General features: G+C 36.6%; 3 protein-coding genes across 3 annotated transcripts; 2 read left to right on the plus strand and 1 right to left on the minus strand.

Annotated features, from left to right (window-relative positions):
• Nucleotides 1-1,932: 1,932 nt before the first annotated feature.
• Nucleotides 1,933-3,583, plus strand: LOC129922421 (uncharacterized; the record flags this gene model as incomplete). Its single annotated transcript, XM_056008411.1, is given in 2 exon segments — nucleotides 1,933-2,001; nucleotides 3,449-3,583. Coding segments are annotated over 2 exon segments (204 nt in total), but the record flags the coding sequence as incomplete, so codon positions are not given.
• A 6,462-nt stretch (nucleotides 3,584-10,045) lies between these two features.
• Nucleotides 10,046-96,693, minus strand: LOC129922422 (putative uncharacterized protein DDB_G0287265). Its single transcript, XM_056008414.1, has 2 exons — nucleotides 96,522-96,693; nucleotides 10,046-10,332 (listed from the first exon to the last, which is right to left on the minus strand). Exons 1-2 carry the CDS (start codon nucleotides 96,691-96,693, stop codon nucleotides 10,046-10,048), a joined length of 459 nt encoding a protein of 152 aa, XP_055864389.1.
• A 21,141-nt stretch (nucleotides 96,694-117,834) lies between these two features.
• LOC129922423 (ring-infected erythrocyte surface antigen-like) lies at nucleotides 117,835-119,181 on the plus strand. Its single transcript, XM_056008415.1, has one exon. The coding sequence runs from the start codon at nucleotides 117,835-117,837 to the stop codon at nucleotides 119,179-119,181; it is 1,347 nt and encodes a 448-aa protein (XP_055864390.1).
• Nucleotides 119,182-144,179: the final 24,998 nt, after the last annotated feature.

The following is a 144,179-nucleotide window of genomic DNA, read 5'->3' on the forward strand; positions in this document are numbered from 1 at the left end:
ACGCTCTTGTACTTGTTGTTACATATTGTAGTTACATCTTGTAGTTACATCTTATAGTTACATTGGATACAATGAACAACATTGCTAATCTTTCAATGTCTCTTTTATTACATATAAAAAAAAACAGTTACCCCATCCCACCCCATATTTTTATTTTGAAGCAACGCATCTGTCTCTTTCCACAGCACTGTCACTCCCCCTGTAAATATTTATCTCCCTTGCGTTTCTTTCTTTCTTTTCATTTCAATTAGTTCTCTCTCTCTCTCTCTCTCTTTCTCTTTATATATCTCTCTCTATTTCTCTCTCTCTCTCTGTCTTTCTCTTTCGTTCTCTCTCTGTTTTTCTCTCTCTATTTATTTCTCTTTCTATCTCTTTCTCTCCCTATGTCTCTCTCTCTTTCTCTCTCTCACTCTCTTATTTCGCTCTTTCTTTCTTTTCCTCACTTATTCTTACTTTCTTTTTCTCTCTCTTATCCAGAGAAAACTTCTCTACTATTAGTCCAACTCTCTCAAATAAGTAAAAAAAAATAAGTAATGTCAATAATGCGTGCATTCTCTTAAGATGGCCATTGTCCATTCACACACAGAGACAGCACAATCAATAGCAATTAGCGATCTCCATTTTCTCACAATATATAATTACAGATTACAGGCGCTCTTGCCCACACGCCCACACACACACAGAGAGACAAGATGAGCTGGGGCTGAGTTCTACAATCTTTTCCCAACGTCCGATAAACCCATTTTATTATAATCTTAAGTTACCCATACAACTCATGTATTTAGGTGTTTTTTTTTAGAGGCTAGTATTTATCAGAGAAATGTTTAGATTTGTACAGGAAGAGAATGATCATCATCATCCTCATAAAACATCATCATCATTATCGCATCATTATCAATCATAATCATCATGATCATCATCAAAAAAACTTCATCGTTATCATCATCATCAAACAGCATCATCATAAGATAAGATAAGATAAGATAAAATAAGAAAATTTTTATTAATCCAATCAAATGGAAATTAAGTTTGACAACAGTTGACAACCTCAGCGTAACTACTGTAACAATAACATTATAGATGCAGATACGAACAACATTCACACACGAAACACATACACACTCACAACCAGCGCTTTGTGAATTAGACTTTTATGAACTTCTCGATGATGACAGATGATCTTGTAACACTCTGACCGACAGTGGGATGAAGGAGTTTTTAAATCTTTCTGTTTTAGTCCTAATGGAAAGGAGACGACCACTTCGTTCAGATCTGATGTAACAGTGGTTTAATGGGTAAGAATCGTGAGTGTTTTGGAAAGGCATCTTTAATGGAAAATGAATGATAGTAGCATCATCATGGTCATCATCATAAAGCTTCATCATCATCATCATCATCATCATCAATATCACCATCACTGATACGGCTAAATATGTAGGGTCTCGTCCCCTTAGATAATTGAACACGTTAATTATTTGTTATTATCTATTTTGTTTGATATCGATTAAGGGAAATAATTTCTACATTATTGAGGGAGATAGTTGTAAGGGAGGAGATTTTCTCCTTTGACAATTTCCCTCTTTTTTTTTTTTAATTTTTGCATATCTTGCTTGTTAGATGAAACGCATCATTGGGACCTACATTGCTTTGGCCTGTATCTCTATGCTGGTGTATATTGTATATGTGTGTGTGTTTCACACGGGAGAGTGGGGGGGGGAATAAGGATTGAACATTGAGAGAAAAGAGTTCTAGACTAAAGAAACGAGAAGAAAAAAAAACGACAGGAGAAAATAATATAGTGATATCTTATCTTATATAATACAGACGTATATGACGTATATGACAAGAGAAATGAGAAATGGAGCGAATGAGAAAGAATAAACAACAGCGATGAGAAAGGGACAGGTGAGACAGAGAGAAAAGAGAGAAAAAAGAGAACAAGAGAAGTAACAAAGAAAGCTAAAAAGAAAGAGATTGAATTAGAAGAGATCACGTGTTTTAGTAGGCAAGAAAGGGGGAGGGAAAGAGAGAGAGAGAGAGAGAAATGGAGGAGAGAAGAGAAGATAGAGAAGAAAGGGAGGAGAGAAGAGAAGATAGAGAAGAAAGGGAGGAGAGAAGAGAAGATAGAGAAGAAAGGGAGGAGAGAAGAGAAGATAGAGAAGAAAGGGAGGAGAGAAGAGAAGATAGAGAAGAAAGAGAGGAGAGAAGAGAAGATGTAGGAGAGAAGAGAAGTTAGAGAGACAAAGAGAAGAGAGAAGAGAAGATAGAGAAGAAAGAGAGGAGAGAAGAGAAGATAGAGAGACAAATGGAGGAGAGAAGAGAAGATAGAGAGACAAATGGAGGAGAGAGGAGAAGATAAAGAGACAAATGGAGTAGAGAAGAGAAGATAGAGAAGACAGGGAGGAGAGAAGAGAAGATAGAGAGACAAATGGAGGAAAGAAGAGAAGATAGAGAGACAAATGGAGGGGAGAAGAGAAGATAAAGAGACAAATAGAGTAGAGAAGAGAAGATAGAGAAGACAGGGAGGAGAGAAGAGAAGATAGAGAGACAAATTGAAGAGAGAAGAGAAGATAGAGAGACAAATGGAGGAGAGAAGAGAAGATAAAGAGACAAATGGAGGAGAGAAGAGAAGATAGAGAAGACAGGGAGGAGAGAAGAGAAGATAGAGAGACAAATTGAGGAGAGAAGAGAAGTTAGAGAGACAAAGAGAAGAGAGAAGAGAAGATAGAGAAGAAAGAGAGGAGAGAAGAGAAGATAGAGAAGACAGGGAGGAGAGAAGAGAAGATAGAGAGACAAATGGAGGAAAGAAGAGAAGATAGAGAGACAAATGGAGGGGAGAAGAGAAGATAAAGAGACAAATAGAGTAGAGAAGAGAAGATAGAGAAGACAGGGAGGAGAGAAGAGAAGATAGAGAGACAAATTGAGGAGAGAAGAGAAGTTAGAGAGACAAAGAGAAGAGAGAAGAGAAGATAGAGAAGAAAGAGAGGAGAGAAGAGAAGATAGAGAGACAAATGGAGGAGAGAAGAGAAGATAGAGAGACAAATGGAGGAGAGAGGAGAAGATAAAGAGACAAATGGAGTAGAGAAGAGAAGATAGAGAAGACAGGGAGGAGAGAAGAGAAGATAGAGAGACAAATGGAGGAAAGAAGAGAAGATAGAGAGACAAATGGAGGGGAGAAGAGAAGATAAAGAGACAAATAGAGTAGAGAAGAGAAGATAGAGAAGACAGGGAGGAGAGAAGAGAAGATAGAGAGACAAATTGAAGAGAGAAGAGAAGATAGAGAGACAAATGGAGGAGAGAAGAGAAGATAAAGAGACAAATGGAGGAGAGAAGAGAAGATAGAGAAGACAGGGAGGAGAGAAGAGAAGATAGAGAAGAAAGGGAGGAGATTAAATATAAAATAAAGAGAGGAAGGAAAGAGGCAAAGAGAAGAGAGATGAGAAGATAGAGAAGAAAGAGAGGAGAGAAGAGAAAATAGAAAGACAAATGGAGGAGAGAAGAGAAGATAAAGAGACAAATGGAGTAGAGAAGAGAAGATAGAGAAGACAGGGAGGACAGAAGAGAAGATAGAGAGACAAATTGAGGAGAGAAGAGAAGATAGAGAAGAAAGGGAGGAGATTAAATATAAAATAAAGAGAGGAAGGAAAGAGGAAGTGTTTGCATAGGAAATTCGGCCCGTGAGTAACTTTTTTCTAAGCTCCTAGTTTTCACAGATTCTGTGCAGGTTCTCTTCAAACTCACCGGAACCAATAACTCGTCCCCCCCCCCGGTCATTACACCCTCTATTAGCCCTGTGTTCTAACCCCCTTGTACATTTCCTTCGTCCAAATATTGCCTCTACCTCCGGCGGTCCACTTATCTTTTGAAGAGGCCGAAAGATGAAAGGCACCGGCCTGGTTCTAACAAATAGACCACAATAGTTGCAGGGGCAGGCACGGGCTTAATGTGCACCCTCTTTTCAATAGAAGAGGAGGGTAAACAAGTGGAAGAGAGGGAGGCATCTCTTTGAGTGGGGTGTATTTTTAACTTGAGCTCTTTCCACCCCTCTCTAACATGCTTTATTTTTTTAAAGCTTTCTTCTACTTTGCCTTCTTAGAACTTCAATTGTTTCCCAGGAATGACGTACTGAGAATATGAATTTCATGCTAAGTTTATTGTGTTCAGTTCTGGGACAAATGAGTTAATTTCAAGACAAAAAAATACAGAAATAAATTCTTGTGAGAAAACAAAAACGGGAGTAGAGAAGAGTTAAGGGTGAAGGTTGTTGAGAAAGGTTGTCGAAATTGAAATGTGTTGGGTTGAAACCGATCGATTCTTATACCTGACGGATTTGAGTTTCTGACACGGAAACACAATTCTCGTTTGACTTCCTTTGTCATGTAAGCCCATGGCGTTTTAACAAATATCTACGATACATTTTCAAAATGTTTTGTTTTTTTGTTTTGTGTTGTTTTGGTAAGAACTTTGCCATTGTAATTGTGAATTATTCATCACTTACAGAATGTTAATCTAGGTCTATCTAATGTTACGTTTTTGTTGGGTGCGAGTTCTTTTCATTCTTCAATAGCCAAGAAAACGTTAACACGAGATTCAACTTGTATTATGTCCAGTACATAGCTCTCTCTCATCTCAATGACTAACCTCGTTCAAAGGTACAAGTCTTTTATACAGTTTAGACTCGGACCTGTTCATTAGCATATGACCCATACAATTATCTATCAGACACATTGTTGCAATATGCATTATGGTCTCTAAAGTCATTCTATTGTGCAACATCAAATTATGTTATTGTAATAAGCATTCAATTTAAAAAGACAAAAGTTGAAATGCATTTACTTCAAGTAAAATGAAACAGAAATATTAGCTGAATACAAACATTATACGAGCTTCCAAATTTCTTTTAAAAGTTTTATCTTTTCATAACGGTTTCAAATATTGTCTAGAATCTAGAAGAATGAGGTTGATATGAGCACGGAGCGTGGGCCACCCAATAAGTAGGCCAGCATTTAGATCCACCTATGTTTTATCAGCCATGGATCCCCCAAAGTTTGCTTAATACGTTCACGTGAATGGATAGCCTGAACTAAGTCGAATTAAGATAAAAAAAAAACTCTATTTCAATGACTGATAGAGTCCATCAGGGCAAACATACTAATGGAAGAAAAAAAACAGTAGATGTAGTTCAGACAGACGGATGTAGAGAGAGAGACATTAATACAATTTCTCACTTCATATCGTTGGTAATAAAAAACAAGTAGAACTTTGATAAGTTAACATTGAAAAACTAAAAGATGTGTGGCAGAAGTAGGTTGAGTTCAAACCAGATATAGACGAAGAATGTTTCGCGTCCAGATTTTTGTTAGCTGAGAGCCTAAAAGTTGCACCCCATGCCCCAAATATTTTGACACAAAAAAGCAATAGAAAAAAATTTATATGAAAATTGCAGGATTTAGCTCCCTTTCTGCTATATAAGTAAAATAAATTAATTAGTACTAATTTATTTACTAATTGGTTAATTTTTGGATTGATTCGTGTAATGTCATCGACTAGGAATAATTATACAAAATTTCAACTTGATCTGAGAATGGGAAGTGGGAGATGTAACGGGTCAGTACTTAATAAGCAGATTAAATCGATATATACACAAATATCTCTCATTAAGTAGCATTTATTTCTCTTATTTCGATATCAAACAAAATAATTGATCACCAATAATTAATGAACTAATAAGTTAATTTGTGTTATTGATTCATGTCTTGCCAGATACAACGAATATTTGTGCAAAGTTTCAACTTGATCCGAGAATGGGAAGTGTGAGAAAAACGTGTTCAAACTTTTTAACAGACAGACAGACAGACAGACAGAGTGCGCTGATACAAACTTTCTAGGAAAATAGCTGAGTATATTGCAAGAGTGTGGAATACATGCTATACAAAATCAAACTATCATTAGTATAAACAATAATTTTGTCCGAGAAGTTGATGACTGATATACTGCAATTGAAACCTATGTGGGCTTTGATTGTATTTGTAGAAATGTTTTGAATTTCACAACTTTAACTTTGAGGTGCAGGTTAGCACGAAGGTGATATTTATAGGAAAAAGTGGCACTGGATAGATCCACTTGGAGAGCGAGCATAAAGTGAGGGTCACGGATTGCAGATGCCATGAACAACAGCAGCAGAAAGAAGGCTGAAAATGCAGCGGCGCCTGGTGATTACACATGCCCAACCTGTGACCGCAGCTGTGTATCAAGGATTGGTCTCTATAGTCACACAAGAAGTTGCAAAGGAATATCATATTTCCCTAGGACGTAAAATGCCACATATATTTTAAAGGAAGCCAATACTTATATTCAATTCATAAAGTCATTATATCCATTTCATTGAGTCATTCAAATGTATCCAAAGATATGATTCTAATGAGGTTAAACCGGATGTAATTCAAGAAATCTCTTTAAACTCAAAGTAAAACTTCCAAGTCGAAACATTAAAACAAATGACACACACACACACACACACACACTCACGCACGCACTCACACACATACAACCTGAGAACCGCCCACTCTTGTCTTCATTCCACAAGACTAAAGTTAATATCAACAAACAAACTTGTTCTTTCCTCTTCCCTTGTTTGTTTAGGCCAACATTGGCTCGGGACGTAATTGCACAAAGAATAGTTTGGAAATAGAACAACAAAAGAAGTCGCTCAACGCCAGGAGTTCAAAGGCTAACCTTAACCCTAACGCCGCATACAAACATCATTACCGATTCCATTTACAAGAAGCTAAAATATTGACCAATAAAAAATAAATCTGCCCCATTCAGCACGGGATGACAGCAACAAAAAATCTTTTAAAAATCGATTAAAACAAAAAAAGTAAAAAAATAATAAGAAAAGATTTGTTTTATGTGTTTTGAAATAAAAATAATGTTTTCAAGACAAGTTGTATTGAATTAGAAAAGAAAGATGGAATAGAAATTAGAGAAAAAAAAAATGTATTTTTTTTAAGGATTTAAACAAATTGAAAACTCTATTGAAAATTGCAGTGTTTCGAGTGTGTCGGTCTGACGACACACAACTGAGTCTCTCTGTGTGTCTTTATGCTTTGTGATATATCTATTGTATTAATTGAGTTTCCTAATGCAGGCGACATTTGGATTCGGTTTGGTAAATGTTGCATATTTCAGATTTTATAAAAACGATAAAATAAGAGAATGAAGTTTTTGCTCATCCAGAATCCAATAAAAGAGAGATATAATTTGTTGTGGAATAAAGGAATAGAGGTCTGATATAATTAATTACCCTTATGCCACTTGGAACTGTATATCCAAGCTTGTAGTCAGACTGTTAAAATATCGACATCAAAGTGGCGGAACTTTATTGACCGTTAAAATGCATGTACTAAAATGTTGACCAGATATTAAAGTAGTTATTTGTATAATCTTCGATGAATATGTTTACAAAACTTGGGAAGCCGGGGGTGGGATGTTTGGAGAGGTAAACATGCATTTATTTTACTAAAGCAAAAGTAAACACATGCAAACTACGTTTTGAAGACGTCAACCTTTAGACCCAAAGGGAAGTGCTGCATGAATCGAGCGAACAACCTCCGAACTGTAGCATTCAAGTTCCATGTTTGGTGGAGATCAGCTTACAAAGTTAATTACAAATTAAGTTATCATAGTTGCAAAGGTCACTTGGCAACTAGTGGGGATATTCAAATGCTAGTCACATTTTATTTTAATTTGTCATATAGTGGTAACTTTCATGGCCATATTCTTATATGCGTGTGAGTCTTGGACGCTGACTGCAGAGCTAGAGAGGAGGATCCTAGCAATGGAATTGAGATGCTACAGAAGGATCCTAGGTATCACATTCAAAGACCGCATCATAAACCAAGATATTAGAGACAGGGTTACTGCAGCGATCTGACCCCACGATGACCTGCTAACTACCGTAAAAAACGCAAGCTAAAAATCTATGGCCATTTTACAAGGTTTTCGGGGCTCGCAAAGACATTCCTTCAGGGAACAGTACCAGGAATAAGAAAAAAAGAGGCAGACAGAGAAAGTGATGGGAGGAAGACAACATGAAAGAATGGACGGGCCGGCAATTGAAAGAGGTACTAAGGCAAAAGACAGAGAAGAAAGGAGAAAGACGGTCGACAAATTTTGCATGGTGCTCCGATGGTCCAACAGACTAAGGAATAGGTAAAGGTAAAAAAAACAATTTCCTCTACCTAAGAACCATGAGATAATGTTCTATGACCAAGTTCAGTAACTCAAGCTTATTTCTGAACGTCAAACAAATGTACTTAGTATTTCTTTACAAATATAAACATCATGCTAGGCACTCAATGACCACAACGAATACATTTTGCTCCGCCTCTGTAGCCATTAAAATTGCACAAGTCCATCAGCTTCGACTTAGTGGATACTTTTTCTTTTAAGTTAAACTCCTGCTAGTCCCTTGCAAACTAAGCGGTTTGAATACATGGCCGTTTTTAAAGCGACGTACAGCCGTTTTCACCATCATAATCTACTGTGAAAAACTTTCATCTACGTTATCGCATCGTCCGAAGTACAGCATTGTTAGCTGTGAGGCGAGAAACCGTAGAATGTGCAAGCGGCTTTAAGATCTCCAATATGAATGACACCATCTTAGTTTCTTTTGGTGTTCCTACTTTCTTTGTGGGTCTCAGCATTAAAACAGTTGAACAATATTGCAAAAGTTTACAAGAGTCATCATTCAAAGAACTGTTTTGTAAAAAAACAACAACTGATGTACTCCAATAGTACAAAAAACAATAGAACCCAGTATCTTGTCTAAGAGAACTGTCCATAGAGTCATACTAACTACAGTATTCATTCAGGTCTGTATTTCAGACATTCTTAGTCTACATTTTTTAAGGCGTCTGACCTTGACAGATATTGCCATGTTTATTACGTCAATGGCCTGATCTGTCCGCCCCTTAGGGCTGGGATGAGAAGAGGCGAGCGACAAGAACGTCGGCATGATGGGATAGCGTCAAAAATAACCCGGGCTCCTCTAACGGCTAATAAACCTTCTGACGTCTCAACAGGATTTGTAAATTACACCCGGGGCTTTGAAAAGCGAAGACCATCGTCTCGTAAAAAATGTTCCGTTTGATGTCCTTTCATTGATACGTGAAAAAAAAAACAAGAAGATAGCTTTCTGTCGCATAGGGAAACAAAGAACAGGATCAGGAAATGTGTGGTCATTTCTCTTTTCACACCGCAATCAGGAGAAACTGTGTGTGTGTGTGTTTGTGTGTTCATTTAATAGATGAAATGGAATGAATTAAGTCAAGACCTAATGCTTATAGCACAATTAATGTTATTACAATTTGCTCTCTTGAGAAGTGACTTAATGGTAAGGTCCGAGAGTTTCGAGTTCGAATCCTGTGATAAGTGCCTCAGTCTACAAATTGAAATCGGTCCATGACATGAGTCAAGCGGGGAGTTCTGACTATTTGACACCCTCGTGAACTTGTTCAAAGTAACTTTTACGTGTTTTATTTTTCTTCCCAAGGAATAGAAAATTCGCATCCTAATACATATTTAACACTTTTTGAATCTATCTATCTATCTATCTATCTATCTATCTATCTATCTATCTATCTATCTATCTATCTATCTATCTATTTATCTATCTATCTATCTGTCTGTCTGTCTGTCTGTCTCTCTATCTATCTATAGATTTGGTACATGGTCACATGGTGATCGTGATATGAACTTTTCTTCAGTCAAATAATCCAACGATTACAAACCTTTTTTCAGAATTAATTGATTGTTTAACTATTTTCTTGTTATGTAATTACATTTCACATAATTAACCTGTCTTTAAACATTGGCGTCAGTTTTGAACGTAGACTCAAGGATAATAATTCGATGATAAGTTGTGTTTTTATCAGTATCAGAACAATAGATAATGTTCCACATTTAATGTTTTGTATCCTACATTTAATACACTTTTTAAGTCGCATGATGTGTGTGTTTTTTTAAATGCATTACAAGTGTTTTAATTGAGCCTAGAGCCTTGGAAGGTGATTTTATTGAGCCTAGAGCCTTGGAAGGTGATTTTATTGAGCCTAGAGCCTTGGAAGGTGATTTTATTGAGCCTAGAGCCTTGGAAGGTGTTTTTATTGAGCCTAGAGCCTTGGAAGGTGTTTTTATTGAGCCTAGAGCCTTGGAAGGTGTTTTTATTGAGCCTAGAGCCTTGGAAGGTGTTTTTATTGAGCCTAGAGCCTTGGAAGGTGTTTTTATTGAGCCGAGAGCCTTGGAAGGTGTTTTTATTGAGCCGAGAGCCTTGGAAGGTGTTTTACGAAAGATAAGAGTGCTGCTTCGAATTAACGTTTTTTAAAAAAAACATACATATCTGAAGAGTTTATTGTCTTTTTAATCAAAAAGAGAGTCTGAAATCTGATTAAACTAGCTTCACAAAAAGTCGACCTCCCCATCGCTGAGAGCTAACTAGTAGTGACGTCAAGTCGACCTCCCCATCGCTGAGAGCTAACTAATAGTGACGTCAAGTCGACCTCCCCATCGCTGAGAGCTAACTAGTAGTGACGTCAAGTCGACCTCCCCATCGCTGAGAGCTAACTAGTAGTGACGTCAAGTCGACCTCCCCATCGCTGAGAGCTAACTAGTAGTGACGTCAAGTCGACCTCCCCATCGCTGAGAGCTAACTAGTAGTGACGTCAAGTCGACCTCCCCATCGCTGAGAGCTAACTAGTAGTGACGTCAAGTCGAGAATGGTATCAAAGAGATCGGGAGGGAAAACAAAAAATGTCGACGCCGGAAGTCGGAGCATTGATTCCCAATACTGCAGGTCGGCAGCTCTATGACTTCAGGCCTGCAGTACAATTAGTCCGACACCGGCCATGATTGTAATTGTTTTATTGGTTACACGGCCACTTCCTCTTTCAGCCATGGTCACGTGTTCTTTTTGTTGGTGTGTGTGTCCGAAAAATAAAGAGGAAAATGATTTTTTTTTATTTATCTTCATACTCTGAGAGATGTGACGTCATTTAGCAGGAAGAGCGTCGTAGAAATAAAAAATGATCGTACGGGATGATGGTGGAAAGAGAGATCGACAGAGAGAGAGAGAGAGAGAGAGAGAGAAAGAGAGAGAGAGACCTTTTGAAGATCTGTTTACATCAGAACGAGGCTAAAGAGTAAGGCAAGATGGAATGACGGGACGTGTTTTGTTTGATTGTGAGGGCTGTTTGAGCTACAGAAGAAGTCCCCCCAAATGTATCCATCCGCGGGGAATGAGTGCTTTGCTCTATGTGAACAGGTCAATACTTCCCCAGACAAAAAAAATAGTTTCTACGTTGAAGATTTTTTTTTACACTTGTCAATATCTGTATCGACTGGACCTCGTGATTCCGGTAGAATTTCATTACAGGATTTAACATGATATCATCAGATATTGTTGAAATACTAAAGTCGTTAACTTAAAATTGTAGTGCTTAAAGCAGTGTTTCTCAAAATGTGTTCTGCGAAACCCTAATGTTCAGAGAGGCTGTTCACGAGCTACTGGAATAATGAACTAGTAGGCCACCATGTGAATCAATCTTTCAAACAAACAAGTAATCAAAACGTGTTCCGCTTAATACCCAGAATGTACCAAGTGTTCCTTTTAAGGAAAGCGTCTGGGAAACACTGACTTAATACAAATGGGCGTGACACGATTTAAGTTGAATAAGACCAGATACAACCAAACAACAGATCCTACCTTTCCAGTAATTACATGAATTAAAGTATAAAGCATGTATACGTTTTTAATTTCGCTATCCAATAATGCACCAATAGTGCATTGAACACAGATTAAATTACTTTTAGATCATAATCTCATTAACGGGACGTTTTGAAGCAACGTTTTGGGGGGAACAAATGGGTGAGGTCTGGAGCGTGTTCTCTTTTTTTTTTATTTATTGCTTTTATAGAGAGCATCTTTCATGCATGCTCAGAGTCACGTGGTATGCGCTCAGGCTGTCGTCTCGATAGACACAGGTTTGAAACCTGCATGCTGCCATTTCCTGCCGCCCTGCTGAAGGGTTTGGGCTAGAAAGTTATAATCTTCATTTCTGAAGAAATTTTCGAAACTTACGAAACCAAAAATATTTGAAATAACAACATCGGAGTTACAAAACAAACAACATTAGAGTTACACAATAACAACACTAGAGTTACACAATAACAACACTAGAGTTACACAATAAGAACATTAGAGTTATATAATACTAAAAAAGAAAACACCCATTAAAATATTTGTTTTATTTTGGAAATTCCCTTTTTCCAAATGAGCATATTGTTGTCACGCTAAGAACTCTTCAAATTAACGGAAACCTAATTGACAGGTGCTAATTTACCCTCATTTTCCAGGTGTCGACTGTGTTTGCCATTAGTTGAATATTTCAGGGCATGTTCACGCCGAAGATAATACAATTAACGAATTTGGACAAAGAAACAATGCCGCGGCCTGTCTCTTGTCAATTATTCAAAAGAGTTTCCCGTTTCGGGTGAACAATTTTCTTTTGTAAACAAAAAAAAAACAACAAAAAACAACGTTTAGGCTTTAGTGTATTCTAGTTGGGATTTGTTTCTGTTCCTATCAGGGATCATAGGCTTACACAGACGATAAGTATGAGGGTAATGTTATGTGCAGAGGTATTAGCATTTGTTTTTGTTCTCCAGTGTCAGGTATTGATTTTCTTTTAATATAGGATTCTATCCAGTAGGCCCGGGATCAAGTAAATTAAGGTGTTTCCCCAGCCCCGGTCAATGAATTAATTGTAGTGTTAACCAACTCGATTTATTCTGTACATAATAAAACATTTACAAAAAGGCATATCAGTTTATTTACTAGCTTTGGCAAGTTTACACGTCATCACACTCCTATTATACTGTCCTCTTACGACAACATATTGACTGTACTCTGCTGTAAGTCTGTTCTATTCGTAAACACTGCTTCAAGGCTATCTCACTTTGTTGTTCAACTCTGCTGTAAGTCTATTCTATTCGTAAACACTGCTTCAAGGCTATCTCACTTTGTTGTTCAACTCTGCTGTAAGTCTATTCTATTCGTAAACACTGCTTCAAGCCTATCACTTTGTTGTTCAACTCTGCTGTAAGTCTATTCTATTCGTAAACACTGCTTCAAGCCTATCTCACTTTGTTGTTCAACTCTGCTGTAAGTCTATTCTATTCGTAAACACTGCTTCAAGCCTATCTCACTTTGTTGTTCAACTCTGCTGTAAGTCTATTCTATTCGTAAACACTGCTTAAAGCCTATCTCACTTTGTTGTTCAACTCTGCTGTAAGTCTATTCTATTCGTAAACACTGCTTCAAGCCTATCTCACTTTGTTGTTCAACTCTGCTGTAAGTCTATTCTATTCGTAAACACTGCTTCAAGCCTATCACTTTGTTGTTCAACTCTGCTGTAAGTCTATTCTATTCGTAAACACTGCTTCAAGCCTATCTCACTTTGTTGTTCAACTCTGCTGTAAGTCTATTCTATTCGTAAACACTGCTTCAAGCCTATCACTTTGTTGTTCAACTCTGCTGTAAGTCTATTCTATTCGTAAACACTGCTTCAAGCCTATCACTTTGTTGTTCAACTCTGCTGTAAGTCTATTCTATTCGTAAACACTGCTTCAAGCCTATCACTTTGTTGTTCAACTCTGCTGTAAGTCTATTCTATTCGTAAACACTGCTTCAAGCCTATCACTTTGTTGTTCAACTCTGCTGTAAGTCTATTCTATTCGTAAACACTGCTTCAAGCCTATCTCACTTTGTTGTTCAACTCTGCTGTAAGTCTATTCTATTCGTAAACACTGCTTCAAGCCTATCTCACTTTGTTGTTCAACTCTGCTGTAAGTCTATTCTATTCGTAAACACTGCTTCAAGCCTATCTCACTTTGTTGTTCAACTCTGCTGTAAGTCTATTCTATTCGTAAACACTGCTTCAAGCCTATCTCACTTTGTTGTTCAACTCTGCTGTAAGTCTATTCTATTCGTAAACACTGCTTCAAGCCTATCACTTTGTTGTTCAACTCTGCTGTAAGTCTATTCTATTCGTAAACACTGCTTCAAGCATATCACTTTGTTGTTCAACTCTGCTGTAAGTCTATTCTATTCGTAAACACTGCTTCAAGCCTATCACTTTGTTGTTCAACTCTGCTGTAAGTCTATTCTATTCGTAAACACTGCTTCAAGCCTATCACTTTGTTGTTCAACTCTGCTGTAAGTCTATTCTATTCGTAAACACTGCTTCAAGCCTATCTCACTTTGTTGTTCAACTCTGCTGTAAGTCTGTTCTATTCGTAAACACTGCTTCAAGCCTATCTCACTTTGTTGTTCAACTCTGATGTAAGTCTGTTCTATTCGTAAACACTGCTTCAAGCCTATCTCACTTTGTTGTTCAACTCTGATGTAAGTCTATTCTATTCGTAAACACTGCTTCAAGCCTATCTCACTTTGTTGTTCAACTCTGATGTAAGTCTGTTCTATTCGTAAACACTGCTTCAAGCCTATCTCACTTTGTTGTTCAACTCTGCTGTAAGTCTATTCTATTCGTAAACACTGCTTCAAGCCTATCACTTTGTTGTTCAACTCTGCTGTAAGTCTATTCTATTCGTAAACACTGCTTCAAGCCTATCTCACTTTGTTGTTCAACTCTGCTGTAAGTCTATTCTATTCGTAAACACTGCTTCAAGCCTATCACTTTGTTGTTCAACTCTGCTGTAAGTCTATTCTATTCGTAAACACTGCTTCAAGCCTATCACTTTGTTGTTCAACTCTGCTGTAAGTCTATTCTATTCGTAAACACTGCTTCAAGCCTATCACTTTGTTGTTCAACTCTGCTGTAAGTCTATTCTATTCGTAAACACTGCTTCAAGCCTATCACTTGTTGTTCAACTCTGCTGTAAGTCTATTCTATTCGTAAACACTGCTTCAAGCCTATCTCACTTTGTTGTTCAACTCTGCTGTAAGTCTATTCTATTCGTAAACACTGCTTCAAGCTTATCTCACTTTGTTGTTCAACTCTGCTGTAAGTCTATTCTATTCGTAAACACTGCTTCAAGCCTATCTCACTTTGTTGTTCAACTCTGCTGTAAGTCTATTCTATTCGTAAACACTGCTTCAAGCCTATCTCACTTTGTTGTTCAACTCTGCTGTAAGTCTATTCTATTCGTAAACACTGCTTCAAGCCTATCACTTTGTTGTTCAACTCTGCTGTAAGTCTATTCTATTCGTAAACACTGCTTCAAGCCTATCACTTTGTTGTTCAACTCTGCTGTAAGTCTTTTCTATTCGTAAACACTGCTTCAAGCCTATCACTTTGTTGTTCAACTCTGCTGTAAGTCTATTCTATTCGTAAACACTGCTTCAAGCCTATCTCACTTTGTTGTTCAACTCTGCTGTAAGTCTGTTCTATTCGTAAACACTGCTTCAAGCCTATCTCACTTTGTTGTTCAACTCTGATGTAAGTCTGTTCTATTCGTAAACACTGCTTCAAGCCTATCTCACTTTGTTGTTCAACTCTGATGTAAGTCTATTCTATTCGTAAACACTGCTTCAAGCCTATCTAACTTTGTTGTTCAACTCTGATGTAAGTCTGTTCTATTCGTAACACTGCTTCAAGCCTATCTCACTTTGTTGTTCAACTCTGCTGTAAGTCTGTTCTATTCGTAAACACTGCTTCAAGCCTATCTCACTTTGTTGTTCAACTCTGCTGTAAGTCTATTCTATTCGTAAACACTGCTTCAAGCCTATCTCACTTTGTTGTTCAACTCTGCTGTAAGTCTGTTCTATTCGTAAACACTGCTTCAAGCCTATCTCACTTTGTTGTTCAACTCTGATGTAAGTCTGTTCTATTCGTGAACACTGCTTCAAGCCTATCTCACTTTGTTGTTCAACTCTGCTGTAAGTCTATTCTATTCGTAAACACTGCTTCAAGCCTATCTCACTTTGTTGTTCAACTCTGCTGTAAGTCTGTTCTATTCGTAAACACTGCTTCAAGCCTATCTCACTTTGTTGTTCAACTCTGATGTAAGTCTGTTCTATTCGTAAACACTGCTTCAAGCCTATCTCACTTTGTTGTTCAACTCTGATGTAAGTCTGTTCTATTCGTAAACACTGCTTCAAGCCTATCTCACTTTGTTGTTCAACTCTGATGTAAGTCTATTCTATTCGTAAACACTGCTTCAAGCCTATCTCACTTTGTTGTTCAACTCTGATGTAAGTCTGTTCTATTCGTAAACACTGCTTCAAGCCTATCTCACTTTGTTGTTCAACTCTGATGTAAGTCTGTTCTATTCGTAAACACTGCTTCAAGCCTATCTCACTTTGTTGTTCAACTCTGCTGTAAGTCTATTCTATTCGTAAACACTGCTTCAAGCCTATCTCACTTTGTTGTTCAACTCTGCTGTAAGTCTATTCTATTCGTAAACACTGCTTCAAGCCTATCTCACTTTGTTGTTCAACTCTGCTGTAAGTCTGTTCTATTCGTAAACACTGCTTCAAGCCTATCTCACTTTGTTGTTCAACTCTGATGTAAGTCTGTTCTATTCGTAAACACTGCTTCAAGCCTATCTCACTTTGTTGTTCAACTCTGCTGTAAGTCTATTCTATTCGTAAACACTGCTTCAAGCCTATCTCACTTTGTTGTTCAACTCTGATGTAAGTCTGTTCTATTCGTAAACACTGCTTCAAGCCTATCTCACTTTGTTGTTCAACTCTGATGTAAGTCTGTTCTATTCGTAAACACTGCTTCAAGCCTATCTCACTTTGTTGTTCAACTCTGATGTAAGTCTGTTCTATTCGTAAACACTGCTTCAAGCCTATCTCACTTTGTTGTTCAACTCTGATGTAAGTCTGTTCTATTCGTAAACACTGCTTCAAGCCTATCTCACTTTGTTGTTCAACTCTGATGTAAGTCTGTTCTATTCGTAAACACTGCTTCAAGCCTATCTCACTTTGTTGTTCAACTCTGATGTAAGTCTGTTCTATTCGTAAACACTGCTTCAAGCCTATCACTTTGTTGTTCAACTCTGATGTAAGTCTGTTCTATTCGTAAACACTGCTTCAAGCCTATCTCACTTTGTTGTTCAACTCTGATGTAAGTCTATTCTATTCGTAAACACTGCTTCAAGCCTATCTCACTTTGTTGTTCAACTCTGATGTAAGTCTATTCTATTCGTAAACACTGCTTCAAGCCTATCTCACTTTGTTGTTCAACTCTGCTGTAAGTCTATTCTATTCGTAAACACTGCTTCAAGCCTATCTCACTTTGTTGTTCAACTCTGCTGTAAGTCTATTCTATTCGTAAACACTGCTTCAAGCCTATCTCACTTTGTTGTTCAACTCTGATGTAAGTCTATTCTATTCGTAAACACTGCTTCAAGCCTATCTCACTTTGTTGTTCAACTCTGCTGTAAGTCTATTCTATTCGTAAACACTGCTTCAAGCCTATCTCACTTTGTTGTTCAACTCTGCTGTAAGTCTATTCTATTCGTAAACACTGCTTCAAGCCTATCTCACTTTGTTGTTCAACTCTGCTGTAAGTCTATTCTATTCGTAAACACTGCTTCAAGCCTATCTCACTTTGTTGTTCAACTCTGCTGTAAGTCTATTCTATTCGTATACACTGCTTCAAGCCTATCTCACTTTGTTGTTCAACTCTGATGTAAGTCTATTCTATTCGTAAACACTGCTTCAAGCCTATCTCACTTTGTTGTTCAACTCTGCTGTAAGTCTGTTCTATTCGTAAACACTGCTTCAAGCCTATCTCACTTTGTTGTTCAACTCTGCTGTAAGTCTGTTCTATTCGTAAACACTGCTTCAAGCCTATCTCACTTTGTTGTTCAACTCTGCTGTAAGTCTATTCTATTCGTAAACACTGCTTCAAGCCTATCTCACTTTGTTGTTCAACTCTGCTGTAAGTCTGTTCTATTCGTAAACACTGCTTCAAGCCTATCACTTTGTTGTTCAACTCTGATGTAAGTCTATTCTATTCGTAAACACTGCTTCAAGCCTATCACTTTGTTGTTCAACTCTGCTGTAAGTCTGTTCTATTCGTAAACACTGCTTCAAGCCTATCACTTTGTTGTTCAACTCTGATGTAAGTCTATTCTATTCGTAAACACTGCTTCAAGCCTATCACTTTGTTGTTCAACTCTGCTGTAAGTCTGTTCTATTCGTAAACACTGCTTCAAGCCTATCACTTTGTTGTTCAACTCTGATGTAAGTCTATTCTATTCGTAAACACTGCTTCAAGCCTATCACTTTGTTGTTCAACTCTGCTGTAAGTCTGTTCTATTCGTAAACACTGCTTCAAGCCTATCACTTTGTTGTTCAACTCTGATGTAAGTCTATTCTATTCGTAAACACTGCTTCAAGCCTATCACTTTGTTGTTCAACTCTGCTGTAAGTCTATTCTATTCGTAAACACTGCTTCAAGCCTATCACTTTGTTGTTCAACTCTGCTGTAAGTCTATTCTATTCGTAAACACTGCTTCAAGCCTATCTCACTTTGTTGTTCAACTCTGCTGTAAGTCTATTCTATTCGTAAACACTGCTTCAAGCCTATCACTTTGTTGTTCAACTCTGCTGTAAGTCTATTCTATTCGTAAACACTGCTTCAAGCCTATCACTTTGTTGTTCAACTCTGCTGTAAGTCTATTCTATTCGTAAACACTGCTTCAAGCCTATCTCACTTTGTTGTTCAACTCTGCTGTAAGTCTATTCTATTCGTAAACACTGCTTCAAGCCTATCTCACTTTGTTGTTCAACTCTGCTGTAAGTCTATTCTATTCGTAAACACTGCTTCAAGCCTATCTCACTTTGTTGTTCAACTCTGCTGTAAGTCTATTCTATTCGTAAACACTGCTTCAAGCCTATCACTTTGTTGTTCAACTCTGCTGTAAGTCTATTCTATTCGTAAACACTGCTTCAAGCCTATCTCACTTTGTTGTTCAACTCTGCTGTAAGTCTATTCTATTCGTAAACACTGCTTCAAGCCTATCTCACTTTGTTGTTCAACTCTGCTGTAAGTCTATTCTATTCGTAAACACTGCTTCAAGCCTATCTCACTTTGTTGTTCAACTCTGCTGTAAGTCTATTCTATTCGTAAACACTGCTTCAAGCCTATCACTTTGTTGTTCAACTCTGCTGTAAGTCTATTCTATTCGTAAACACTGCTTCAAGCCTATCTCACTTTGTTGTTCAACTCTGCTGTAAGTCTGTTCTATTCGTAAACACTGCTTCAAGCCTATCTCACTTTGTTGTTCAACTCTGCTGTAAGTCTGTTCTATTCGTAAACACTGCTTCAAGCCTATCTCACTTTGTTGTTCAACTCTGCTGTAAGTCTGTTCTATTCGTAAACACTGCTTCAAGCCTATCACTTTGTTGTTCAACTCTGATGTAAGTCTATTCTATTCGTAAACACTGCTTCAAGCCTATCACTTTGTTGTTCAACTCTGCTGTAAGTCTGTTCTATTCGTAAACACTGCTTCAAGCCTATCACTTTGTTGTTCAACTCTGATGTAAGTCTATTCTATTCGTAAACACTGCTTCAAGCCTATCACTTTGTTGTTCAACTCTGCTGTAAGTCTGTTCTATTCGTAAACACTGCTTCAAGCCTATCACTCTGTTGTTCAACTCTGATGTAAGTCTATTCTATTCGTAAACACTGCTTCAAGCCTATCACTTTGTTGTTCAACTCTGCTGTAAGTCTGTTCTATTCGTAAACACTGCTTCAAGCCTATTACTTTGTTGTTCAACTCTGATGTAAGTCTATTCTATTCGTAAACACTGCTTCAAGCCTATCACTTTGTTGTTCAACTCTGCTGTAAGTCTATTCTATTCGTAAACACTGCTTCAAGCCTATCACTTTGTTGTTCAACTCTGCTGTAAGTCTATTCTATTCGTAAACACTGCTTCAAGCCTATCTCACTTTGTTGTTCAACTCTGCTGTAAGTCTATTCTATTCGTAAACACTGCTTCAAGCCTATCACTTTGTTGTTCAACTCTGCTGTAAGTCTATTCTATTCGTAAACACTGCTTCAAGCCTATCACTTTGTTGTTCAACTCTGCTGTAAGTCTATTCTATTCGTAAACACTGCTTCAAGCCTATCTCACTTTGTTGTTCAACTCTGCTGTAAGTCTATTCTATTCGTAAACACTGCTTCAAGCCTATCTCACTTTGTTGTTCAACTCTGCTGTAAGTCTATTCTATTCGTAAACACTGCTTCAAGCCTATCTCACTTTGTTGTTCAACTCTGCTGTAAGTCTATTCTATTCGTAAACACTGCTTCAAGCCTATCACTTTGTTGTTCAACTCTGCTGTAAGTCTATTCTATTCGTAAACACTGCTTCAAGCCTATCTCACTTTGTTGTTCAACTCTGCTGTAAGTCTATTCTATTCGTAAACACTGCTTCAAGCCTATCTCACTTTGTTGTTCAACTCTGCTGTAAGTCTATTCTATTCGTAAACACTGCTTCAAGCCTATCTCACTTTGTTGTTCAACTCTGCTGTAAGTCTATTCTATTCGTAAACACTGCTTCAAGCCTATCACTTTGTTGTTCAACTCTGCTGTAAGTCTATTCTATTCGTAAACACTGCTTCAAGCCTATCTCACTTTGTTGTTCAACTCTGCTGTAAGTCTATTCTATTCGTAAACACTGCTTCAAGCCTATCTCACTTTGTTGTTCAACTCTGCTGTAAGTCTATTCTATTCGTAAACACTGCTTCAAGCCTATCTCACTTTGTTGTTCAACTCTGCTGTAAGTCTATTCTATTCGTAAACACTGCTTCAAGCCTATCTCACTTTGTTGTTCAACTCTGCTGTAAGTCTATTCTATTCGTAAACACTGCTTCAAGCCTATCTCACTTTGTTGTTCAACTCTGCTGTAAGTCTATTCTATTCGTAAACACTGCTTCAAGCCTATCACTTTGTTGTTCAACTCTGCTGTAAGTCTATTCTATTCGTAAACACTGCTTCAAGCCTATCTCACTTTGTTGTTCAACTCTGCTGTAAGTCTATTCTATTCGTAAACACTGCTTCAAGCCTATCTCACTTTGTTGTTCAACTCTGCTGTAAGTCTATTCTATTCGTAAACACTGCTTCAAGCCTATCTCACTTTGTTGTTCAACTCTGCTGTAAGTCTATTCTATTCGTAAACACTGCTTCAAGCCTATCTCACTTTGTTGTTCAACTCTGCTGTAAGTCTATTCTATTCGTAAACACTGCTTCAAGCCTATCTCACTTTGTTGTTCAACTCTGCTGTAAGTCTATTCTATTCGTAAACACTGCTTCAAGTCTATCTCACTTTGTTGTTCAACTCTGCTGTAAGTCTATTCTATTCGTAAACACTGCTTCAAGCCTATCTCACTTTGTTGTTCAACTCTGCTGTAAGTCTATTCTATTCGTAAACACTGCTTCAAGCCTATCTCACTTTGTTGTTCAACTCTGCTGTAAGTCTATTCTATTCGTAAACACTGCTTCAAGCCTATCTCACTTTGTTGTTCAACTCTGCTGTAAGTCTGTTCTATTCGTAAACACTGCTTCAAGCCTATCTCACTTTGTTGTTCAACTCTGCTGTAAGTCTGTTCTATTCGTAAACACTGCTTCAAGCCTATCTCACTTTGTTGTTCAACTCTGCTGTAAGTCTATTCTATTCGTAAACACTGCTTCAAGCCTATCTCACTTTGTTGTTCAACTCTGCTGTAAGTCTGTTCTATTCGTAAACACTGCTTCAAGCCTATCTCACTTTGTTGTTCAACTCTGCTGTAAGTCTATTCTATTCGTAAACACTGCTTCAAGCCTATCTTACTTTGTTGTTCAACTCTGCTGTAAGTCTGTTCTATTCGTAAACACTGCTTCAAGCCTATCTCACTTTGTTGTTCAACTCTGCTGTAAGTCTATTCTATTCGTAAACACTGCTTCAAGCCTATCTCACTTTGTTGTTCAACTCTGCTGTAAGTCTATTCTATTTGTAAACACTGCTTCAAGCCTATCTCACTTTGTTGTTCAACTCTGATGTAAGTCTATTCTATTCGTAAACACTGCTTCAAGCCTATCACTTTGTTGTTCAACTCTGATGTAAGTCTATTCTATTCGTAAACACTGCTTCAAGCCTATCACTTTGTTGTTCAACTCTGCTGTAAGTCTATTCTATTCGTAAACACTGCTTCAAGCCTATCTCACTTTGTTGTTCAACTCTGCTGTAAGTCTATTCTATTCGTAAACACTGCTTCAAGCCTATCACTTTGTTGTTCAACTCTGATGTAAGTCTATTCTATTCGTAAACACTGCTTCAAGCCTATCACTTTGTTGTTCAACTCTGATGTAAGTCTATTCTATTCGTAAACACTGCTTCAAGCCTATCACTTTGTTGTTCAACTCTGCTGTAAGTCTATTCTATTCGTAAACACTGCTTCAAGTCTATCTCACTTTGTTGTTCAACTCTGCTGTAAGTCTATTCTATTCGTAAACACTGCTTCAAGCCTATCTCACTTTGTTGTTCAACTCTGCTGTAAGTCTATTCTATTCGTAAACACTGCTTCAAGCCTATCTCACTTTGTTGTTCAACTCTGCTGTAAGTCTATTCTATTCGTAAACACTGCTTCAAGCCTATCTCACTTTGTTGTTCAACTCTGCTGTAAGTCTGTTCTATTCGTAAACACTGCTTCAAGCCTATCTCACTTTGTTGTTCAACTCTGCTGTAAGTCTGTTCTATTCGTAAACACTGCTTCAAGCCTATCTCACTTTGTTGTTCAACTCTGCTGTAAGTCTATTCTATTCGTAAACACTGCTTCAAGCCTATCTCACTTTGTTGTTCAACTCTGCTGTAAGTCTGTTCTATTCGTAAACACTGCTTCAAGCCTATCTCACTTTGTTGTTCAACTCTGCTGTAAGTCTATTCTATTCGTAAACACTGCTTCAAGCCTATCTCACTTTGTTGTTCAACTCTGATGTAAGTCTGTTCTATTCGTAAACACTGCTTCAAGCCTATCTCACTTTGTTGTTCAACTCTGCTGTAAGTCTATTCTATTCGTAAACACTGCTTCAAGCCTATCTCACTTTGTTGTTCAACTCTGCTGTAAGTCTATTCTATTCGTAAACACTGCTTCAAGCCTATCTCACTTTGTTGTTCAACTCTGCTGTAAGTCTATTCTATTCGTAAACACTGCTTCAAGCCTATCTCACTTTGTTGTTCAACTCTGCTGTAAGTCTATTCTATTCGTAAACACTGCTTCAAGCCTATCACTTTGTTGTTCAACTCTGCTGTAAGTCTATTCTATTCGTAAACACTGCTTCAAGCCTATCTCACTTTGTTGTTCAACTCTGCTGTAAGTCTATTCTATTCGTAAACACTGCTTCAAGCCTATCTCACTTTGTTGTTCAACTCTGCTGTAAGTCTATTCTATTCGTAAACACTGCTTCAAGCCTATCTCACTTTGTTGTTCAACTCTGCTGTAAGTCTATTCTATTCGTAAACACTGCTTCAAGCCTATCACTTTGTTGTTCAACTCTGCTGTAAGTCTATTCTATTCGTAAACACTGCTTCAAGCCTATCTCACTTTGTTGTTCAACTCTGCTGTAAGTCTATTCTATTCGTAAACACTGCTTCAAGCCTATCTCACTTTGTTGTTCAACTCTGCTGTAAGTCTATTCTATTCGTAAACACTGCTTCAAGCCTATCTCACTTTGTTGTTCAACTCTGCTGTAAGTCTATTCTATTCGTAAACACTGCTTCAAGCCTATCTCACTTTGTTGTTCAACTCTGCTGTAAGTCTATTCTATTCGTAAACACTGCTTCAAGCCTATCTCACTTTGTTGTTCAACTCTGCTGTAAGTCTATTCTATTCGTAAACACTGCTTCAAGCCTATCTCACTTTGTTGTTCAACTCTGCTGTAAGTCTATTCTATTCGTAAACACTGCTTCAAGCCTATCACTTTGTTGTTCAACTCTGCTGTAAGTCTATTCTATTCGTAAACACTGCTTCAAGCCTATCACTTTGTTGTTCAACTCTGCTGTAAGTCTATTCTATTCGTAAACACTGCTTCAAGCCTATCTCACTTTGTTGTTCAACTCTGCTGTAAGTCTATTCTATTCGTAAACACTGCTTCAAGCCTATCACTTTGTTGTTCAACTCTGCTGTAAGTCTATTCTATTCGTAAACACTGCTTCAAGCCTATCACTTTGTTGTTCAACTCTGATGTAAGTCTATTCTATTCGTAAACACTGCTTCAAGCCTATCACTTTGTTGTTCAACTCTGCTGTAAGTCTATTCTATTCGTAAACACTGCTTCAAGCCTATCTCACTTTGTTGTTCAACTCTGCTGTAAGTCTATTCTATTCGTAAACACTGCTTCAAGCCTATCTCACTTTGTTGTTCAACTCTGCTGTAAGTCTATTCTATTCGTAAACACTGCTTCAAGCCTATCACTTTGTTGTTCAACTCTGCTGTAAGTCTATTCTATTCGTAAACACTGCTTCAAGCCTATCTCACTTTGTTGTTCAACTCTGCTGTAAGTCTATTCTATTCGTAAACACTGCTTCAAGCCTATCACTTTGTTGTTCAACTCTGCTGTAAGTCTATTCTATTCGTAAACACTGCTTCAAGCCTATCTCACTTTGTTGTTCAACTCTGCTGTAAGTCTATTCTATTCGTAAACACTGCTTCAAGCCTATCACTTTGTTGTTCAACTCTGCTGTAAGTCTATTCTATTCGTAAACACTGCTTCAAGCCTATCTCACTTTGTTGTTCAACTCTGCTGTAAGTCTATTCTATTCGTAAACACTGCTTCAAGCCTATCACTTTGTTGTTCAACTCTGCTGTAAGTCTATTCTATTCGTAAACACTGCTTCAAGCCTATCTCACTTTGTTGTTCAACTCTGCTGTAAGTCTGTTCTATTCGTAAACACTGCTTCAAGCCTATCACTTTGTTGTTCAACTCTGCTGTAAGTCTATTCTATTCGTAAACACTGCTTCAAGCCTATCTCACTTTGTTGTTCAACTCTGCTGTAAGTCTATTCTATTCGTAAACACTGCTTCAAGCCTATCTCACTTTGTTGTTCAACTCTGCTGTAAGTCTATTCTATTCGTAAACACTGCTTCAAGCCTATCTCACTTTGTTGTTCAACTCTGCTGTAAGTCTATTCTATTCGTAAACACTGCTTCAAGCCTATCTCACTTTGTTGTTCAACTCTGCTGTAAGTCTATTCTATTCGTAAACACTGCTTCAAGCCTATCACTTTGTTGTTCAACTCTGCTGTAAGTCTATTCTATTCGTAAACACTGCTTCAAGCCTATCACTTTGTTGTTCAACTCTGCTGTAAGTCTATTCTATTCGTAAACACTGCTTCAAGCCTATCTCACTTTGTTGTTCAACTCTGCTGTAAGTCTATTCTATTCGTAAACACTGCTTCAAGCCTATCACTTTGTTGTTCAACTCTGATGTAAGTCTATTCTATTCGTAAACACTGCTTCAAGCCTATCACTTTGTTGTTCAACTCTGATGTAAGTCTATTCTATTCGTAAACACTGCTTCAAGCCTATCACTTTGTTGTTCAACTCTGCTGTAAGTCTATTCTATTCGTAAACACTGCTTCAAGCCTATCTCACTTTGTTGTTCAACTCTGCTGTAAGTCTATTCTATTCGTAAACACTGCTTCAAGCCTATCACTTTGTTGTTCAACTCTGCTGTAAGTCTATTCTATTCGTAAACACTGCTTCAAGCCTATCTCACTTTGTTGTTCAACTCTGATGTACTCATCGGCAAGCTTTTAGTATGCTGCTGTAAACTGTTGCAAGCCTATTTTAGTTGGTACAAGGTGTTTTGTTGCAACTCATGGAAGCCTCTTCCGTTTTTGTTCACTGTTGAAAGCCTCGATTGTTGTTGTTCACTGCTGGAAGCCTCTTCTATTATTATTCGCTATTGGGAGCCTCTTTTATTGTTATTTACCGCTAGAAGCCTCTTTTAGTGTTATACATAAACATATCTGTTGTGTGGTATCTTACATAAACATATCTGTTGTGTGGTATCTTACATAATACATGGCTGTTGAATCGTATCTTACATATGCATAACTGTTGTGTCGTTTCTTACACAATACATCGCTGCTGTATCGTATCTTACATAATACATGTCAGTTGTATCGTATCTTACATAATACATGTCTGTTGTATCGTATCTTACATAAAAATGGCTGTTGTATCGTATGTTACATAATACATGGCGGCTGTATCGTATTTTACATAATACATGGCTGTTGTATTGTATGTTACATAATACATGTCTGTATGTTACATAATGCATAGCTTTTGTATCGTATCTTACATAATTCAAAGCTGTTGTATCGTATCTTAAATAATACATAGCTGATGTATCGTATCTTAAATAATAACATGGCTGTTGTACCGTATCTTACATAATATATAGCTGTTGTATCTTACATAATACATGGCTGTTATATCGTATGTTACGTAATACATAGCTGTTTATCGTATTTTACATAATACATAGCTGTTGTATCGTATTTTACATAATACATGGCAGTTGTATCGTATGTTACATAATACATGGCTGCTGTATCGTATGTTACATAATACATGGCTGCTGTATCGTATGTTACATAATACATGGCTGCTGTATCGTATGTTACATAATACATGGCTGCTGTATCGTATGTTACATAATACATGGCTGTTGTATCGTATTGTACTCCCATATATAGATACAAATCAGTTGGAGACAATTCTTTTGTAAAATGTAACAAGTGTCTTTCAACATCATCATTTTTCTCTCCGAGTATCTGTGATAGATCTAGAGTTACATATAACGTCTGCTAAGTTTCCACCAGATGGCGCTCGTTTACAAACACGTGGAGTTATTTATCGACTTGTTTATTTCCTCTTTCAACTTACATTCCAAAGCCTGCATAATTTATCAAATGCGCAAACCAGCGCGTGAAATAGAGCATAAATCTTTGATTCATTTCTCATGATCCGTAGATTCATGACAAAGCCTCAGGGGAAGGAACTCAAATTAAAGCCGTTTGTCTTTTTTAAGTGTTCAAATGTTGTTCATTTCGATTTTGCATTTCAACTGAAATCTGATGATTTTGATTCTAGTTATGTTTACATAGTGTTAATACAGACTTTTATGATTTGAGTTCTTAGATTGTTGATGAATTACTATTTTAGTTCATTGTTCAATAAAAGACAAGTCGAACTGTGAAGCAGTTTCAATGTTCAATATTACAAAAACATTTCTATAGTACAAATGTCTACTACAAAAAGTATAAGACTCTTTTTCTCTCTCTCTCCATCTTAATTATCACTAACTTCTCTCACCAAATTCTGACTTACTATAAATCACAAAATGAAAGCGTACACGGCCCCAGGGTGGGATTGTTGTGGAGGCCCTGACAATTTTTCGAAAGCTTTAATAAAAATCCACTTTTAATAATAGTTCTTATATCTATCCATATTTTAGATGAAAAAAATACAGTACTTATAAATTTCATTTCAATTTTATTTTTTAAAAAATATTTGCATATTTTAGTTTTAAAAAGTGTATATTCTTTGAGTTTTGGAGTGTAAGGCCCTGGGTTGACGCACTGCCGTAATAATGGAGCATTGTTGCCAGCCGTAAGTTATAAAGTATTTTAGGTGAAAGGCCAAAAATATTCTGAGACATAAAGTAAAAGTTTCTGACCAGTCGAAATTAGGATATTTAAAAAAAATCTCTTTTGTGGGGTCCCTCTCCTGTGGAGTGCCCCTCTGCAGCAGCCCCGCTTGCCCTCTCTAAAATCCGGCCCTGCATGTTTGATCTACAACACACATTTGCATATTCACCTGTTCAATTCACCCACCCGTATCAAATTACAACACCACGAAATCTCTCTACCTAGCTGTACTACTAATAACTTAGTACAATTATTTTCCTAAGGTTACCCTATTATATATATTCTACCACAACACATATCACTCTCTGGCGCTGCACATGTTTCTACAGTCAGCACACAGAGAGTTCATCGTTAGTATCATCATTTCCCTAATCCTAACCCTATAATATATGCTGGACGACCTGGACCTTAATTTCAGTACTAAGACAGAAATATAAAGAAAGAAATTACAATCTAGCATTACAACAATACACTTGGGCAACATTTAAGCCCATGACCTCGATATCAAGAGGAAGTGCTCTACGTGATAGACTGAAGACGTTGTCACCAATGTGCAGTTATATACATTAACAAAAACAACAACAACAACAAACAAACTCAGGGACGCTGAAATGATACCAAAAAAAAAACTTGTCAAAGGCATAGCATAATAACTAGATGGCGTCATCTTAGACTTTAACCTTCGACCTAAGCGGTTAATGAGAATAGAAAGATAAAAGAACATTTTCCTGATTGAAATGAAGATCAAAGATCTAGGTTAGTGCTCACACCTCACACACACACACACACACACACACATATTGGTCAAGGGTACTAAGCGATGTAATTGTCCTCAAAACTCCACCAAGAATGAGCTGCAACGAACCTAGTTGGTATGTGCTATTCATTCACAGCATCACTACAAAAGGAATCTAGACAGATGACTTAGGCTGACTGGCAGAAATAGCACGGTCTACCTTCCATTAACTTGAGATCCATTCGTTTTCTTTCCAATCCCTTGACATCTCGTTCTTCACAGACACCTTCCAAGCACACACACACACACACACACACTTTGCCTCACACTCACACATTAAAAGCAGGATAAAGGCTGTAGATCCGTAGATAATGATCTATTCGTCCCAGAGCGCGAGGAGCCAAGCGAGATGGCGAATCTGAAGGACTAAAGAGATTCAATCATTTCCAGAGAGATGGGGCCGTCACTAGGGGGGAAGAAGATCAAACTGTAGCTGACAGTTTAATAAGGTGTCTGCTAATACCTGACTTTTTGGATCTGATACCGCCTAGCCAATTGGGATAGGTAATCGATGTCAAACAAGCACGCTTGCTTTCTGCAGCGATAATTTTAAGTTAACCATTTATCACAGAAAGATCAAGTGTGTAGCTAAACTTAGCCCAATACTCTAATACTAGTGAACACGTCCATTATGTTGATAATAATGTCATCAATACGACTGGACATGCAGCTTTTTTAGCACTACAAAAAATGTCCTAAATGTTTTTTAAATAGTTGAAACAAGGCGTTGTTTTGTAAAGTAGTTATAAGAAGTAAAGTGTTTGTTCAACCCTAACCTATGTAACATGTAATTTAATTTTTAGATCTAGATCTAGTAATTGAACATCAAAAATAAAGTACTCTCGTCTCATAATTATTATTTTGCAATCTTTAGATACATAATCTAGAAAGATCTAGGTAATCAATCTATTTAAATGTACATAAGATGATTCAAATCAACAGACATGATCTAGGATTTTTGAAACATTACCTCGATGGAAACAAACATATACTAGGGTGAATATATAGTTCTGTCATTAATAGCCCATTCTATAGAAAATCCGAGAAATGATTTTGCATTATTTCTAAAGTTTGAAAACTGAAGATCATTACTTTTCTAAGACTGAAAAGATTTATTGGGGCGACTTCCCTTAGAGCTTGAAAAAGAGCTACGTACATAAAAATCTCTATATATAGGTCTGTGAATCGATCAATCGCGGATAAGAATTTGTTTCCGGTTTCCAGTCTAGATATAATATTTAAGTCTATGGTTTGTGTCATTAATGAAGAAGTCTGTCTCCTTTTTAAACATCTTACCTCCCCTGAAAAGTGGTGTATTTTAATGAAAAATCTGCTTGCATAGTTAATTAAAAAATAAAATAATGATACACTTTCGGAAAATAAAAAAATTTGCCGTTGCATCAGAACTTTGAATGATCTAAAATATCATGACATCTGATTTTCATTTTATTTACCAATTTCTGCTATCTAAACGGGACGGACTGGCAGACAAACAGATCAGCTGCTATTCCTCTTTCGGGGGCCTCTAAAAAAAACTGGTGGAAACATTTTTTTTTGTTTTGTCTGTATCAACAAAAACAATAAAGCCTCCCCTTAGACTTAAATGTAAAATGTTACATACGATTACGACTATGGGGGCGATTGAAAATCGATTCCATAAAAGTTTTGAGTATTGAATGTAACAGAATCGAATACTTTGCCCTGTGGTATTGTTGCGCTGAGAACAGAAGTAAGTTGTAACAATTGAATGAAACTTATCTAGAGAGTAATCGAGGGCGATGGGAGGGCGCCAGGAAACACATAGGGAGCACCACGCGCCCTGCACTTGCTTGGTAGATAAGAGATATCTTTAAATATTTAGTAGTGGGTCCCTGACGTCACAGAGCGATACTGCAATGAAGAATGCAGTCGTAATTATTTTTATGTTGGTCTGGCGAGTTTTAAGAAAGCCAAGAGTTACTGAACCACACAACACTTGTGGCCACACAGCAGAAGTCTGACCGTGCAGAAAAGTCTGGCCATACATCATTAATGTGGCCACACAGCAGTAGTCTGACCGTGCAGAAAAAAATCTGACCATACAGCATAAATGTGGCCACATAACAGTAGTCTGACTGTCTGGCAGTGCATAAGAAGTTTGACCAAGTCCTACGAAAAGAATACATTTCTAATTAGCATGCACAGCTATATTAACACATGGATACGTGTTGGAAGTAATTATCTTTGAAGAAACGTCAATAATGTATAAGATAAGAAGATATTAATCTACACCAGGGATTCATCTGGGCCAGCCGTTGTCTTAGGAGACATAAGCTGCAATACTGCATACGACATCTATTTACATTGCTTTATCGAGTTCTGTGAAATAATTTGTAGTACCAGGTTTAACTGCGATAATGTTAAGTATTGACCAACTTAAATCATGTTTAGACAGAGTAGTACCAACTGTGACCGACCGTGGGTGCATTGTGTATTCACAGACCTGACCGTGTTTGTCTTCTGTGCTAAATGTTGTCCTTGGCTAGACAATCTCCCAGACAGTAGAGGAAGCACTCACCTAGACCAACATTCACTTCAGGACAGTACTCAACAACTACTTGATTCAATTACTAGGACACTGTGTCCTAAAAGACACTCGTGACCCTTTTTTTTTCTTCGTTCACTCCCAGGCGACGAGTGTGTGTATGTATAGAGTGTGTGTTTGTGTGGACTGAGAGCGTGTTTGTCTGGACTGAATGCGTGTGACTCTATGTCCACGTGGACGTGTCTCTATGGGGCAGGTCAGACTTAAAGACTCTAGAACAGGTTTTAAGGAAATAAGATTTTTAAATGTGTTTAATCATCTCTTTTTCCAACAGCGGTATGCTCAGCTCATAGGAAACAATTTAAAATTGAAATGGGTTATCCTGGCGTCTGAGTACATAAAGGGAACAAGCAAAATAAAAAAAAAATACTTTAAAAAAAACCCAGCTTATATTAAGTGCTTCAATTAGTTTGGATTAGTCATGTAATTAAATTTGTAATAAGCCGCAGACGACAATCTATAAACTATAAACGGGACTAATTCAGCGTACACCACCATTTCAGTCAAGAACTATTTCTTTCCCTTGGAAGCGAGACTAATTCAGCTTAAACCACCACTTTAGTCAAGTACTATTTCTTTCCGTTGTTTGGGATACCAAACAAAGAAATTTATTACCAACAGTTAATTAAGTAATTGGTTTTTTTAATTATTATTTATTGATTCATGAGTTGACAGGTAAAAGAAATAATTGTGCAAAATTTCAGCTTGATCCGAGATTGGGTGTTGGAGAAATAACGTGTACAAACTTTTGGCCAGACAGACAGTCAAACAAACAGAGTGAGTTGATAAAAGCTTTGTCAGAATTAAGGAGTTCTTGTTGTTGCTCGGTCGTTGGCTTGTAGCCCTGAACAGCTGGCACAAGTTAACGATACTACTAAACCGATCTAGGCTCATGTTATCTGATAATACAGTACTTAGAATAGACTTGATCAAACATTTGGAATCTTTCAAACTTTATGTAAATTTTATTTACAACATACATAGATTCAATTTGAAAGTAGATGTATGTAGAAATGCAAAATGATAATTAAAACAAGATATAAACTCACTACAAAAATACGTATTTTCTGACTGATGTCTTTGAAAAAAAAACACAAAAAAAAAAAACAAGACTACAACGAGAGTTGTAAAAATGGTGTATTTCTATGAAAAAACTGCTTGCATAGTTGATTTTAAAAATTAATTTTTTCGCTTTCAGAAAAGAAAAAAGTAGCCGTTGCATAAGAAGTTTGAAAGGTCTAAAATATTATAATGTCGGAGTTTCACTATCTTTTCTAGTTTACGAGATCTAAACGGGACAAACGGACAGACGGACAGACACACCACACAAAACTTATAGCGTCTATTCCCCTTTCGCTAAAAATACTTTTTAAAAAAGGCTTTTATTATGTGTGAAAATTGTATCATTTTTTATCAGTTAATTAAATTTGTAATAGATTAGATAGACTAACAATAATAAATCTGTGCGATTAGAAGTATTTTTACCCATTATCTCTGTTTAGCGAAATTTCATGCTTGTATATTTCTTAATGCCTATGCTCCTATCACTTATTGTGAAAGGGGGAGAGGAGGTGGTGGTGGTGATAGAACGGAGTATCGATGTGAATGTTAACGTGATCCCTTTTCAAATGCATACACATTAAACAGTTGTACGGCTTGACTCGCAAGACTCGAGCCTCCCCCCAGGCTAGCTCAAGGTTTCACACCAAAAACTAACGCTCCATTCCCTCGTCGTTACCTTGGAAACACACACAAACACATTCCAGTTCCTTAAGCCTTATGGAGGGAACTGTAAGAGTATTAACGGAACAAGCCCATACAAGCGAAACTTTTGAATCTACATCGAGGCCAAAGATTTTCAAAAAATTGTAATTATACATTTAGAAAATAAGTTTTTCTCAGAAATCTGATTTTCGCACTTCTTCCATTATTCCCAACATCAGCTACGCTACACTCAACTAGACTTAACAACCAACAACAGCACCAACGTGTTATGTTTTCATGAATGTAGATAGTTTGGCCTTTCCTCAGTCCCTCCCACCTCCTCCCCACGCACACAAATCCTCCATACACTTTGTCTACGTGATTGAGAATGGAGCGCAACTCTATAAAGTGTGAACTGTTTTATTTTGTTTTTCTTTGAAACTTTGTTTATGTCCAAGCTTTAAGACAAACTCTTGTCCGCCTACTCTCCTCTTCTGACCACCCACGCAGAGGGACTGTCACTGTGAATCAGAATCTTGTCTCCACCCGATGCATCAATCAAACAAGATCTGGACATAAATAGCTCGAAGTATTAGTGGGCCTCCTCCAGTAGAAAGTTTTTTGTTTGATTTATCTCCCGTGTCACGCTCAGAAATCTTTGCTTGCAAATTCGATTCCTTCAACCTAGTTGCACATTTACACAACCGGGCGGGCACACTCAGGTGGACACACTTAGACGGACACACTCAGACAGACACAGACAGACTCAAAAACAAAGATGCACTTCATTAATCCCCAAACTGAATAACGTCCAGCCTCGTTCTCGTGTCTTGCTGTCTCGTTCTCGTGGCTTGTACAAGTACACAGGCTGCAGCCCTTCTAACCTTCTGCATTCTATCAGAATAAAACCTATTGGCCATATGGAGAGCGAGACACACCATAGCGTGACCAAATAACATCCATTTTACGAGAATTACCGCTCAACACCGAGCAAAGTCTTAATGAGAGACAGACACACATACACGCCTACAAACATAGACACACGCACATACACACATACAGCAGACAGATTCGGTAGTCACGCAAGCAACTTTGCCAGGAATTGTATGAAAAAGTACAATCAATACAAGCAAATTATTATTAATACCAATAATACTACTAATAATAATAGTCAAATAGATCTACAATGGCAAGTGATTAATGACCTTGCAGACATCTTCGTGACCCTGAACATTCGTAGGAAGATTTTCATTATTAGCCAGATGCGAAACTGCTGCAATCCTGCCATATCATACGAAAAACCCCTAAGTGGACACAGAGGCCTAGCATATTTGGCGCCCAGTGCACGGTACTTTATTAACGCCCCTCCTGCACACAATTTTCGTTTCCAGAAACAACACACTTACACAAACACACAATGTTTTCAATAATAAGAATATAATACAAATATCAAAGAGAATGTACAAAGGGATTTTTATTACAGTGAATTCTTGCAAAGACTTTATTTTTCATTTGCTTAAAACACGACACAATACGAACTTGTGATAGGCCTATTTCTCTAAGGCTAATTTTTTGGACTATTGCGTTAACTCGTGTGCTCCAAGTTCCAACGTGCTTCTGATTCACTTTTAAAAGTTAAGTGAAAAAAATTGATTATCGATGCAAAAAGACTAAAATCATTGAAAGTATTTTTTTATAACTTCTAAAGCAGAAAGACTCGATGAAAAAGAAACGTTATTTGTGTTACAGCCTGGACTAGGTGTAAAAAAAATTAAAAACCTATATTGCAATAAATATCAGAATCTTAAATGCATGCATCTAATTATGCTATATCTTCTTTTACACAGTCATGTAAAAAAAAAATTAGCAATTTAAAATTGTGCAAAAATTGTGCAAAAGTTGAAATTCTTGTATTTTTACATTTACTTAAAGTTATTGCTCTGTTTAATCCACTAGTAGCAAAGCATTTTTACAATTTCATGGTAAAGCCAAGAATTCAGTGTTTCTCACCCTTTTTTCATGGTGCCATAAGCGCCGAATTTCGTTCGCGACCCCTCGTTAGCCAACTAGGAATCTGGAGAGTGCTATACGTTCCCCAGCGGTGCACGGGGTGGAGCCCCTGGGCCAAGATCATTCAGTGTAATCTTCTGAAATGTATTGTCCTTTCGTCTACCTATCTCTACAACGCACTTTTGCTTTAATAAAAAAAAATTCGCTATTAGTTACCAAGTTTAAAAAACAACTTATCAGTCACCAATGTATCTAACGCTTTGATATCAAGCAATAATTTAATATCAAGAACGTCGTTAAAGTAGATTCTCTTTGAAGTCCTTAAAGAATTGAAAGATTCCATTAAATCTACAGACATGGACATACACAGTTTGAAGAAGAGAAAACGTGTAGTACATGTGTCCCAGTTTCAGATTAGAGGAAAATGAAATTACACAATTACATGGTCGTAAAATAATGTTTCGGAGTCGCAAAAAAAATTGTTTTGGAATTTTCAGGACTAATGTGTGTGTTTGCGGGGGGAGGGGGTCTATTTGTTGACTTCACGTGTCATGAATATTATCTGGAGAAAGTTTGGAGAGAATACGCTTGTTGGAAGGTCAGTGTGGAAACTCAATCAAGTGTTTTCAAAGTGACGGCTGTGTTTTTTAATGAAATATAAACGATATTATTTTCACATGGCAACTCTAATTTTTAGATAAATTTATTTCCCTAAGTAATGTAAACACCCAGAAGTTAAAAAAATGTTTAAAAAATATATTTCAAAATTTTAACGTCATTAATCGTATCTTTTCTAATTTTAAAAAGCAGTAAATGAAAAAAAGATTAGGCTACATCTAGAACATAGTAACTTAATAAAGTTCAAAACCATAAACACAACAATTTGACCATTATTTCATACTTCTACTTTTCTGCTTTTATCAATCAAAATAGCGTAGTCTGAGAACTGAAAATTTAATTGGTCTGAGATTTAAGGATAATACAGAGAACAAAACCTAAATGAAAATATGAAAAAAAAATATGTAAAAACCAATGAAACAAAATACAAGTCTAAAACAAATCAATGTACTTGAACTCCTTCACGTTTTCAGACCGGAGGCGAAGTTGAGATGAGTTTTTAAAAAAATACAATTATATTTACTGTTCTAGCGTTGATGGAATCAACAGCGCTGAAGTTGTCTTTGAAGGCTGGTGGAAAGCCTTAGGGAAGTCATGGGGGAGGGGGGGAGATTGTTTGAAGCAAAGGAGACTTATGTTTTTGATCTGAAGTTTCTCGTACCAATCAATAATAATAATAATAATAATAATAATAATAATCTTTATTATCCGTAAGGAAATTTGTCTTACAATTTGTGCATTACACCAAACAAAAGACATTATAACTATAAGAAACCAAAGTGTACATTCACACCAGACTCACTCATAATTTACATGTGACAAAGTTTATACCAGATTGTTCTTATTTAATGATTTAATCGATGGTTAGTTGTTCTAGATAATTGCGTTCATAAGATACGATGATACTAACAGGTCTGCTGACTGTAAGTACTTAAAGTAGGTGGTGGAAATTAGACCGTGTGGCTGCGTTTCTTTTAAATCTAGCGTCTTGTGGTTTTGATTGTTATTTCTTGACTTGGGTAACAGAATTGATCAGCAGTCACACGTTTATATTCATTCTTTCAGAAGTTGTCATGAAACATGAATTAAAGCGTCATATCACAGACAAAGTGCAAGTATGTTGACCTATGAGCCATGCCACCCACTTATTTGCAGTGAATCTTTAAGTTATAAAAAAAAAAAAAAAAAAAAAAGTTATAATATAAAGCCTTTTATACCGTAGAATCAAATCTATCGTACGAGCCAATTATTAGGACTAATACAGTCGCGTATAGAAATGGTCCGATTAACTGGATTCGACTATAATAAAGATTTCACATTAAGATTAAACAGTGGCCACAATGACGTAGGCAGTTGCCTGTCTTACACTACATCTCCTAGGTGTTCTCTTTAAACACGTTTTAACATTACCAAGTATCACTGGCGGATCCAGAACTTTGGGGGGGGCGATTTTTTTCCAAACCCTAACCCTAACGCCCAGTAAACCCTAACCCTATGCATAAACGTGCGTACAACATATATATATATATATTCGACATATGAGAATAAAATAAGACTGTTTCTCAATCTTCGGCGAAAAAAAACAGAAAAAAAAACAGTCTTTCTCTTGCAAGCTTGGGGGTCTGGGAGAGCGCTGTAAGCTTCTTCAGTGGGGTTCGGGGCGAAGCCCCGACGCCCAAAAGCGTTTTCTTGCATTTTTCTGTGCAGAAACGCATTCTTCTGCCATCTACAGCTCATTATTTATCAGTGGGGTTCGGGGCGAAGCCCCGACGCCAAAAGCGTTTTCTTGCATTTTTCACTGCAGAAACGCATTCTTCTGACATCTACAGCTCATTATTTATCAGTGGGGTTCGGGGCGAAGCCCCGACGCCAAAAGCGTTTTCTTGCATTTTTCACGGCTGAAACGCATTCTCCTGACATCTACAGCTCATTACTTATTAGTGGTGTTCGGGGCGAAGCCCCGACGCCAAAAGCGTGTTGTTGCATTTCTCACTGCAGAAACGCATTCTCCTGACATCTACAGCTTATTATTCATCAGTGAGTTTCGGGGCGAAGCATTCTGGCATTCTTCACTGCAGTAACGCATTCTCCTGACCTACAGCTCATTATTCATTCTATTATAAAGTGCCTTTTGAATAATGAGAAAAATATTCTAATATGAAATTATAGTCCCTTAATACATTGCAAATACAACTGATTTGTTCTTTGAAAAGATTAGATACCCCACATATTTAGATTAAGGTTTTGAGAATCGCCGCCGAAAAAAAAAATTCGATTAATAATATTCAATAAAATTCTAGCATACATTGTGAGTTATAGTCCTAAATTTATTTAACTAGAAAAATGGTTGGAAAAAGTCGACTAGGAAAAGATTATCTGGCTTTTGAACTCATCTCAACCGTGACTGTTATATTGAATTTCGTTTGAATTATAACTTTTCCAAAGCAAAGTCTTTCTTAAAATAGTTATGATAAATTCATGTCAAATTACACAAACTCTGTCTGGAAAGGGGAAGGGCGGTAAAATGAAAACGATTAATTCTCGCTCCTTTTTATAATTTCTGCTATTGATTGCATTTTGCATTAAAGAATAGGGGTTGGGCGACTCGATATAAGAATTTACTTTATAGCATATATAAATTATATTAGTGACAGATTTTTTTTAATTTTGTAATTTCTTACTATAATACAAAAAGAAAAAGTATTGATTTGTCCGATGGGGGAAAGGGGATTGCATGTATCGCACTTCCACCTGTTTATATTATATAGATATTCGACTAATTTTGTTCACATACTATGATTTCTCCGTAAAAGTAGGACCGCCCCCCCCACTCAAAGGGTTTAGATGGGAAGGGCAGTGGAGGTATTCGCTCTTCCCCTTCCAATCGGCCAACAGGTGAACGAAATTATACAAAGACCGGTTAAAATACCAATAACAAGTTTTAATCATATAGATATTTAATTGATTCTGTTAGCAAGTTGTGATTTCTACAAATAAAAAGGACCGCCCCCCCCACTCGAAAGTTTATGGTGGGGGGGGGGGCGCGGATTGATGCCATCGCCCCCTCCCGACCCTACCAAATCGTCCAAAATACTAGAAGGGGGGGCGAAATAATCTAAAAATAGGTTGAAATATAAATAATTAGTATATATTCTTAACATAAGTAATAAATTCGCATACAAATTGTGTGAATTCTATACTATAATTCGTCCGCCCCCCCCCTAAGGGGGGGGGGAGGTCGGCCGAGTGGGGGGGGGGGCAATCGCTCCTACCGCCCCCCCCTCCCTTGGATCCGCCAGTGCCAAGTATCGACAAATGACTTCTTACAGTAATAATTTATTGGAAACATTTCAGAATTTTAGACATTCAATTTTGAGTGATTAAAAATAAAATCAGCACCTGAGAAAAGAAACATTACAACTAGTAAGATTTCATCCCCTCCACGTTGTTTAATTTTATTTCATCTTTTTAACTGTTAAAGATATTGGCGAAGTAGTGCTATTTATTTATCCCATTCTCTGCAAAACAAAAATTTTTTACAAATATTTACACACATCTCTGCGTATGTGGTTAGAGACCTATACACTTGACAAATAGTGGAGAGTTTCATCCATGGCGGGAAACCTCTAGCCAGCACGTTGTTGTTTGGTGTATCTTGTGTACAAACTAAAGTGTTGATAAACTATGTTGTTAATAAGTTACATCATTAATGTTTGTGCACAGTTAGCACTGCGAAAGCAATTTTTTTAAGCTTTTCTGTTTGTGACTTTTTAGTTAGTTGGCAATTGTGAAGTTTAATTGAGCGTCCTTGACATTGTCTAGTCTATCGTGAACATCTCCAGTTCCATCTTTAAATGAATTTATGAAATGTGAACAAGCAGGTCACACAGTCGCTGAATAGCACATACACATACATATAAATAATCTTTGGCCACATATAACCATTCTTTTCACAACTACACACTCACACACTATCACTACACACACACACACAAAGACCAGATGTGTAAGATCTATAGCGCTAATTGAAAATAATACACTTGTCATCCAGGATGCAGTTTAAGGGCGTAGCTGCTGAAGGCAAAGACCTAAAGATATTTATTTATTGCTCTCTCTCTCTCTCTCTCTCACTCTTCTCTCTGTTCTACCATTCCACCTTTTATCTCCACGACTGTTTCCGTTTCCAAACTGAGCTTGCGTGCGCGCGTATCTTTTAGTGACTTTGACTTTCACAGTCTCTCTCTCTCTCTCTCTTGCTACTGAGAGACTTCTAGACTTAAGCCCTTGGCTGGGGAACAGGCGCGCAATTTACTTTGACGGTCATCTGATATCTGCTGGACAATGACTTACGGTCATGTGACACTGGAGGTACCAACGGCACCTAATGTCTAAGACCACTCGGTACAGTGCTAGTCTTGAGTGACGGTCCCTGGGGCTGTTGAATCTAACCAGTTCCTGTGGGCTAGGATATACGCGACTTTTCCGGTGTCTGGTCATTCGTTTTCTCCAGCATATTGACAACAGTCCCAAATACTCAAAGTGTAAAGAGTTCAAAGATATAGTATAAAGGACATATTGATTGAGTAGGCTTTGCCCAAACATGCAAATATCTAATATATATAGTTGAAAGTAAGGAGTATGTATGTACGTATGTATGTAAACTAGGTAAATGTATGTTTTTATGTATGTATGTATGTATGTATGTATGTATGTATGTATGTATGTATGCATGTATGTATGTATGTTTGTTTGTATGTGTGTGTGTATGTATGTAGGTATGTATGGCTACGTTCATTAAATCAGGTGATTTTTTTTTTGCTTTAGTCTTTTATTGAAGATGGGGTTTTAGCGTAAAAAATATTAGGAGGGAGTTTTAAACTCAAAAACACCTTGGCTAAGCTCATGGAATTTGGTGACTGTCGTTTACATTATTTTTTGCTTTAATTTCAAAAACCTCTGGAGGTGATTTTTAACTCAAAACCCCCTTGGCTACGCTTATTAAAAAAAATCAAAGCCAAACATCAGTCACATCTCCCCTTGCGGGAGGGGATTTCGTTTCGGGGGGTAGCTACGCCCATACGCGGAGCTATTTCGTGCTGTTCCTACGCTACAACAGACTAATAGACAGGTAACGATGGAATGCAATAAATGAAACGTTACAAACAGACAAATATACGTCAAATGTTCCAAGTCAAATGTTCCAAGTCAAATGTTCCAAGTCAAATGTTCCAAGTCAAATGTTCCAAGTCAAATGTTCCAAGTCAAATGTTCCAAGTCAAATGTTCCAAGTCAAATGTTCCAAGTCAAATGTTCCAAGTCAAATGTTCCAAGTCAAATGTTCCAAGTCAAATGTTCCAAGTCAAATGTTCCAAGTCAAATGTTCCAAGTCAAATGTTCCAAGTCAAATGTTCCAAGTCAAATGTTCCAAGTCAAATGTTCCAAGTCAAATGCATTAAATAGAATGTTACTAAAAGATGTTGCCAATAGAAGAGACTAAAGATAGAAATCTATAAGCAAAATGTTTGCGTGAAATTGTACAAGTAAATTGTATTCAATTAAATGTAAGGAGAACTTGAAGAAGAATGCTTTTAATTAAGAGTTACATTTAGAATGTTGTAACTAGAAAGTAACTGCTACTTCAAAAATTTTAAATACACTTTTCCGTGTTTATTTTTTTAAAAATGTTGTAATACAAATATAAAATAAAATGCTTTTTACTTCATTTTAAAAGCAATACTAGTCAGTAGTGCAGAAATGAATTGAACAAAAATGTATGTATCAAAAGTTTCCCCTAGACCATTTATTTTTGTATACAATATGTGTATGTGTAGGGAAAATAATAGATCATGTTATGTAATTGTGTAACAATGCTTTGGTTTCAGTTTCCATAAGTTCAAACAAAACTTGGCCCGAACACGTGCTGACGTTAGCTTCAGATAGTTCACAACTTAATCCGTTCGTCTGCAAAGAAGGAATGGAGTCTCTACTTTTAGAGCCGGTTATCACTTGGATGAGAGACCGCTGACATTTCAAACAGGATATTCTGTTCTTAAACATGAGTGCGTGAGTGAGAGAGAGAGAGAGAAAGAGAGAGAGAGAGTTTGATAAAAAAAAGAGCTCTAGTGACAGAGAAAGAGAGCGAGAGAGAGAGAGAGAGAGAGAGTAAGTAAGAGATAGAAACATGACAATAACATAAAGCCAATGAACACCAGAAGTAAGGTCATCTTCAGCCTGTGTGTGTGTGTGTAATTCTGTGTACGTGTGTAAGTATTTATATGCAAATTGAGATGTTTTTACTTAGTATTCCTCTTTCAGAGCGTTCGCAACAAAATAACGCTTTCAATCTTCACACAGTTGTTGGACAATTAAGGTCAACTCCCACAATATATTTTGTATGGCAAAAGAGCTGCAGGTGCACTTATGACATCATGATGTATGCATGCGCGACTTAAAGCTCTTTGGAATGGACATCATCTTTTGATAGAAAGAAGCAATGGACAGCAAGCTTGAACGTCCTCGATCGTCAATGTGGACAGACCAGAAATGGAAAGAACGATAAAAGTGATTCGGAGTCTGGGGATTACAGATGTCCAACCTTTGACCGCAGTTGTGTCTCAAAGATTGGCCTATTTGGTCACCTTAATAATAGCAAAGTGAAGGGGTGGGATGGTTCCGATGTTTTCATTTGTTCTTCTGTATATCTAGTTTTTTGGTTTGTTTGATAACGTTCTTAATAATAATAATATTTAATGTTTATAGCGCTGTTAACACAATGCAGGCTCAAGGCGCTATGAGAAAATGTTTTTGTGAATATGCGCTCTGGACTGTCGTTCAATGGTCACTATGATCCTGGTTTCCACCATCCCCCAGCTGTCATAAATAGAGGCCTAGACAGGGACGAAATTATATTGAAGTCTGAAGGAGCACCCACTACGTGTAAATCAAACGAAACAAACACGGCAGTCACATGGTCGAGCTAATTTAAATAAGTTTTGAGCTGCTACGTCTACAAGTTGTTCTTGAGCATTTCGTTTGTCAGTCGGGACGGAGTTCCAAACCTTTGGTCCATGCACTTATCTAATTCTACATAGTTTAGTCTTGGCTACCACTTAACGGTGGTGTCTGAATAAGAAAAGGAAACAACCATTTTTCAAAAAGTCGTTAGCCGAAAGATGTGGCCATTCGTATTTACTCAACAGGGTACTGTCCCTTGCGTGTCGAGAGATGAAGGAGTTAAGGTTATCAAATATTAACACCTTGCCTCTTAAAGGCAGACGGGGGCTTTTGGTAGGACGAATCACATGCCATTCTAGACATCGTGGATAGTTTATTTTATTTTTTAAAAACAATGTTTATAACAACAGACTTATGGAGTTATGTGTCATATAGAAATGATATGATACTTAAAACATCCATTCTTTGTGATTAGGTGAAAGCATTCAACGAGCTACACAGTTAGTTTAATGTATTTACAAACTATTTTTAAGTTTATTAATGTTCCTAGTTAAAGTATTTTTACTTTTCTTTTCAATAACTATAAACAAAGAAAAACTCCGAGGCAACATAACTGAGCCTGAAAAAAAAAATGATGTTAATATTGGTTAAGATGTGGAACAATGCCTAACAGCAGAGTTTTTCGCCAAGGCTCTACGGCAGGAGTAATCCAGTCTTGTTACCAATTGGAGTTCATCCCAGGTTAAGATAATGCAGGACAAGAGATTCCTGAATGGGAAAAACAAAGCACTCCACGGAAAATTCCTGGCTCCATAACACGGTGACAAAACAAGGCTGCCTATTTGGCATGGCTCAAACCTGGTATCTCTACCTGAAACTCGATGTTGTTGACAAATGCAGAAAGTTCGGAAACCAGGGTAAGTCGATTGATTGAATAAATAATTGCAAGATGTTCAGGTTTATCAGAATTCGCCTATCTAGGTCGCCATAACCAAATAGCGAAACTGATACATCAACACCTGGCTGTGACACATAATCTGATAAGAAAGATACTGCTCCTAACTACAGGCCTATCTACACACATCATGTCACACACCTACAAACATCACCTCACACACATCACCTCACACGTCTACACACATCATCTCACACATCTGCACACATCACCTCACACATCTATACGCATTACCTCACACATCTACACACATTAACTCACACATCTACACACATCACCTCACGCATCTATATACATTACCTCACACATCTATACACATTACCTCACACATAGTACACATTACCTCACACATCAATACACATTACCTCACACATCTATACACATTACCTCACACATCTATACACATTACCTCACACATCTATACACATTACCTCACACATCTATACACATCACCTCACACATCTATACACATCACCTCACATATCTACACACATCACCTCACACATAAACTCTCGTTGATTTTCACTTTGGCCAAAGCCACTTTTTGTTTTTGTTACTGTTAGCGCTGGGAAGCTTTTTGTTTTTCTTCTACCTTGATTGCAGACGATGGTACCAGATAGTGTCACATCTCTTACACAGCAGACGATGTCTACTACTGGGCCACCTTCAAACACACACATACCCACATCTCTTTCCCTGTTTCCCCAAATTATCAACTTTCTTGTTGGGAACATCAAATCTGTATCAATCTTCATGTTTAGTTGGAGCCGAACAGAAGATAATTGATTCCCTCTTCCCCCACATCTCCCCTCCCCCCTTTTCTTTCACCTCTTTAGCCAGACACCCCGCAAGCATTAACAGAGAAATAATTCCTCCTTATAATTTCTGTCAATCTGGAAGATCAAACAATGTCTATGTTATAAAGATTTATTAGAAAGACGGTTTGGAGGTAAAACATGTCTATAATTTAGGACGGCTACAAAAGAGCTGAGTACAAAAATAACAGACGCGGGAAGAATTAGACCGAAAAGTTATTCATATAATAAAGTATGACTACTTCAACCTGAAGTGGGTGACGGGCCCTGACAAGAATACGTAACGCAATTATAAGTAGTTTTCATTTTTTTTTAAAACGTAAACTATGAGTGGGTTGTTCTATTTTTTGGGGGTGGATAAGGGGGAGAGGGGGCTAACATTAGCACGTGCTGATTTGCCAAGGTCAATGGTCATTTGTGTCATACTGGACTCAAGTAAACAATGAAGGTGTAACAATGTGGATTGGTCAATTTAGATCACGTGATAAGACCTATTTACCTGAAAGTTGATACGTTGCACAATTATTTATAGTTCCTAACGAAACATGAATCAATAAAAAAATTACCAATTAAATTACTTTATTAACAAATTAATGGTTATTTGTTAATTATATCTAGAAAGGAAAATAAATATTACAGTATTGAAATATATTAATGTAAATATGGAGTTCTTTCCCCTGGACAATATTTTTTAAAATAGATGTTTTGGTAATTTTGATACTTTGCTTATTTAGCAGTTCTAATCAGCGCTACGTAAACACTGACTTTTAAACCAAACCACTTGGAAGTCGTTAGAAATGCACACAGATGAAGTATGGCATAAGATTTGCTAGACCTGACACACGACAATGAGACTTGAGGTATTTGTAGCAGACTTTGAAGTGATTCAACAGTATTCAAGAAATGCAGTTCTATTTGTTGTTCTCATTTTTTCAAATGAACATTTAGAAAAAAAAGATACAAATGGAAATTTTCATTTTGGGATTTTTAAGGCGCCCCTTTGTCCACCTTACTCTAATGGGTATCTGGCTTTAGTTGAGGAAAGTAAAGGCGGTTGGTCGTTGTGCTAGCCACATGACACCCTGCTCGTTAACCGTTGGCCAAAGAAACAGATGTCCTTAACATCATCTGCCCAATGGATCGCAAAGTCTGAAAGGGAAACTTTATTTTAGTCAGTATAGTATCATGTTATCAACAAATCATCAGGGGCTCCGTTCTATTATAGCTCAATGGCATTTTATTTTGCAATGATGTCGGCAATGTCCATAGGCCAAAACAAAGGTTTGGTATCACTGATTAATACATCATTGTCTCTTGTTGTATTGTAAGTCTCATTTACCCATCTAACAACAAATTGCTTACATTGGACACACTAGCGATAATATATTATTAATATATGTGAATGTCTATTTCAACTGCATCACACAACACCCAAGATGCTCAAACGTTTTCGGCTCGGTTTTAGGTGAGGGGGTGGGGGGAGGGCATATAATCTTCTGACATGCATATCATATTTATTAGCGTGACTTTAGTAAAAAAAAGGAAGTATTTTTGACTACCAGTTATTTAATATCTACAATTGGTTTTGATCACCGGTTGTAAAGAAAATATCTACCTTTTTTTTATCGCACTGATATTTTTTATTTTTAAAAAATTTCTTATAGCATGTTCAGAGCACTATGGTGCATTCACTTTTGTGGACGTATGGGGCAGGTGGAGGTATACGGAAGAATGTTTTCGTGCCGCATTAGGGGTCTCAACAAAACTAACTTAGTTCGTGTCAAATGCCAAAATAAAATTCCAGGCTTACTTCGGGATTCGAACTCGACCCCAATTTTAAGGGTGTAAAGCGGTGTATGCCAGTTGGCTACATTTTACAGGCTCGTAACGACACTGTTTCATTATACGGTGTAAGCAAATAGTATGGAATAAATACAATGACTGCCTGAAAATCGTGTACATAGAAAATGTATGTAGGCAAATAGCTTCAGGGTTTAAAGGCCCTCAAAGAGTGGCTAACAAAGAGTGGCTAACAAAGAGTGGATAACAAAGAGTGGATAACAAAGAGTGGCTAACAAAGAGTGGCTAACAAAGAGTGGCTAACAAAGAGTGGATAACAAAGAGTGGATAACAAAGAGTGGCTAACAAAGAGTGGCTAACAAAGAGTGGCTAACAAAGAGTGGATAACAAAGAGTGGATAACAAAGAGTGGATAACAAAGAGTGGATAACAAAGAGTGGATAACAAAGAGTGGATAGCACGACATTTTATACGTCTACATCATTTTTTTTGCCGAGTTGAGACCGTCGCCGCATACTGACCACTGCTTGTAGCCACAGGTGAGAGCTGAACTCTGAGTAGAGAACATAGTCAAATTGCTTAAGGAGTCCGACTGCCTAGTTGACAGAGCTACTAATCCTCCTACAGAGCCCCATACATTCCATACATACTGCTGGGAGCTACTATCCATCGCTCTCCATGTCGTGAAGCTGTGAATGTCCATGTCTTAAGATACAAGATACGAGTGGCCAGCATGAAAGAACACAGCAAACAAAGGGCTGGAAGAGAAGGAGCAGGCATATCTGCAGTAGACCCAACTTACCAATACGATGTAAAAGAGAGGATTGAACTTTAAAGCCATCGTTGAGTTCATAGGAAATGGGCTCATCTTCCACCACGAAGGAGGAGATCTATATATATTTGTAGGTCATGGTGTAAGACACAACTCCCTTGAAAAAGTCATACTTCAAGTACAGTAGAAGGAGCAGGCAGGTTCGTGCAAAGAACATCTGGCTGGACAAGGACAACGAATAGAAATCCTTGATATGCTGCTGTCAGGGAAGAGTGAAGGGATTAAGTCACGCGAACCGTCACAGCACTCCTACGGCGAAGATCAAGGGACAGCGGAGAATGAAACGAGAGATATTTTCCTAATAATATTTCCCAACGCTTTCTTTTAATTTTGCCCGCCGCCAGCGTCACAATGTATGAATGATATCACTACACATTGTTTAAAGGTCTTCCAGTCACGTTATTAATCTTTGTTTTATTTGTGTCTTGGTGTTAGATTTACAGTCTGGTAGGGAACAACATTTCTAAAAAGGAAAAGGTCGTGTCGGTACTGCTGCTGAGATTGTCTCTTTATCTGATAAGTGATCTCACGGCATCTGCGGTCTGCCTGGGTTCACGCCCACCCATAAACACTCTCACCCAGTCGGTGCAAACAATGAGGCTGCTTGCAAGGGGAGGCTATTACGTAGTAGATCTATGTGCACGTCTAGACGGTCTTCTCTGAGGTTGTCTCCCCTACGTTTGGAATGCCTGATCTCTGTCATTGTCGTTTGCAGTGGCGATCTGGTAAAGTGGACTAACACTTGACGTGAATGAGAACGATCTTGTAAAGTGGACTAATACTTGACGTGAATGAGAACGCTCTTGTAAAGTGGACTAACACTTGACGTGAATGAGAACGATCTTGTAAAGTGGACTAACACTTGACGTGAATGAGAACGAAATCAAAAACAAAACAAACAAAAAAAAAAAGGTCAACAGGTCATCATGAGATGACACTAGAGAAAAACAAAAGCCTACATTACAATCCTGTAGATGTATGTGCTACCAAAGACGCCATTGTCATGCTTAAGATGAAGAAATGACGTCGTTGAAGTAGTTCTGGTTGCTGCTTTTCTTTACCATGCAATACTGTACTGGAGAATTTCATAAAATGGAGGCAAATCCAAAAAATAGAAAACTATCTGGTGTATCCGGTGTAGAGTTGTACTGGTCAAGGCAACATTTTTACATCCATTTATTTCCTTTAGCCTAGTAGAGTCCAATGAAAACAAAGAGCAGATTACTCTGAATAAGTCTGGGGTAAGCAAAAAAGGAAGACGATAAAATTGTTAAAACCCTGAATGCTAGAAACAGAAAGAAACGAAACCCCAAAAATTTAAAAAATTTATTACTTAATGCAGATATAAAAGCTCGCTTTAACATTGCCTAATGTAGAGCTTGCTAAAGCTTATGTTGTAATACTTTGTGCTAGCAGACGATAGGAATATGTTCGAAACTAGCTTTAGCATCGAAAGGAGGCAGTAACTTTTCAGTTGGATTTTAAACGCGTTTTAAAGCTAGGTCTATGATGACATTCAACCATTAGAAATACTCTTAACGCACTTGTACTACTCGTTGTGAGTGGCAACTCCAAGACAGTGGGTTCTGGATACAACGAGGGGAGATAATCAGATTATAAAGGGGAAAAAATCATTTCATCGAATCAATACAAAAGAATAAAAAAATAAAAACTTAAAAAAAAAAAAGCTAATATTAGGCGTAGATGTATCAATAAGTCTAGACTAACATTAAGAGAAGCAATTTATAATTTAAAAAAAAAAGAGAAATGGAGATAACGACCTGCAGTTGACCTCATGGCTCATGCCTCCACAATCCGACATTGTAACCACTCTGCTAGTGTAGCTCTTATGAACATAGAAGATTGTATTGTTATGTATTGTTTCTATGGTCTAGTCATATTTCATGCTTGTGTTCACTAAGACTCAGACGACGACCTACAAAGGGCACTAATTCAGCTTATACCGCTGCTTCAGTCAAGTAAAATTTCTTTCCCTCGTTCGAGATACCAAACAAAAAAATTAATTACCAATAATGAATTAACTAATTATTTTTTGTTGTTGTTTTTTTTATTCTTGTTTTCTAAGGTAAATGAAGTAACTGTGCAAATTTTCAGCTTGATTTGAGATTGGCTGTCGGTGAAATAACGTGTCGGTGAAATAACGTGTCGGTGAAATAACGTGTCGGTGAAATAACGTGTCGGTGAAATAACGTGTACAAAAGTTTTACCAGACTGACAGAGTGAGTTGATATACTCTTTGTAAAAATGTAGCTGCTTCTTGGTATAAAACACAATTTAAAAGAAAAGAAACTCAAATCCCACAATCTGACATGCGAAAACAAAAAAATTAAAGCGAGGAAATGTCTCGGACCAGAACTATTTCAGCACCTGTTCAAAGTCAGGGCTTCTCAAAACGTTCTTTTTATGACACATTCTCCGTTTTATAATCTCTAATCCCTATGTCTTTGTAGACAAAGAGCAGATCTGGTCTAGATGAACTCGTTTGGAGAGTACGCGTACAGAACTAATCATTGGCATGCAGTGTTTTGTTTGTTACCTGGGCTGCTCGTCCTCCACTTGTTACCGCTGTGGTACTCACTCCACAACTTGACACTGCTGACCTACTTAAAATATCTTTCTTGTTAATTGAATATTGTTTTAACTGATGGAATGTCTTAGATGGTTACGTCGTAATGGAGACAAGATATTCCGGTAAACACAAAGAAATAAAGTATTTTCTGAAAAAAAGGCTAAGTTTCCAGTCAAAGAATTTCCTATTATAGCCAAGGTATGATTTAAGTGCGGCCCTTCTTAATTTGTTTTTGGAGGCCCTTGATCCTCCTTGAAAGAAATGTAATCAATTCTATTTTTTTTTTTAATTTTTTGTAGACCCCGCACCTTTTTTTTTTTTTTGCAAAGGTGAGTCCCTGAACAACTGTGCTTACTATAAAAACTGAAGCAAATACGGCCCTGCTTATAGCCGCATATAAATTGTCAAAGCGGCCATTCAAGTTGATTGTAGATGTATTGTCATTGTTTGAAATCCCCTCTCCACACAAGTATTAATCTTATTTAAGTCATTGATTTAGCTGCAAGTCAATTGTTTATTATTGGTAGCCAAGTACGAGACCTACCTACAAGTGTACTTAAATCTACCATGAATAAAGTGTCTGCGTTTGTTTGATGTTAAAGTCATCGCATAAACACAGGACACACCCATGTAAGAGGTGACCAAAACATTTGAACACAAACACACCCATGTAAGAGGTGACCAAAACATTTGAACACAAACACACCCATGTAAGAGGTGACCAAAACATTTGAACACAAACACACACACATGTATTTTTATTATTTTACACTTGTTGCAACGTTCCTCTTATTTTGTCGTTTAAACGACTATTAGACAGAGAGAGAGAGAGAGAGAGAGAGACAGAGAGAGAGACAAAGAGAGAGACAGAGAGCGAGTACGTTGACCAGATCTACAGCAGGATGTTGAACATATAAGGCATTGTCTATTTAATGAAAATATTTGTCCAGCGTTCAGAAATAAAGGCCCAAATGTTGCTTCAACTTCAAATTCTTTTAAAATACTTTTAAAAGTGTTATTCAAAATATTCTTCTCCTTTTATTTTTACACTCGATAAATGATTTCAAGTACAACTAGATACAACAATCAATGTGAAAAAAAATACTGAGACCCCAAACTAGCGGACACTTGTCTCCCTACAGCTGGTGTTTCTCAGGTCAAAACAACAAAATTAGCCTAACCAGATTTTTGACACATGTGACAGGCTGAAAACATTTCAAAAATGTCAAACAAAAGTGAGTGAACAAAAGAGGCCAGTCAAAACATTGTGCTATTTAATTAGAAAAAAATTATCTGGCCATATTGGTTTGTTTTCTGGCTCATATTTTGCGAAAAAACCAGTTTCGGCAATGTATTCTAGCATTGTGTGGACACATACACCAGATTGAGTCTGGTCTGAGGAGCCCAGGAAATAGGAAAGTTATTTAGACTCCAATAGCCATCGTACAAACATGCGGGAATTCCACTGCATATATATACTAATATAGAGTACCAATTCATTACAATATATAACACGATGTGGTAGATTTTTTCAGAAACAGTACCCATAAACCTGATATTTAATACTTTGAACATCTCTGCACCATATATACCGATTGCTATGAAAGCTCTTAGCGTAATATTTTTGGTTTCAAAAGAGGTAAACACTACGGCTTATTAAACTGGCTGCTTCTGCACACACGCTTCACGATCGCCAATGACATTGTCAAAAATTGGACCGAGAAATGGAAATGAAACAAAACATAGTTCTCGTTAATGTTGATTTGAAAAACATTGACCTAAAAGTACACATTTCAAACAAGTCAAAGTGTCACTATTTTAAAAACATTCTAAAATGTCGATAACCCAAGCTTAAAGAATAATGAAGCTGACGATAGAGATTTGGTACATCAGCAGACGACCTGTCATGCCTGTGCACAGGTGGACAAACTAAATAGTCTCTGATAAAATGGGAAAACCAATATAATGTTCGGTAAATATTGGACAAACTAAATAGTCTCTGATAAAATGGGAAAACCAATATAATGTTCGGTAAATATTCTCTTCAACTTGCAGACAAATAATTCAATAATATGCCTTCAACTTATTGTATTTCTAGCCCATGTTTCTACTTCCTGGTCGGTTTAAAGTTGGCAACTGTAACTCTAGGCCAAATTTCTTGTTGCGTGTTTTTAGTTTCAATTAGGAATGGAAATATAGAAAAATTTTAATCTGTTTTAGGAATTTTAAAGGCCAGACTTTCTTGAGAAATTAATTCAGTTCGTGACATTTGATCTTCTCATATTTTCTGGCTTCAAAAACAAAAAGTTTTTTAAAACGAAGCTTACACAAATATTTTTTACTTGAAGACATCACTTTAAATTAAGTTTATAAATCCTATTTAACCATTTTTTTTTTTTAATCTTTTTTTTTAAATATTTTTTTGTAAGTAATCTGACATTAATAATCTAATTTTTTAAAGAATGAATTTTAGAAATAATGTACGCTCAACTAAGTCAAAAATTGAATTAATTTGTAAATACAATTTATGGTATTTGAAGAAGAATGCAATTTGGATCTAAAAGATTAAACTAACTGATTTAAATCCTAGCCAATCTCGTACATGTATTTTGGGGAAAGAAAGAGTTTTTTAAATTAAAAAGAACATCTCTCACAAAAAAGCTTTTACTTAGAATTCCATATTCTAGCCACTTGTGTTTTCCTACGCCTGTCGTTTTGACCCGTACATTCTATCAGTTCTCACCTCAAAACACACACACACACTCACACAAAATAGTCGTAGTCTCTGAATATGTTTGACTTCTAAAATCTATGTATTTATATATTACTACAACACTCTAACAGAACCAGTGCAGAACAGCTCAGAAGAACAGCTCGCTACTTTTTCTTGGCACAGACTGATAAAAAGCTTACAGCTCAACATCAAAGAACTGGCTAGAAGAAGAAGAATATCTCTACATTTATATGACGACCTAGAATTACGAGCACCTCAGTTCAACAGAAGACGTTAATGCACCTCAATTCAACAGAAGACGTTAATGCACCTCAATTCAACAGAAGACGTTAATGCACCTCAATTCAACAGAAGACGTTAATGCACCTCAGTTCAACAGAAGACGTTAATGCACCTCAGTTCAACAGAAGACGTTAATGCACCTCAGTTCAACAGAAGACGTTAATGCACCTCAGTTCAACAGAAGACGTTAATGCACCTCAGTTCAACAGAAGACGTTAATGCACCTCAATTCAACAGAAGACGTTAATGCACCTCAGTTCAACAGAAGACGTTAATGCACCTCAGTTCAACAGAAGACGAATCTCTATTCCTACACCTCTCACAAATTAATGCTATTATATTTACCACCAAATTAAAGAATTTAATCTATGAATTACCTTACATTCGTGTAAGCGTAGAGTTTTCCGTACAGGTCCAGAGAGTAGATATCGGCTCCAAGCCAAATACTCAAGCATACATTGTTTTTTTTCCAAGCTTGGCGAATCTTATACTGAATAGTCCAAAGACTGTTGGAGCTGGACGTAATCCTCTTTAAAACCACATTTTATTCAACATGATCTAGACTTAATTTACTCCTCTATTTCAATCAAAAATATAAGTATGTTGTTACAAAACATTTATATCAGAATTTGAATATCATTTAGGATGAATTAAACCAAGGAAATAGAGCATGTACTGGACAGATCTAGTAATCCGCTAACATTACTATATCAACATCATTGTAAATATTTCTTGTTTGAGTTTTGTTCAACTGATTATGTAAGAAACGATGTAAGTTACATACTATCCTACAAACAAATGTCTTATGGGGGTTAAAATGCAATTAACAGACTATGCAGCTCAATAGAATTCACTGAATGGAATTAACCAAATTCAAGTGAAAGAATTGACTCGGTAAGTTTCGATTGTCACCGCAGGAGCTACGCGTCCCCATGACAGATCCGCCTTTTTTTTCCCTTTTCGTCCGCCAGGTCCGTGACCAGCTTTAGTCCACACTGTGAGCGAAGTCCGCGTGGTGAGCACTCCGCGATTGCCCGCGACTTCTGCTGGGAGAGCTTCAACAGAACGAAATGAAAAAAAAAACGAGGGGGGTGTGATTCTTTCGCACGCGCGCTAACTCCTCGGCGTACCTTGTACGCGAGTAAAGCGGAGGAGGTTTGGAAAGATAAAAGATGGATAAGGAGATGCAGGAGTGAAATTAGAGGGAGTGTTGCTTGGAGAGAGGGGGGCCAGTCGTATAGTTAGAAACCATTCACATCAAAGAAAACATCAACATGTCCCCTATCTCCAGCATGCTATGTCAGTTTTATGTATAGGGCTTTCATTATGGTATATAGATTCCATAATGATAAAGAGTTTTTGTGATGGAATATTAGTTTCAGGATGATGTATGAGTTCCATGATCGTAAATGAGTTCCATGATGGTATATGATTATCAAAATCGAATCTAAGTGGCGTTGGGGTATACAGATTTCAAGATGGTGTAAGATTTTTAGATGCTATGTGATGTTCACAATGGTAAAAGAGTTCCAAAAAAGTTTTAAGCTTTATGATGGTACATGACTTTCATGATGTTATACAAGTCTCATGATGGTTAACCCTTAAAACGCGTATGGTAGTTAAGCCTCTTAACATCAGAATTGTAATTCTGTTTTGTATGCACTCACTGTAAAACAGCTCAGCACTTTAAGGGTTAATAGAATGGGATGAAAATAAGCTTTGCGCGATGAAAATTGTTTAAAGTGAAGAAGTTTTGTGCTGCCCCAGCCTCACTGCCCCAGCCTCACTGCCCCAGCCTCACTGCCCCAGCCTCACTCTCTAGATTCTTGACAGCTACTTGCCTTGGCACAACAGGGTCTGACAACTGGGGCTGGTGCAGTGGATGACCAGTTTACTCTACATGCCTCACCCTGCTCTAAACATTCCACATTTGCTAGTTGACACGTGATGGCCCTGGTAGTCCAATTGGGTGACTTGAGCGCCATGCAGCTGCAACTAGACTTCATTCAGAGGCGTAGATAGCCGTATGCGGGTTGTGAGGGCCGCACGGGGCATGAAGTGAGGAAGGTCATGAAACTGAGGACCAACTTTCTCAGTAAAAACTACACATTGTGCAAACACAAAATGTTCTATTTGAAATGAAAATGTAAAATATATTTATTTAGCTACTTTGTTAATTTCATCCATTCTTTCTCAAATTAACTGTAAAATGAAGACTACCTTGAATTAAATTTAATAAACTTGTTGAAATCTCTAAAGACAAAGAACTTTTACACGTCCGTAGTTTTTATAAAGCTAATGCCAAACGGCTTGAAAGTTTTGAGAAAGTGAATGTGTTATTAGCCAAAAACAAAAATCCTTATATTGCTAACCCTGCATTATTATGGCTACAATATCTACTGACAAGATCAAGTATTAAGCTCTATCTGCATTTAAAAACCAACAAAGTGGATTCAATGAGCGGTAGCTGTTATAATGAGTTCACAATCAGTCATCGTTTTACTGAGAGGAAACTTTTGAGTTTTTTTCTGCGAGTCTTGACATAAATTCTCAAGATTTCATTTAAAAAGAATGAAAAAAAAAGTGGAAAGACTACACGAAGAGACTTTTGCACATCCTTTAATTTTCTCTCCCCTGACACTCACATGCATTACCATCAAGTAATTGGAAGAAAAAAAATGAATGCAATTTCTTTGAGTTTGTGTAATTACTATCTAAGGGGAAACAAACTTACAACAAATACAAAACGAATTGATTGTCATTAAGGTTGGTCATGGAAACAAATCGTGCAGAAAGTATAAGAACAACATATCTCGAGTATTGGCGATAGTCCACGTGACTACTGAAAGTTGGATCTTACTTCCACAATTGTACGGTAATGGATAATGAGAGAGTTTATACGTTTTTGAGTCTTTTATTGACTTCATTGACACAAAGGACAAGCCGCTGGAGTGGACGCAAAGGATTTTAGAGAGACTACGTTCGTATGGCTTAGACATAATGGGCTGCAGAGGTCATGGCTTTAAAATTCTTGCTGTCATGAGAGGTCCATAAGCGACTTTTAGAAGTCAATCCTACAGCAGAATTCATTACCAGATTAACACATTCTCTGTAATTGGCAGAAATTTAAGCTGCTGAGGTTATTGAAGTCGATGTACATACAATTTTCGATACACTCTTCCGTTTACAAATCTTTTGTTTTTTTTTTAACGTCAGCACACAACTAGTCTGTCCTCATCCAAATAACCGGAAGTAGCTTTTAGCGCTAAGATAAACCCTTTGGAGTACCAGAGAAACTTTGAAGACTTTGACAAGAACAGATACAAAATATTCTATTAGATCTGAAATCAGGCGGATTGTTATTTGTTATGTAATATTTGAATTATATCATCTACCTTGGGATTTGGATGCTGTATTAACTGAATTAAATAAAACACGAGTCTACTTTCAAAAACAATCATTATCAATTAAAAAATGGGAACTTAAACTGAAAACATTATAAACATTCTTTAAAACTAGTCGTGAAGACATCGCTGAAGCCAGAATTACCTATGTGGAACTGTTGTGCTCAGATCTGAGAATCAGTGCAGAATCTCATTGAAGTATTGGCCAAAATTAAAAAAAATGCCAGGAGAAAAAAAAAGGAGGGAAATATATTCTTTATTGGACCGAATTGTTGAAATAATCACAAAATTTGAGCACATTATGATGTGGCTGATTAATTTTTAATTTTATTTTTTTGGCGCCATTCCAACTAATAAATCTTCAGATTGAAAAAAAAAATTAACAGAACTCCTAGTGACATTAACAAAAGCGAATGTCGTCTAAAGCGAAAAGGTTTATCGCAGTTTTTTTCAGAAGCCTCAAAACTTTCTGAAATTAAAAAAACATAAGAGCTCTTGAGTTTTTTTTTTTTTTAAATATCAGCTTGATATCTCAGTTCCCGGTCATCTTGATTCGTATATCTCTTGCGATTGTGGCTACATTTCCAGCGAATTTCTTTCAACCTAAAGTTGATCAAGATTTATTAGCGATGAACGATGGCAAATTTTCAACTCACTAATTCAGAAATGTTTAACGAACTAGAATTGGTGGGAAAAAAATATTTCGATAAATGTATTGATGGTTTGCCAGAAAGAAAGCACGTAAGATTCATTTATATTATTTATTTGTGTAAAATTGATTTTGGCGATTAGCAATATTTTAGCAATTAGTACATATTATTTTTTTTTATTTTTTTTGGGAGGGGGCATCACGAAAAGCTGCCTCACCGGGCATCAAGTACCCTAGCTCCGCTACAGGTTTCCCTAGTTACTTGCTTTGGCTAAACCTCACCTGGTTTAGCCCGTCAGTCGAGACGGTCTGCCGGGGTGGGGCCGATGTGGTATGCTAGCAACTACTTGAAGCCACAGGTGAAGTTGGGTTCTGAGTGGAGACCAAGGTCAATGAGTGGATCATGTAGTCCGACAGCCCAGTTGACAGAGGTACCCCATATTTATCAGTCTGATGCTGATATGAGTACCACCGTATAGTACGTCCATCATTTCTATAATAAAGAGGCATGCATTCTATGGAGGTACGACATTAAAATATGTTAAATTAAATGCCATGACTGCACATTGGTTTTAGGTTGGCATAGGAGTCTCGGGAGTGTAGAATCTCGAGATGATTTAAGTCTATATAGGATATGTGATGGCATATGCCATTTATGATTGCATATGAATTTCCTTAAGGTATTTCAGACCTTTGATAGTATTTGAGTTTCGACACCGTTTAGGCCTACGCCTTAATGAGTTTCACCTTTTTAGTTACTCATGGAGGTCTGACCCAATCCTAGTGGTGCTGATTGCTTAGCCTCTGGACCACGCGTCCTAACCGATAAACGATACGTTTCAAAAATCATCTAATATTTCATGCACCTATTTCTAGAATGTGGATAGTACAAATTTCAGTCTGCAAAACTTCTGGTGATGGTCACGTGTACAGTGGGACTTTGGTTAGTGAACATCTTCGATAGCGAACTTTTCCAAGAAAGATTCAATTCGGATACCAAACAACCACGCCTCTAATTTAATTAATTGTATACAATTTTCATTTTTCTGCGGACCCCCTTCTCGCGGATCCCACGGATCGCAGTTTGAGAACCATTGCTGAAGAGCTTTATAGAATGTGTAGTGGTCATTGTATTATTACATTATTTTTCAGAAAGTTTCAAACATTCCTTCAGAGTACAAGTCTCAGAGCTGCACAGGATAATACAGAGACGTTAGATGCTCATCGTGTAGACAGCTCAAAATACATTCCAAAAGACGAGGCAGTCATTCATTGGATTTAATTGGGATAATTGACACAAATATCACTTTTTAAAGGCTGTAGACTCTTTTGAATGTCACTATCACGTCATTTTAAATGCGCATAATAATTACCCAAGTGTTCACCTGGTCTATTTCTGACCTGATTACGTGACCTTGTGATTAGCGTTTTGTGGACACGCCTGACTGAATCACTGAATCGTGTCTTAATTACTGAATAAATTTATGAAGTTTTCAAACGTAAGCTCGTTAACCCTTGGATAGGAATCAATCATCGAGCAGTTCACGGTGACAAAGTTCTGCGGCAATCATTCAGCGAGGAATCGATACGTCAAATCAATAAGTGAAAGTCTGAATAAATCCACAAATCACGTGTTTCCTGAAAGGATTGTTTCGTTTCCAGAAGTTGTGCTTTTAATTTTCTTTCTTTCCCGTCATGGAATTTTTAAAAAGCCATAAAGCAATTCTTTTTTACAACAGAAGGTCTTAGATATCTGAGAATAGTGTGGGAATGAGAGTGAATGAGAAAGAGAGAGAGAGAGAGAGAAAGAGTGAAAGACCGAGAGAGAGAGAGTGAAAGAGAGAAAGTTTGTGATTTCAGGCAGATCTTATGTAGCCAACTTTAACTCTAGATAAAATGTGTATTATTTCTTAATCTGGTCCTCATTTTAGTCTATCCTTGAATTAGCTCCCTCTTTCTAAACTTAACCCCAATCCAGAATGATTTTAAAACTTTTGAATGTCTAAATGTGTGTGGGGGGCGTGTTTTTTTTTTAATGGCGTAAACTGATCAAACCTAATTCTATCAAATGTGGAGCTAGGTGTGACTTTAGTTTTGTACCGATTGGAAGTACTTGTGTGGGGAACGGGAAAATAACAAATGGGCGGGGGAGGGGGGGGGAGTTACTCGGACATATCAATAGTATTATCATTGTGACAAATCATCGGTAATTTCTGGACACTAGCGGAGTGTGATAGTGATGGGTAGAGGTGGGTTGGGTAAAAGGTCAGGAGGGGAATAGACTTTTGTATAGGGCTGATTGATATACACATCACCAATAAGTATCTGTATTCTGTAAATGTTACAATGTGCTGCGAATATAAGACACTTCACGTCAGCTCATCTATTTTTTCTTATAAACAATAAATCTAAAACTTTACCCTAGAAATAATAAAGATGTTGCTTCCATAATGGCTTCATTATTTATTAATGTTGTTTTTTTTTGTTATTAACATTATCTTTTTTTTTTCAGTTTCTTTTGTAATACTTCCTTTTTCTTTCATTTGCTTTCTCTCTCTCTCCTCTTTTTTTTCTCTCTCTCTTCTTTTTCTCTCTCTCTCTCTCTCTCCTCTTTTTTTCTCTCTCTCTCTCCTCTTTCTTTCTCTCTCTCCTCTTTTTTTTCTCTCTCTTCTTTTTCTCTCTCTCTTCTTTTTCTCTCTCTCTCTCCTCTTTCTTTCTCTCTCTCCTCTTTCTCTCTCTTCTTTTTCTCTCTCTCTCCTCTTTCTCTCTCTCCTCTTTCTCTCTCTCCTCTTTCTCTCTCTCCTCTTTCATTCTCTCTCTCCTATTTCTCTCTCTCTCTTCTTTTTCTCTCTCTCCCCTTTCTTTCTCTCTCCTCTTTCTCTCTCTCTCTCCCCTTTCTTTCTCTCTCCTCTTTCTCTCTCTCTCTCTCCTTTTTCTCTCCCTCTCCCCTTTCTCTCTCTCCTCTTTCTCTCTTTCCTCTTTCTCTCTCTCCTCTTTCTTTCTCTCTCTCTCCTTTTTTACTTCCTCTCTTCTCTTCTCTTTCTCTCTCCTCTTTCTCTCTCTCTCCTCTTTCTCTGTCTTTCATCTTTCTCTCTCTCCTTCTCTCTCTCTCTCTTCTTTCCCTCTCTCTCTCTCCTCTTTCTCTCCCTCTTCTCTTTCTCTCTCTCCTCTTCTCTCTCTTCTTTCTCTCTCTTCTTTCTCTCTCTCCTTTTTTTTCTCTCTCTCTCCTCTTTCTCTCTCTCTCCTCTTTCTCTCTCTCCTTCTTCTTTCTCTCTCTCCTTCTTCTTTCTCTCTCTCCTTCTTCTCTCTCTCTCTCCTTCTTTTCTCTCTCCTCTTTCTCTCTCTCTCCTCTTTTTCTCTCCTCTTTCTCTCTCCTCTTTCTCTCTCTCCTCTTTCTCTTTCTATCCTCTTTCACTCTCTCCCTCCTCTATCTCTCTCGTTAAGAATAAGGTAATTATCGGACTAATTGTGTTTTGTAGCTATGTTTCTAATAAAAGTTTGTTTAATAATTGTTTTGTTGCCATAGGAACGTACTTGTAGTTTTTCAATAGAGATGCTTGAAGTTTTCAACCCATCTGTAGCTACATGTAGACAACCTGCACTCCAATGCACAGAGGGACAGAAGAAACAATTGTTGAGTGTATAAGCTTTGCATTAGTGTTACACTCTGATCAACTACTCACTTAGGAGACTGTCGACGTATCCATTTATTCTATCTAATGAACTCTGTGTGTCTTTTATGTCTCTATTCATCTCTCTCTTTATTTTACTTTGTTAATTCCTTATATCTCTTTCTTTCTGCTGATCTCTCTCTCTTTGTCTCTGCATCTCTCTCTCTCTCTGGCTCTCTTTGTCTGTACTTCTTTCTGCCTGTACCTCCTTCTGTCTCTACCAGTCTCTGTCTCTACCTCCTTCTGTCTCTACCTATCTCTCCGTTGGTGTCTCTCGTCCCTATTCTCTTTCTTTTTTCTCTCTATCACACTTAAACATCCTTTTTTTTCTTTATTTCACCTCTCTTTATCATTCTCTCTCTCTCTCTCTTTTTCTCTGTTTAAATAAAGATTTCTTTCTATCTCTTCATTCTTTGTCTCTACTCCATTTTCCAATCACCCGTACTCAGCCTCTCTTTAATTCTCGTTTGGCCTCTTTGTCGCTTTATCTTGATTTCAGTTCGTATAAGAGTGTACAAATAAGAGTTAGTTGTCATGGAATGTAACTTTATCCACCGTTAGAGATCACATAGTTATGTTGTAAGGTGTGCTCTAGAGTCTAGACATTAAGACAAGGTCGAAACAGCTGATCTGATAAATACATTAGACAGACAGACAAACTAACTGACTGATATATGGATGGATAGATAAATAGATAGATACAGAGAGAGAGATTAAGAGAGCGAAAGAAAGAGAGAGAGACTAATAGAGAGATGGATAGATAAACAAACGTTATGTTAATGCTTTGTTCGACACTTCCTGTTTCAAGCAAATGGACCTCATTCACCAATCGTAAACAAGCAACATTTATTCACGTGATCTTATTGAAAAAACAATGAAAAAAAAAACTGTCACGTGACAACCATCATGAATTAAACATGAGATCGTAAATTATATAGAAGAGCTAAAGCACCACGTCGCTAAATGTTGTTTGTTTATGATTGGTGAATGAGGTCCATTCATCAGCTACCATCTCACCCCATTCCTTAGTCCTTCCTGTCTGTGGACAGGACTTTCACTTTTCCACCCTTGATGTGTTCATCAGTTGGACGTTTTATTAAATTATAGAAATGGTAATAAGGGACATTATTCATATTAAGTTCGCATCTCTTGACGAACCAGCTACCAGCTTGGCCCCATAGATAGCACAGTGAGAAAGAAACCACCTCCCTCCATACGCACATATGGCTCATGGCATAACGAACAATGTACCAAAAGTCACCCCCTCCCCCAGTTAGGTCACAGAGATAACGGTACAAACGTAACCAATGTTATTTTAATGAGCACCATAAAACAAAAACAACAGTTGGTGAAGTACTAGAAAACGTCGACCTATTAGTATCGTATTGACTCGTGAGTGTCATGAACATCTTTCTATATAATGAATATCTATTGTTGGATATAACGAATATTATATTATTTAAAATAAAAGTTATTTTAAAAAATCTAAAAAGTTAACCAGTGAATGTAAAAGACAACTTTTAAAACATATTAAAACGACTTTATTCACTTCTTTTGACTGTATCTATCATCAACTTACGTAATACTTACTTCAGATAGACTCGAGACCACCGCAACGTCTCTTGGAATAGTCCTTAAGCTCAGCCCTAGCCAGTTCGAAATGATTGATACATCAAGCAAACGACTGCCACAAATTATTGTGTATTGGATAACTTGATGTGATTGAACTTTATGTGATTGAACTTTATATGATTGAACTTAATATGATTGAACTTTATGTAATTCGTATTCTCAAAGAGAGCATTTTGATCTCTGTATGCTTACAATGTAGACTTTCAATATCTGAAGCCAGACCCAACAGAGACACCTAAGGATTACGTAAACACTTGTTGTGTCAAGGCTGTGCCTTGAACTCGGCGGGTGGCTCTTCTTTTGAAAGATGATGCAAACAAAAAAAAAAGAGGCAAATATTTTTCAGATTGATATTTCTTTATACCTGCATTCGTTAGACGCCATCTCGTCAAGATGAAACACATACTAGCAGGGGCAACGGTTGTGAATGATGTGTTTATGAGTGATTGGTTACAAACCCAGGTTGAAAGACTAAGGGAATTGAAAGCTTTGAATTAGAAACGTGATTACTGTGCACACTGCTTGACTTGGTTGAGCAGTGGATCTCATGCGGGTTCAGTTGGATGCGTTCAAAGAATGGAGATCACAAGAATATTTCATAAAACAGAACATCGTGTAGACCAATGATGCCCGAACTATGGCCTGCGGTCTACATCCAACCCTTATTAGCGTACCAGCCTGCCTCTGGAGACTTCTGAACACAGTACATAATGAATCCACAGACCACCGGTTCCATCTGACCTTTTAATAGGAGCACGAGTGGTACAAGAGTCGGAAATATGGACATCACTGGCTTAGTCATCACAGGTTTAGACATCACTGGCTTAGTCATCACAGGTTTAGACATCACTGGCTTAGTCATCACAGGTTTAGACATCACTGGCTTAGTCATCACAGGTTTAGACTAGGGGTGCACCGGATAGTACTTTTTGATATCCGGCCGGGGCCGGATATGACCGGATAGTAAAATTTGATATTCGGCCGGGGCCGGAGCCGGAGCCGGATACCTAAGTGTCTTGTTAATAGCTTGTGTTGCTGAACATTTTACGAAACTGTTAAATAACAAACCTATATTGGTTGGTTTTATTTTTTTTTCCTTTTATATACGTTATTGTTTTAAACTCTGTCACTGATTGATTTATTCAAGCTTTACAGTATTTCTAAAAATATGTATAGCATGAGTGTGTCTGTGTGTATGTACGATGCCACCAACTGTAAAGGATGTGTGTAGGAAGGTCAATGTAAATAATGTTAGTATATATTTAACTAGTTACTAATGTAAATCTCATAAGTAAAGTGCAATCTGCCTTGTATAGTGGTTGGATATATGTGTTCATGAATTTCAGATCAACAACCTGGTCAGATACACATAGTGAGCCTACACATGTAGTCCTAGTGTAGTGTGTATAGTTGTTTGTGTTAACCATCAAGCATTGTTTTTTCCTTGAGCATACGCACGCAATAGAGTTGGGTGTCAGTCAAAAAAGATAACACATTGGCATGGTCAGTCAAGCATATAGATAAATTATACCCGTCCACTAGTTAGAGGTCAAGGTTGTTTTTTTTTACGCTCCAGCATATTTGTTTGCTAGATCTAACTGCGGTACTTTATTCAATTTATTTTATGCGATTTTTAAATTTACTGTAAGGTTTTCCGTTATTTATTAAGTCAAAAGAATTAAACAATGAAATTAGCTTTCTTTTTAAAGATTTTAATACAAGGCAAAAAAATACACACACGCAAACATGCACATCTTTGTTTTATTTTATTGTGCAAAGAACGTACGTAAGAAACATTAAATGCAAAGAACGTATGTTAGAAACATCTTCCTTAATTATTACTTATTAATTATTTTATTCGTGGTTTCAGTAACTGTTACAAAAGGGAACTGACAATACAACACAGACTCCTTTTACCTTTATCAACAGATACCAGGAGTCGAGGTTCTCAATCCATAGTACAAGCTATTTTCCCTTAGTCAAACACATCCTCACAATATTCACATTGTAATAGGAATATTTATGCAACTTTCGATTCCTCTCATTTATAGTTATTTCCGTGGTCTTGGGGTATGCGACCTGGACTCTGGTGTACATGGCAAAACACATAAATACGAAATCTATCATCCCCCGCGTTTCTGCTGAAGGTTATGGCTAGGATGTGATAATCTTCAAATTTGAAGGAATATTCGAAACATACATAAAAAAACAAGAAAATCTCAATTTCTCAATCAGATTGGAATGCAATGTAGTCTGTAGAAGAGTCTAGAATAGCCCATTTCACGAGAGTCTGTTTTAGATATAATCATCTCATTGTTTGTGGTTTAACCCTAATCCTGCGACAAAAACGCAATACAGTTCAAGCTTAATTATTGCTGCTATTCAAATAGCTATTTTCCTTTTTTCATGTAAATTAAATACGAACTATTATGACTTAAAAAAAAATAAAACAAATAACAAATGCAGAATTTATTCTTGATTAAACAAACGAACTAAAATTTCGAAATATCCAGGTGTTATATTAAAGAAAAGTTAATATGCAATTCTCACACTCATGGAACATTTAAGCAATTGAACAAAACATCAAAGAGAAATGTTTACAAATCAAGCAAAAATATAACAAAATGCTATTTAACCTTTGTGAGATTGATTACTGACAAATATTAACATTTTACTCGAGAAACATATTTAGTAAAATTTAGAGACAGTCCAATACATAAAAATTAAAATAAAAAAAACAATAACAAGGTTACAAAGACAGTTTGTGTTGAAACTCAAAATCGGCCCCCGAAGTGGTCCACCCAGGCAGGTAAAAAGGCAGGTTTCAATATTTTCAGAAAGAACATCAGAATGAAATTCTATCAAAGAAAAATGATAGAGAAGAATGAAGAAAGAAGGATGACAGATCTTGTGTGGTGCCCCAGCAGACCAAAGAATAGGTGAAAGTGAATGTGAAGTTAGATGTGAACCTGGCCTTACTAATGTCTTATAATGAATATCTAATTGATCTAATTGTTTTGTAAAGGGTCAATCTCTTATTCAAATCCTTAAGACAAACAAATTCCGTTTAAAAAAAAAAATTCATTTAGTTAAGTGTTACAATGAGTGGATGGTATTGCGCAGTTCACCCGATAATATGAAAACCTACTTATTAATTGTTGTTTTAAATTATGTCCAACTTACATGCATACTAAATAGATTTTTTCTCTTTAAAAAAAGAAAACATTTTTTCTTTGTGAATGTAGTATGTAGGTATGACGGAACTTACTTAACTTTACAATACGTTTGTAAAAAAAAAATTTTGACAAAAAATCTAAAACCATTTGCATAAATGTTATATTAGTATGGTATCCAGAGATCTCCCCTACTAAAAAGAGACTCTAGTGTATGTTACTATTAATAGTGAATAGTTGTAAAAGTGGTGTATTTTTATGAAAAAAACTGCTTGCATACATGATTTAGAAAATTAGATTTTTCGCTTTTAGAAAAGATAAAAGTAACGTTGCATCAAAACTTTGAATGGTCTAAAATATTCTGATGTCGGATTTTCCCTATCTTTTTTAATTTACGAGATCTAAACGGGTTGGACGGACGGACGGACGGACAGACAATCCATACAAAACTAATAGCGTCTTTTCCCCTTTCGGGGGCCGCTAGAAATCAATACTGAACAATAATTTACAAATGCAAAACAAAACCAAAGAAAAAAAGGCATATTTCTTATTCCATATGCTAGGACATATTCATGCAAGTGGTCCTTCGCAAGCGGCATCATAGTGTGGAAATGGTTCGCCTAATTGTGCCAGATAAACCAATAAAAAATGTCTCTACTGTCCAATTAACAAGCACGACTAGATTAACACATGAATGCATGTAGGATTTAATTATCTTTTTTAAAAATCTATAATGCATACAATAAGATGACGATATCTGTACTAGAGAAAGAAAAAAAGATTATATGCTATAGCTACAAAATTCAAATTTCAATTTATTTGTGGGGTGCTATTTACACGCTCAAGATAGTAACAGACTTTTTTTTAATGCTTTATGCTCACAGCGGTGGTGCTTTTCCTCTTCACATAAACAAACCAAAGCGCAAGAAACAAACCCAGAAGAAATTATTTTATTTTTTTTCTATTTCATCGTTATTGAAATAAACAAAAAGATAAAAGAAGAAAAAAGAAATTTAATAGATTAAAAAAAAGGGAATTAACAACTAACGAAACAAAAATGGAATGTAAAGACAACGGTTGTGCACTGAGATTGTGAGCTATTGACGAAGATTGTGTGGACGTTGTTCTCCGCTGAATGGATTGTAATTTAGTTGTCTGCCGGAGGGCATTCCACTCAAGTCTCAAGTGCTGTGTGTGGGGGGTAAAGAAGGGGGATAAGTACATAGTCACAGAGACCAAAGATAAGACGCGGAGATAAACAAATTGAAGTAGTTACTTGAAATCGCAATAGAGTTTTGCGAAGGACTTATAGGATTTGAGGAGCACATCAACTGTATTCTTAACGGCTCGCTATGCAAATACCGTCTTGTCGTTAACATACTTTTACTTACACTTTTAGACTTTGAAATATAAAAAAGGTGGCGGGGCTAGAAAGCTAGCAAAGTTCATAGTGATGCCTTGCAATAAATCATTCCAATAACACACTCTGAAACAAGCTCCAGTTACACACTCCAATAATACACACCATTAACACACACCAATAATACACTTCAAAGCACACTGAAATAGCATACTCCAGGAACACACTCCAGTAGCACACTCAGATATATACCAAAATCCAATGACACGCCACAAAAGAAACCTTGGTTTTGCATCAAAGACTCACACAAGAACAAAATGAGACTCAAACTGTTCAATTAGAAAAAAAATATGCTTCAAACTTTATCTGTGTTGCCATGGAGATTACATAATATTTGCTGCATTAAGTGATTTTGCCCTGTGATTTAAAAACTTAAACGCGTTGGTGTGTTTTAAAACGATTTAATTATATTATGTTTATAGCGTTAGCGATGGATTTGAAGGAATCTCTTCAATGGATGCACAGTAATGATCAGGGAAAACAAGTCAATATGTGTGTTTATGACTGTGTAAATGTTGGTTTTAAAAATTTTAAGGCTTTTTTTTTATGGATAGTATTTGTCTGTTTTATTACCAAAGTGTGTACACATCTAGTCAAAAATGTACCTCTGAAAAAAATAAAAGTTTTGTTTATAGTTTGCTCCTTTTTTGTCTCTAAAACTGAAGAGGTGTCGCGGTGAAGGAAAGCACACGATCAGTGGTGATTGGAAGAACACAGAAATGAATGGACGGGCCTGTCATTGAAAGGGATTCTATTTTTTAAAAAAGACAGAGAGGAATGGAGAATGATTTTGTGTGGAGACTTGGTGACTCGCTTGATTATTGCTTGTTTCCTGCACACCCTACATAATGTATTAACTGGCATCGTGGCTATGACAATAATTTAATCTAAGTAATCTCCCTTCGGTCCATCAGTATTGGTCAAATAATATACCCAAATGTTAAGATGCATATTCTTCCTATCTCTGTTACTGCATCGTTAGGTCATACTCAACTATATCTTTAAAACAATCACTTCATTGTTTACGTATGAACATTAACAATATAATAATAACAACCAGAGACGCTTAGCAGAGCGCCCCCCCCCCTTGTGAGTGTCATATATGGGTGAAGAATACTTGTAGGAGGGGTTGACGGTGGCAAAAGGACAAAAAGTTATCTTTATCGCGGGCTCCCTCCCCCCTTTAGGCGCGTGGTCTAGGGTAGTTGCCCCACCCGCCACCCCCCTAAGGCCGTCTTTGATAATAATAATAGTGTGACCTCCGCCTACCTAACACTACTATTACCTCGGCAACACGCTTGTCATGGATGGAGAGAGGTGGCGTTGTTGTTGCTGCTGTTGTTGTTGTTGTTGATAATTAGTTCTGTAAAACTTTTAATATTGGTGCTGAACTATTGTAACACGCCTTTTTAGCGCCATCGTTTACCAAACCGATCACCTTTGGGTGGACCTTTCAGGGGAAGCAGCTGAGTTTGTATACAAAATAATACTCTTTGTAATCCAAAAGGGACGGACCCATGATCTTCTATATTTTAAATATAAAAGTATGAATAAATGTATGAATATGGAATGTTTAGATCTAATCATTAGAGGTACCATTGTAGCCTGCGTCTACGTCAATTCTCGTTGTATAGAAAATGCAATGCCGGGTGGAATCACCAAGTAAAAATAATAATCAAAGAATTTTTTTCTTTTTATGCAAGATGAGAAAAAGATGCCATATCACAACAAGTTTCTCAGTGCTCGCCAAGACCTTCTTTCGGGGAACAGTGCCAGGAAACGAAGAAGAGGCAGACATAAAATGTGATGGGAAGAACCCATAAACGAATGAACGGGCCTGTCATTGGAAGGAATTCTATTTAAGGTAAAAGACAGAGGTACAGAGAAACCCAACGGTTCATCAGACTGTGGCCGTGTTTCCCAAACTTTGTTCCGCAGAACCCTAGTGTTCCGCGTGGTTGTAATAGTGTTCCACTAACTTCTGGAATAATTAACTAATAGACCACTTCGTGAAAATAAGCAAAGTGTGTCGATCAATACTCAGAATGTGCGAAGTGTTCCGTTAAGAAAAACGTTTGGGAACCACTAGACTAAAGGATAGGTGAAGGTAAGGACATTTTTTATCAAGGAAAATAAGGAGAAAATGAAAAAAAAAATTCATTAGAGATAATGTCAGGAAAACATTCAATGACAAGAAATCAATTAACCCAAAGATCAAAGCCCTGGGATGTACACAAAAAGCTATGGTATTGGGTGTCTCGTAATCCTAAAGTACACAAACGTTTAAACCAATCGCTCGTTACAATATTCAATATTTCTTCTTATCATTCGACTAATGCAATAAATAGTTTCCCAGTGTAAAATAAAGAAGTAAGACAATAGACCAGAGTCTAAACTCTAAACCAATGTTTCTCAATCGTTTTTTTTTTCTCTTGGTCTTACCGTGACCTCAGACCTGTGACGTGTCAATGATCTATTGGTCTAATCTGTCCAAAGGTTGCGACGTCACAGCAGTGCTGAGGCCTATTATAACGATAGCCTCGGTCAGACCTATATTATAAACCATGAATAATTACCCATAATGCTCATATTCAACATCCCGTAGACACGCACTACCAAATGTTCAAGGACAGGGCCGGTCCTAGCGATTGCGGGGCCCTATGCGAAACTGATTGCGCGGGGCCTAGCTTGTGTGGGAATAAGGATAATAAGCGAAAATTAAGATTTGGTATAAGAAAAAAATTCGACTTTGAATTTTATTCATTCTTTACTAAGTTAAAAATTGCGATCAAGTTTACTTTACGAACCTTGTAACCAATGACATATTTAAATGCCAGTGACTATAAAAGTAAATAAAGTATTGGAACTTCCGATTAGGGTAAAATTTGCCCGATTATTACATTTTATTACATGAAAGCTAACAATGCTTTTTTATCTTTTGTCGCGCGTAGGATTGGCGTTTTCCGCAATGAATGACACCAACAAATGACAATTTTGTCTATTTTTCTGGAGAGTTTTAAGAGTTTTCAGGAGATTCTTATAAATTCAGGAGATATCCATGAGTTTTTCGTAAATTTTTTTTTTTGCAATTTAATAATTACATCTTGAATTAGCGCGGGGCCTATGAAAGCGCCGGGCCCACTGCGACCGCATAGGTTGCAGTGGCCTAAGACCGGCCCTGTTCAAGGAAATGTTTTAGAAACGAAGCGGCTGGCAGTGCTCAACCACGACAATGTTCTTGTAGACCTTATAGAATAAGCCACATTTAAAATAAGTGAGAGCTCTAAGCAGCAGTAACGCATTGTAGTCGTCTTAGAGCCGGATGTGTTCTCATCCTGAAAGTGAAGTACAACGAGGCTTGGCTGTGAGAGAGAGGGTAACAATGTCAGTCAACTGAATCGTACAATAAAAGAAGAATTTTTGTCTTTAACTTTTATTTATTTAATAGCTTGTTATCTAGTGCAACTTTCATGCTTATAACATGCTTAGTGGGCTATGGTCCAATCCTTTTGTGGGCCGGTGTGGGGGAGAGGGGGGTATCGGGACGAAGGGTTTCGTGCTGCCTTTAGGCGCTCAGCAAACAAAACTGCTTGATTCGGGATTCGAACTTCGGCCCCCTTGTTAAGCGGTCAAGCCGTAGCCAAGCGGTTCACTCAGCCACACCCCCTGTATTGGAAGTTAGATAAAAAATATTTTTTTACCTGCTTGCCATTGGTTCTGTTTCAAAAGTTTCAATTGCCGTCTCGGGAACAGTTTCATAGGAACCACAACTTACTAGATCTAGATCTATTTGAGTCCAATGTAGATAATAATCCAATGAAATATGTCTGTACTTTTGTTTTTCATTTATTCAATATCACCAACACAGTTCGAAACTTTTTTTTCTTTCTCTCGATTCGTCTTTCTGTCCTTCTACACACTACACACTCAAATGTGTTCGTTCAAAGACGCACGAGTTTTTCTCCTAAAATAAATCTCTATATATAATTCTCTTCCCTCAACAGTTTGAATGAGCAAGAAGTAAAGGAAAGATCACTCTCTTATTTCTGCGGAGTCGACCCACGAAATAACAAGAGGAAGGGGGGGGGGGGGGGGAGAACACGTGGATATTCACACGTCGATACGGATGGCTGCGCGCTGGACTGTCAAATCCTGGCCGCTCCCATCCCCCTTCGTCTTGAGGGAGGTTTGGACTAAAATGTAAATTATCTTCAACTCTTTAGGAACATCCGAAACATGTAAAACATTTTACAAATACTAAAAAGCAAGGCCGGTTTTACGCATTGTGAAGCCCTATTCGAAACGGATTTCGCGGAACCAAGTTTGGGTAGGGAAGCGGACAATAAGCGAAATTTAAGAGTTTGTATTAGAAAATAAATTCGTCTATGCATTTAATCATTCTTTACTATGTACAGAATTACTTTACGAGCCTTGCGTATAGCAAAGTCATACAGTATCTCACAATAATTCTGTTTCCTACATAGATCCCACTCAATAGCAAAAATTACCAAATGTTTCAATCTATCTTTGAGAATCGTCGACCTCCTGGTAAATCGACATGAGGGCACCGGAAATCTGTTTTAAGTTTAAAAAAATTGTTATTTTAATAATTTATACACCTTGAATTAGCGTGGGTCCTATGAAAGTGCGGATCCTTTGAAAGTGGGGGCCCACTGTGGTCGCATAGGGTGCAGTGGCCTAAGACCGGCTATGCAAAATAGCGGCGTATGCTACGCCACCGGTCGACTAGTAAATAAATCAATCATGTCGTCAGTTGACCAGCTTGGATTCTAAACATGATGGAAGCAACGGCCTTACAATAATACTGAATAAGACTGAAAGTACACATTAATGAGTGACTAGAGAGAATTGACTTTTGAACCAATAGATGTGTACGAAAGTTTTGTAAAGGTTGGGATGTTAACAAACGTTTGGTTATTACAAGTTTTGTTAGATTTGTTTTCCATTTTTTTTTAAATTTCCCCCTAAACTGGACCACAAAAGCTAATTGGACTTCGAGAGAATATTGCCCAGTATCTACTGCCTTCTTCTGGCTGCCTAAAGCATATGCCCCCCCCCCAACTTTCACTTTAGGCGGAATCCTTGTATGAACCCGTTTCATCCATCTACCAGCTAGAGAAGAGAGCCGAGAGACAGTCGTGCACTAATTACGCAGTCGTCAAACAGCCAACCGATCAGCAGTGATAACAAGCAAAAAAACACGTATCCACTCCCTCAAAAAGACATCAATGAGAAAAGAACAGCATTAAAAAAAATACACATTTAATAACTTTTTATAAACTCACCACAGTCCGATGCCATATTTATTTATTTGTGCGGCCCATTTAGTTACTTGTCCTTACATCTCTTCTTTGAACACTAGAAACGATTGCATTAATTTACCCCCCACCCCCAGCCAAATTAGCCAACGCTGCACTTAATATACTATTACTAGCCTACTATTTCTAATTTACATTTATGATTTACCAAATTGCATAATTCAGAAAAAAAAGGTCAGGTTCTTTACAGACGATTGAATAATATATATAATAATAAACAGAATACAAGATGGTGGAATTTTAAAACGAGAGTTAGAAATAATAATAAATAATTAACTAGTACTAAATGAGAAACTAGTACTAAATGATTAACTAGTACTAAATGATTAACTAATTGTTTGATTTTTGAATTGATTCGTGTATGATCATAGTCTTGCAAAATTACAAATTTATCAGAGAATGGGAAGTGAGAGAAACAACGTAAACGTGTCGAAACGTAATAAGGGGAGTAAATCCGTATATACATCCACATCTTACATAAGGTAGCATTTATTCCCCTTATTTGGATATTAAACAAAATAATAAATCACCAATAATTAATTAAAAGATAAATTCTTTTATTCATGTCTTCTCATGTTCAATGAATAATTATGCAAAGCTTTAACTTGATCTGAAAATGGGAAAGGGAAGAACAAATATGTTCAAACCTTTTGTCAGACAGACAGATAGATAGATAGACAGAGCGAGTTGATAGAAGCTCTGTAATAAAACACTGAACCATAATATTAAATAAAAAATTAAAACCTAACAAAATATTCAGAAAGACACAAATCCTTCACTATTACAATTAGAGCATGGACTGGGTTGCCTGAATCAGCCAGAAAAAGCCATCGATTGGGCAGAGTTTAAGTCATTCATTAACATGCCTGACTAGATTGAACAAGAGACACGCGTAGGTCGTAGAACTAATTAGATCTATACAGCTAGTCCTCGACTTACGACGGTGTTCCGTTCCTACGCGGCGTTGTAAACCGAATTTCGACGTAAGTCGGATCAAACATTCATAAAGAGTACTGTAGCATAATAACAGTACTGTACAGTACTGAATTTTTTTTTTTGAAGTAACGTCTGTATTTTATAAGATATTCTATTTAATATCATTGAATACTCACAAATTGATCTCGAATAATCTTGCTACAAATCTATAAATTACTGTGGTCTTTTAGTTTATAAAACAAAGCTTATTTAAAGTAAATTAACCCGAGAGAAAATATATTTTGAGTGTATGTGATGAGAAGCAGTGCGCGGGAAAGTCAAATCAGAAAAGGGGCATCACTCTATCTTTGAATGACATCAATCTTCTTGCAGAGAGTTACCAAGGGCGAACTATTTGGATTAGAGGGAATTCGAAATGCCGCGGAGTGCTTTCGTGGAAAGATTAATAATTATATGAGTGCTTTATGAGCAGACGGCAAGCTTACATCTGTCAACGAGTTTTTTTTTTCGTTTATTTTTTAACCCTTTGCGCGTTATCTTGTGTATTAACACTTTTTTTTTAAATCGATCGTCTGCTATTATCATTGTAAGGACAAGGCTGCGGAGATGGATGGGTAAAGTGTGTGTGTGGGGGTGCGGGTGGGGGGATAAGGAGGTGAGGTGTTAAAAAGGGAGGAGCGGGGTGAAATGAAATAAACAAAGGATATAAATAGGTGCTGCACTAAATAGAACGAATGACTTGCTTGAAAAATTCGATTGTTTTAATTGAAGCTTCGTCATAAAATATAGTGCTGCATACGATGTGAACGTGTGGTCTGCACAACGACCTGGCTGAGTTAATTCTTTCACTTCTTTTGAATTGGACGGAGTAGGTGAATTGGAGAGAGTAGTTGAATAGGAGGGAGTAGGTGAATTGGAGGGAGTAGGTGAATTGGAGGGAGTAGGTGAATTGGAGGGAGTAGGTGAATTGGAGGGAGTAGGAGAATTGGAGGGAGTAGGTGAATTGGAGGGAGTAGGTGAATTGGAGGGAGTAGGTGAATTGGAGGGAGTAGGTGAATTGGAGGGAGTAGGAGAATTGGAGGGAGTAGGTGAATTGGAGGGAGTAGGTGAATTGGAGGGAGTAGGTGAATTGGAGGGAGTAGGAGACGGGGAGTAGCATAAGATGCTTCATATATCAAGCAAGTGGCGAAGCTCATTTAAATCAATAGAATCAATAATCACATATATGAATCAATAATCAATGACAAACGCACCCTACGATTTTGGAAGTTTGATCCTGCTTTGAGATGTTAGGTCAGTTCCCTGCTGAAAATACTGGAGAAATATTTGGCTCCTATGACTTGCTGTTTCATTTCGTTTTCACGATCACACAATATTTGAAGACAGTGCTTCCCAAACTGTGTTTAGTGGAACCCTAGTGTTCTGTGAGGCCTGAATAAATGCTCCTGAAACTACTGGAATAATTCACAAGTTAACCACCACATGAATTAATCTCTCTAAAACAATATATAAAAAGTGTTTCGCTAAATACTCAGAAAGTGCAGAATGTTCCGATGAGGAAAAATGTTTGAGAAACACTGTTTTAATGTATTCGTTTTGTATTTTCAGGTACATTTACGCATTCGGTGTGGAACAAAGCTTTGGTTCGAATCTCATGTTATGTCTCGAGTGGCTAATAGTAATAGTATAATTTCTATAACTCCTAGAAATGGCCTTGATTTTTGTTCCTTTCAAATCTTAAACTCGTACACTATGCTTTGAAAGAAACCGAAGGATCTCCAAGATTCTCTACATGTCAACACTGTTCTTTACTCGCAGACAAAGTTCCTTCCAAACAAGTTCTGACTGAATGTGAGCTCCTCTGGTCTCATAGTTGTCAAGTTTGGGCGACAACCTCCACCACTCTATGAATCCATCGTTGGATTTCAGTGCAGGTGTATTATTTAATCTTGTTAAGAAGAGTAAACAGGGGAAGTGACATTAGAATTACTTACTCACAACGTCTTCGAAGTCTGAAATGTGCTGGATAAGGAATTCTTTTGTAGACTTTCTCGCTTTTCCTTTTGCTGATTATTTGTTTACATTATAGCATTTTAATTAACTACTTTGTAATTAGGGAAAAAGAAACGCAAAAAAATTAGGTAATCTAAATGTAAAATGATTGACATTGCAATTTACTAGAAGTGAATTCTTTCCAATAGGGTGTTTACAGTCTAATAATGCTGTAATTTATTAAATATTCATAATGCAAGTGAAGCTAGAGTTAAACTAATATACAGTTGTTTATTGTTTCTTTTTGTTACGTTGGTTAGTTCCATGCTTTTTTTTAAATAGGAAACCTCAGAATTTGCGCTATTCAATTTTAGCTTTGTCAACATAGGAATCCGCAAGAAGTATTTCTTTTGAAGGTATCAAAAAAAATGTAATATGGACTAAAATAAGTAGAGCAACAATTTTGCAATAATTTGGGTTCGATTTATATGCATTGTATAAATGAGATTGTGACCTTACATTGAAAGAGGTTTGCAGGACATATCCTCTAACTTGCGTTCGAAGGGTTGCATTAAAGAAGACAATACGAGGAGAACGCAACCAGTGACGTCTTTGTATAAAATTTCGACACCTCCTGGGAAGAGTCTGCAGACTTTGCCAATTGCAATGAAAGGAAGCGCTGGGAGTCCCGGGTTCCAACCCTGATTTAGACTGGGATTTTTAATTTTGGATTTTTAGGGTGCCTCTAATGGGTAACTGACATTAGTTGGGTAAAAGTAAAGGCGGTTGGTCGTTGTGCTGTCTACATAAACTAAGGTAACAGAAATGGATGATCTCTACATCATCTGCCCCATAGATCTAAAAGGAAACTTTACTTACTGTACTTTTAAGTTCTATGGAGAGAAAGCTTGAAGCCCATTGTGCCGATAGGCCCCAGGAGTAATTAGGTCAAAGCGTGTTACGATGTGTTACACTAGGATTGTGTCGTTAGTACAATTTTTTATTTACTTTTTGTATATCTATTCTAATGACAAATACACGCCAAGGATTTATGAATGACTAAAACACTAAACCTAATTTGATCATTTTAATAATATTCCTTTAGACACAAACATGAATAATCTACCCAATATTCCTTTATAAATCCAGTATATGGAAGTAGTTTTCACATAACATCCAGACAGCTACAATGATGCCACATAACACAAGAATGATAAATGTATTTTTAAAGCTTTTTTTCTTTTCACTCAGACATATACTTTCAAAGCAAAAAAAGTTGCTTTGGAATAGTTTTTGCCCCCTCTCCAAAATATGTCCGCAGAAATTGCACAACAGGTCATAGTGGTCATGTTGATATGCTTGACTAAACTTCAGTCTTCTGTGTTCCGTTGAAGCCTTGCTTCGCTCTATGTATGTGAAGACTTAAACAAAAAAACTTGCTTGGTATCTTGGTCCCGTGTGTATATCTATAAGAATGTACATATGTGTGCTTGCAATGAGATTTAAGATATAGAGGCTAAGCATCTAATGCTTTGTATTTCTCTATTATTATTTTAATTCTATTTATTGTGTACCATTAGTTTGAAGGCAGGACCGGTCTTAGGCCACTGCAACCTATGCGGCTTCAGTGGGCCCCGCCCTTTCATAGGCCTCGTGCGAATTCTAGGTGTAAATTATCAAATTTAACCATTTTAACATATTATTTAAGGGTTCCTGGGATTCTCATGAAATTGCAAAATATTCTGAAATTATATTAAAATCTTCTGAAAACTGATGCAAATCTCCTTAAAACAGACAAAATTGTCATTTTGGGGTATCATTCAATATGGAAAACTCCAATCATACTCGCGATTAAAAAAAAAGCACTGTCAGCTTTCATTAATAAAAATGTAATAATAAGACGAATTTTAACCAAAACAAGAAGTTTAAATACTTAATTTACTTTAATAGTCACTGGTATATAAATATAAATCTAAATATATCTCGACCTTTAAAACAAATGAAAAGCGATATTTTCCTAGTCGATAGTAAATCTAAAAGGCAGATCTCAATGTTTATTGGCTTTTTGTTGGAAAACTACTATCTACTGTAGATGTCGCCGTAAAGTTAAGTTCACGGTGATTTAGTACTTAGTAAAGAATGAATAAAATACAAAGACGAATTTATTTTATACAAAATTTTCATTTTCTCTTATTATCCTTACCCCTACCTAGACTGGGCCCCGCGCAATCCGTTTCGCATAGGGCCCCGCAATCTGTAGGACCGGCCCTGTTTGAAGGAGACATATAAAATGCAACCTTTTTTTTTTTAGATATATTTAGACAATGACGACTTAATTCTAACCATTTGTACAATCGTTTCCTTAGGAGTTACAGCTAGTAGTAACATCGTTGAATATCCCAGTACCTAGCAGATGTCTCTCTAATTTGACTACATACACTCTACATTTAATGAAATCTGAACTCCTCCAAAGGTCTATGTTGGCGACTCCACTATCCTGAGTACAGCTCAATGTGAGTACCTGTCTCTAAATGAGATCGCGCTCACAGCAACAGTGCGCTTGAACCCCACCCCCCCTCCTGTCTTCTTACAATTACTTGAGACTTACCTCGGCACGCATATAACCTGCTGGTGTATTTATCCCTTGATGCAACAGATTAGCAAATTATGTAAGCTCGCCAGGTAATTTTCAAAACAATTAGATTAAAAAATAAAACAACTACTGAATGGAAATTAACAAAGTAACTAGGTGCCATTAAAATATCAGGTAACACAGAGGCGTTTCTCAGAACTGGAATGGGAGGGGGCGTGCTATTCACTGTAGGCGTGCTTACGAGAGGGTTGCGAATTCCGCCTTTTTTTTTCATGGACAAACAATCTTTTGTATTTATGTTGTCTTGGTTATATACATATAGACATACACTAGGTTAAGTAAATCTCAGCATGCATATCATGGGGACAAGTACCATGTCAATGGATAGTCATCGCAAGGCACGCAGATAGTATTGCTGATTGTAAGGTAATGCCAGGGCCTTATATGTCTCCCAGTGAGCCCCTGTCTAATGACACACCTATGTCATGTTTAGGTCATGACGTAGGTGGAAAGACAATAAGAAAGAAATAGGATGGGCACTGTGCAGATTTATGGCCCCTGCTTCGAAAGTTTTAGCGTCAAAAAGGGAGTTAAACAAGGATCCTTTTCGGAATACTCTTTTCATTGTTAATCCACGACACATTCGACAAATCCACCGAAGGCACTTATCTACATTCCAGATACGATGGCAAACTTTTGAGTGTCGCCAGTCTGATGGCTAAAACGAAAATCAGAGCCACATTTGTAAGAGATTTGCCATCCGCTGATGACACAGCAGTATTTGCACACTCACACAGGAGGAGTTTCATTAACTAAGGTCCTGCTTCTCTCGGCCCTGCAAGGAATAGCATTTTCTAGGATTCTGAGCTTTTGAAATGTATCATTCTGACGTCTGCAAAGAATCATTTGTCAATGGAAGAAGAGTTAAGTTTAATTAAGAAGGGATGGGGAGGGCGTACAATAAAGTGTGAGAGATATTCCAAACAGTAAGGGGCTGGGTCGTTTGCAATAAGCTTGATACAAAACAATTCTAGCTTTATTACTTTTGAAATTATTGGATACTACTAATAGAGTAAAGTAGAATACTTGAATGCATTAACATGCTGACATTCGTGACTCCAAAAAATTCATCATCAACAAACTACTCACTGACAAGTCGTTTATAACAGTTTCCGATCAAAACCCTCAGTGATAATAATATATCTTAAAATCGTTTAAATCTTTTATGATATTTGAACGCATCATATCGTATCTTTGTCCACCAACAGAGTTTCTCCGGGCATCTAGGTTCTGGCTAGTCTTGCCCATTGGCTTGGCATGTGCTTCTGAATCTTGGCTCAAAGAAATTCTGGGTCATCACCTCTTCCTTTTTGCTTGTTGATTCCAGGTGGAAATCTGTCTTACGGAGACTAATAGACTAATGCGAAGTCATTGATTTATACATTTGTTGTCTTGGGACCCATGACCTGGTCTGAGACCACACACACACACGCGGCCACAAAGTCATCTGCAAAGGAACGAGATATGAAAAAGTAATACTTATTTATGGAGAATTTTCACCTATTAGTCTCTCTCTCTCTCTCTCTCTCTCTCTCTTAAACACACATACACAAACATTTTGGTGCATATTCACTTCTGGCATTAGTCTAATTAGGAAAGAAACATAAGATCCACGTTACACCAGGTCTCCGAAGTAATGAGTATTCTATTTCTACACTAGATCATGTCTCTGTAGTTAGGCTAACCTGATCACTACAGCAGGGCTTCTGTACTCTACCCGGCTATTGATAATATGGTAATAACACAAAAATAGCAAAAAAAAAAAAAAAAAAAAAATTGATGTTATTGCCAGAGTATCTTCTCAAAGGTCAAGCTACTCGTAATGGGAAGGTTAATGAAATCATTCCTTTCGACCATCCAGTTTACAGGAAACAGGTCTCACGATCATACAATTATTGAGGTGCTACAAGCTAGAGACATGGTTGAAGGATACCAATCCTCGCTAGACTCACAGAAACATAATGTTATAAAGCTTCTCCGCTTAATGCTAGAGAAAGATTGAATAAATTGTATATTGTGGTCCCACTAAGTGCGACAAAGTTCGCAAAGTTGGCAACTGTGATAGTGTCAACTTACATGATTTTTCCCCAAACGCTCGGGCACACTTTGACTTGTGTACATTCTCAGACGTTCCATCAAAATGAACATTCTTACGTCATAACCCAAATCATTAGCAGTCGGTCGTTGGCTATTCAACTTTCTAAACAGCTAGTACAACTGAACCAATGTTGGCGTATTATATTTAAAACAAACACACATTAAATAGAACAAACTTCTCTTGTGAACAAAAAACTCAATATAGCTTCTATTAAAATATTCACTTATTAAACTTGAGATCTAGATCTAATAGTAATGAAATAAACTAAAATTTAAACAAAATCTAACTCACAACAAAAACACGTCTTTACTCATACATGTCTCCAGATTGTCTTACGTTTTACATTGCATTACGTTAGACTGTGGCTAGATCCTATTGTAATTTCATCATCCTCACATGCAAAGCCATCAACCAATCGCCTAACTCCTATTCACCATCACCTAGGAAACATGCACACACACTCCAAAACACAGGACGGCAAGAGATGGCGGCGAGAAAGCTTCGAATTCGGAACCTAGGGACAACAATCCGGAGCGCCACACGACCAGGCAGCCAATCACGCGCACAGTTTTCAGAAAGATTCAAGTCACATGACTTTATAAATGTAAGGCTTTCAAAACTATGTTTCTCTACCTCTGTGGATCATGACTTTATAAATGTAAGGCTTTCAAAACTATGTTTCTCTACCTGTGTGAATTATGACTTTATAAATGTAAGGCTTTCAAAACTATGTTTCTCTACCTCTGTGGATCATGACTTTATAAATGTAAGGCTTTCAAAACTATGTTTCTCTACCTGTGTGAATTATGACTTTATAAATGTAAGGCTTTCAAAACTATGTTTCTCTACCTGTGTGGATCATAAAGAGTAAACGTGCACGTCTCTTCAATGGACCTCATTCACCAATCGTAAACAAACAACATTTAGCCACGTGTTCTCTATCTCTTCTATACAAATTACGTAATACATACACTGTCACGTGACAGTTTTTTTTTTCATTGTTTTGTCAATATTATCACGTGGCTAAATGTTGTTTGTTTACGATTGGTGAATGAGGTCCATTGTTGCCACTAGCACACAAAAAAAAAGGGATCAGAGAAGAAAGATTGGTCAACATTCTTAACGTGAATTTAAAACGAAAAAAGGAAACAATCAACTAAATAGAAACAAAAGCCCTTCTTGAACTAATACTGATGTTAAAGGTTGATCAGTAGTCCAAGAGATTCCCTGTCTTTTTCAAGACTATCATAGCTAGTCCTGGGTAAAATGTTTAAGCTTTTCTGTGTTTATAAAATGTATTCTCATATAATTTAGTTTTGGTGTGTCGATGTACAAAATACGGAAGTATTAATCAGCGAACTATTTTAATATATCATCTTATAATTGTAGGGCACTTTGTAGCACTTTTCATTATAGGACAAATAATTTTTAGTGGCCCCCGAAAGGGGGAAAAAACACTATTAGTTTTGTGTGGAATGTCTGTCCGTCCGTCCGTCCCGTTTAGATCTCGTAAACTAGAAAAGATAGTGAAAATCCGAACATCATTATATTTTAGACCGCTCAAAGTTCTGATGCAACAGCTACTTTTTTCTTTTCTAAAAGCGAAAAATCTAATTTTTTAAATCACTGATGCAAGCAGTTTTTCATAAAAATACACCACTTTTACAACTATTCACTATTAATATTAACAAACACTGAAGGCTCTTTAGTAAGGGAAAAAAAAATCTGCCTTATTTTTAACTCATTTAAGCAAAAGGTTTTAGAATTTTAGTCAATTTTTTTTTTACATTTGTGTTGCTAAGTTACGTAATTTCTGTCATACTATCACTATATTTACACATAACAAAGTGTTTACTTTTTTAAAAAGAGAAAACATCTATTTAGTAGGCATATAAGTTGGACATAATTTAAAACAACAATTAATAAGTAGTTTTTCATATTATCTAGTGAATTGCTACACAACCATTCCTCAATGTAACACTTATCTATAGGAATATTCTTTTTACGTCAATGCTTTTATCTTTAGGATTTGAATAAGAGATTGACCCTTTAGAAAACAATTAGATCAATTAGATATTCATTATAAGACATCAGTTAGGTCAGGTTTGCATTTAACTTCAGATTCACTTTCACATATCGTTTGGTCTGCTGGACCGCTGGGGCACTACACAGGATCTGTCAACCTTCTTTCTCTATTCTTCTCTGTCATTTGTCTTTGATAGAATTTCATTCTGATGTTCTTTCGGAAAATATTGAAACCTCCCTTTTTACCTGCCTGGGTGGACCATTTCGGGGGCCGATTTTGAGTTTGTGTTTCTACACAAACTGTCTTTGTAACCTTGTTTTCAAAGATTTTTCTTTCATACTGAATTGAAGAACGTAAACGGGATCTCAAACACCAAAGTGTATCCAAAGAGAAGAAAGCACCCTAAAACAATGTAGGCCTACACTAAACTGAGTGTTGACTCTTTATTCCCATAGTCTATGACGTAATCCAAGTCGGTCGATAAATTATTTTGTCTTCTCCGTGAGACGAGCTAACTGTCGGGGGCAATAACTCTGTAACATTGAGGGGAACAACTTACACCAACAGGATCAACAAGAGGAATTACATTTGATCAGGTAGCGGAGTCACGTGGACACAACGGCTTCTCTGATTGGATGTTTGTAACAGGTATGTTTACTACTTCCTCAACTCTACCCCTACCCCATCACTCAACCTACCCCCCCCCCCCCGCCAATCCACTGACATATCAGCTGATGAAGTCACATCCAATGAGCCTATGGTATAATTGAAGTAAATTAGATTGAAGAGGGGGGGGGGGTCACGTGTCAACGTCTTGTCAAAGACTTAGAATTAAACCCTTGATCTTTGCCCAGATTCACATCTCGGAGCTGATTCTCGATCACTTTCATGGCTATGTTGGCGTCTACTAGATCTAGCAGGCTATTTAAAAACAAAATGTGTTAGTATCATGACGGGCTAATCTGGAATGCAAGTTACTGGACTGAAAGACTTTTACCTGCAAATGCAAATCTTTGTAAATGTCTCAGAGGGCATAAAATGTTCAATATTTCAAACTACCATTGCATAATTGGTCAACATCAACCAATGAGTTCGATAACAGTGCCATGACGGATATCACTAGGGGTGCACGGATAGTCCCTCCGGCTCCGGCTTCTGCCGAATATCCGGTATTTTTTACTATCCGATGCTATTCGGCTCCGGTCGGATATCACTACCGGATAGTAAACCGGATAGTAAAAAATACACCTATTTAATATGCATAAAGTGGACCTCGTTCCATTAATGTCTGTTGTAGAATGTATTAATGTTTATATTAAAACAAAATAATGTGCTTAAAAATAGAGCCATATGAATATGCACCAAACATCGTTTATTATAAAGACAAGGCATGTTAATAAATACTGTTAAGTTTGAATAAATCAATCAGTAACAGAGTTTAAAACACTAAGGTATATAAAAGGAATTAACATAAAACCAACCAATATAGGTATGTTATTTAACAGTTTCGTAAAATGTTCAGCGACACAAGCTATTAAAAAGACACTTAGGTATCCGGCTCTGGCTCCGGCCCCGGCCGAATATCAAATTTTACTATCCGGCCGGATATCAAAAAGTACTATCCGGTGCACCCCTATCATATCACACTCATTATAACTTTATATTAAATTTAGAAACCAGCCATATTGTAAATTTTGAGACAGGACTCTAGATATTTACATTTAATAATCAAACACAATAAAAAAAATTGGACCAAACATTCTTTGGAAAAAAAGAGACATAGGCGGCATGATAGGCCTAAATATAGTGTTTGTCTGAAACAAATAAATAAACATTGTTGTAGAGTGCAGTAGTCTTAACATATATCTTCCATTCATTTTCATATATTAAACAAATATAGACAAATAAAAATAGATTTCTGATTGGTAATAATTGAAGATGAAGCTATTCTCTCTGTAAGTATTGTCGGGTTCCTTTTTTATTGCTTGGCTTGGCTCGTTAGGAGTTACTTAATAATTACAATCAAGAATAATTATTACTAAACACACTTCAACTCCGACAATAGATATCCATGGAAATACAAATAATAATTTAATATTCAATAAGCACGCGATGACATCGACTCAATAAATATTAATACAAAGCCACCAGTCCTGGAAGTAACTGTCCAACCTTCCTGGACCGGGGACAAGACCTCACTAACTAACATACTCTCGCACATTCAAAGAAGACTAAATCATTCAGTTCATAACACGTACAAGACTAATCACATTCATAACCTGGATTTGGGAGTACCTAAACAAAGGGAGATAACTATCATACCAATATATCAAAATAACATATTTACTCTCGCCATACCTCCCCTGACTGAATAGCTCCAGTTTTAACGTTTTTTAGATGAAACTATTCTCTTTGTAAGTATAAATAGCTCCAGCGTTAATGTTTGTTTTCAGCACCTTTTGTTTTAATTATTTGTTTAAAAAAAAACAAAAAAAAAACCTCAAATACAAAAGTTAAAAAAACGTGTAAGAGAAAGTGGCCAGGAAATCGCCTGCGGTGCGGTGAAATCGTAGTATATGAAGCGTCTTATTAGTGACCTTAGGGCTGACAATTAATTTTGGTCCCAATAGTAGAGTTTCTGACAAAATTATAGGTCCCCAGGTATACATCTCTCGGCCGGATCACATACCTACCGAAATTAACATTTATGTACAGTCTAGACACAATGATACATTATTTCCATCAAGAGGATATTAACATATGATGAAAAAAAAATGTGTTTAGCCAGTACCCCTTGAATACGGTACATGAATCTAGTCTAACTGGTACAGATTTCACATCTCTAAGACGTATTAAAAACAAATAAAAAAAAACAACAAAAAAAAAAACTAAAAAATACTTTAAAAAAAAAACAATGTTATATTTGATGTAATTGTATCAATTAGTTTGGATCAGTCGTGTAATTAAATTTGTAATAGATCTAGACCATAGACTATATATATATATATATATATTCTGTGCGATTAGGAATATTTGTACTAATTGTTTTTGTGTAACTCTACTTCATGCTTTTAGCTTTCACACTACGCTAGGATTCTATCACTTCAGTGGAGAAAATAGAAAGTGTGGGGTAGGGGAGAGAAAGAAAGGGATATATTGCTGGGTGAATTACCCTATACGCTATTTTAAAGGATTTTGAAAAACAAAAAGGGGGGGGGGAGACTTGAATTCAAACTTAAGCCGACGTCCTAACCACTCTGCTAGCGAGGTGCCTATGAAAGTAGAAGATTGTATAGTTCTATATTGTTTGTTATAAAATTACTTTAAAACGGATACCTATATAGGGAACTAATTCAGCTTATACCGCCACTTTAGTTAAGTACAATTTCTTTTCCTTATTTGAGATATCAAACAAAATAATTAATTACCAATGATCGAATTAGTTAATTTTTTAAAATGATTCTTGTGTTGTCAGGTCAAAGAAATAGTTGTGCAACATTTCAGCTTGATACGTAATTGGGTGTCGTAGTAATAGCGTTTACAAACGCGATACGGTTTGCGCGCTAAACTGTTGTTCAGACTTATCGATGGTCTCGGGTTCAAACCCAGTCCGCTCCCATCCCCCGACGTCCTGCGGGAGGTTTGGACTAGGAAGTAAAATATCTTCAAATCTGAAGGAACATCCGAAACATGTAAAACATTTTACAAACAAACTTTTTTATACCAGACAGAGTGAATTGATATAAGCTTTGTAGTGAAAAAATATATATAGCTGCACAAATTTTCGCGCTCCCATTTTTCAAAACGCTAAGGCGACTATCCCTTATCTTTTATAGGATTTTCCCTTGGTGGTTAGAGAGTGCTATATTGGAGAGGCATTTACGCCCGCATAGACTACATCACATGTGAATGTAAGGATCGTTTTTTTTTTGTAGTCGCCTGAGACCATTGCTATCTCGCTGTTTATTTTGCAAGATACAGTCTAGTGATATGTGTGAATATGGCACCCCTGGGCAATATTTCTCAGCCTCAACGTGGCGACCAGATACAAATAGTCGTTAGTGGAAACGATTAGGCCAACTTCTCCTTCCCCCCCCCCCGGCCCTCCGTTGGAGGACAGAGTTCTTTGCTTTGGCGAGGTTGAAAGACAACCACAACTACCATGTCACTATACAAACACCTTTACTCAATGGGCCGTTGTATGGCAGACACCTGCACAGCGGATGTGTCACAGAGAAGAAAATGGGGAAGGCCGCCTGTGTGCTCGGTCTTCGACCTCGTCTTTAACCCGAGGATCTTGAAATACATCTGATCTGCTTGGATCCTTTCCAGACAGAACAATTGTTTAGACGGCCCACTGGAGAGGAGCATCCATGAGCCTCGTGTTCCAAGAGTCTTGGAATGAACTCTTTAAGACAATTACAGAACAACGTGCCATCGAAAACTTTTTATATTTATACTTAAGATGAACTCATTAACTTCTGCCACAAAACAATGGAAGGATAGTTTTGTCTCCCCTGTAAATATTGACCTAACATGCAATGAAGTTTGAACTAGCTACTGAGGAGGGAACGCTGAGATGGAAAAAGGATACGAGGGAGTGTTTGTGGTGAGCGTGTGTGTGTGTGTGTGTGTGTGTGTATGGTGTGTGTGTTGACGTGTGTGAGTGAGGGAGTGGGCAAACTAATTAATTTTCTCATGCTGAGTGAAGTTGACTGAACTATCTTGTTGACATTCATGGCCAGGTAATTAGCTCGTGTGATGTAGGCATGACTATGCGTCAGATGGGGGACGACATGACTTTTTAAGAACCCACTAGTGTAGTATATGTGGTACAGATGAAGTGCAGAAATGAGGGGTTTTTTTTATGAATATATAGGTATTATGAAGATCAACTAGGGTAAACCGTTAATGTGTGTATTAAATTGTTTCATTTTTTTTTCACATAGCCTAGTCCTAGATAATGTACAAATTACCTAAATAAAGTGTGCATTACCTACTAGGCACTCGATAAAGTGAAAAAGTGGATTATATACGTATACATTTCTGTTAGTTACCTGATTACTTTTTAGTTAGCAGTATTTATATCACGGTGAACAAATGGAACAGCATCCAAACAGGAGTACATTTATTATCACAATATGTAGCTGCAACATTTTAAAGTTTATTTGACGGCAGAGACTTTTTCCCAGATGGACTACATAACTGACACACCTGGTCGCGTGAATAAAGATGGCAGTAGTGTATATAACATAGGCACGACACAATAATCAATCAGTACATATACCTGCAAGAGTAACCCATGCGCAATCTTGAATATAACATAAATGAGTAGGTCTGTATAACTAAGTTAGAGACCTAAGCACAAATTCTGCCCAGGAACGTAACTTGTTTATATTCTGTACTTATTACACATAGTTTAAATAGGTCCGCGCTATTTTTTCGAGAAAATGTGTGCTATTTAGTCGGAGCTATTTTTTTCAGCGCTATTTTGTCGGGTAACTCTTTAAAACAAGTAAATTTGTAATGTATCCTTGAATCCATCCAATTCCCAACCTCACAACTAGTCAAAGCCTGCGCGCAAAGCTACAATCTATTGTTAACTTTTTTCCCTTACATAAAGCCTATCTAACAAGTCGAGGGATTATATTATCAATGAAGTCAACAAACATCTCTGTATTTTCTTCCAAACTTCTTTAATAATACTTCTTCAACTTTCACATAAAATTAACTTCTCAATTCAATAACAACTTGACTTGATACTTCATAAATAAAACTTAAAGATACATGAAACTTCACTTAGTATAACATTCAGCTTCAACTAATTATATTACTTCAACTAATAAAACTTTCATTAATGGACCCTCTAATATTACAATACTTATAACTCTATCAAACCATTACTAATCGAGGACCTAAGCGAGGACCATCGCTCTACAAGAATCACTATTATGTGAGAACCCTGTCTGACTTTCCCCTAATTTATGCTTTTTTTAATCGGATGTTCTAGAATCATGGAAACTTCTCAGATAATTATTTTAGTAACTTTGACCTGCTATTTTTTCCCTTAAAGTCTTTCTTTGATTGGATACCTAAAATTAACTTGTTTACGCTTGACACTAGCACTGGTTTGACCTCGCTTCTAGAACTTGGTCGAAATATGTCACAGACTCGACTCGTGAAAAGGTTACAACTGCGCAATTAGTTTCAGGAATAGTACTACTCGTCTGAACCCATAAAGGACTATTCGTCTGAAGTGTCCAACACAAACAAACAATGAGAACGAAGAAGTTATCTGTTACATCCAATTGGAACAGGCCCACCTTAGAACACAACCCTTTTCTAAACAATACTTTTTGTACGGGAATTCGATTACCATTATCACTTATTATTAGAATTCTATTATTTTTAGTTTTACCCCCAACCCTCACACACAAAAAAATATATGATTATATGGATATTTCATGTTTGTTTTTTGTTTTATTTTACATTTTCTACACACTTGAAAGCACGTATCCGGTACTCTCTATAAAAACATTTAAACTGTCTCAATATTTTAACTGACTAAATAAAGACATATTGGTTTTATACAATGTCCACAAAAGCAAGCTACGTACTAAAGAATATTGTTGAAATTTAGACACAAAAAGAGTTAAAATAGTGCCTAAAAAGTGAAGAAATTATTATCTATCACTTTTGATATTTCGGCATTCAAAAACATATTGGGTCGAAATTGCGAATAAAAACCGTTTTTCTGCATAGTGTTCTACCCATCGCTCCATTTGCAGTGCACGATCACTGATGATTGAGCCATTATTTGACTTGAGCGGGACACACTTGCTGGTGTGAGGTCCAAAGGTTTTTTCATGCTCTCGTATAGTCCTCCGATGTTACCACAGTCGGCACACGATTGGATGTTTTCAAGTCACAGCATGCTTCTTATTTCTCATTGTATCTGTATCAGTTTGTTCAACATGACGCCAGTTTTAGAAATTCGATTATTCAAAATTATATACAAATTTCTATGACACAGAGACACAGAGAGCAGGTTGGCTTCACTTTGTCTTCTTCATTGAGCGAGAAAAGGCCAAAATTTAAAAAATAGATTAACTGGTTACTAAATTTTCTACTTAGGAGGCCAGAAAAATGTTCGATCTATTTTCTGTTAAATAATGGAAATAGAATTAGATTATAGTGTTTTTATTTCAAATTTTTCATCTAGAAATGTCTTAGGCATGTAAAAAACATTTCTTTATTTGTTTGAAACATTTTTAAGTCGTTTTATTCTGTTAAAAAATTGTACAAACATTAACTTTTAAGACACTATTACTTGTCTGAGTTCTGAATCAAACGTAATGACATTGTTACTAATTACTTATAAATAATAGGTACACTACTTACATTGGAATGTCTTTTAGTAAATGTAACGATACATTGAAATTACACAATTGTTTTGTCTCACTTTACATTCATCTTATTGGGGGAGGGGGGCCCACCAACATATTCTTGAACCCGGGCCCACGGGTATCTTGCTACGCCACTGCTCCCAACGCCTAAGGGGTTTCACTCCTGGTTTTTCCTCGAGTATGTCTCCTGAAGCCTTAAGGCAGCGGGGGTTTGAAGTCAGAGTACCCCTCTCCTAGATGAATTGCCTTACTAGGCTCACGGGCTCCATCTGCCCGAAGCTCCCGGTTTTATGGCGCCAGGTATCCGCCTTCACCCCTTCACCTGTTAGTAAGAACAGTTTCGCCGGGCTTAGTATCCAAGCTACACGAGCAGGTCAGATGCTGAACTTATTTGTCAGAAGTTATCGGAGACTCATGCCTTTATGAGTATTTTATAGAGTTTATCCCCATTGACACCCACTGGCCATGACAACCTTTGAAGCCAAATATATATATTAGAGAATTAGAGTTGTTTTCAAAATCCAGGAATTCAAAATCCCTATCTTTACCTAGATTCGAACCCGGGACTTCCCGGTTAGGACGTTAAGCGCTTTATCTTTCAGCCACTACATCCTCTGCAGACAACAAACATCCTTAGCTACATCGTTTGTTATTAAAAATCAATTTACGCTGACTTCATCGAAATCTTTCATTTACTAAAACATGTCAAGTGAAAACTTTCATTCAAGAATCTATTAGAAACATCTAAAACAACATTACTGGAAACTTCATCTACACAAAGTCAATATTTATCTCCTCCTAAACCGAGCTGAATATTTTTTTCTAAAAGACCACGAGCTAAACATTGTTTTTTATCTTTTCGATTTTTGTATTTATTTCCTAGTCGTCAATGTTTTTAAGTTTCACAACAATAAAAAAAGAAGATATACGCGTTACCGTGGTAAGTAGATTTCTTCAATTGTATTCTGCCATTTTCTGAAGTGATTCGAACTTTGCGAGATTCTGAATCCAATTTAGAAATAGTTTATTTATGTAGAAAAACAAATTAATTTAAAAGCCAATGCACTGAGACATTGCATCTATGTATGTATGTATGTATGTACGTATGTATGTATGTATGTATGTATGTATGTATGTATGTATGTATGTATGTATGTATGTATGTATGTATGTACGTACGTACGTACGTATGTATGTATGTATGTATGTATGTATGTATGTATGTATGTATGTACGTACGTACGTATGTACGTATGTATGTATGTATGTATGTATGTATGTATGTATGTATGTATGTACGTACGTATGTATGTATGTATGTATGTATGTATGTATGTATGTATGTATGTATGTATGTATGTACGTATGTATGTATGTACGTATGTATGTATGTATGTATGTATGTATGTATGTATGTATGTATGTATGTATGTATGTATGTACGTACGTATGTATGTATGTATGTACGTATGTATGTATGTATGTATGTATGTATGTATGTATGTATGTATGTATGTATGTATATATGTACGTATGTATGTATGTATGTATGTATGTATGTATGTATGTACGTACGTACGTATGTATGTATGTATGTATGTATGTATGTATGTATGTACGTATGTATGTATGTATGTATGTATGGATGTATGTATGTATGTATGTACGTATGTACGTATGTATGTATGTATGTATGTATGTATGTATGTATGTATGTATGTATGTACGTATGTACGTATGTATGTATGTATGTATGTATGTACGTATGTATGTATGTATGTATGTATGTATGTATCTATCTATCTATCTATCTATCTATCTATCTATCTATCTATCTATCTATCTATCTATTTGATTTATCTGTCCGTCTATTAAGAAATCTCATTTTAAATATAATTTATTCATTCATCTGAAGGATCATAAAAATTAAAAATAAAACTTAGCTTTCTCTAATGCAGTGATTCTTAAACTTTGGTCAGCGGACCACTAGGTGTCCGTAAGTCGAGCGTAAGGGGTCCTCAGAAATAAGGACATCGTATACAGCTAAAATAACGTCTTTGTTTAAAAAAAAAGTCAGTTTGTCTGATTGGCTAATTTTAATAATAAACACCTCGCCCCTCGTTGTTGTTTCATAGGTCTCTACTTACTATTGTTGACGAGTTATACTAAAGATTTGAGGACCTCTTTACTTGGATTTTACCGATTGTGTGCTGGACTCTTGTTCGTAGACACACATTTCAAACATAAATCAACACCAATGCAAGAGTAGCTTATTGCAATATTTTAAACAAATGTTCTAGTTTCAATCAACACTGCTTCAACAATTTTTTCTTGTACATTTGTAATTTATATACTATACCTTTATGTCACTTTTCCACTAAGGAAGTTTCGACTTTGTAATGGGGCCCCCGTGTCAATAAATTTTGAGAACCTCTGCTCTACTGCAGAGATCTACTTAACCTACTTCTTTTTTTAAATAAAAATTTTATCTTTTAGAATTACAAATTAATTATTTCCAATCTTATTGAATATAAACATAGTAAAAACATTTTTTTTCCAGAAGTTACATAAAAAGTTTTAAAAAGTAAATAAAATCCTTTTTTTTTAGACCCTAGGAAAGTTTAGACTCTAGGAAAGTTTAGACTCTAGGAAAGTGATATTAAAAAAGAAATTTATTGCACAAAACAGAGTGAGCCAAAAGATCAACATGTCATTGTTACAAACCATTATTGTCAACATCTACGAAAACATACAGCGAGGTCTAACTGTAATGCATTTATTAAAGCCTTCCATCAATTAATGCTGTGACGTACTTTGGTATAGTGAAATAAATGCACTTTAAAGTTAGAAATTGAAATAATGAAATATCAAGGGAACTATTGAGTGACGCACACTCAGCTGCCTTATGGGGATAAAGGACAAGAAAAAGCATTGGCAATGGAGGAGTCTTTTTTTTTGTCTCTCTTTTTGTCTCTATCTCCCTCTTTCCCTTCCCCACTCTTTCTCTCTTTCTCTGTCTCTCTCTCTCTCTCTCTCTCTCGCTGTCTCTTCTCTTTGTCTATAATACTGTGCTTTGGACTATCACACCAGATGGAAGTACCATGTATGACTATATCAAATGACTGGACCATGTATCCCCTGAAGAGATACCAAGTTCAAGTTGATTAAATATAAAATAAAAGACATATCTTAGCAGATACACAAGATCTAAATAGGTATTATAGATCTCGAGAGACAATCTTTTCCCTTTGCAACTTCTTGTGTGACTAAAGAGGCCAATCCTTGATACACAGCTGCGATCGCAGGTTGGGCATATATAATCACCAGGCGCCGTTGCATTTTCACCCTTCCTTCTGCCTCTGTTGTGTATGACATCTGCAATCCGTGACCCTTCCTTTATGCTCTCTCTCCAAGTGAATCTATCCAGTGACACCTCTTCCGAGCTGCCAGTGCCGATTTTGAAGAGCTTCATGTCGCGTTTGCATACATCCGTATAACGTAAAAGTGAGCGACCAGCTGCTCTCCTGCCTTCTATTAGATCGCCATACAGGATGTCCTGTGGAAGTCGACCTACTGGCATTCTACGAACGTGGCCAAGCTAGCCAAGGGGTCTGCTGCTGATAACAGAGCGGATGTCCTGGCACCCTGCTCTTTGTAGCACTTCCTCATTGGTTATCTTATCTTGCCACCTTATTTTAAAGATCCGCCTTAGACATTCAGCTTTTTTCCTGCCATGAGTAGGTTGACCATGTTTCATTTCCGTACAGCAAAGTGCTCAACACACATGTCCGTCAGACTAGGGCTTTAATACTGTTAGTCAGCAATATGTTGTCCCAGACACAAATACGTACTCTATTATCAAATTTCAAAAATGTTTTGAAATATAAAATAATCTTAAAAAAAAAACAAAAGACAATAACTTCTTCAACGACTTATACAACCAATAGCTCGTTGTCACGTGGTACTCACATGTAACGTGGAAACGAGCTATTGGTCTCCACTGCCCACAAATGGCGACGTTGCAGATCAGTGTTTAGGCCTTCTAAGACGATTAGTCTCGACTGAATTCGAATTTCAAATTGAACGCCAATATACCTTAGCTTCTGCTAACACCTGATTCAAGTCTTGGGCAGTAATGGTCATCAGAAAAAAATATAGTCCATCTTTCGACGTCTGAAAAATGTGTGCAGAATCGACGGCCATCAGGCGATTACGATTCCATCAAAGAGGATGTGAATTAGTACAAGGGGGATGAACTCCTGTTTGATGTATCGAGTGAATGTTGCGAGTATCATGAAGAGGATTGATGGACTCAAGTCTTTCTTTGATGTTGGCTGCCAAATAGAACATGACTAAGTGACCACATCTTGGAACGCTAAGCTTAGGACATGTCTGAATTGAATTGTTGAATGAAACATTTTTTTAACAAGCACGTGATTTGACAAAAAAAAATGTTTCCTTTCTTTTTCTTTAAATTGGTTTTCTTTAAATTGGTTTTCTTTTCAACTTGAGTTTCATTAAATTTCCCATTGGCATTAACCATTCGGAAAGAAATTATTTGAAATCCTTTCACTCAATAGTTCCTGCTAACCACGTTTCTCACATGAAAACATTTCCGTTTAACTCTGAAACATGCAACGGTACTTTCACTTTCTCTAACGTCAAAATACACACTATTGTATCTAGTACTTAACATCATGCACTTCTGTAAGTTACCTGGTTACTTTGTTTGTTTGTACGTCGCACTGGGCAGCCAACATTCTTTACATTTCTCTGATACGTTTCTGTTAGTTACCTGATTGTGTTGGCCTCCTTCAGGCGAGAGCGACTTTGGTTCATCTCGACCATTTGTTCATGAGGCTGTGGAGCCCTATTTTGGAGAGACACTCCCTCATGAGGCTGTGGAGCCCTATTTTGGAGAGACACTCCCTCATGAGGCTGTGGAGCCCTATTTTGGAGAGACACTCCCGTCCACAAGTATCGCAGGCTAAGGTGGCTTTCGCTTTGGTGGTAGATGAGCTGGCCATTTTTTGCACGGCACGTTTTTTCTTCCAGAACTGAGGCCCATGTTTTTTCGCTGGCCATATCTTTCTTGGTTACTGTCTCTCTCCATCTAGTGTGGTCGTAGGCTATGTCTTCCCAATGGTCAGTATCAATGTTACCTGATTACTTAATTAGCTATAACGTCGCACTGGGCAGTCAACATTCTTTACATTTCTCTGACACATTTCTGCAGTCCTTCTCTCAGTCAAAAGTCCTTTATTTGCAAGTTGTTTTGGGCAGTGGGCAAGTCAGACTTGAAGGGGTCAAAGCTTATCACTGCCTCCTTATTTGTACCCCGTCAATAAAATAACGTCAATCTATGAAACATTTTGTGGCACCTATGTCACGTGGTACATTCTTTTATTTTCCTCCTTTAGACAATTAACTTGCTACTTCCTAAATATCAGGTAAAGAGAATGCAGCATAAAGTAAAAAGCACACAATCATTTAATTGAACTCTAATTTTTACCAATTTATACCAAACAAAGAAATAACGTCATTTGTACGGGCAGTACTCGTCGAATTCTTCCTCAAGAACAATGTCCAGTTGTCTTTGTTTAGTGCAATATTCATGACTGCGGTCTCCTCCAGACGTAAACTAAAGTGTGAGGTTCCGAGCAACACATCTAAATATTTGATGGCTGCAGTTTCTTTCTTTCTGTTTCTCTTCCTTTCGTTTTAGATTTTGTCCACAAGCTTTCAATACAACAATAGAACAGAAAACACGTACATTTGTAAAACAAATATTTCTGCAACATTCTTTTTAGAAAAACAACAACAACAACAAAACCTTTTGCATAAATATTTAGAAAAATAAACAAATTTACAATAAATAGTGAATTGTAAAAATTGTGTTTTTTTTTTTAGAAAAAAAAAACAACAAAACAATTGCTTGCTTATTTCATTGAAAATTAAAAGTTGCGCAATCAGAAAATAAAAGTTTACTTTGTTGTAAATGAGAAAGATTACATTTAGTATTTACATACGTCGAATGTAATTGAAAACATTATTTAATAAGCATTGCTCACTACTATACCAGTGTAGAGCTATACACTCCCATAACAAGACATTCAAAGAAAAGGAAACATCAGCAAGACATTGCCTAAATGGTGCCGATGTGTCAAAAACCCAAAATACCAAATGCTAAACAGAAAGATCTTCAATGATTAGGCTTTAACAAAAGTCATCAATTAGACAATCATTCAATAATGGACCCTCAGGGAAAGTTTGCAGTGTTCCTTCAGATAGGTTACCTGTCTAAGGTGGCTCAGAACGAAAACAGTCTGTGGGGGCGTCACGGGTAAAAGTTTGAGAAACGCTGAATTGAAGTTTACATGTCCTGACAGTCAAGCTCCTTTCTTCTAAAAAAATTATTTTAAGATAATAAAAAATGTCTTTGACCTAGACTCAATTTCTTTTTAAATGCGAAACCGACTTGTTATTTCTGTGTAAACTCATCTGTCGTTTTCCGTATCAGTATTTGTGTCGTGATACAATCTCCGTCCGATACTCAGTAACACGTTCCGTTTCTGGTTATTTTTTCTGTTTTTTTTTTCTTTTTACCTGAAAACGAAACAACTTTTTTCCCCTTTCTTTCCATTATTCCTAAGAGACGACAGGAAGTCTAGAAGTCACGACCAAGTGAGTATCTCGATGGAAAGAAATGTGTCAGAATAATGACAAAAGAAAGAAATAAATCTCGGAGAAAAGTAAAGAAGAGAAAGTAAGTGTTGTGGTCGACTTTCTCTGCAACCTGTAGGTGAGATACAAGCAATAGAGCTTTGTCTCTTTCTTTCTTCTTACAGCTGAACTCTCTCTCTCTCTCTCTCTCTCGCTGTCTCTTTTTTTTTTGTTGTCTATAATACTGTCGCTTTGGACTATGAACAATCACATCAGATGGATGTAGCTTATATTAAATGTAGTACAATCAATTAGTGTGGATCAGTCATTGTAATAGGTCTAGACTGACAATAATAAATCTGTGCTATAAGAAATATTTGTTACCTATTGCCTTTGTTTAGTTCAATGTCATACTTTCAGTTTGTAGCCATCCCTTATGATCCTCTATCACTTCTCTGGAACAGTTGGGAGAATGGTAAGGGGAGGGGGAGGGGAGGAGAAAGGAAGAAATATCTGGGAGAAATTTTATCGTAATCCTTAATTTAAAGTATTTATTTTTTAAAAAATGGGAAGGGGGCGGGGGCAAACGACCTGTATTCGAGCTCTTGACGTAAGCCTCCTGAAACTAACGTCCTAGCCACTTTGCTAGTAAGGTACCTATGAAAGTAGAAAAATGTAGAGTTATCTTTTGTTTGTTACAAAATTACCTTCAAGCGGCGACTTATATAGGGGACTAATTCAGCTTATACCATGACTTCTGTCAAGTACAATTTCTTTCCCTTGTTTGAGATGCCAAACAAAAAATTTATTACCAATAGTTAATTAAATAATTAGTTAATTTTTTAAATTGATTCTTGGTGTTGTTAGTTAAAAGAAATAATAGTGCGAAATTTCAGCTTGATCCGAGATTGGGAGTCTGAGAAATAACGTGTACAAACTTCTTACCAGACAGACCGAGTTTGTATAAGCTTTTTAAAAATTATGTTTTAGATTTAATGCAGTAAAGGTAAATAATTAAAAAAAAACACGTTAATATCATAATTAGCACATTACCATCAGCATCGAAATAAACTACATCACAATCATCATCATCACTATCATCCTCATTATCGTCGTTATCAATATCACAATCATCATCCTCGTCTTCATCACTTTCGTAATCATCATCAATATCATCGTCTTCGCTATTACCACTGTCATCAACATCATCATCATAATTAACCATCAACGGTACCCCTATAAAATAGCGCTGACAAAATAGCGCGAAAGAAATAGCGCCGACAAAAATAGCGGAAAGAAAATGGCGCCGACAAAATCTCGCAGAAAAAATATTTTTCATTCATTTTGAAAGAAATACTTTAAATATCGTAAAATATGAATAGAGCCAATATTTTTTTTATGTTATCATTAGTTTTCAGTCATTTTGTACTAAACACTTTAGATATTTTAAAACATAAATATGCAAACAGAAAGCAGAAATTATAATAAGCCAACCTCAATTACTGCCAAATATATCTTTTATTTACATTCCCAAAGTGTACTTTGAAAACAGGCAAAGATATTTGTCAGATTTATGCACACACACACACAAAGTAGGAAATGTCACGTAGAAACTCCATCACTGGCTTGTTTCCATAAACTGGCAATATAGCTTCAAGTCGTCTGTTAAGTTGGAGGTACTTTGTCTTGCTTGCAGCTTTACTTCTTTTTCCAGCATTGTACCTCAGAATCTTGTTCTCAGTGTTCTCCTGCTCTCTGAGGAAGTGATAGATTAACTTGTACACATTAGGGTGATGACCGTCAAAAGGCAGCTGAAATGCATGGTGCCATCCCTCCACTGAATTGTTTGTTCGTGGTATATTGTCCTGTACTCGATCTCTAATATTTTATTACGATATCGGAAATCTTGGAGTCATTCTGCGGTTTCGTCTCTGGCGACCAATATAGTTGTCATCCCAATAATCATATAAATTCCTACAACATCTGGCCAAGGGTCATCTAGATCTTTGCAGTATTTACATCAGCAGGTGGAACAAATGAGATTAAACAAACATTTGGCGAGAGAAGTGATCGGCGTTTAACTTATCCTGACACGCTTAAGTTCGAGCTGGTTTGATCACAGAGATAGGCCACAGACTCGCAGATAATAAAGATTTCTAATTATACATGTGTAACACACACATCATCATACCTAACCCTTGAACAGGGACACCACAATTCAAAAATCATTGTTATTTTTAGGAGAATGAGATAAATTGTATGCACTCTCTATCTCTGCATATATTGCCTACTTCTAGATCTATACAAAATTGAAGAAAATACGAAAGTTGTCAACAACACTGCTGCCTAGGACATTCACTTACATACATCCGGTACTTTCAAACACATCATATTAGAAGTCCGCGCTAATTTGTCTTGCGCTATTTTGTCGGGAAATTTCGCGCAATTTTGTCGGCGCTATTTTTTCCGCGATATTTTGTCGGGTCACCACCATCAACAATACCACTATCATCATTATCATTATCATCATCAATATCCTCATCAAATAAATTAAGTCTTGTTTTCTTTGTATTCTAAGTGTTGATTCCAGAGTATTACCACGTGACAGGTCTGTACAAGCTATTCGTCTCTACTGCTCACATGTGACAATGTTGCAGGGTTCAGGCCTACTGTGATGATTAGTCTCGCATGGACTCGGTCTTTGGACTCTTATCTTATAAGTTACAACATTCCTTCTAAAGATAGAGATATTTACTTCTTACGCGTAATCAAGTTAATCTATTCATAGGTGTTAATTATGACTATGTTAAACGAAGCGTAGCCATGTGTATCCGAATCTTTTGTAGAAAACATGTTTCATGTTTTTCATATTAGCAATAAAAAAATAAAAAAAATAGAAAAAAATTATTACATGGAAACATCCCATACGCACGATTATAGCCTTTTACGTTTTATGTACTAAAAATCACTCACATCTTTAAAGGTGAAGGAATAGACGCATATTAACATTTAAAACCATTAGATTAACTGTAAGTGTGAACTATCAACAAAATTACATTGCGTTTTCATTTAAAAAGTCCTGCTGGATGTATCTGAAAATACTTTCTTCTCTCCACTTAGTACTTATAAACAGACCTATTCTTAAAGGTTGAAACGTGATTTTATTATTATTTTTTTTTAATTCATTTAATAGAACTCTGAAATATGTCGTGATGTCCAGTCAGACACGCAAACTTGGACAGTCCAATTGACGCTTGATGAGTTCTAAAATGTAAATTTTAAACCTTTTGCTCGAAATGTCCAAAAGATAATTGTCTAGTCTATATCAGTGGTTCCCAATCTTTTTCCTTAAAGGAGCACTTCGCACATTCTGAGTATTTCGCGAAACACTTTGCTTATTCTTTAGAGAGATTAATTCATGTGCTAGGGGCGCCGTGGCTAAATGGTTAAGCACTTGGCTTTCTAGTCTTGGGGTCCTGGGCTTGAATCTCGGTGAAGACTGGGACTTTGAATATCGGGATTTTAAGGGCGCCTTGAGTGGACCCAACTTAATGGGTACCTGACTTTAGTTGCGGAAAGTAAAGACGGTTGGTCATTGTGCTGGTCACATGACACCCTCGTTAACCGCGGGCCACAGAAACAGATGACGTTTACATCATCTGCCCTATAGATCACAAGGTCTGGAAAGGAAACTCTATTTTATTTATTTTTTTACTTTAACTCTTGCTTTGTGAACTACAAATATTTATAACTATTTCGGTGTCGACTCAGTGATATCTTGAATCTCTCTGAAGGTAAAACTTCATTTGTATTCGTTTAAAATATTCCTTAAAACATTCATTTTTTTTAGCGGGACCAAAAAAAAAAATCAGATTTCTTGTACGCCACATCTTGGTGCACCAAATGGTGAGTGACAGGTTAAAGTCTTACACCTGATAAGTACACTTTATGACGCCCTGGGGTTGAAGGATTGTTCCAAACATTTGGAAGCATTCCTCTAGTTCTCGGCCTTTTCGATGACGTCAATTTGCCCAGGTTGTGCAGCAGAAGAAAGAAGAGGAGTTTAAGACTTTAACTACAGACACAGTCTTTTTTTCTTGTTATTACAAAGCTTATATCAACTCACTCTGTTTGGTAGAAAGTTTGTACACATTACTGCTCTCACACACAATCTTGGATACAGCGGAAATTTCACAAAACTATTTCTTGTACCTGACAAAACAAGAATCAATAAAATAAAATTAACCATTTAGTTAGTTATCCATTAGTAATTAGTTATTTTGTTTGGTATCTCCGACAAGGGAAAGAAATTGTTTTTGACTGAAAAGGTGGTATACGTTGAATTAGTCCCCTTTATGTTTTGTAGAGAGAAAGTTTGAACTCTACATTATAAAACTATGAAAACTTCTATTTTCATAAACACTTACCTGGCACAGTGGTTAGTGTACCGACTTGAGGAGGGGCTGAGGAGGCTTTAGTTTGAATTCTGGTCACCTTTTAATTTATTAATGCATTTAAAAAGCAATCACTGGTCCTGACAAGTGACAGTAGCATAGCGTATTAGAAAGCTAAAAGCATGAAATTATGCTAAACAAAAAACATTGGTAACAATATTTGTAATTGCACAGACTTATTATTGATAGTCTAGATCTATTACAATTTAATTATACAACTGACCCAAACTAATTAATACAACTAAGTTTTAATATAAACTTTTTTTAAAAAGTATTTTTATGGTTTATTTTTCTTCCTTTTTTGCCAGCATGCACTCTTTCCTTTTTATATTTCTTCTTCTTCTGTCAATGGTAATCAAATGAAAGCACCTTTGTTTATCGCTGGGTTTTTTGTTTTATTTATTGAACTGAGTTGGAAGGTATTAAACTGAGGAAGCATATATTTTTCTTCAGTGTGTTGAAATAAAGGCATAAAAGCGCCTCCTAACTGGCGCATGTCAAGTCCTGGTAAGTTAATGAGCATTAGTTGTGTTGATCCTGGTTAGTGACGTCTAACTGTGACGTCATCCAGTACGCTAACATTTTCAATTTCTTGATTTTTGATTTTCGGACAATATTTTTTAGTCAGTATAAGATCGTCGGCGTTTTCAGGTCAAACTCGTTTCCAAACACTCAACCTTTTTTTTTTTTTTGCCGTTATAATGTATTACCTCTCCCCCCCTCCCTTTTTTTTTTTTTTTTCAAAGAAACACGCACATGGTGACTCCCATGATTTTTTAATGTCACAATTACCAACTTTCTAGCACAAGTGGACATTTGACCAGCAATGAAATGAATGATAGATTGTGTCCCATCGTTAGAATGTATGCGTGAGATTGCTGCCGAGCTAGACTGTACTTCTCCAACTCTGGGTGCAAGTGCAGGGCAAGATCTTGAGCAGACGTGACGAAATTATCTGAAGAATATTTCACGAGTTAGATTCTATGCTGACGTGAGTGTTCTACAATTTCTTTTTCAGCTCTGCATTCATTCATAATCGAAGCACGAGACTGCGAATTGGTGAAAAAAAAAAAGTTCGACAATTTAATCTTTGCGTTTTCTTTGTTTCTGTTTGGCCTTGGGAAATGTTGAAAAACAATCACGAACTTATAAGCGAAACAAATTGTTATGCATAATTCAAGTCAATGGGGGCTTTCAGTTTGAGAATACCACTTGAGATTTTCTGAACACAGCAACTTTTCTTTAAAGACAATAAGTCTCTAGTTGATGAGTTTTATGATAGAACAATGTGTCCTACGCATCTCAGAATAATGGAAGAAAAGTGTCAGATACAATCTATATATTACTTAGAAGGACACGTATGGTTTAAGTATAGTTGTTAGTTCTTAATAATCATTTTGAGTGATTTAATGATGGTCTATTCGTCTGTTTTGTAATTAAAATAATTTTATTTTGTTCTCTGATTGTTGGTTTGAATTAGTTTCATTTAAATATGGGAAAAAACAACGAACAAATGTAAACTCACTCTATCTTTTGTTTCTTTTTTTTTTCTTTTTCTTTCTGTCTTCTACTTTCATCATTCATTTCCTCTTTTTATTCTCTCTCATTTCCCTCACCCTCTCTCATTTCTCTCACCCTCTCTCATTTCCCTCACCCTTTCTCATTTCCTCTTTTTATTCTCTCTCATTTCCCTCTCCCTCTCTCATTTTGGTTCAGTTCTCTAAATCTTTCTATTACGAGAATTATTTTGTTCTTCCTCTTCCTTTCTTATTTCTTCCCATGCTATTTGTTCATGATCTCACCAACTCTTTTTCTCTCCTTTTTCCTTCTCTCTATTATTTCTCTCCTCACTTCGTTCCTTCTAGTGTTACAGTGGTACATAGACACGTGCAATGCACCGCAAGTTATTATGTCAGACTTTATGTGTGATGTCTTCCAATGAGCTATCTAACAAATGGGTTTGAAAGTTGACACCTGTAACCCAACTGCATATTTCTCAAATCTATTTTTTCACCTTCCTCGCTAATTATAATTTGTTTTTTGGTTTTCCCTTGTTAGTGGATATTTTCATACATGGCGGAAAGTTTATAATTAGCAAGTGTTCTTGGTGTCTCCGGTGTACAAACACAAAGAAACTGTTGAGAACTGTGGAGAAACTGTTGAGAAACTGTGGAGAAACTGTGGAGAAACTGTGGAGAAACTGTTGAGAAACTGTTGAGAAACTGTTGAGAAACTGTTGAGAAACTGTGGAGAAACTGTTGAGAAACTGTTGAGAAACTGTTGAGAACTGTTGAGAAACTGTTGAGAAACTGTTGAGAAACTGTTGAGAACTGTTGAGAAACTGTTGAGAAACTGTTGAGAAACTGTTGAGAAACTGTTGAGAAACTGTTGAGAAACTGTTGAGAAACTGTTGAGAAACTGTGGAGAAACTGTGGAGAAACTGTTGAGAAACTGTTGAGAAACTGTTGAGAAACTGTTGAGAAACTGTGGAGAAACTGTTGAGAAACTGTTGAGAAACTGTGGAGAAACTGTGGAGAAACTGTTGAGAAACTGTTGAGAAACTGTTGAGAAACTGTGGAGAAACTGTTGAGAAACTGTTGAGAAACTGTTGAGAACTGTTGAGAAACTGTTGAGAAACTGTGGAGAAACTGTTGAGAAACTGTGGAGAAACTGTTGAGAAACTGTTGAGAAACTGTTGAGAAACTGTTGAGAAACTGTTGAGAAACTGTTGAGAAACTGTGGAGAAACTGTTGAGAAACTGTTGAGAAACTGTTGAGAAACTGTTGAGAAACTGTTGAGAAACTGTTGAGAAACTGTGGAGAAACTGTTGAGAAACTGTTGAGAAACTGTTGAGAAACTGTTGAGAAACTGTTGAGAACTGTTGAGAACTGTTGAGAAACTGTTGAGAACTGTTGAGAAACTGTGGAGAAACTGTTGAGAACTGTTGAGAAACTGTTGAGAAACTGTTGAGAACTGTTGAGAAACTGTTGAGAAACTGTTGAGAAACTGTTGAGAACTGTTGAGAACTGTTGAGAAACTGTGGAGAAACTGTTGAGAAACTGTTGAGAAACTGTTGAGAAACTGTGGAGAAACTGTTGAGAACTGTTGAGAAACTGTTGAGAAACTGTTGAGAAACTGTTGAGAAACTGTTGAGAAACTGTTGAGAACTGTTGAGAAACTGTGGAGAAACTGTTGAGAACTGTTGAGAAACTGTTGAGAAACTGTTGAGAACTGTTGAGAAACTGTTGAGAAACTGTTGAGAAACTGTTGAGAACTGTTGAGAACTGTTGAGAAACTGTTGAGAAACTGTTGAGAACTGTTGAGAAACTGTTGAGAAACTGTTGAGAAACTGTTGAGAAACTGTGGAGAAACTGTTGAGAAACTGTTGAGAAACTGTTGAGAAACTGTTGAGAAATTGTTGAGAAACTGTTGAGAAACTGTTGAGAAACTGTTGAGAAACTGTTGAGAAACTGTTGAGAAACTGTGGAGAAACTGTGGAGAAACTGTGGAGAAACTGTTGAGAAACTGTTGAGAAACTGTTGAGAAACTGTTGAGAAACTGTGGAGAAACTGTTGAGAAACTGTTGAGAAACTGTGGAGAAACTGTTGAGAAACTGTTGAGAAACTGTTGAGAAACTGTTGAGAAACTGTTGAGAAACTGTTGAGAAACTGTTGAGAACTGTTGAGAAACTGTTGAGAAACTGTTGAGAAACTGTTGAGAAACTGTTGAGAAACTGTTGAGAAACTGTTGAGAAACTGTGGAGAAACTGTTGAGAAACTGTTGAGAAACTGTGGAGAAACTGTTGAGAAACTGTGGAGAAACTGTTGAGAAACTGTTGAGAAACTGTTGAGAAACTGTTGAGAAACTGTTGAGAAACTGTGGAGAAACTGTTGAGAAACTGTTGAGAAACTGTTAAGAAACTGTGGAGAAACTGTTGAGAAACTGTTGAGAAACTGTGGAGAAACTGTTGAGAAACTGTTGAGAAACTGTTGAGAAACTGTTGAGAAACTGTTGAGAAACTGTTGAGAAACTGTTGAGAAACTGTTGAGAAACTGTGGAGAAACTGTTGAGAAACTGTTGAGAAACTGTTGAGAAACTGTGGAGAAACTGTTGAGAAACTGTTGAGAAACTGTTGAGAAACTGTTGAGAAACTGTTGAGAAACTGTTGAGAACTGTTGAGAAACTGTTGAGAAACTGTTGAGAAACTGTTGAGAAACTGTTGAGAAACTGTTGAGAAACTGTTGAGAAACTGTTGAGAAACTGTTGAGAAACTGTTGAGAAACTGTTAAGAAACTAGATTTGTTTTAAAGTATCTGATTATTTCTGTGCACATTTTCAGAAGTACAGAGTCAAATTTGTAAGCTCTTCTATTTGCTGCATATAAATTATTTGAATATGGAGGAAGCTTCAAACTTTCACTTTAGGACTTCATTCAATAGGCAACTAACTAGCGGTAAGAATGGAGACTCGATACGTAGATCAACTTCCTCTTGTTGAGATCATGTTCAAATTAGATCTCAATACTTTTTGATTTAGTAGCCAACAAGGAACTGAACGTCCTTGACATTGTTTTGTCTATGTCGTGAACATCTCCAAGTTTTTGTTTCACTCCACTGCACGCGCGAGCTCTATATAGCACACAGATACTCAAAGCATTTGGTGCTTTGCCAGATTTTGTGTCTTTGAGATAGACTATGATAGACGATGAAAAGAAAATTAAAATATACAACTGGCTTTGTCTGCAATGAATATGGCAAAGTATGCAAGTCGCAACTGGTTTGTGTGGTCATCTGAAATAACGCATTCATCCTAGATCATCGGAATCAAAGACAATGTCAATGCCTTACATATAAATAATTGTATTAGCAGGATGAAATTTTTCCATTCTGGTAGAAAGTTGGACAATGGTTTGGTATGTTTGATGACAAATGATCTGGATATATAATCTTTAATAACTACTTGGCTTTCTCCTCTAATCTAGCCTCTCTCTCATCTCTCTCTCTCGCTCTCTCTCTCTCTCTCTTGACTTTCTCCCTTTAATCTTACATCCTCTCTGTCTCTTTATCTACCTCTATCTCCACGCTCTCTCTCTCTCTCATTTAAACTAAAGATTATGAGCTATACATTGATCTAGATTTCTGAAACCTTTCCAGCCTGCCAGGAAACAGTTCATGGAACCAGGAGCAGCTTTGATCTGTTTTCTATCTATGTCTCGTGCATATGTGTCACTCACGAGATCTCGCTCCTGTGTGCTTAAAATACACTCACAAGCTGACATTCCCATTGCTGTGCGCACTCCGTGAAGCAGACGTTATCACACTGCACCTGAGACGGGAGGTATGTCAACAATTGCACCTTAGTGTCTCCTTCAACACAGAAACGTGCCATGCGGCTCAAAGAGAAGACGTTTATTTGTCTGTAGACTTCACTTTATGGGCTGTCCCGTCTGGAATGTTAACATTTGAACTCTGGGGCTGTTTAAACTAAACTTCAATTTTTGGGGTGTCCCGTCTGGAATGTTAACATTTGAACTCTGGGGCTGTTTAGACTAAAGACATTTTTTTTTTTGGTGTGTTTTGACCTATTGAAAGATTTTTCTTTGAAAGCTGTTTTGATTTTAAACTTTAAAGAGATGTAGTCTACCATGAGAAACAAGGTATATAAGATAAGATAAGATAACTTTATTGATCCAATCAAATGGAAATTCAGTTTGACTATGAGAAAAAAAGTATATAGTCTACTATAGAAACATGGTAAATAGTCTACTATGAGGAGTATAGTCTATTATGAGAAACAAGGTATAAAGAGTATTATGAGAAACAAGGTATAAAAAGTATTATGAGAAACAAGGTATAAAGAGTATTACGAGAAACAAGGTATAAAGAGTATTATGAGAAACAAAGTATAACGAGTATTATGAGAAACAAGGTATAAAGAGTATTATGAGAAACGAGGTATAAAAAGTATTATGAGAAACAAGGTATAAAGAGTATTATGAGAAACAACGTATAAAGAGTATTGCGAGAAACAAGGTATATAGAGTATTATGAGAAACAAGGTATATATAGTATTATGTGAAACAAGGTATATAAATTACTATAAGAATACACCTTGCGATCTATGGGGTAGATGATGTGAATGTCATCTGTTTCTATGTCCCATTGTTTACAAGAGTATTATGTGGCCAGCACAACGACCAACCTCCGTTACTTTCTTCAACGTACATCAGGTATACGTTTTGGAAATGTTGATGCCCCCAAAACTAAAAATAGTTTGAGCACCTCTTGCCCAGTAAATAGCTTTGACTTATTCTGTTCTCAATGGAGCTCTACTAGATGTTGTTATTTCCAAATGTCTTTTTAAAATGCTAAAACCATTGTTATGGAGTGTGTGTTTGTGTTTCTATGGTGACGGTTGGAAGAGGTTAGCTAAGCAGTGAGAATGATGCAAGATAGGCAGCAATGTCGTCAGCGATCTTGTGTAAGACAGACGATTCCAGTTTGCAAGAGTGAAAAGATGTTCTTTGGTAATGAATTAGATTTTGTTCAAAATACCTTTTTATATTATTATTAAAGCCCACTACATTTATTTATTTTATCTCAAGTTAAAATGTGTCTATATTATAATAAAAGTTTTATTTAGGTGTTTTTTTCCACAAAGAAGTCACAAAATGTATTTCGCCTTCAGCGGTTTAGTTGTCTACCATAAGTTTGGTGCAACAAGTCCACAACAACCATAATATTCTTCAAGAGCAAATGAAGATAATTCAGACACACTTCAACAAATGACACACCAAATCCGTAAGAATTAACGTAGTCTGTTTTGAGGGATCACCTGTTAAAGGTCGTGCTAACCTTCACATCTGAGATCATCTATTTACATCTCTCCAGTTCCCAGGTACCAGCTCCCCGTTCATCGGAGCCACAGCCATGTAGAAGCTCACGGCCAAGATTGTAACAGTGTCAGCCATTTTAAAACATCACATGTTCAGGTCCCAACGCGCGTGTTAACGCCTACAGCCAATGTTTATCTTAACAGCTTGTATCGCACCCCGATCTGAGCTGAGAAATACGCAGAGTTTTAAATTGAAGACGCTCTTGCTCCGTTGAGATCTATAGTGTATACCAGTGAGGCCTAGAGGCTCTCTGGAGACATTTATAATACATACTGTCCTGGCTAGGATCGTGTGTGTTGTGTAAATCTAACAATACTTCACTTAACTAGTCTAAACTAGCCAAGGGACATAACAATTAAAAATGATATACGTAAACAAGACTTCTAAATACTTCCACTAATGTAGTTATTTACAAATGGGATGCTCGTCTTGTCTCCCTCTCATTTACTTCTCAGTCTCTATCACTATTCAACCTTCTCTAAGCCATAGCCATCTTAATCTCCATCTACCCATATTCTGTTGCGTCGTTCATCTGTCTAACCACGTCGCTACATTTACCGCAGCTAAAAAAAATACACAATATATTTATTTAAAAAACTATAATAATCATTAAACTAAACTACGACACCAGAATACGTATGCAGCGGCGTTGTGACATTTAAAATATCATGTTGATAGCCTACATAGAAATCTCTACTGTAGTATGCAGAATAGTCAAGGAAACTCTCTGTTGACATTAAATATTGCGCCGTAAGCTAAGCAGGAAGAAGGAAATCTGATGTCATTATGAAAATACTAGAGGCCTAGAGAGATCTCTGGAGGCATTTCGAATACATTAGCGAGGCCTAGAGAGATCTCTGGAGGCATTTAGAGTACACTAGCGAGGCCTAGAGAGATCTCTGGAGGCATTTAGAATACATTAGCGAGGCCAAGAGAGATCTCTGGAGGCATTTAGAATACACTAGCGAGGCCTAGAGAGATCTCTGGAGGTATTTGAAATACACTAGTGAGGCCTAGAGAGATCTCTGGAGGCATTTAGAATACACTAGCGAGGCCTAGAGAGATCTCTGGAGGCATTTAGAATACACTAGCGAGGCCTAGAGAGATCTCTGGAGGCATTTAGAATACATTAGCGAGGCCTAGAGAGATCTCTGGAGGCATTTAGAATACACTAGCGAGGCCTAGAGAGATCTCTGGAGGCATTTAGAATACACTAGCGAGGCCTAGAGAGATCTCTGGAGGCATTTAGAATACACTAGCGAGGCCTAGAGAGATCTCTGGAGGCATTTAGAATACACTAGCGAGGCCTAGAGAGATCTCTGGAGGCATTTAGAATACACTAGCGAGGCCTAGAGAGATCTCTGGAGGCATTTAGAATACACTAGCGAGGCCTAGAGAGATCTCTGGAGGCATTTAGAATACACTAGCGAGGCCTAGAGAGATCTCTGGAGGCATTTAGGATACACTAGCGAGGCCTAGAGAAATCTCTAGAGGAATTTAGGATACACTAGCGAGGCCTACAGAGATCTCTGGAGGCATTTAGAATACACTAGCGAGGCCTAGAGAAATCTCTAGAGGAATTTAGAATACACTAGCGAGGCCTAGAGAGATCTCTGGAGGCATTTAGAATACACTAGCGAGGCCTAGAGAAATCTCTAGAGGAATTTAGAATACACTAGCGAGGCCTAGAGAGATCTCTAGAGGAATTTAGAATACACTAGCGAGGCCTAGAGAAATCTCTAGAAGAATTTAGAATACACTAGCGAGGCCTAGAGAGATCTCTGGAGGCATTTAGAATACACTAGCGAGGCCTAGAGAGATTATCTGGAGGCATTTAGATACACTAGCGAGGCCTAGAGAGATTATCTGGAAGCATTTAGAATACACTAGCGAGGCCTTGAGACATTATCTGGAGGCATTTAGAATACACTAGCGAGGGCTTGAGGGATCTCTGGAGGCATTCTGAATACACTAGCGAGGCCTTGAGAGATCTCTGGAGGCATTTAGAATACACTAGCGAGGCCTAGAGAGATCTCTGGAGGCATTTAGAATACACTAGCGAGGCCTAGAGAGATCTCTGGAGGAATTTAGAATACACTAGCGAGGCCTAGAGAGATCTCTGGAGGAATTTAGAATACACTAGCGAGGCCTACAGAGATCTCTGGAGGCATTTAGAATACACTAGCGAGGCCTAGAGAGATTATCTGGAGGCATTTAGAATACACTAGCGAGGCCTAGAGAGATTATCTGGAGGCATTTAGAATACACTAGCGAGGCCTTGAGGGATCTCTGGAGGCATTCTGAATACACTAGCGAGGCCTTGAGAGATTATCTGGAAGCATTTAGAATACACTAGCGAGGCCTAGAGAGATTATCTGGAGGCATTTAGAATACACTAGCGAGACCTAGAGAGATTATCTGGAGGCATTTAGATACACTAGCGAGGCCTAGAGAGATTATCTGGAAGCATTTAGAATACACTAGCGAGGCCTTGAGACATTATCTGGAGGCATTTAGAATACACTAGCGAGGCCTTAAGGGATCTCTGGAGGCATTCTGAATACACTAGCGAGGCCTTGAGAGATCTCTGGAGGCATTTAGAATACACTAGCGAGGCCTAGAGAGATCTCTGGAGGCATTTAGAATACACTAGCGAGGCCTTGATAGATTATCTGGAGGCATTTAGAATACACGAGCGAGGTTTAGAGAGATTATCTGGAGACATTTAGAATACATTAGCGAGGCCTAGAAGATCTCTGGAGGCATTTAGAATACACTTGCGAGGCCTAGAGAGATCTCTTGAGGCATTTAGAATACTAGCGAGGCCTAGAGAGATTATCTGGAGGCATTTAGAATACACGAGCCAGGTTTAGAGAGATTATCTGGAGACATTTAGAATACACTAGCGAGGCCTAGAGAGATCTCTGGAGGCATTTAGAATACACCAATTTCTGAATCTTCTGGCTAGATGTACTAGTAGGCACACAAATAAAAACACTGCAAAGAACTTGACGACTAAACTCTCAGCTTCATATAACTTTATTGACTATTAACTCTAACAATTCGTCACTGTAACATGTAGCGTAGAAGACTGTACAATATCTGTCAGTTTACAGTTAGCTATACTTCTTTGCAATTCATCTTTCACTTCGTTGCAATTCCTCTCTTCTCAACTTGCATCGAGCCGTGTTCCACATAACAGACCAACGACACACTTCCCAGTGTCGCTCCAGGTCTCCCAAAGCTGAACCAAGTCGTACTCAAAGTCTACGAATCAGAGCCGCACACGTCTTACATCGACTGTAACGGCTCAAGTACACTGTAGTTCGCTGTATAGACTTTAACGACAGTAGTCCACTCCAGTTAACTCTACCCTAGTTAAATTGCATCGAGTCGCACACATTTCTCTTCTGCTGTCTCGCACAGTAGACAATAGTACCGACGACTCATTCACGACTCCATACGACTGACTTTCACATTAACTTTCTGGCTTATATAGAGTCCCTAATCGCTTCTCCGAATTTGCACAAACACTCCTAGTATCTTCTGGAATAACACGTGAGGAAACGTCACATCCTGTCTTTATTTATACATGTAGATTCCAGAGAACACTCGATGCATTGTCATCAAGTTGGGGTCACACGTAGTGACCTCTATCTGTCACTATTCATTAGTAACTGTCCCCCTACTTAGATATGTTCGTCCCCTGGAACAACACGTGAGGACACGTCACATCCTGTCTTTGTTTGTACATGTAGATTCCAGAGAACACTCGCTGCTTTGTCATCTCGCCGGGGTCATACGTTGACCTCTACCTACCTATCACTGTTCATTTGTAACAGTATTATACTTTTTAAAGGCATATAAATTGAACATATAAATAATGTGACTACTACATTTTGCGTCTAAACGTCCCACGACAAAACGGCTGCGCAAAAAAAAAAAAAAACGCCTGTGCTTCGCTGTACACTACTTAAAGAGCGAAGTTAGGCCTCCTCTGTCATATTTTGAAACCCTTTTGTATGCCCTTATAAACTTTTCATCTTTGCTTCTTGTGTTAAATGAAATATTTTTGTCAAAGGAAGGCCTGTCTTTTGTGAGTTCTTAGTTCTTCTATTAAATGTCGACTTACATTAACTGGGAAATCTGAACATTGCAGGGAGTACATAGCGGTAGATAACTCCAACCTATGTTTCAGTAAACATTTAAGAATTCAATTTCACAGTCATTTTCTATTAGAAGGAATTCAATAATAAATTAGGCCTCCAGTGTTTACAAGAGTAGAAAATGAAACTTTTTTTTTTGAAGATCTTTAGTTCATCTGTCAGCAATTATTGTTTTGAAAGTATCTGATGAAGTGTCTGATGAAGTGTCTGATGAAGTGTCTGATGAAGTGTCTGATGAAGTGTCTGATGAAGCTTATTTTACAGAGAAATAGAAGGAACGAAAAATTTGGGAGAGCCAGTGGAAAGAGTGAGAGAGAGAGAGAGAGAGAGAGAGAGAGAGAGAGAGTTTAAGAGAGAGAGAGAGATCTAAGATAAAAAGATGAAATAGGAAGCTTGAGAATCAGTGGCGTACCAAACTTTATTGACTTGACATACTTTGTATGACTAGCTAAATGTTAACCCGTACTTTCAGATAGGTACAATTTGTATGGAGACTTGAGTTACAAAAACTGTTTGCATCAAAGCTATTGATTTGGTGGCTAGCACCTTTATATCAGGAGGTAGAACTTGTCAGCTTGTATCAAATGATAACAGTTTTCAGACATAAAGAATTACCGAAGTCTCACATTGAATCATTGTAAATTCCGTAGAATCAGAAAGTATGAAAGAAACAAATGAGATTCTAGAGATAATGATGTAATGGAAAGAGAAGCATTTATTTGTAGTGTTTGACAGTAAATTAAACTTCAGCTTTGACGAAGGCAATGTTACAATTAGTTCAATGCGATAGACTTCATTATTTTAAAATATAAGATACTGCTTAATGGACTCACTTAATCTTCAATTTTAATATACTTCATAACTATTGATACATTGTCATAAAAACGAAAATAAGTAACCATCAGTTAATGTAACCATTTAGCTCAGTGTTTTATGGTACAATAAAATAACAAATCAGCGTGAATTTATTTGAATCGGGGTGGGGGGGGGGGGGAAACACCATGAGCTCACCGCACCGGGTGACACACATCTTAGTGACGCCTCTGGCTGGTGTTATCAGGCGGTGAAAATTAGATTCTACAAGGCCGTTCTACAAGATTTGCACACCCACAAACTCACCTCCACAAGTCTCAGAATGCAAGTTCCACCCAAAGTATTACCCCATAGGTGTCACTCCGGAAGCTACACCACACAAATGTCACCACAAAAGTCCTACCACACAAGTCTCACAATAGAAGTCCAACCATGTAAGCCTCACATCAGACATCGCACCACTCGCGTTCAACCACACAAGTCAACCTCTCGAGTCGCCTACCAGACTCATCACACAAATAAGAAAAGCAAATCAGTCATTCATGTATTAATTATTGTTTCAATGTATAGCGAGCAGTTCATCAACAACATTCTTTCGACTTTTTCTTGGCTTTCCAATTTCCGCAAGTTTGGTTCACTGCCTTTACACAATTCCACAAGATTTCAAGTATCCTACATAGTCTTTCCATTTGCCTTGAAAACAAAACAAAAAGCTTCTTTCACGCGTTTCGTATTCTAAGACAAGAAAACATCATTCATTTCACTTACAAGGTTTTTTCCTACACAAGCCAAGTCATTTTCTATTTTGTGAAAACCTACTACAACATGTGAGAGACAGTGGCTCGGAATGAGTTAAAGTGAACTAGATAACGGACATGTACATCCATTGTGTTATTGAAATTTGAACATTCTTTTCTCTCAGTTATTCTTAGAAGCATTTTGAGAAAGAAAAAAAAAGCGCATAGACAATAAACATTAGGTTAAAAGCTTTTTTGTTTCAAATTCTTTTAGTGCGTTCCAAAAAAATCAAACTGGATTTTGAGGAGAACTTGAAGACTAGACATTAACCTGGGTCACTGACAAGCTCAACATGAATGTCTTGAGAAGCAGCAAGTAGACATGTCTTGGAGGGGCGGGTTACACTGCTGCGTGAATCTAACTAAAGAATGTAGAAGTGAGATATCTCGGAGTAAGAAAGCATGCGTGAAATAGGGAAAAGTTGTATTTGTTACTGCGCACCGCCATCAACACTGTCGTACTTGCGCACCATTCAAGTAGATCTAATAACAATTCCGCCCAAAAATGAAAAAGCTGTGAAGAAAGAGACTCACAGACCTACATATATCCAGAGTGGACGCGACAATCTCTTAACACTACACCACAATGTCCTGAAATAAGTTGTTCGTTTGTAAAGTAGTTATAAGTAGGACAGTTTTTTTTTTCAAACCTAACCTATATAATATGCATGATATTGATCTAAGTTATGTAAAAACTATAATCCCGTTCAATTTTTAGATATAGCATCTAGAAAAAGTTCTAGAAAGATCTATTTAAATGTACTGTCTAAAATCATAAGATGACTAAAATCCACAGGCTTAAAATATTCAAATCTAGGATTGTCGAAACGCGACATAGTTTGTTATTTCCTTGGAAACTAAAAGGAAATTAGCTTTATATCGTAAATTTGCGTGAACATATAGTGATGTGATTAATAGCCCTTTCTATTTAAAAAATGGTATTGCACAGAGACTTATATATATTATATCTAGACTGGACATGGAGATCTTTTAACACTACAAAAAATGTCGTGAAAATTTTCTGTGATTCCAAAGAAAATCAGAGAAGTGATTTTGCCTTATCTTATTTCTAAACTTTGAAAACCAAAGATCATTACTTTTCTAAGACAGAAAAGATTGATTTACCTAGATATGGGGGGACTTCCCTTACAGCTTGAAAAAGAGTTACGTACATAAAAATGTATATACATCGATCTGTGAATCGATCAATCGCGAATAAGAATTTGTTTCCGATTTCCAGTCTAGATATTTTATATATAGGTCTATGGTATTGCATTATTTTTAAACTTGGAAAACAAAAGAGGATTACTTTCCTGAGGCAGAAGGGCAGGGGAGAGTTATGTACATAACGATCTGATATGACCTTAGCCTCTGTTTCCAGTCTAGATCTAGTGGATGAAGAAGGTCCTCGTATGGTTGATATTGCAACCCCAGACAGAATTTAATATATCACCTAGTTTTGAAACTGTATCACGTGCTAAACAAAAGTTTGGACAAAGCCACTGATTTCAATTCCGCCATATTTTTTGTCCAAGTTTAAGCTAATGACATTGTTAGTTACAAAGTATTTGCCCCTCTTCCCACAGACCCACACCCCCAAAAAACAATAGGCGTCACTAGGGTGTGTATCCAAGGCTCTAAATATTTTCCAAGGTTCTCAACATTTTCCAAGGTTCTCAACATTTTCCAAGGTTCTCAACATTTTTCAAATCTCTCACCATTATTCAACGTTCTCAACATTTTCGTAGGTTATTAGCATTCACTAGGGTTCACATTTTTTAAGGTTTCCCCTATACCAATTGTAATATCTTCACTTTATTTGTTGTCATCTAAGATCTTCAACTTTTCAAAATATATATATATAGCATAATTAAGTTTCATTTTAACGTGACCTGTAGTTCTGTTAGAGATCTAAGTACTAATTATTAGCTTAAAAACTTATTTGACTGCGTTTGTATAACCACTTCTTACCGCCTGGTGCTGAAGCCATCTAATACAAATTTTATTATAAAATTGTAAGCATGAACTAAATAATAAGGGATGAATTTCTTTCACATCGAAGATGTTCACTTCAATGTTCAGATGTTATCTTCGACATCGGATTATTAGCTCGCATATTTAGTTTCATTCAGCGTGCGCATTCAAAGGTAAGATTAGAAGCCTTGAAGTCCATTCCATTTCTGAAAGCCATGTTTAGGTGTAGACTTTTATTTCTCGTTTTCATCTGTGTGTATGTGAGTGTATGTGTGAGTGTGTGTGTGAATGTGAGTTGGCGTGAGTATGAGTGTGTGTGTGTGCGTGTGTGTGTGCGTGTTTTCCAGAAACACTGTTTACCTATCGCTCTCTAGATCTGTAAGTGTTGAAACATTAGACTGTTAATCCTTCCTCTTAAGATCTGAGTCTAGTTCGCAGAGCATGATTGGTCATCAATCAACCGGCTAATTAACAGTTTACTTTCAACATGCACTATTTCTCTGATTCTACGATAGATCTGAAGAAAACAGGCAAAGGAATAAATGAGATTACTTTGTCGCGATATTGAAGGCGTGGAGATAAATAGTCTAGCAAAAGTATTTTCTTCTTTTTTTTTAAAATGTAAACCATGTCACAATTTTAGTTACCGTTATTATTTTACCATTTTGAAAAACTAAAGGATATTTCAGGTGGAAATGGGAAATGAAATTTTGAAAGTTGGTCTGTTAGTTTCTTTAGTCTAGATTTAAAAAAAGAAAAAAAAGGACCCCTCTTAGACCATTCGATCGACGGGGGCATGTGATGTAAAGCTCGTTTCTATAATCGACGGTTAACAAGGGTGTCATGTGGCCAACTGCCTTTCTTTCCCAACGTATGTCAGGTATCCATTAGATTCAAGGACGCCTTTAAAATCACGAGTTCAAAAACCCAGTTTTTGCTGGGATCAGAACTCAAGATCTCCCACTTCGAAAGCCATGCACTTCTAGCCCTCAGCGACCACTCCTCAAATCAAATGATTATTGAGACTATAATTAGGCCATTGATTAGTTTATTTATTCTTTAGTCATCTATATAGAGCAGCGGTTCTCAAACCGTGGTCTGAAGGGTCCCCGAGATGACCTTAAATGGACAAAAAAAATAGAAAAATCATATGCATTTAAAAAAAAAACTATTTACTATGTCTATTAGGACACATGAACTATCCTTTGACGATCTAAAACAAAGATTTGAAAAACAATTCTTCACTTGGATATTTCTGACTGAGCATTGAACCCTTTTACTCTCCTAAAATCTCATCAGGTTTATCCAAGTCATTTTTTTTTATAATTGTGTTTTAAATAAAAGTTATAATTTTAATAATCACTCGTTTAACAAAATGTTTTTTTTTATTTTTTTTATACATTTCTAATTCATATACTTTGCATTTATGTCGCTTTTTCAACTTAGGAACTCGTGACAAAATATTGACTACATATAAGCTCTAATGTTGCCGTCATTTAGTTTGTTAAGTTCATTCCATATTGAGGCTATAAAGTTGCCAGTACAATGATTTACATAGTGTTTTATGTATTTATATTGGATACAACTCAAGCGCTGGCTGAATGTTTTTTATCAATATTCACTACAGAAAAAAAAAAAAAAATAGTTTGTATTTGTTAAAGTTTGGACGAAGCATTATGAAAGGCTTTCAAAGAAGAACAATACAAATAGATGTATGTACCTAACCCTAACCCTAACCCTAACCCTACATTTAAGAAAAACTAGGTCCCCATTTGTCATGATAGTGTTTTAAGTAGTGTTTAATCAGCAGTCAGGCAGTGATACTTGTGTTTTCTAGTAGCGCAAAGGAGTGAGCGTATGCCTGTGATTACCCAAACATAGTAGGACAGTTGAGCTAGTATATAGTGCAGTGTAACATGAAAACATTAAGGACAGTTCCTGTGCTATTTAGAAGGAGAGATGAAGTAAGATTATCCCCTAACAAGGCCTACTCAGTTATCATAGTTTTACTAGCATTTAGCAAGACACTAAGCGACATAGCAAGACACTGCAAAACGATTGTTACCAAAGACACTCGGTTAAGAGCATCTAGAAAAAAAGAAATTGAAGCTCCACGAAATTAAACACCATCCCCTCTTTCCTCCCTCCCCCCCTAAAAAAAAAACTCAAAGATATTTTTTGGAATAAAAAACAGACGACGAAAAGATAACTAATGAAGGTCATTGGTTTTTTTTTAACTCCTGTTAGCTTACGACTGACTAAAAAAAAATTTGATCAGACCAAGACATTTCACCACTGACACCATGAAAACAATTAAAATAAAATAATAAAATAAAATACTAAAAAGACAGAACGGACTGACCCAAGACTCAGTCTCGAGTTCTTCCAATAACAAGTGGGTCAACAGAAGACAAATTAACCTTCACCTAAATCGTATAAACAGGTAGGTCGGCCCTTAGCAAATCGGGTAGAAGTGAACTGAGGAGAAAGAAGCTAGCCAATGAACAGAGAACATCAGGATTTTCCAAACTATTTGAAGGTCTTCGTTTTATTATTGATTGCCTTCGGACTTTTCCAAAGCTAAAAATCAATGTCTTAAATGTGAAAATCGTGAGAGTTTTTTCATTGTTTATACTCGGACTTTAACAATAAACAACACAAGTTTATATCTATATCTCTTTTAGTTTTTAACAGAAAGACACTCTTTCAACTATGATCCCATGGCGCATATGTTGCAAACTTCATACAAAATATGTTAAATTTACTTTACTAGTCAAACCCATCTCTGTCTTGTTTTAGTGATGGTTCAATTACTAATGCGTTCCTTTAGGTCCTTATGTCGCCTCCCAGAAAAAAACAGAATTTTAAACACCTCACACCAAAAGGCATTCATTTAAAATGTCTCTCCACAAAGTGTGCTCAAAACTGGAGGACCCCTATCACAAGGCCTCTAAACTTTTAAGGGAAGGGACCCGAAAGAAAACGCCATTCCTTTTGTTATTGATATTTTAAGTACAGATGATGACTCATTGGAGAGAAAGCCTCTGGTCAGACTTGTACCGAGTCACCTTTAGTTCTTAATGATCTCAGACACATGTACTAGCCTATGTATTCAAGGACACGTGACGACAGCGGTGACCTCTAAGTATAAAATAAAAAGATGTAGAAATGTCGGTCAAAATTCGAGGCGATTATTCTTGAAAACTAAACCGCTCCTCTGTTATGAGTTTGTTTTAGAGATTATTAGTTCTTGATATTTTTAAAGGAATGAAGACAAAGGTTGACACAAAAACAAAGGTTGAGACAAAGGTTGAAACAAATGTTGAGACAAATGTTGAGACAAAGGTTGAGACAAATGTTGAGACAAATGTTGAGACAAAGGTTGAGACAAATGTTGAGACAAATGTTGAGACAAAGGTTGAGACAAATGTTGAGACAAATGTTGAGACAAAGGTTGAGACAAATGTTGAGACAAATGTTGAGACAAAGGTTGAGACAAATGTTGAGACAAAGGTTGAGACAAATGTTGAGACAAAGGTTGAGACAAATGTTGAGACAAAAGTTGAGACAAATGTTGAGACAAAGGTTGAGACAAATGTTGAGACAAATGTTGAGACAAAGGTTGAGACAAATGTTGAGACAAAGGTTGAGACAAATGTTGAGACAAATGTTGTGACAAATGTTAAGACAAAGGTTGAGACAAATGTTGAGACAAATGTTGACACAAAGGTTGGGACAAATGTTCAGACAAATGTTGAGACAAATGTTGAGACAAAGGTTGAGACAAATGTTGAGACAAATGTTGAGACAAAGGTTGAGACAAATGTTGAGACAAAGGTTGAGACAAATGTTGAGACAAATGTTGAGACAAAGGTTGAGACAAATGTTGAGACAAAGGTTGAGACAAATGTTGAGACAAAAGTTGAGACAAATGTTGAGACAAATGTTGAGACAAATGTTGAGACAAAGGTTGAGACAAATGTTGAGACAAATGTTGAGACAAAGGTTGAGACAAATGTTGAGACAAAGGTAGAGACAAATGTTGAGACAAATGTTGAGACAAAGGTTGAGACAAATGTTGAGACAAAGGTTGAGACAAATGTTGAGACAAAAGTTGAGACAAATGTTGAGACAAATGTTGAGACAAATGTTGAGACAAATGTTGAGACAAAGGTTGAGACAAAGGTTGAGACAAATGTTGAGACAAATGTTGAGACAAAGGTTGAGACAAATGTTGAGACAAATGTTGAGACAAAGGTTGAGACAAAGGTTGAGACAAAGGTTGAGACAAAAGTTGAGACAAATGTTGAGACAAATGTTGAGACAAGGTTGAGACAAATGTTGAGACAAAGGTTGAGACAAATGTTGAGACAAATGTTGAGACAAAGGTTGAGACAAATGTTGAGACAAAGGTTGAGACAAAGGTTGAGACAAAGACAAAGGTTGAGACAAATGTTGAGACAAAGACAAAGGTTGAGACAAAGGTTGAGACAAATGTTGAGACAAAGGTTGAGACAAAGAAAAAGGTTGAGACAAAGGTTGAGACAAAGACAAAGGTTGAGACAAAGACACAAAAAGAAACAAATCTTCAGTCAGCGACTTTTAAAATATTAAAATATACAAACACCTACACTCAAAACTACAAACTCACACACAAGATAAAATAGACTGGAAATGTTAATTGAAGTCATGAAAATAGAAAAAAAATTGAAAGGCAAAAGACTTTTGCAATTAAACGTCTTCATATCCCCTTAATGGCTCATTATTATGTTTGGTTTCATCAGTTATTTCTTGATTCATTTCTATTGTGTTTTTTCTTGATTCATTTCTATTGTGTTATTTCTTGATTCATTTCTATTGTGTTATTTCTTGATTCATTTCTATTGCGTTTTTTCTTGATTCATTTCTATTGTGTTATTTCTTGATTCATTTCTATTGTGTTATTTCTGGATTCATTTCTATTGTGTTATTTCTTGATTCATTTCTATTGCGTTTTTTCTTGATTCATTTCTATTGTGTTATTTCTTGATTCATTTCTATTGTGTTATTTCTTGATTCATTTCTATTGTGTTATTTCTTGATTCATTTCTATTGCGTTTTTTCTTGATTCATTTCTATTGTGTTTTTTCTTGATTCATTTCTATTGTGTTATTTCTTGATTCATTTCTATTGTGTTATTTCTTGATTCATTTCTATTGCGTTTTTTCTTGATTCATTTCTATTGTGTTATTTCTTGATTCATTTCTATTGTGTTATTTCTGGATTCATTTCTATTGTGTTATTTCTTGATTCATTTCTATTGCGTTATTTCTTGATTCATTTCTATTGCGTTTTTTCTTGATTCATTTCTATTGTGTTATTTCTTGATTCATTTCTATTGTGTTATTTCTTGATTCATTTCTATTGTGTTATTTCTTGATTCATTTCTATTGTGTTATTTATTGATTCATTACTATTGTGTTATTTAAACTCAACTTATTTCAAAAAGAAAATAAATCTTAGTTTTCACAGGAAAGGGAAATGTGTTGCTCACGATGAATTTAAATTCATTAATTTCGCCATTATTGTTTCTCTCCCTCCCCCCCCTACTATTTTTTTTTTTGGTTCCTAAGCGACTTTTTATGATGTCCGATTTATGTTCTCCCTCTCTTATAGTTTTCTCTTTCTTTACACATTCTCTCTTATTATTATTATTATATTGTGTTTTATTCCGCGCACTCATTATGACAATGTGTTTATCTCGGCCTCTGCCTTTCTTGCACAGTCTCCCCATTCTTTGAGCTGACCCAAGGTTTAGTGTGTGAGGACGTGACGAAACTAACAACAAAACACTTGAACTGAAACTCCACTTTTGGAATGGAATCGAAGAAGGAAAAAAAAAAAAAGAACCTCTGAGCAGAGATCCTTCAAAGTCGCGAAGAGTCCCAGTTGATCGTGCTTAGATCATTAGCGCTGGTGGAAACACTAGCCAGTCCAGTGCTTGTCGTTGCCACACATGGCTGGTCAACAGAAACCTGCCTTCACGGGAAATGGAGCGTCCACGGGAGACCAAGGAAGCAGGTCAAAGCAAACAATGAAGCTTGGGTATGGATGCTAAAGAAAGTAGAGATTGAAGTTTTCCAATCCTTGTCTCTTCATTTTAGTTCTTCATGAATGGACACTGATAAAAATGTGAAAAAAAATAACTTCAGTTTCTTTCTTTTTTTCATGACACGATATCCAATGGATAGGACAATGGATGTTCTTTCTATAACAATAGGTCAAACTTTTACCAAGATTTTTGCCATGCAATAGTGATTAACAATCGTGTAAGAATAATATGTGTCACATTTATCGAGAAATTAGAATCAGAAAACCTATAAATAGCAAGCTTTATGGTGTATTCGGTGTACAAAATATAGGGATTGTTGATAAGCTATGTCCCGGCTATATTAGCAACTTTTGTTTTTTTAGTTGGCAATTTTGAAATTCCATTTAGCGTCCTTGACATTGTTAAGTTTATCTTGAACAATTCCAATATGTTTCCCACCAACGTGTCATGAGCTCGTCACTACTGGTGAGTACCTACTCCTACGTACCGAACCTCTAACTAGATTATAAAAAGTAAAATATACAAATACTTTTTTTTTAAAGTTTATATAACCGGAAAGGCTCCAATTTTACAACTAACTTTTCAAAAATGTAGAAGCTATTTCCCTTTTTCAATATCCAACAAAAAAAAATGCAAATTATAAATCAGTCATTTAGTTATTTTTTTAAAATTGATTTTTGTTTTGCCAATTAATATAATTACTTCATTGGAGTTTTAACTTCAGCCGTGAACGGATGTGGGGAGAGTTTATATTATCTATTTGATATCTGCAGGTGAGGACAAATCCATATGTATTACCATAACCTTTGTAACAATGAATAACCTAGCTTAATATAGTGCTTACAGTAAAATACTTCTAACTTTAACCCAGAAACGAACTAAAAAAACACACAATAAATATCGCGCATGTCAGAGTCGGCCATGTGAGAGCAGAAATTCCTGATCATTAGCTGTCGCCCTACTGAAATCAAACAAAACACCAGACTTTTCATTTGGTCTTTTAATCAACTACTTCATTTGAAAGAATTGTGTCCCCTTACATTCTGACTTCATTTCCATGAGTTGTGTCCCTTACATTTTCTGTAATTGCTAGCAGTCTCTCATTCAGCCGAAAGTAAATATCGATGACAGCTAATTGCAGATGTTTAGCTTGTGAGTCGGAAATTATTAGTATCGATTTTGGCCTTCTTAGTACCCTGACTCCAGAATTTTCCTTCATCAACTTCCAGGAATGGAAAATTTCCAATGCGGCTTATGAGAAATAGTTCAGTATCGGCCAAAAAAACAAAACATATTGTCTGATACTTACACTGTACAAGGTAAATAGAGCGAACGGTAATTTAACATAGTGTGTCATTCTGACCTTCACAATAAGCCCAGCAGACGATTCATCATAACAATTTGTTGACGGTCTAAGGAAACATAAACAGTTTTGTAGTACAGTAGTTGTGTGGTGTGTCTACAGTGTTGTATTGGCTGCCTGGCATGCGCTTCAGACTGTCATTACGATAGGCTCGAGTTCAAACCCTTTTCGCTGTTATCTACCGCCATCCTGCTGGAAAAGCGGAGGAGCGTGGTGGCTGAGTTGGTAAAAGGCTTGGCTTCCAAACCGAGCGTCTCGGGTTTTCGGTGAAGACTTGGATTTTGAATTTGGGGATTTTAAGGACAGAGTCCAACCAACACAAATGGCTACTTGACATTAGTTGGGGCCAAGTAAAGATGGCTGGCTGTTGTCTAATTTTAAATCCTGAAGCTTGTTCCATAATGTCCATTGTATTTTATTTCTGTGACTATTGGTAGATTTTCTTGTAATCCAATCAAAGACAAATAGGAAGAGAAATGGTAACAAGAAACAAACAGACTTATCTGCCCCTGTTTGCACTGAAATGTTTTGTGTAATCTGACCTTGTTGAATCATTCTGTAGGTTATGCCTTCGAGCGAGTTATGTCAGATCTTCAATAAGACTAAGACTAAGTAAAGTTAAAACTAAGACTTAGACTAAGACATTAAGACAAAAACTAAGACAAAACCTAGGACTCAAACTGAGACTAAGACTCTGACAGCATCGTCTTTTATTATGGAGATCTGTTGTGATTATTATTGTGAAATTTAAAAGTACATTATTGCTTTATATGTATCTATATAAAAAAAGAAATGGACAAATATTACTTTGCCGTATGCTTGTAACATCTTGTAACATCTTGTAACATCTTGTAACATCATAGGATTACGTTAGAGTGGACTCAAAACTTAGGCCAAAGAAAAAAAACAAGTTATAAAATAACAATGCGGCATGACCAGGGTGGTCATCTTTGAGTGTTATTTTGCAGAGACTAAGATCTATATACTAAATACTATGCGACCCCTGACTCTGTGAGTGTAGTCAAGTGACAGTACATCGCTTACACTAATCTCTAGCTTCTTATAGAGGATCTGTGGACACAGTGTCAACTCAAAATCTAGTTTTAAAAATCGATATTTTTCTCCCCGAAGATAATGTCATTAAAGTCTCTTAAATAGATTAGGGGAAACTTTTGACACAGTGAAAAACTGAAAGAGAGAGAGAGAAACAGTGAGAGTGGGGGGGGGGGAAGATAGAAGAAAGTAGCGAATGAGAAGAAAAAAAGGTAAGTTAATGTATGTGAAGAGAAAAGAGTACGTGAAGGAGAGACACCAAAGAGAGAGAGAGAGAGAAAGAGATAGGAGGGAGTAAAGATATAAAAAGAAGGAGGCATTAAGAAAGAGAGAGAGATAGAGAGAGAGAGGGAAAAAGAAAAGACTGACAAGTGAAAAAAAAAAAGAAACATACACAATAGAGAAAGACTGTTGTCTGCAGTTGTGCAAAAGTAAGAAAATAGAATGTAGAAGAATGAAGAAATAGAAAGTAAGAAAATAGATTGAACACAAAGACGGGGCAATGAGTAAATAAATTCTAAAAATAAAAAATCAAATAAAATTTAAAAAAAAAGCTTTGATTAAAAGAAAAATGTATTCTAATATTTCTTTTTTTACTTTTTTTTGTTTGTAAATTGCTCTGTAGATGTTCACTGCTTCTAACAGTGGCTCATTTACTGGCCGTGTAATGAAAAAAAAAAATGGATCTCGTAAGCATCGCATTAAAAACTTCCATTTCATATGAGTGAAGCTTTAAGCCCACCTCGACCATTAAGAAACTCGACATTTGTGTTTGTACCATTAGTCGAGAGATCTCAACAAACAACAAAAAATGTTTTACATAAAAACATTTCACATCTCTGAAAAAAAAGTTAATGCTTTATTTTTAGCGGCCCCCGTAAGGGGAAAAAGCCGCTATTAGGTTTGTGCAAAATGTCCGTCTGTCCGTCTGTCCGTCTGTCCGTCTGTCACACTCAGATCTCGAAAACTAGAAGAGATATGAAAAATATTATTTCATCATTAAATCCGGCTTGAAAAGTTTAGGTGCAACGGCTACTTTTGATTTTCTAAAAGCAAACCGTTTAATTTATAAAATTAATTATGCAAGCGATTTTTTCATAAAAATACACCAATTCTAAAACAATTACGTAAATGTAAGGGAGGCAATGTTACAATATGCTAACAAAGATGGACAATTTTTGTGTATTTTCAGTATCACTAAGTCAAATATATTTTTAAAATGTACAGGAAATGTTTACAACAAATACAAATAATAGTTAAAGACGTTTTTTCTGGTCAACTAGCTGCTAAAATTAAAAGAAAACATTTCTGTTTGTTTATAAAGGCTAATAATGCACTTTGTATGTAAATATCACGCACATTTTTTTAAATGGACTTTTTATGCAGCGATTTTCGTGCAGTAGCGTAACGTCGCAACATGATAAGGTGCTAAACCAATTCCTTAAACTTTTTTTAAAAATCAGATTTTATTTATTTTTTGTTTAGTGCCCCCATCCGAATAAAAGAAGCTTATTTTTGTGCGTTTTGTCTGTTGGTCGGTCTGTCCGTCACGATTAGATTTAAAAAACTAGAACTCTAAAAGCTATTGAAAATCTGATTTACCCTTTAATGTTCCTCCCATAACATCTCAATAGTTTTAAGTATCTAAAATTGATTGTTCCGGATTTTTTTGTGCAAAACTAATCAACGCCAACAAATGTTTGTTTGCCTTCTAACTTATATTACATTCAATTTCCATGCTTAAACGTTGCAAAAACACATTATCAATAATATGTTGTTACGTTTTTTATGTAAATAGCATATTAATGCTAAATCATAATCTCTATACTGATTTATATTTCATTAAGTGTAAAAATGTTCCGGATATTGTTTTATAAAACATGAATTATGCCTAATGATTGTTTGAAATCGCATAAGGCTTTTAAAAAAAAGTAATTTACTAGAATTGATTACTGAAAATTACTTTTTAGACATTTAATTTTCTTGTAAAACATAACATAGAAGTTTTGTAATCGATAAAGAAAGTTCCGGATTTTGTTTCTTACAAATCGTCGCCAGAAATTTCCGAATTTATTTAAAAATCTAATAACGCCAAATAATTGTTTGAACTCCCTCTTCTAATTAATAAACAAATAATCTTCTCATTTACGAAATAATGTTTTTACGGATTTTTATGAAAAATATTTTAACTCACTACTCTCTTACAGTACATTTAACTTTCTACCTAAAACATTAAAAAAATCTAATTATCGTTAATATTATGTTCCGATTTTTAAGGAAAACAGAATCCAAACACCAAAGTAAGGTATGAAAATCTCTCCACGTGGCTGTAGTACATCTAATTTTTATACGAGACCATCCAAAAAATTTAATTAACGGTATTACATTTATCTGAAATTCTCTTTTTCTTTTACTATTTATACAAACATCCGGAACAACCTATTATATAAACTTTTCAATTGTGTTCATACCTAAAAATTATTGCGATGTTTTGAAACGTAAAATAAAGGTTAATCAATTTTTAATAACTTTTAGTTGTTTTTTTTATATCAAGATAACGGACAGACCGACTGACAGACAAAACGCAAAAACAATGTGGCTTTGATCCTTTTTAAATAATATCTATTAGAACTCAGTGCACCAATGTCTATGAACCCTCGTTAAATATCTCGTGTAAATAAAGACATTTTTTTTTATGGTACCGGTACTAGCCTATTGTGAGGTAATGGAATTTTTTTTCTTTGACGTCATATGAATGGACTCTTTAAATGTAATGTTAAAAGAACGCACTCGGTGCACCAATGTCTATTAACCCTCGAAAAAATTGCTTGTATTAATGAAAACATATTTTAGTCTAACTAAGCCGTGTGACGTAGTGTTTTTTTTTTCCTTTGACGTCACATGGAATGAATTCTTTAAATGAAATGCTAAAAGAACGCACTCGGTGCACCAATGTCTATGAACACTCGAGAAATGGCTCGTGTTGATAAAGGTGATTTTTAGTCTAGCTAGGCCTTGTGACGTAGTGTTTTTTTTTCCTTTGACGTCATATGGAATGAATGCTTTAAATGAAATGCTTAAAGAACGCACTCGGTGCACCAAAGTCTATGAACACTCGATAAATGGCTCTTATAGATGAAGGAGATTTTTAGTCTACCTAGGCCGTGTGACGTAGTGTTTTTTTTTCCCTCTGACGTTATATGGAATTAATTCTTCAAATGAAATGAAAAAAGAACTCGGTATAGTAATGTTTATTAAGCCTCGTTATGTGACTCGCGTTTAAAAAAGGAATGATATCTTGATTTAGATCTAATCTAGATTTTTTAAACTAGATCTAGATTTTTATTACAGTATATCTAGATCTGGATTTATATTCTAATTAAAATTATTTTAGAGTCTAGATCTAGAATTTCTAGATCTAGTTTAGACTAAAATAGACTAGATTAAGATGTAGAATTTCAATTTCTAAACTTAAAGTGTAAAAAAAAAGTGTAGATTTTCATTTCCAAACGTTTTGATCAATATTGTAATGTTTTAATATACTAAAACTAATCTACTATTTTTTTATTAAATTTAAATTTAAATTTACGGCAAATGAATCTTTGAAACATTATTACTTTTGACCATCGGATGGCTGCCTGGTCCTGCGGTTTGCTCGCTGGACTGTCGTTCAGATTTATGGTTGGTCCAGGGTTCAAACCCTGCCCGCTCCTATCCCCCGTCGTCCTGCGGGAGGTTTGGACTAGGAAGTAATTATCTTCAACTCTGAAGGAACATCCGAAACGTGTAAAACATTTTACATCAAAATTAAATCACCTCTTGAATATTATTTGCGAATATGCAGATCCGACAGGGATCCGACTTCGACGGGGGCCGCCTCTTAGTTTGTGTAACACAAACTCTCTTTGTAATCTTGTTTTATATTTACATTTTTTTATATTACTGACTCACTCAATATTTCGCCCACTCTCGGAATCTTTAAGACTATTTACTACATAGTCTAAATAGGTAATGACCTAAACACTGACCCTAACAACATAAACAATATCGACATGAAAGACTAGCCTAACGACCTAGTCCTAAATGATAATCACTAACTTTTCTTTAAACTGTGTCACCACATGACTGGGTAGGGGCATTCTTGGGGGGACTCTGAGGCCTTTTTTTTTGTTATTCTGGCCTCATACCGATTTGTTTCGTCGACACCTACCGCCGATATTAATTGTTTCTCAATTAATATTGGGGAGGTTGAAGGCCATGGGGAGGTTGAAGGCCACGGGGAGGTTGAAGGCCACGGGGAGGTTAAAGTCCATAAGGAGGTTGAAGGCCATGGGGAGGTTGAAGGCCACGGGTAGGTTGAAGGCCATGGGAAGGTTGAAGGTCACGGGGAGGTTGAAGGCCACGGGTAGGTTGAAGGTCATGGGAAGGTTGAAGGCCACGGGGAGGTTGAAGGCCATGGGAAGGTTGAAGGCCACGGGGAGGTTGAAGGCCATGGGGAGGTTGAAGGCCATGGAGAGGGGGATGACAATAAATCATCTGTCTTTTTTGTATCACTTCAGTTATGAATTTAAGTTTGAGTATAATTCAAGTAACAGCTAAAGTATTACCAATGTGTAAAAATGTAATCATTAAAATGTGACGTCATGTTATGAAGTGTCAAAGTGTATTTTAAGTATACTTTCCTATCAGACATTTCACTACCTCTTCCCCTAAACCATTCAAGCATTTAACCGTCTTTCTTATGTAATGAGTTAACATTTCTCTCGAGTGACGTATTATTGTTCTGGTGACGTCTTTCTGGAGGACTTCCAGCTACCTGTCGCCTCAGCGTGGCGCCTTCGGTGAAAACGTATAGTAGTGGAACTAGATAAGCTAAGAAAGCGTAGCGAACAAGGCCATTGCAGGACACCCTGGGTGAGCTTTTGTATTTTTTATCTCACTCGGGGTAGGGATGGAACAAGTAGCCCGCACACCAGTCCAAAACGTCCGCCACGCCGTTCCACAAAGGAGATCGTCATCAGAAACCCGTAGCTGGAGTGGCGGTCCCTGCACGGTACAGTGGCGGTTACATTATAGGAATATGAGAGAATCTCCACGCAGTCAGCACTGTTCTCGGCCACTTGTAGCGAGTGGGGTCCAGGAACGGGGACGGTGCGCTGAGTACGCGGCATGGCCCGGTTTTAGCCCATTCAACCAACATGGCTGTCTACCGAGGGGAGTCCTCAGACAGGACTCGGGATGGGGAAATCCCTTACCCAGGCCTGGTTGTTGGATAAAAGCCTTTCTAACGACCAACGGGATAATGGCGCCCACGTAGGCGCCGATTCCCTGCTGGACTTCACTGATGGTGAACACAACAGGGCCATTACAAGAGGTCTTGCTGAACAAAAAGATAGTGTGCAATCATAAAACCCAATAGAAACACGCTTGCTCTACTGCCTCGAATATCTCTAATATTTAAGGACCGAAATGTCACTCCCCATCTTTAGTTACCCTTTTTGACCTGCAATCTTCATAGTAGAAGAAACGAATACTTTTGATGATACCAATAGAAGGAATGCATGCAGCGCTCTCAATCTAGCTAAAGGGGAAATGGAGAGAACAAAAAGTCTTGGATCTTGAGGGGAAGGGGGCGTCACAGCTAATGGTTTGAGAAACCCGGACGTACACTTCAAAGACTTTATACACTATATTAACTGCTCAAAGACTCTATTAGCTACATATAGACAATAAAGCTACACAGCTCTTGTATTCAAGACAGACATTTGGGTTTTGCTTGCCACTTGTTGAAAACATCTTAATAGAGCTAGATCTACCTGTGCGCATGCCTTAGTCAATGATAGCCAGGTGTTAAGCCTGCACCCATATTGCATGTAGCAGCCTACATGACACACACCCAGGCAGATACAGGTAATAACAACATCCCACACGAGATGAGATTCGAACCGTTTAACCAGACGCTGTTTATTGCGCGTGGACACACCCACTCCTGGACCCCTTTACACACCAACCAAGTACACACAAACGTGAGTGCAGACAATGCATTGAACTCATTCAGGTCCCTCTCTGTCGTAAACAAACATTCTATCTAGTTTGTTTTCATTTTGACTATTTATAGCACTCATTTTGTTATTCTGTAATACACACTTATAGATATTTTTAGCTATAAGGCTTGCCTTGAAGGCTGCAGTATTTTTTTTTGCCAAGCAGCTTTGATAAAACTATTTAGCCACATCGACTCGGCCATAACGGTTTTCTGCGGGTGGTCCATCTAGAATAGTTCAAATGTGCTTCACGAAAAGTTCAGTGACATCTGCAGAATGTAAATCAACACAGCTGACTGGTACAACATTTGTAACGCTGTTCAACAGCTTGCAACCTGCCCGAATTCAACTCTGACGCCCTTTGTCAAGTTTGGGTATTATCAGGGACGGAATGGCTCTATCGGCAAATGCCCGATGGGCCGGCACCTAATGAGCCGGTCTGGCTGACTTAAAATGGTCAGCTTGGATAACGCGAAAGTGACAACAAAAGAACAGACAACTTTTAGAAGCTAAAGTAACGAGTTTAATTTAGAACTACAAACATAATTATACTTGTTTCTTTTTTTTTTTTACTAATTATTTTGTTTAAAATTCAATCAAACTATCAAATACTTTACTTAATTTTTATCTGCAAAACGCTAAACCGCAATTAAAGAAAGTTTTGTTTTACATATTTCGAATGTTCCTTCAGATTTGAGACTAATTACATCCTAGCCAAAGCCTCCCAAAGGATAAGCGGGCAGGACACGAACCCAATACCATTGAGACCACTCAACGACAGTGCATTTGGAATTTTACTGTATGTATTTATTAGTATATTTACATGTAGAAATGAAATAATTGACATTTGGCTAAAGACACTTAGGCATTATAAAACTTTACATATTTTGAGAAGTGACAATGGATACACATCATATGGCACGCCAATTGTGGGCCGGGCTAAAAGGTAGGCAAGTGGGCATAATGCCTGGGCCAATTTTAGACATCCAGTCAGCCTCTGGTGGGAATAATGCGTAATATTCATAATTTTAAGAGCTTAAAAACCTCTTAGAACCATTGCCTCACACTAGGCAGAGTTGAAACAAAAGACAGTTTAGTGTGATTTTTTCAATTGAGTTCAGACCTTAAATGGGTGCACGGGAGGACAATGGTGAGCCGAGTTGGTGTATTATTGATTTGAATCATTTTGTTGTTTTAACAGGTGATCTCAACACATTTGTTTTAACTATAGTCCCATACAACATACACGTACACTTACTCATGGCTCATGCATACTTACGAACTTACATATACACATGCATACCTACACATACACATGCATACTTACACACCCACACATACAATTACGCATGCATACTTACACACCTACACACACAATTACGCATGCATACTTACACACATACACTACACTTACACATGTATACTTAAACACTTACACGTACACTTTCACTTCAGGTCCAGATACTTTACTTTGGTTCAATGTGATTTAATAGATTTTGGATTCCCTTTTATCGTGTGTTTCTATATCTCTGACGTTTTCAACTTGGTTTAAATGAAGCACTATGTCTCCTGGGCCGAGAATGCTGATGCAAAGTATTTAATTAAAATGTTAATATTCCTTTCAATATCCTTATGTTCTAAGTTATCTTGCTGTTTTTATTTTCTTAGATTTAAAGTATGACCATATATTTTATTGTTATCCTTAGATATTACTTTGTTTTTGTATTCACTCTGCAGCTGTCTGCTAAGATTAGTTTAATGGACTGAGAGAGAAAGGATCAGACAACAATTCACTGGCTTAATCACAACTCACAACAAACAACATTTCTTCTGTTTCATATGGCCGCGACATCTCCTTGACGAACTCTAATAGGCAAGCAAAGTAAATAAAAGAAACAAAACATTTACTGTATCATGAATTTTTACAAAAATCTTTTTATTTCAGAAACATTAAAAATAATAATTTTTCTCAGTTCTTTATTTCATTTTAGTTCAAACAACAAGAAGCCATCAGCCATTGCAATGTCAAATATTGCTTTGAGTGTAAACATCGCAGAGCAAAACAAAAGCATATTTTAACAGGCTCTGAATTGTCTCGACGGAATTGTATGTTTTTTTTAAAGAGTTGCCAACTCTTAAGTGAAGAAATGGAGCTCGAGAAATTCCCAAATGAGCTTCGAGTGTCATGTTCTTTTGAACAATTAAAACTGCACCTATTTATCATCTCGTCTTGGTTGAATTAATGTTTACACTTTAAGTCTATAGGAGAAAATATTTAGCAATCATTTTTGTTAAAGTTCTTTGTATGAAGTACCGGTATTTAAAAGATGCCATAAGTTCCTATGTCAAGAAGGATAATTGCTTTCTGACACATTGACTGATGGTTGATAAAAAACACAGATTGAATATAAACTTATTTTTAGCAGCCTCCGTGAGGGAAAAAAGACGCTATTAGTTTTGTGTGGAATTCCTGTCCGTCCGTCCGTCCCGTTGAGATCTCGTAAACTAGAAAAGATAGTGAAAATCCGACATCCTAATATTTTAGACCATTCAAAGTTCTGATGCTACTTTTTTCTTTTCTGAAAGCGAAAAATCTAATTTTTTAAATCACTTATGCAAGCAGTTTTTTTTCATAAAATACACCACTTTTACAACTATTCACTATTAATAGTAACAAACACGAGAGGCTCATTTTATGTGAATCTAATATACACCATCTTTTTATCATATTTATGTAAACGGTTGTAGATCTTTTGTGAATGGTTTTTTTTAAAAGAGAAAAAATCTATTTTGTCTGCATATAAGTTGGACATAGTTTAAAACAACAATTAATAAGTAGGTTTTCATAGTAGCTCGTGAACTGCAACATTTGCACAGGGAAACAAATTTTATATATTGTTTTTACGGAAAAAAATTTTTCTTAACAAATAAGAGATTGACCCTTTACAAAACAATTAGATCAATTAGATATTCATTACAAAACATCAGTTAGGCCAGGTTCATATCTAACTTCACATTCACTTTCACCTATCCTTTGGTCTGCTGTACAGCTGGGGCACCACACAAGTTCTGTTAACTTTTTTTCTACATTCTTCTCTGTGATTTGTCTTTGATAGAATTTCATTCTGAAAATATTGAAACCTGCCTTTTTACCTGCCTGGGTGGACCACTTCGTGGACGGATTTTCAGTTTGTGTTATCTTTGTAACCTTGTTAATATCATATTGTATTTTATGAATCATTGTTTTTATTTTACTTTAAAATGTATTTCAAGTTACATTCACACATATTCGTAAGTGTATTTATTATTATTAATAATATTGTCTTTTTTTTTAAAGTATTACCTGTCAAAGAGAGAGAGAGAGAGAGAGAGAGAGAAAGAGAGAGAGAGAGAGAGAGAGAGAAAGAGAATTGAGAAATGGAATAAGTCAGAGAGAAAAAAAAAAGAGAGAGCGGAAGAGACTGAGAGATTCAGGAATTAGTAGGTCGCCTCTAGTATTTTTCCCAGAAGCAAATCTTATGTTCCCTTACGTAGTATTACTGATAATAAGTAATATAAAAAATAATAATACTAATATATAAACATTAAAGTTTCTTCGTTTTAATTTATATAATTGCTTGAAAAATAAACATGTTTTAAAATAAACATTGAAGAGACCTTAGTGTACTCAACTTCTTGAACTTTAACCCTTAAAGTGCTGAGCTGTTATACAGTGAATGCATACCAAATGGAAATACAATTCTGATGTTTAGAGGCTAAACTACCACCCGCGTTTTAAGGGTTAAATAGCGATCTTATCGTTTGGTGTGTCGAAATCATTCTCAAACTGATGGACTGGTGGACTCTTGTTTGCAAAACAACTTTCATTATTCATAATGTCTTGACCTTCTGTCTCTCCCGTTCCGACCTACTACAGGGAATAATTTTCTTGACAGGTCAACAGAAAATCATTCTCAAATATTGGTATCTTATATTTTCATCTGGAGCAGGGGTTCTAAATCGTTACGAGAGGTATCACTACATCCGTGGTGTCCCTTGAGAGAGAAAGAATCTTTTGAACGTTAACATGTCATTGCCAAGGTTACGTTATGATTGAAGACCTATTTTATTTGTTTATAGCACCTCTTTCATACTTATAGCATGTTTAAAGCGCTATGGTTCATTCTTATTTTGTTAACCATTGACTAGATCAGGGTAAGGCAAATTACAGCACGCAGGCCACATGCGGCCCGCGGACACCTAAAGAAATCAATTTACACATATACAAATGCAAATATATTAAAAGTTAATAATTGTAAATATCTATAGAAATTATTAAATGAAACCATTTTATAACTTATAACAGATTTAACGCTCCCTAGGCGTAGTGAATTTGGTGGTTCCAATTAAAATAGATGTATAAATAAGCCTTTGCAGTTTCATATTTTGAATTCAATGCAGATTTATGTAAACTTTCCTGTAATGAGTTTATGGTTGGGATATTGCTCTTTATTTTATTACAAAGCCTGTTTTTCACAGTGAAAGCACGGACATTTACTGTGACTTTGTTACTAATATTTCTAATTAAGAGTTGAAGACGTACTTCATGTTTATCATCGTAAGGATTACAATTGGTTGTTTGCACATGAAATGTATGTGCATCTTAATTATTAATATATATATTGAGTATAGATATATGCGGCCCCCCAGTACCCAAATTTTTTCAATGCGGCCCTAGGCAGAAAAAGGTTGCCCACCCCTGGACTAGATAGTATCTGGGAGAATGTTTCCGTGCTGCCATTAGGCGCTCAGTAAACAATACTCTCCTAGAGTCGGAATTTGACTTCATGCCCTCTCGTTATGTGACTAGGCCATAGCCATGCGGTTTTTTGCCTCTTCGCTACACATCAAACACTATTACACTTAGGACATTGTGTTGTTTCACAGATGTCTTAAGAGTGTCTCTACGTCAATCATTATTAAACACTACATTAGAATTTGGACTTTGTCGTTGTTGTGAAATGTTTTAAAGTGTGCGTCCTATTCTTCTACTGTACAAACTTGTACACACTTATTTTGTTTTATTTTGTCATCTCAATGAAACGTCTTGAAAATTAAATGGAGATTTCAAGATGTCCGACCACAAAAAAAAATGTGAAGTTTGTCAAGTCCAAACAAAACAAAAAAGCTTACGGTGAAAGAAAGAAGCGTCAATGGTTTAATGTATCACTTAATTGATCACTTTTTCCTGTTACCTGTGCAAACCACTCCGCACACCCAGGCAACCCTCACTCCTGCATACGCTTTACCTAACCAATTTTGCTCAACAGAAATCCATTCTTCTTAATAAATGCATTTCAACTGAACACTTTAATTTTCCTAGAAACCATACATCAATCTCAGAAGTTACAGAAGTTATACAGACGTTATTTCATTAGAGAAGATTAGAGCGTTCTACGCGTAATTAAAGACTTTTATCTGCTAAGTCTTGGTGTTTCTGGCTAATTCGGGTAACTCGTTCGATGTTCAAATGGCACTGGAAAAGAAAGAGCCCTTCTATTTATTCACCTTAACATAGGGTTATTGAAATGCTCCTTTATCTTAGCGTCTAAGTATCTTATTAGGTTATGTTATTGTAAGTATTATTGCTACTTTATTTTTTAGTCTTTGGTCCTGGTCAGTCACTAAGTTTAGTGATTTTACTAATGGCGTTACTCTAACCAAATGTGAATATCCGTTGGTTATAAATCTCAAAGATCTATTCTGTGTCTGTTCTAGTTTACGTTTTCTTGAGTTGTATGGTCCCATACAGAGGACGCACATGCGTACATTGGTTAAATCAAGAAATAACATTGGCTGGTGTATGGCTAGCAAGAGCTAATGTTGTAACTCTAAATATTTTCTAAACTAGTTTTATGGTTCTAGTTAAGAAACTAAAGGAGTCACCATTGACCTAATTTCTAGTTCCATTTTAATTTCTAACGCAGTTAAGAAATTAATTTTCATTGTTACTTAAACATATCTAGTTTTATTTAACCTTTTGAATTAAAATCAGTTTTTAAATATCCTTGGTTTTTATAAATTTATCTAAGAATCCACTGCACAAATACATGTATATGGTTTATTGCAGGGTTAACACTTTAACATTATTTCACAAATTTTGAACCGCTGAAAGAGTAGCCATATGTTTGTGTGAGAATTAGTTTTGTTTTTTCAAAGTCATTCCACCCTAAGGAATACATGAACATGGTAATGAGACGACTGCTTGGTCTTAGGGTTGGAATTGATTTGCATAGACAGATTGAGGACTACGTAACCGCCTTAACAAGCTTGGCGTAGCAACAGACGAGGGTAGTTTGACAAGTAGAGCGACTCGAGGCTTGAAAACCATAACGGCCAGAAGTTTTGCAAACATTAAAGACCCGAAGCTAAGCAGCTATAGTGGCCCGAAGCTAAGCAGCTATAGTGATCCGAAGTTTAGCAGCAATAGAAAGCCGAAGATTAAGACCATAGTGGCCCGAAGCTAAGCAGCTATAGTGATCCGAAGTTTAGCAGCAATAGAAAGCCGAAGATTAAGACCATAGTGGCCCAAAGCTAAGCAGCTATAGTGATCCGAAGTTTAGCATCAATAGAAATCCGAGGATTAAGACCATAGTGTCCCGAAGCTTAATTAACAACCATAGTGGTCAGAAGTTTAACAATCATCATAGCCTGAATAAAAGCAATGATAGTGGCCAAAGTTTTTCAACAATAATGGCCCGAAATTTAGAAGCACTAGTTACCCAAGCTTAATAACAATAGTAACCCTAACTTTAAAAACCAAAGTAGCAATAGTGACACAAAGTTTAGGATTCATAGCGACACGAATTTCAACAACAATAGTGGCCCGAAGTGACACGAGGTTAATTAAGCAATCGTTGTGGCCAGATGTTAACAACAATAGTGACAAGGAGTTTAACAACTACAGTGGCACGATGTTTAGCAATCGTAATGGCCAGATGTTTAGCAATCTTAGTGGCCAGATGTTTAACAACAACAGTGACAAGGAGTTTAACAACTACAGTGGCACGATGTTTATCAGGTCTTTGATGCCCGAAGTTTACGAACCATCGAGGTCCTAAAGAGATTGAGAACCTAGATTATCTAAAAGATTTTCTAAAAGATTATCTAAAAGATTATCTAAAACAATCAGCTTTATGTTGATGAAGAAATGAAACGCTTAGGAAACGAAGAGACATAATGACGCTTGAAGCGGTGTGAATCAGAAGTGAAAGGTAGCTGACATCAGACAACTATTTGGCTTAATCTATATTTTAGTGGCAGCTTATTGTGGTCAAAGTATAAAACAGGCAACTAAGAGTATCTTTATATTGAGTATGCTAATTTGTGTATGCCTTATGCATATTATACTTTCTATTGAAGAATTTCGATATACCAGGTGTCGAGTGAACGGGATAACTTTATTAATACAATAGATTGGGATTCATATGCATTCTATAAATGTATTCATTTTGATTGTAAAATATAAAATCCACTTTCAAAGTATATAACAATATTTTTTTCTTAAATTAACAAATAAAATAATTTCGTCATAAAGAAATGTGACGTATTGACTTTGAAGACACCGTTGTTTTTAAAAAAAATGGAATAAAAGTTTAAAAAAAAACAACAAAAGAAACATTATCTCCCCTTAAACTATTGATTTTGTACTGTGGTGGCTTCACGCACAATTTCAACGCAAGTTCTCTAAATCCTGGGCAGTTCTCTCGAGCAGAGAATGTTGACACGCAACTGTGCAAGTCGTCTGCGCAGATCTATAAGACATTCATTGACGGTGTTGATTTCTATTGAACATGGCCGTTGAACTGGACGTCTCAGCCGGTTTCAGACATTTTGTTGGTTGAATAGTTCGTGCTGCAATCAGCCACATAGTCATCTACCAATTTCTCTTATTGCAGCGATACTCACCCGTCTCAATAAAGCTATATTTAGAAACACCCAGCTCCTCCCCCCCACACCAAAAAAAAAAATTCATCTCTTAGAAAAATGAATGTATGGAGAAAGAAAGAACTAATCAACTTATTAATCTTTTAAAAATATATTCTTTTCACAATTTTTAAATTTTTCCATTTTTTTTAAAATATTTTTCTCCTTTTTAAAAAAAAACCAACAGTTAATTAAAATACCCCATGCGATCTCTATAGCAGATAATGTCAAGGTCATCTGTTCTGTGGCCCACGGTTAACGAAGATGCCATTTGACCAGCACAACGACCAAACACCTTTACTTTTCCCCAACTAATGTCAGAAAGCGCCCAAATAATCCGAAAATTAAAAATGCCAGTCTTCAACAGGCTTCGAACCTGGGACATCCTCGTTTTGGAAGTCCAGTGCGTTGTCACTCAGCCACCACTGCCCCCAATTTAAAAAAAAAGGTTACAATTGTTATTCAGGTTTATCGTCTAATTGTTACTATCAGTTTGTGTTTCCAACCTCAACTCAGGTTATATTTGCTGAGCGCCATAACGGCAGGACGGAAACCTTATCCAAAGTAGCCCCCAACTACTAAAGACATTAAGTCAGAATGTTGTTGCTATGAAATGGAAGAAGCGTTATACTATAGCAATTTAAAAAAAAAATAATATGAATCAACTAATGTCTGATGAATAGTGTTTCTCTTCCAGGGTCATGATGAGACATGGACAGTATAAATGTCACATTAAAAATATGACACCAGCAGATGAGAAATACGAAAGTGTACATTGTTTTAAACTCCAGCTCTAAAGTGTACATTGTTTTAAACCCCAGCTCTAAAGTGTACATTGTTTTAAACTCCAGCTCCAAAGTGTACATTGTTTTAAACTCCAGCTCTAAAGTGTACATTGTTTTAAACTCCAGCTCTAAAGTGTACATTGTTTTAAACTCCAGTTCTAAAGTGTACATTGTTTTAAACTCCAGCTCTAAAGTGTACATTGTTTTAAACTCCAGCTCTAAAGTGTACATTGTTTTAAACCCCAGCTCTAAAGTGTACATTGTTTTAAACTCCAGCTCTAAAGTGTACATTGTTTTAAACTCCAGTTCTAAAGTGTACATTGTTTTAAACTCCAGCTCTAAAGTGTACATTGTTTTAAACTCCAGTTCTAAAGTGTACATTGTTTTAAACTCCAGCTCTAAAGTGTACATTGTTTTAAACCCCAGCTCTAAAGTGTACATTGTTTTAAACTCCAGCTCTAAAGTGTACATTGTTTTAAACTCCAGTTCTAAAGTGTACATTGTTTTAAACTCCAGTTCTAAAGTGTACATTGTTTTAAACTCCAGCTCTAAAGTGTACATTGTTTTAAACTCCAGTTCTAAAGTGTACATTGTTTTAAACTCCATTTCTAAAGTGTACATTGTTTTAAACACCAGCTCTAAAGTGTACATTGTTTTAAACTCCAGCTCTAAAGTGTACATTGTTTTAAACTCCAGCTCTAAAGTGTACATTGTTTTAAACTCCAGTTTTAAAGTGTACATTGTTTTAAACTCCAGCTCTAAAGTGTACATTGTTTTAAACTCCAGCTCTAAAGTGTACATTGTTTTAAACTCCAGCTCTAAAGTGTACATTGTTTTAAACTCCAGCTCTAAAGTGTACATCGTTTTAAACTCCAGCTCTAAAGTGTACATTGTTTTAAACTCCAGCTCTAAAGTGTACATTGTTTTAAACTCCAGCTCTAAAGTGTACATTATAAGAAAACTAAGACGTAGTCACACCGGGGAGGTGGCTGAGCGGTAAAGCGCTTGGCTTCTAAACCAGGGGCCCGGGTTTGAATCCTGGTGAAGACTAGGATTTCTAACTTCCGGATCTTCGGGCGCCTCTAAGTCCACCTGACATTAGCTGCGGAAAAGAGTAAAGGCGGTTGGTCGTTGTGTTGACCACATGACATTAGCTGCGGAAAAGAGTAAAGGCGGTTGGTCGTTGTGTTGACCACATGACCTTCATTTACATCATCTGCCCTTTAGACAACAATTTCTGAAAGAGGAGATTTACTTTACTTAAGTCCCACGAGAAACTTTTATTTATCCAAAAAAAAAAACACAATATTTTCATCGATTTATTAAACAAAGTAATTATTGTTCAGAAAAATAAATAAAAAATTAAACGAAGCAAAATGTTCATTCTGAATAAATGAAAATGAATGATTAAGAAAAAAAAAACACAACGATACAGGAATGGAAATGCCATACGCCCACAGGATTTCTAATAGACGGTAAAGAGAGTGTTTCTAGAAACAGCCTCAATAAAAGCAATTTTTAAAGCCCGTGGTCTGTTTTCAAATTTTCAAATGAATATGATTTTAAATGAAGAGGACTTTAACTAGAAAGAGAAACAAGAAAGAAATTATCAATGTATTGTTTCCAATATTAAACTTCTTGAAACAAATGTTACGGTGGTATTATTTAAGGGAATTTTTCTATTAAGAGTTATACTAATTGCTGGCTGGTTTATAAATAGAAAATAGATTTTATCTTAATTATGTTTATTACCAATGGCTTTCAGGCAAACACATTTTTAAAAATATTTTTCGTAGAACGATAATTTATTGAGTTTCTTACGGTACTGGCTTACGAAAGAGTGCTTATTTTAATATATATATATTATACAAACTCTACATATATATATATATATATATATATCATGGTCGTAGCCAGGATTTTTTTTCGGGAAAAAAAAATTATATGTATTTATGTGTGTTTGTGTGTGTGTGTACATAATCTTCATTACATTCTGACCCTTCATTCTTTCGGAAGACGTTTATTGTGCCCTAGAAGAGGTTCTTCCTGGAGTTAGTGGAAAAATTGCTATTGCCAGCAAGGGTTTCTGGAGGAGCACTAGGAGCTCCCCCAGCGCGGGGCAAAGCCCCGCCACCAAGCACTATTTCTGGTATTGAAAGCCAACAACATGCATATTTTGAGGTATCTACAGTGCATTTTCCTGCTATTAAAAAGTTTTATTTCAAAAACCTAATGTGCTATTCTTACTGATTTAGACCCTCCAGCGCCGTTCGGCTCATATGCCGTGAAGCTGTTTCCACACATATCTGTCACTGGTAATGTCTGAAGCCACTTCCCACCTGTTCTTAGGACCTCCATGAATGTGTGGCGCCAAATTGTACTAGGATTTCATCGCAACTCTTCTTATGCGTAATTCATTTTGTCGGATAACATGTCCCGCAAACCTCATGCGACGCTCTGTCACAATCTTACTAAGGGGTCGACTCCCAGTTCGGCATAGGATTTGATTTAGACCCGATCTCTATAACTGTCTCCTAAAATCTGTCTTAGCCATCTTTGTTGAGCCACAATAAGTGTTTTTCAATTTCGGCAGATGACTATTCACTGCACTTTATTAATGGAGCCCCACCACTGGTAGAAATGTGTAACATCTCTTGAATACGCTCTTTGAATTAAGTGAATGTAGTTTGCTTTAGATTTATATTGAAAAGGGAGGTTTTATCGTCAAAATTCAAAACCCCCAATAATTTGCTTTTTTTTATATTGAAAAGGTATTTTTTAGCATCAAACCCCTCTGAAGGGGGGTTAAAACTCAAAACCCCTTTGGCTACGCTCATAGAATTTTGAGTGTGTAATTTGCCTTTTTTTTATATTAAAGAGGGGGTTTATCGTAAATTTTGGAGGGGGTTTTAAAATCAAAATCTTCCTTAACTGTGCTCTTGGAGTTTGGGGATTGTTGTTTGCCTTTATTTTTGTTTTGTTTTATAGAAGAGGGGGATTTAACTGCAAAAACCCCTGGTAGGGGGTTATAAACTCACACCCCCCTGATAGGGGGGGGTGTGAACTCGAAACCCCCTGGTAGGGGTTTGTTAACTCAAAACCCCCTTGGTTGCGCTGGTGCAAGTGATGTTTTAGTATTAAAATCTCACCTAAAATAAACAAAATCAAAGCAAAAAATCAGTCACTAAATTCCGATCCCCCCCCCCCCGGGGGGGATTTCATTTCGGGGGGGGGGGGGGGTTGAACCCCACCAATAATTATTGACTAATTATTTTGTTATTGATTCTGATTATAAGTTTTGTAAAAAGAAAAACAAAACGATGGAATGAACAATTTCATCAAAAAGATCTTGGCGCATTGTTTTTCAAGGAATTTGTATTTATGTACATACAACAAAATCACGATTTTTTATGAGACCCAATAAAGACCAATGGAAAGGAAATTCATCCCTGGTCAATTCATCCCTGGTCACTTCATCCACTGATCATTTCATCCTCTAATCTTTTTTCTTCACTGCACAATAAAAACAAATACCTCCATAGAAGATTCGACCGTAACACTTGACAGTATATATATATTGAACAAACACTATTATGTTTCACGCATATTAAAAGAAAGAAATACGATTTTAATACCATCTTACTGTCTCCTTCAAACGTAAATCTAATCTTTGATCTATCTTCCTTAAGCCATATAACTAGAGAACCCATCTGATGAAGAGTCGGAATTGATTTAAAAGAAAGTTACTCTCTTTAGATTAATGGCTAGCGGATTTAAAAGATTTCTTAATTTCTTAATGTATCAACATCTAAGACGTGCTTTTGAATTGGAAAGGTGACAAAAAAAATCCTGCATTTTAATATCTTTCGAAAAAAAACAACTTTTCTTAGCAACATAAAAATTGTGGCTTAAAACAAAAAGGCAGACATAAAGCTTGTTAAGCAAGAGAAGTAATCAATATACAAGCGTATATATTTAACTAAATTTCAAGCATAGACAGAGAAAGAGAATATTAATCCAATTGCTTGAACCATTAAGGATTATATAGAAGAAGCGAAACATTTTTGTTCATCTATGTTATTAGAAACACACACACAGACATAAATATAGTGTACACATTGACGTGTACAGGTTACAATTACAGCTTTATACGGTTTAAAATATTTCAATAACACGTTGAGGAAAGCGTGGTGGAGGGGCCAAGTACGCCAAGTACTATTCCACCAACGAGATAGGACCATAGCGCTCTGAGCATGCCATAAGCATGAAAGTAGCGCTATATAAAAGCTATTATGCATTTTTTAAACTATATTTTTATCGATGATTATACGATTTGTTAATATTGCATTTCTAACTCCCAAAAAGAAAGTAACGGTTTAACTATAACATTGACTTTTTGAAAGGTCTTGTTAATGCAGAATGTGAATCTGGTGACCTTCAGACCATCTTAGTTATCAATCAACCTGCCAAGGTTTAGCTATTGTTTACAAAGCGGATCGAAAAAAACAACAAGAACATTGGTATCACTAAAAGACAGCATGACGATTGAGGAAATCCAACGCCTTCTGACCAATGTCAGAAAACACAAGTTAAAACTGTACGCCCACATCACGAAGTCTGCAGGGAACAGTACCAGGAAAAAGAAGAAGAGGCAGACAAACGATGAGAAGGAAAAAAAAGAAAAATGACTACCTGTCAATAAAAGAGACTGAAGGGAGAGAGAATGGATAAGGAGAAGTTAAATGTGTTTGAGAGAATGGATAGGGAGAAGTTAAATGTGTTTGAGAGAATGGATAGGGAGAAGTTAAACGTGTTTGAGAGAATGGGTAGGGAGAAGTTAAACGTGTTTGAGAGAATGGGTAGGGAAAAGTTAAACGTGTTTGAGAGAATGGATAGGGAGAAGTTAAACGTGTTTGAGAGAATGGATAGGGAGAAGTTAAACGTGTTTGAGAGAATGGAAAGGGGGAGAAGTTAAACGTGTTTGAGAGAATGGATAGGGAGAAGTTAAACGTGTTTGAGAGAATGGGTAGGAAGAAGTTAAACGTGTTTGAGAGAATGGATAGGGAGAAGTTAAACGTGTTTGAGAGAATGGGTAGGGAGAAGTTAAACGTGTTTGAGAGAATGGATAGGGAGAAGTTAAACGTGTTTGAGAGAATGGATAGGGAGAAGTTAAACGTGTTTGAGAGAATGGGTAGGGAGAAGTTAAATGTGTTTGAGAGAATGGATAGGGAGAAGTTAAACGTGTTTGGGAGAATGGATAGGGAGAAGTTAAACGTGTTTGAGAGAATGGATAGGGAGAAGTTAAACGTGTTTGAGAGAATGGATAGGGAGAAGTTAAACGTGTTCTTATAGCTCCAAATTTGTATTGAAGTGCCCCCTGTATTCTTGTAGCCTCATATCTGTACTGAAGTGACGTCTGCACTCTTGAAGCCCCAAATCTGTATTGAAGTTAACTTTCGAAAGGGGAAGTAACTCCTCAGGGCCGTCTGCTCTCCGGTGACCCTAAATCTGTATTCTAGTTCTCACTTGCCTTTATAAACGTTTACATTCGATGACTTTAAATAATCTCTTAAGAATGCACATTTTATTTAATCTACTTTTAATCGTCTGCTTACCTGTCGTCTGCTCGCCAGTCAACACCAAACACAGCGCCTAATTATAAACATTTGTATTTTAAATAGTGGTAAATACAGTGCGCACACTCTTGTTGCACTTCTTCACCTGAGTGATCGGCTCACTTGGTGACCTATCGATATCAAGAAACGCTGAGAGTTTGTGGTGTCTTTTTGTTGTTGTTGTTGTTTTTTTTTGCACAAAAACACAAATGATTTTGTTAAATCGTTATAAGCTTCTTGTGGGCAGCGGTTATGTTGCAGAACTAGGACATATACTTTTAGTTTCATTTTATCTGCTAGATCTGGATATGCTGAAAATATAGTTAGGCCCAGATTTTTTAGAATACATATTCACAGAATGATTATTTTGACGCATGGTATTGTAACTGTAGTTCTTGCTTTCTGTTAATCTGTCGCATGGCATCTCAATTGTTGTTCTTGCTTTGTGTTAATTTGACTTACATTGACGCGGCTTGGAAATCGTCTAATGGTATCTTCCAGTTTTTTTGTTTTTTTTTTCATAACGATTTTTTGTTACTTTTTGATAACAAGTTCATCTTTTAAATCGTATAACACGGACGGTGAAATAAACAGTGTTTTCAATAATTAAATTTTGAATTTTAACGTCCATGTAACAACGTCACAAGAAGCTGTGGCCAAGGGCTTACAAGAGTTGTGGGTGTAAATAAAGAAATA

The sequence above is a fragment of the Biomphalaria glabrata genome, chromosome 13 (genome assembly GCF_947242115.1).
Source record: "Biomphalaria glabrata chromosome 13, xgBioGlab47.1, whole genome shotgun sequence".
Classification (NCBI taxonomy): domain Eukaryota; kingdom Metazoa; phylum Mollusca; class Gastropoda; family Planorbidae; genus Biomphalaria; species Biomphalaria glabrata.

Excerpts from the sequence above, each read along its gene's own strand:
- LOC129922423 (XM_056008415.1), top strand. The coding sequence starts at position 117,835 with ATGAAGACAAAGGTTGACACAAAAACAAAGGTTGAGACAAAGGTTGAA.
- LOC129922422 (XM_056008414.1), bottom strand. The coding sequence starts at position 96,693 with ATGGTTAATTATGATGATGATGTTGATGACAGTGGTAATAGCGAAGAC. Across the intron at positions 10,333-96,521 it reads AGTTTATTTCGATGCTGATG|GCTCTCGGCTCAATAAAAAC; the intron begins GTAATGTGCTAA and ends ACACCTTCCAAG.